Source organism: Chiloscyllium plagiosum, unplaced genomic scaffold (assembly GCF_037043375.1).
Source record: "Chiloscyllium plagiosum isolate Xiang-an unplaced genomic scaffold, Cpla_swu_hap1 HiC_scaffold_12, whole genome shotgun sequence".
In the NCBI taxonomy this organism is placed as follows: Eukaryota; Metazoa; Chordata; class Chondrichthyes; order Orectolobiformes; family Hemiscylliidae; genus Chiloscyllium; species Chiloscyllium plagiosum.
Genome location: NW_028270150.1, coordinates 47,747,938 through 47,892,116, shown reverse-complemented (window position 1 = coordinate 47,892,116; position 144,179 = coordinate 47,747,938).

Here is a 144,179-nt window from a genome sequence, read left to right as displayed (position 1 = left end):
CATTGCAGGAACTCACCAAGAATCCTTAGCCAGTACCTTCCAAACCCAAAACCAAGACCACCTAGAAGGAAAAAGACTGCAGGTACAAGGAAACACCATCAACTGTAAAATCCCACAATAAATCAAAACAATACATCAAATCAATCAATCAATCAAGCCACTCATCATCCTGACTTGGAAATATATCACTGTTCCTTTCCTGTCACTGGGTCAAAATCCTGGAACTTCATTCCTAACCGCATTGTGGGTCTACCTATAGCACATGTACTGCAGCAGACCAAGATGGCAGCTCACCACCACCTTATCAAGGGTTCCAAGAAATGGACAATAAATACTGGCCCAACCATTGATGCCCATAGCCCATGAACAAAAGAAAATGAGCAAAAATATTAAGTGTTATCAGGTGCACATTGGGAATTGACCCATTGGCTCTGGATAAGGGCAACACATAAATGATGAAGAGGAGATGGCCAAAATTGGAACAAAGTTGGACACTTCAGTGTATTGAGATGACCAATGAAGAAAAACTTATTTTAGGTCATGTGGTGTCACAATGCTAAATTTAAAAACTAAAGTCACAATGTGATTCAGCTTCAGAACAATTACAACAGAAAGGGATGGAATTGGTAACTAGGGAACAGAGTTTGTGGCTGGAAGCAAAGTCAATGATTGCCATCTTCCCTATAGTTAGCTGGAGAAGCTTTTTGTTCATCCTGAACTGGATGTGGAACAAACAGTTTGACAAATTTAGAGATGATAAAAGGGTCGAGAAAAGTACTAATGAAGCGAGTCCTCAGCTCTCATGTGAAAAAAGATGCTGTGTTTTATCAAATGACAGTATCAAGGAATTGAATCTAGATGAGAAATAGTATCAAACAAGTCACAACCTATGGGTAATAGCACAATAGTGGGAAGACTCAAGAACACTCCTCTCAGCATTACTATCTGCTTCCTCTACAATCTTGGATCCATTCGGTAGAGGGTAGGATAACAGCTGGTGGTATGGGGAGGTGATCTCTTCCATGGTGCTGCTGGACACAGAGCTGCAGACCACTGATTGGATGGCAGCACCTGCTGGGTTGGACTTCCACCCCCAAGGCCTTGATCCCAGGCGTGACATGGTTTGCATGTGCTGGGTCAGGCCTGACCTTGAAATATTGGTCCGCTGCTGGTTGTCCAGCCACTGGAAAGACTTCTGACCCTTCACCAAACTTCTATCTTCAGTGTCCAGTATGTTGTCGTTGATTCACTCTCATGGGAATGTAACACAAACAGCCAAGTTTCTGGTACAGACGTTTCTCTGGCCAGCAATGAGAAATCAGAATGGTGTGTTGCCTCCCTGGTGCCAGGATCAAGGATGTCTCAGAGAGGATGCAGAATGTCCTCAAGGGGGAGAGGGACCAGCAGGAGGTCATTGCACACATTGGAACTAACGATATAGGAAGAGAAAAAGATGAGATTCTGAAGGAAGAGTATAGGAAGTTAGGCAGGAATTTAAAAAGGAGGTCCTCGAGAGTAGTAAAATCTGGATTACTCCCAGTGCCACAAGCTAGTGAGTGTAGGAAGAGGAAGATAGAGCAGATAAATGCATGACTGAGGAGCTGGTGGAGGGGAGAAGGATTCACTTTTTTGGGTCATTGGAACCTCTTTTAGGGCAGAAGTGACCTGTACAAGAAAGATGGATCGCACCTGAATTGGAAGGGGACTAATATACTGGCAGGGAGATTTGCTCAAGCTGCTTGGGAGGATCTAAACTAGTAACGTTAGGGGGTGTGGGACCCAGGGAGATAGTGAGGAAAGAGATCAATCTGAGACTGGTACAGTTGAAAAACAGAATGAGTCAAACAGCCAGGGCAGGAAGGAACAAAGCAGAGAACAAGGCAGGACTGATCAATTAAACTGCGTTTACTTCAATGCAAGAGGCTTAACAGGGAAGGCAGATGAACTGAGGGCTTGGTTAGGAACATGGGACTGGGATATCATAGCATTTACAGAGATGTGTCTCAAGGATGGACAGGACAGGCAGTTTAATGTTCCAGGATATAAATGCTACAGGAAGGATAGAAAGGGAGACAAGAGAGGAGGGAAAGTGTTGCTTTTGATAAAGGATACCATTATGGCTGTAATTAGGGAGGATATTCCTGGAATTACATCCAGGGAAGTTATTTGGGTGGAACTGAGAAATAAGAAAGGGATGATCACCTTATTGGGATCGTATTATAGACCTCCCCCAATAGTTAGCAGGAAATTAAGAAACAAATTTGTGAGGAGGTCTCAGTTATCTGTAAGAATAATAGGGTGGTTGTGGTAGGGGTATTTAACTTTCCAAACTTAGACTGGGACTGCCATAGTGTTAGGGGTTTAGATGGAGAGGAATTTGTTAAGTGTGTACAAGAAAATGTTCTGATTCAGTATGTGGATGTACCTACTAGAGAAGGTGCAAAACTTGACCTACTCTTGGGAAATAAGGCAGAGCAGGTGACTGAGGTGTCAGTGGGGGAGCACTTTGGGGCCAGCGACCATAATTCTATTAGTTTTAAAATAGTGATGGAAAAGGATAGACCAGATCTAAAAGTTGAAGTTCTATATTGGAGGAAGACAAATTTTGACAGTATTAGGCAAGAACTTTCAAAGGTTGATTGGGGGCACATGTTCACAGGTGAGGGATGGCTGAAAAATGAGAAGCCTTCAAAAATGAGATAACAGGAGTCCAGAGACAATATGTTCCTGTTAGGGTGAAAGGAAAGGCTGGTAGGTGTAGGGAGTGCTGGATGACTAGAGAAATTGAGGTTTCAGTCAAGAAAAAGAAGGACATCTATGTCAGCTACAGACAGGATAGGTCGAGTGAATCCTTAGAACAGAATAAAAATAGTAGGAGTACACTTAAGAGGGAAATCAGGAGGTCAAAAAGGGGGCATGAAATAGCATTGGCAATTAGGGTTAAGGAGAATCCAAAGGGATTTTATAAATACATTAAGGACAAAAGGGTAACTAGGGAGAGAATAGGGCCCCTCAAAGATCTGCAAGGCAGCCTTTGTGTGGAATCTCAGGGGATGGGGTGACACTAAACAAGTATTTTGCATCAGTGTTTATTGTGAAGAAGACATAGAAGATATGAGGAAATAGATAGTGACATCTTGAAAAATGTCCATATTACAGAGGTGGTGGATCTGGATGTCTTAAAATGCATAAAAGTGGATAAATTTCCAGGACCTGAACAGGTGCATTGTAGAACTCTGTGGGAAGCTAGTGAGGTGATTGCTGGGCCCCTTGCTGAGATACTTGTATCATCGATAGTCACAGGTGAGGTGACGGGAGACTGGAGGTTGGCTAATGCGGTGACGCTATTTAAGAAAGATGGCAAGGAAAAGCCAGGGAACTATAGACCAGTAAGCCCGTCATCAGTGGTGGGCCAGTTGTTGGAAGAAATCCTGTGGGACAGGATTTACATGTATTTAGAAAGGGTAGGACTAATTAGGGACAGTCAACATGGATTTGTGCGTGGGAAATCATGTCTCACATACTTGATTGAGTTTTTTTGAAAAAGTAACAAACAGAATTGATGAGGCCCAAGCGGGTGAACATGATCCATGTGGGCTTCAATAAGCTGTTTGACAAGGTTTGTTGTGGTAGATTGGTTAGCAAAGTTAGATCTCATGGAATACAAGGAGAACTAGCCATTTGGACACAGAACAGGCTTGAAGGTAGAATGGTGAGGAGGTGCCAGTGTTGAACTGGGGTGGACAAAGCTAAAAATCACACACCAGATTATAGTTCAACATGCATTTTCTGAACTGAGATGTAACTTTTTTTTATATAAAACCTTAAGTTATGTCAGGAATGTGACTTGAAAGAAGTTCCAGGGTATACATATTAATGAATCAAAACTAGCAACCAATTCTAAAAGATGAAAGATTTTACAGCAAGCTAGGTTTGTACAATTTGTCATAGCAGTTGCATGACACAATGATCTTGTGCAATAAATCCTCTGTCTTATCTGCCTCACTAGCTACCTGAAGAAGGAGCAATGCTCTGAAAGCTAGTACTTCCAAATAAACCTGTTGGATGAAAACCCATGTTGTGTAATTTTTAACTTAGTTGAAGGTAGAAGACAGAGGGTGATGGTGGAGGGTTGCCTTTCAGACCGGAAGCCTGTGACTAGTGGTATGCCACAGGAATCGGTGCTGGGTCCACTGCTTTTGTCATTTATGTAAATGCTTTGGATGTGAACATAGGAGCTATAGCTAGTAAGTTTGTAGATGTCACAAAAATTGGAGATGAGGTGGACAGCGAAGAAGGTTACCTCAAAGTACAACAGGATCTTGATCAGATGGGCTCACGGGCTGAGGAGTGGCAGATGGAGTTTAATTTAGATAACTGTGAGGTGCTACAGTTTGAAAAGGCATATCAGGGCAGGACTTATAAATTTATTGGCAAGGTGCTGGGGAGTATTGCTGAATAAAGTGACTTTGGAATTCCTTAGAAGTGGAGTCACACGTAGATGGGATAACGAAGAAGATGTTTGGTATGCTTTCCTGTTTTGGTCGGACCATTCAGTACAGGAGTTGGGAGGTCATCTTGCGGTGGCACAGGACATTGGTTAAGCCACTGTTGGAATATTGTGTGCAATTCTGGTCTCCTCCTATCAGAAGGATGTTGTGAAACTTGAAAGGGCTCAGAAAAGATTTACAAGGATGTTGCCAGGTTTGGAGAGTTTGAGCTATAAGGAGAGCCTGAATAGACTGGGGCTGTTTTCCCTGGAGTGTCAGAGGCAGAGGGGTGACCTTATACAGGTTTATAAATTCATGAGGGGCATAGATAGGGTATATAGACAAGGTGTTTTCTCTGGGTTGGGAGAGTCCAGAATGAGAGGGCATAAGTTTAGGGTGAGAGGGGAAAGATTTAAAAGAGACCTAAAGGACAACTTTTTCATTCAGCGGATGGTGCTTGTATGGAATGAGCTGCCAGAGGAAGTGGTGGAGGCTGGGACAATTGCAACATTTAAAAAGCATCTGGATGGGTATATGAATAGGAAGGGTTTAGAGGGATATGAGCCAAGTGCTGGCAAAGGAGACTAGATTAATTTAGGATATCTGGTCGGCATGGATGAGTTGAACTGAAGGGTCTGTTTCCGTGTTGTACATCTCTATGACTTTATGAGATGTTGTGCAACCATGTATTTGTAGTTCTCAGAAGGATGCCATTTAGCCCATTATGTTCACATCAGTTCTCCAATGTATAAGATGAGTTACTGCTATTCTCTTGCATTTCACCATATACTTCCAAATTGTTTCAATTTAATTAAGTATCCAAAGCCCCCTTGTATGTCTCAATTGAACCTGCTCCACCCATCTTCCAGACAGTGCATCTCAGAACCGAACCACTCACTGTGGGACAAAGCTTTTCTTCTCACATTTGCTTCTTTTGCAAATCACTTTAAATCAGTGTCTTTTTGTTGTTGATCCTGGAAGCTCCAGTCCTGCCACTTTCAATGATCCTTACACATGCACACCAGAACAAGGAACAAAGAAAGCAGAGAAAATTTACAGCCCAGGAACAGGGCCTTTGGCCATCCAAGCCTGAGCCAAATCCACTATCTAAACCTATCGCCCAATTCCTAAGCATCTGTATCCCTCTGCTCAACACCTACTCATGCATCTGTCCAGATGCACCATAAATGAATCTACCATGCCTGCCTCTACTACCTTTGCTGGCAACATGTTCCAGGCACCTACCACCCACATTGTAAAGAACCTTCCACGTGTATCCCCCTTAAACTTTTCACCTCTCACCTTGAAAGCATGACCTCTCCAACTACCCTGTCTATACCCTTCATGATTTTGTAGACCTCAATCAGCTCCCTCTCAAAATCCTTTTTCCTAATGAAAACAATCCTAACCTATTCAACCCCTCTTCATAGCTAGCACCCTCCATATCAGGCAGCACCCTCATAAACCTTCTCTGCACCTTTGCCAAAGCATCCACATCCTTTTGATAATGTGGCGACCAAAACTGTACACAGTATTCTAAATGTGGCCGAACCAAAGTCTTGTACAATTTTAACATGACCTGCCAACTCTTATACTGAATATCATGTCCAATGAAGGCAAGCATACCATATGCCTTCTTGACCACTCTATCCACCTATGCAACAACCTTCAGGGTACAATGGACCTGAACTCCCAGATCTCTCTGCTCATGCCTTTTCCCACGGCTCTTCCGTTTACAGAATAGTTCACTCTAGAATTAGACTTCCCAAAATGCATTACCTCAAAATTGTCTGGATTGAACCCCATCTGCCACTTCTTCGCCCAACTCTCCTGTCTATCTATATCCTCCTGTATTCTTTGACAGTCCTTTATGCTTTCTGCTACTCCACCAATCTTCGTGTCATCTGCAAACTTACTGATCAGACCAACAATGCCCTCTTCCAGATCATTTATATATATCACAAACAACAGTGGCCCCAGCACTGACCCCTGTGGAACACCACTGGTCACCTTTCTCCATTTCGAGAAACTCCCTTCAACTATACTCTCTGTCTCCTGTTGCTCAACCACTTCTTTATCCACCTCGCTAGAACACCCTGCACACCATGTGACTTCACTTTCTCCATTAGTTTACCATGGGGAACTTTATCAAACGCCTTATTAAAATCTTTTTATATGACGTCAACAGCCCTTCCTTCATCTATCAACTTGATTACTTCCTCAAAGAACTCTATTAAGGCACAATTGGTAAGGCACAATCTTCCCCACACAGGACCTTGTTGCCTATCACTGATAAGCCCATTCTTTTCCAAATATAAATAGATTTTATCCCCCAGTACCTTCTCCAGCAACTTTCCCACCACTAATGTCAGTCTCCCTGGTCTGTAGGCACTTGGATCCATCTACTCCTGCACCCCCTTTGGAAATGTACCCTTCATTTTCTGTTGTCTGTCCATTTCCATCATCTTACACTTCTCTGCATTGAAGTTCATCTGCCATCTAGCTGCCTACTCCTCCGACTTGTCCATGGCCATTTTGCACTCTCCTCCTCCATTACTTCCAAGTTTTATATCATCTGCAATCTTTGAAATTGATCCCTTCACATCAACATTGATATCATTGATATAAATTAGGGAAAACAAGGGTCCCAATACCAACCCAATACAACTTTTACCCTAGTTTTAAAAAAAACCTATTGACTATTCCTTTCTGTTCCCTACTACTCAGTCAAAGTTTGCATTCCTGTCGCTACCGTCCCTTTTCTTCTGTGACATACAATGTTTCTCACAAATCTGTTGGGCAATGATGGATGAAGTGAACAAATGTTTATTTTTGTCTCTCATATAGAAAATGCCAAAAACACTCCAGTAGAGCAGTAATTCTGAAGATGTAAAATAGAAAAGGAATTTAACAAATTGTAAATACAAAGGAAGCAATACTAAGCAAATTGATGGAACTGCAGGCAGACAAATCTCTGGGCCCAGACCTTCTAGGATCTAAAAAGAGGTGTACCATGACCTCACCAATACATTAGTGTTAATTTTTCAAAATTCTATGGATTTAGGAGAGGTTGCTTCAGATTGAAAAATTGTAAATATGACACCTCTATTAAAAATGGGAGGGAGGAATCAAACAGAAAATAAGAGACTGGTTAGCTTGAAGTCTACCATGTGGGAGATGTTAGAATTGATCAGTGAAGAGATTATAGCTGCACATTTAAACATTCAAGGTAACCCAGAAGAGTCAGTGTGGTGAAGTTAAGGGAAATAATCTTCCACATTTTATTGGAATCTTTGAAGGAGTCGCATGCCCGGTGGATAGAGAAAAGCCTACAGACACACTGGATTGGGATATTTGGATACATTTTTGGATTTTCAGAAGGTATTTGACAAAGCATTGACTGCAAAGATTATTTGAGGAAAATAAAAGCTCATGGTGTAGGGGATAACCTATTAGCATGGACACAAGGCTGGCTAGCCGGCAGAATACAAGAAGTGTGCACCTTCTCCTGATTGGCAGGATGTGACAAGCGGAGTCATGTGGAGGTCTGTGCAAGGGCCTCAACTTTTTGTAATATATATCAATGACTTAAATGAGGGGAGCGAAGGCAAAGTAGATAAATTCACCAATAACACCAAGGTAGAGAGGAAAATATGTTGTGAAGAAGAATTAATGAATTTTTAACTTGAGTAAAGAAAAATCTGGCAGATGGAGCATATTGTGGGTAAATGTGAAGCTTTTTGTTTTGTAAGGGGAAATAAAATAACAGATTATTACTTAATTGGAGAACAACAGCAAAATTCCAAGATGCAAAGGAATTTATGTGTTCTATTGTATGAGTCACAGAAGGTTAATATGGAGGTGCAGCGTGCAGTTGTGAAGGCTAATGGCATGTTATCCTCAGTTACGTTAGGAATTGAAGATAAAAGTAAACATGCTGTGCTTCAGATATCAGGGCTCTGTGGGCATTTTTGGTCTTCTGATTTAAGAAAGGATGAAAATGAATTGGAGGTGACTCAGAAGAGATTTACTAGATTAACATCTGAAATATGTAGTTGACTGATATAGGTCGGTTGGACAGGCTGGACCTGTTTCTGCTGAAGTTTGGAAGAATGAGGAATGATTTGATTGAAGTATATGAGCTCATAAATGGACTTGACAAAAATGGTTGTGGGAATGATTATTCCTTTGGAAGGCCAGTCAAGAACTGGTAAGCACTCTTTTAAAATCAGCCCTCTCAGGATAGATATGAGAAGAATTTCTTTTTCATACAGGGCATGATGTGTCTTTGGATCTCTCTGCCTCAGAGGGCAGTAGATGCGGAATCGTTGAATGTTTTTAAGGCAGCGATAGATAGATTCTTTTTGGAGAATCAAGCAAATCGGGATGAATGTTAATGAAAATTCAGAGCTTGAATAGATCAGCCATAATTTTATTTAGTGGATAAGCAGGCTTGAGGGTCTGCATGATCTACATCTGCTCTTATGTCATATGTTGGTTTGTTTGCATCATTGCCCAACTTGTTAAAGTTAGATGTCCTCCATTTAGATATTTTTTAACCTTTGACTGTGTCTTGTCCATTTCCCTAATAGTTCTGAACCTAAGACAAAGGTACATCCATTAACGGACTGTGCCAGAATCCACAGGCCCTTGCTCCCATTGCCCTGAACTGCTCAAAATGCCTGATACCCCATCAAGTGGTTATGTTATATATCACAGTGGGCACATCTTCAGCCTAACTTTTAAATGAATCCTTTCGTTTCAATTTCCTTATACAACTAACTAATTGATCTATAGCATTCTTAGCCTCTGACCTGCTCCAGTAACTACAGTATTTTTATGTAGCGGTGAGAATAGGAGACTGAAACTTGAAGTGAAGGTTTTCAAAGAAGAGAACTGTAACATCAGAATGTAGACTGTTGTCTTTCTAGGTAGTATCTCAGAATAACAGAGGGAGTGCAGGTTCTGGATTACGTGAGTTATGAAATCTTTCTTCCTTTGAATGAAAGGCATTGATGGGGATTTCTGGAAGCTGGCGGTGGAGAAAGAAAATTGACAAATTAGTAGAGAGAAGCCTGTTGATAATGGAATGCTCTGAGATATTTGTGTCATCGATAGTCACAGGTGAGGTGCCGGAAGACTGGAGGTTGGCAGACGTGGTGCCACTGTTTCAGAAGGGTGGTAAGGACAAGCCAGGGAACTATAGACCAGTGAGCCTGACGCTGGTGGTGGGCAAGTTGTTGGAGGGAATCCTGAGAGACAGGATGTACATGTCTTTGGAAAGGCAAGGACTGATTAGGGATAGTCAACATGGCTTTGTGTGTGGGAAACCATGTCACACAAACTTGATTGAGTTTTTTGAAGAAGTAACAAAGAGGATTGATGGGGGCAGAGCAGTAGATGTGATCTATATGGACTTTAGTAAGGCATTCGACAAGGTTCCCCATGGGAGACTGATTAGCAAGGTTAGATCTCATGGAATATAGGGAGAACTAGCCATTTGGATACAGAACTGTCTCAAAGGTAGAAGACAGAGGGTGGTGGTGGAGGATTGTTTTTCAGACTGGAGGCTGTGACTAGGGAATGCCACAAGGATCAGTGCTGGGCCCTCTACTTTTTGTCATTTACATAAATGATTTGAAAGCGAGCATAAGAGGTACAGTTTAGTAAGATTGCAGATGACATCAAAATTGGAGGTGTCGTGGACAGCGAAGAGGGTTACCTCAGATTACAACAGGATCTGGACCAGATGGGCCAATGGGCTGAGAAGTGGCAGATGGAGTTTAATTCAGGTAAATGCGAGGTGCTGCATTTTGGGAAAGCAAATCTTAGCAGGACTTATACACTTAATGGTAAGGTCCTAGGGAGTGTTGCTGAACAAAGAGACTTTGGAGTGCAGGTTCATAGCTCCTTGAAAGTGGAGTCGCAGGTAGATAGGATAGTGAAGGCGGCGTTTGGTATGCTTTCCTTTATTTGTCAGAGTATTGAGTACAGGAGTTGGGAGATCATGTTGCAGCAGTACAGGACATTGGTTAGGCCACTGTTGGAATATTGCGTGCAATTCTAGTCTCCTTCCTATTGGAAAGATGTTGTGAAACTTGAAAGGGTTCAGAAAAGATTTACAAGGATGATGCCAGGGTTGGAGGATTTGAGCTATAGGGAGAGGCTGAACAGGCTGTGGCTGTTTTCCCTGCAGCATTGGAGGCTGAGGGGTGACCTTATAGAGGTTTACAAAATTATGAGGGGCATGGATAGGATAAATAGGCAAAGTCTTTTCCCTGAGGTCAGGGAGTCCAGAACTAGAGGGCATAAGTTTAGGGTGAGAGGGGAAAGATATAAAAGAGACCTAAGGGGCAACCTTTTCACACAGAGGGTAGTACGGATATGGAATGAGCTGCCAGAGGAAGTGGTGGAGGCTGGTACAATTGCAACATTTAAGAGGCATCTGGATGGGTTTATGAATAGGAAGGATTTGGAGGGATATGGGCCGGATGCTGGCAGGTGGGACTAGATTGGGTTGGGATATCTGGTCGGCCTGGACGGGTTGGACCGAAGGGTCTGTTTCCATGCTGTACATCTCTATGACTCTAAGAGCTCACATTTTCAGTACTGACAAGTTCCAATCTCCAGCATCCACAGTTCTTTGCAAAAATACAGAAGGTTACAATGTGTGGATGGGAAATTTGTGCACAGGGTTTGGTTTAGGGAAGCGAGGTGTGCAAGGAAATCCGCTACGTTGGGACTGTATATTCAGGTGGAGCTTCAATTGAGCAAGGAAACACAATCTGTGCAGAGACAGAAAACAGATGGAGGGAGGAGAATCCAGTAGAAAAAAATGGTATGGTGAATGTATAAAGAAAAAAATGGGATGGGTAGAAAACATGACATACATGAATGTAGAGGAATATAAGGAATTAGATGGAAGACATGGGTGCAATTCAGTGTTGAGTGCTATTTTGTCATGGCATGGACTAGTCAGGAATAATCAACATGCTTTGATGAGGGAAGGTCATGACTTACAAATTTGATTGAATACATTGAGGAAGTGACAAGGAAGATCAATGAGACTTGTGCAGTGGATGTTGTCTACATGGATTTTAATATGCCACTTGACAAGGTCTCACATGGCAGACTCGTTAAAGAAAAAGGGCCACAGGATAATGTGTGAATTGGATCCAAAGTTGGGTTAGTAACAGGAAACAAAGGGTAATGGTCAATGGCTGCCCTTGCGAATGGGGGAAAGCTGTTTCAAGTGGTGTTCTGCAGGGCCCAATGTTGGGACCCCTGCTGTTTATTTCATATATTAACAATTTGGTTTTGAATGTGGGGGTTACAATTGGGAAATCTGCAGATGACATAAAAATTTGTCAAGTACTGGATAGTAGAGAGCATAACTGTAAGTTCCAAAATGATATAGATGGATTGGAGGAATGTGCAGGAAAGTGGCTGATGGAGGTCAACTCCGATAAATATGAAATAATGCATTTAGGGAGGTCAAACTGTAAAAGAGAATGCAAAATAAATGGGAATATATTTCGAAGGGTAGTTGAAGTGAAAGACTTTGGTGTACAAGTGCACAGCTCCCTTAAGTAGCAGTACAGGTCAGTACGGTTGTAAAGAAAACGTATTGAATTCTCTCCTTCATTGGCAAAGGTACAGAATACAAAAGCAGAGATGTAATGATGAAACTGCATAAGACACTGATGAGGCCACAACTGAAATAGATTAGATTAGATTAGATTACTTACAGTGTGGAAACAGGCCCCTCGGCCCAACAAGTCCACACCGACCCGCCGAAGCGCAACCCACCCATACCCCCACATTTACCCCTTTACCTAACACTACGGGCAATTTAGCATGGCCAATTCACCTGACCTGCACATCTTTGGACTGTGGGAGGAAACCGGAGCCCCCGGAGGAAACCCACGCAGACACGGGGAGAACGTGCAAACTCCACATAGTCAGTCGCCTGAGTCGGGAATTGAACCCGGGTCTCTGGCGCTGCGAGGCAAATACTGTGTGCATTTCTGGTAACCACATTACAGGAAGGACATAATTGTTCTGGAGAGAGTGCAGTGATAACTTACAAGAATATTGAAGAATTGTGGCTATGCAGACAGATGGGGGAGGTTGTGAACAAATGATTGTAGATGCTGGAATCTGATGAAGACTCATCGAGACTCAAAATGTTAGCTTGCTCTCTCTCCATGGATGCTTCCTGACCCGCTGTGATCTCCGGCATTTGTTGTTTTCACTGGAGAGGTTGGGGTTGTTTTTTGGAAGAGAGGAGGCTGAGGGCGATATGATTGAGGTGTACAAATTTGTATGAGGTAGAGATAGAGTAGACAGGAGGCACCTGTTTCCCTTGGCAGAGAGTTCAAAAACTAGGGGTCACAGATTCAAACTAAGATGCAGAAGGGTGGAGGACGTGAAGAAAAACCTTATTACACAGGGGGTGATGGATGTGTGGAATTCGCTGCCTGAGTTGGTAGTGGAGGCATAGACCCTAAATTCTTTTAAAAAGTATCTGAAAGTGCTGTTCGTTGCAAGGCAATGGGCTGTGTGCAGAAAGATGGGATTGAAAAGGGCATCTGATTGTCTTTGTGTTGGCTGGACAAGATAGGCTGAATGGCTCCTTTTTTGTGCTATGATTGGTTTTATGGTTTTATGGTTAAAGCATTTACTATTTCTATTAAATGTAATAACGACTGTATATAGCCAAATTAGTCGATACTCATTTCCACGTATTATTGTTCAAAGGGAAAACTTTTTCCCAGTAATTTGAATTCACTTCAAAGACTGCGGAATAAAACACACGCGTGAAAACACACACACACACCCACACACACATGCACACACACACAGACACGTGCGAACACACACTATTCTGCGCACTGTACGATGACTGATGTTAATGAATTACGCTTAAACAAATACAGATACTCTCAAGCAATTTAAAGCTCAGGCCTTGAAGAGGGGAACCATTTAACCCTGGTCCTCCAGTTCTTATGCAAACCTATTTAATGACATTATAAATAACTTTAACTAATCTGATAAAGTGTCAATAAACTTTGATAATAAGCTTTGCTTAGCCTATTCAATTGTACATACTGTTCTAATTTCCATAAATACCAGCACTTTATTTTAACTTTAACCATTTTTTTAAAAATTCCATACATCCATGCCAAAATTTTTCTCCCACTGCAGCACTGCAAGAAATCTCTACCTGAGAAGCACAAAAATTAATGTGGTATAGATGTAGAGCACATAGGAGTTTTATGAAACTTATAAATTTGGATCACAACAGCTGAATAGTTTGGTGTCTGTTTGAAGTCATTAAGGCTAATTAACACCTAAATGTTGAAACTTACAAAACTACATCTCTGTCTGAACTAATCATTTTCAATAATATATTATGCGTTCTATCTGAAATAATTCCGTTGACTAGATAGAAGGTTTTCAATTCCAATTCGCTTTGCATTTTGAACTGTTCATATTGAATGTTTGTCAAGGTGAATGTAATATTATGCCATTTTATTTCTTAGCTGTTTTGACTTCAGCCAATAAATCACAATGTATTTAGAATTCATGACAGGGAATTAAAGGCATGTGTGTCAGTGGTATGATTTAATAATTTGTTTAGAAGCTTGAAAGGCAGTTCTTCATTTCAAGTTTTCAGGCCTTTGTGGATGGTCTCAGAGCTGGGAATGCCAGCAAATTGATTGGAAATGTTTTGGGACCTGGAACCCACTGCCTGCTCAAACAGGGATGGCCCACCTTACACTTATCACATCTGGATAATCCTGTCCATAGCACCACATGAACATGGGCTTTCAAAAGAGGACTGCAAAGAATATCAAAGCCATCAATGAGGAAAGGTTAGACTTACTAGAATGAGTTACCAAGATTTACTAAGAGGGGCTTCAGTTGTATGAAGAAACTAGAGAAATTGTGATTGTTTTACCTAATACACAGAAATGGACACTGCCAACTAATTTAAAGTACATTGAAACCTGTGATATAGGCAGGAGAGGAAGAATGATGAGGAACATTGAAAAGTAATTTCTGGATTAGTGGTGCTGGAAAAGCACAGCAGTTCAGGCAGCATCCAAGGAGCGGTAAAATCGACGTTTCAGGCAAATGCCCTTCATCAGGAATACAGGCAGAGAGCCTGAAGGGTGGAGACTTGTATTCCAGATGAAGGGCATTTGCCCGAAACGTCGATTTTACTGCTCCTCAGATGCTGCCTGAACTGCTGTGCTCTTCCAGCACCACTAATCCAGAATCTGGTTTCCAGCATCTGCAATCATTGTTTTTACCACATTGAAAAGTAAGGCTAGGGATTTGGGAGGACAATATGTCTGTGAAGGGAGAAATGAAAAGAGAGGCAATGAAGAGGCATTTAGGCAAAATAAACAGAAAATAAATAAAAGCCCATTGGCATTGTTGATATCTTCAAAACAAGAGTTAGTTTGAGACTTGTGTATGTATACATCCTTGTGCTGGGTGGAGTATGATGGATTGAGGGGAGGTAGAGGTGTTGATGGGCTATGAACTATTATTACACTGTTGGTGCTCCCCAACACTCACCCACAGGTATGTATAATAGAAGTGGGAGGCTTTAGACAAGTGGAGGAATGTATCACTTTGAATGCATCTTTGTCTCATTAACCTGTTTGGAAAGTTTGGTGGCCACTTGCATGTGAGAATTAGTGAGATACTTCTTACCCGTACCTAACTTGATACCCCACTAATGCTGCTAACAGTTCAAATATACTCCTGACAAATGAGACCAATTCAGGAAAACAATGTCAATTTTTAATCATTCTTGTTTGAATGTTGAATTGGACACCAGTGGTCAGGTCCAAGTGCACCTCTGTTCAGGCTGGCCCACTTCATTTCACTGGGCATATTGTGGATCAATAGAAGACCTTATACCATGGCTATGATCAGGAACTTTCCCGTTCCGATTTCCATTGATAGCCAGTCATACTTTTCTCTTAGGGTTTGACTTAACTTCATCCCAAGCCATTTCCACACCTGATCAGAAATTCACAGAATCATTTCAGAATCAAGATCTCCACCTTTTCCTTGGGCTGTTTGTCACAGTTGTGGTGATAAACTGATGGAACCAGCTTGGAGTTTCAGGTTTGTCCTACGTTTTTGTTTTAGTACATGCTTTTAGTTGTAGTACATGCAGCACAGCTTTGTTCTTGCTTTATTGAAGTCTGATCTGCACCCACTGATTATTCTCTGGATTGACCAATGTCATTTTTCACCATCATCTTAAACCTTATGATACAATGATTACTGTTCTTTAAATGTTTCCCCATAAGAACCACACAAGTACAAGAGCTATTACAGAACTAATTAGAGAAATCCTCAAAGGAAGGTTCAGGTGCCTGCTCCATTCAGTGAAGTGCTGATTTTTTTTTCAGGGAATATTTCTCTCAGTCTGTGGTACTTTGATGATTGCTACACCATCGTGCCACTGGGGGTTTGAGCTGCTAATGCTGTAATGGCAGCTGATTATGAAGCAGACATTCCACTAGGTATACCTTCCCTCTAACAGAACAAATAGACTCAGAGTCATAGAGCTGTACAGCTCAGAAAAAGACCCTTTGGTCCAACTCATCCATGTCAAACAGATATCCTAAATTAATTAAGTCCCACTTACCAGCACATGGCCTATATCCCTCTAAACTCTTCCTAGTCGTATATCCATCCAAATGCCTTTTAAATGTTGTAATTGTACCAGCCTCCACCACTTCCTCTAGCAGCTCATTCCATACACGCACCACCCTCTGCGTGAAATTGTTGCCACTTAGCTCCCTTTTAAATCTTTCCCCTCTCACCCTAAACATGTTCCCTTTAGTTCTGGACCCCCCCCCAAAGCAGCGAAAACACTTTGTCCATTTACCTTATCCATGTCCCTCGTGATTTTATAAATCTCTATAAGGTCACCCTTCAGCCTCCAATGCTCCAGGGAAAACAGCCCCAGCATATTCAGCCTCCACTATAGCTCAAACCCTCCAGCCCTGGCAACATCCTTGTAAATCTTTTCTGAATCCTGTAAGACGGAGTCCAGAATTGTACCCAACATTCCAAATGTGGCTGAACCAATGTCCTGTACAGCCCCAACATGACCTCCTAACTCCTATACTCAATGCTGTGACCAATAAAGGAGAGCATACCAATTGCCTTCTTCAGTATCTACCTGTGACTCTATTTTCAATAAACAATGAACCTGTACTCTAAGGTCTCTTTATTTAGCAAGACTCCCCAGAATCTAACCATATGTCCTGCTTGGATTTGCCTTTCCAAAATACAGCACCCCACATTTATTTAAATTAGACTCCATCTGCCACTCATCTGCCCATTGGCCCATCTGATCAAGATCCCATTGTACTCTGAGGTAATCTTTTTTGCTGCCCATTACACCTCCAATTTTGGTGTCATCTGCAAAATGACTAACTATACCTCCTATGTTCACAACCAAATCATTTGTGTAAATGATGATTAGCAATGGATCCAGCACCAATCCTTGTGGCATACCACTGGCCTCCAGTCTGAAAAGCAATCCTCAACCACCATCCTCTGTCTCCTGCCTTCGAGCCAGTTCTGCATCCAAATGGTTGGTTCCCCCTGTATTCTATGTGATCTAACCTTGCTAACCAGTCTACCATGAGGAACCTTGTCGAACGCCTTACTAAAGTCCATATAGATCACATCCACTGCTCTGCCCTCATCAGTCCTCGTCGTTACTTCTTCAAAAAACTCAATCAAGTTTCTGAGACATGATTTCCCATGCACAATGCTATGTCCCACCAGTTAATGCACTCATTCTTCCTATTTCCAAATACCCACAAACACTGCGGTGTTACAGGTCCTCGTTGCACATAATGTGAAAGCCAGATGTAAAGCTAACCAAGTACCTTGTTTGAGTCATATCATTCATATTGCGCCTTTTATAATCTCTTTACATTTCATATTGAAATTAAATCATTCATGTGCAATCCCTTTGTGTTTGACCTCTGTGCTTATTGGCCAATGCTAGTGATTTTAAAGCCCTCAAAGAATTTACCTCCTCTGCCATTACTTGGGGTGCCTTCAAATTGTCTACAATGGATTTGCATCACCTCTTTCAGAGATGCATGTTGCCTTTAAGTGTGAAGGAAACACTCTTTGTTGATGACCTAGAGTAGGTGCGCTCCCAGTAAGATAAAGATTGACAAATCACTGCTTTAATTGCAATGCAGGTTCCTGACAATTTACTAGACTTGCCCTTCCAGTGCACACTGCCAATGTTCTTCTTGGTACAAGACTAGGCCTGAAAGATTTTCTATTCCTGCATCTCCAGTTTTAATGTCAGTGCAGTTTCTTTGCTAAGCGAAACTTTTACAAAGCAGCACTTTTATTAGCCTGTGCAAAATGTATCATATTTATTCTTGATAACATTAATGACATTCCCAAACACACACATTTACTTTAGTCAAGTGCATTGCACCTAACCCACAAGTCCTTAAGGAACTAATAAAATTATTTTTTGATAAAAACTTTGCACATTAAAGTCAGACAAATACTTTTTCTCAAGCACTTAATTGCTAAATCAAAGATTCATTATAACTCTCCTGCAGAGTTACAGTTTAATAAATACAAATATATTCTCAGTAACCAACACATTCAAAGGAAAATTTAATTCATAACAGAAAAGTTACCAATTCAGGTTTTGATGAAAATATTTCCATCACTGCCTGTTTACAAGTGGTTCTCAATAAATCTGCCTGGTTTTAAGTTGACTTCATTAGTACAGGGACTTTCTTGAATGAGCAAATTTCCACATTGTGGGTTCCTGCACCTGCCATCTGATTGTAACAAATCTTACTGATCCAGCATGACATAGTGGCAGATTGATGTTTATGAGTATTTTTAAAGTTATTTTCTAGCTTTCAAATCCCTGAGTGCTCCCCTCAACACATTCTCACCCAAGTCTCTGTAATCTCATCCAGCCCTACAACTGTTCAAGGTCTTTGCACTCTAAGCCTGGTTCCTTGTACATCTTGGCTTTAACATTGACAGCTGTGTACTTAGCTGCAGTTATCATACACTCTAGAATTGCCACTTTAAACGTCTCTCTCTCTCTGTGTCACTTTCTCTCTCTCTTCTCTCACTCTCTCTATCCTATTGTCCTTGATTTTTTAATCCACAGTGAAATATGAGGGCTTATTGTTGACCTTGAAGAAAGCCTCACTGAAAGGTCTTTACTTCTCTCACCATACAGTGGATTGTGGCATTCTTTAATGGGGATTATCAATGTGGTGTTGCACTGATACCATAAGCAAAGCAAGAAACTAATCGCATTTTAGAAATCTCACAGCCAGTCAGCCAGGAAATGAAATCCACAAAAATTAAACCATTTTTCAAAGAAATTGTGTCAAACAAAATAAAGAATGAAATATACATATGCAGTAAATGTAGAAACTAAAAGATCACAAAAATAATTTTAGAAAGAATTCTACAATTTTAGTAATTCATCGCAAAGGCGACATTTAGCAACACCTTCATGAAGTTTTTGTTTTCAGGTCCAAAGCTGTTATTTGCAATAGTTGCTACTCAAAAGGCTGGTTACAAACAGAGCCACGCCTGAATGAACAGGGTGTCCCTTTGTATGGTTTTTCTAACAGAGAGGGAAAAGGACATTTTTAGCATACAATTGATTTCACTGCTGGCTCTTTGGATAGTGTGTCAGGGGAAGGGACGATGTCTTGGTGTATATCTCAGTGAATGATAGACCTTCAAGATTTCAATCTTGCTAACTTAATCTGTGCATGAACTAGATCCTGAAGATGCAGTCAAATTCAGAGGGATAACGATGACAAACACTAATAGTTAACAGCAAAATCTGGCCATTTTTCACTCTAAATGCTTTGTTCAACAGGGACAGAAATCCAGGCAGTGGGAAGACAATGGAACTTATCTGCTAACCAAACTGAAAACAAGCCAGTGAAAGAAGAGGATTTGAAACTAAATGGCATTCAAATGAAGAAGCCAAAAGACCTTTTGATTTCACCTTCTTGGATTTCTGAAGTGAGTATCTTCCTATTACAGAATATAGCTGTCTCTTAACTGAGCTCAATGTCCTGGCCTGTACCATCCTGGGTAGTCCATTCCAACTCTTGATCTAAGTAAAAAAGTATTTTATGATGTCTATTTTAAATTTACTCTTCATAAATTTGAATATGTGCCACCCTGTCTTACTGCCATTTACATCAAAAAGGACAGTCTAATTTTTTACTTAACTGAAGTAATTACTAAAAGGAGATGGGAAGTTGAAGTTTTTCATCTTGCACATTAAGACTAGGAAGCAAGAAACAGATGTGAAAACAGGGGCACCAATTTACGCAGCATGAGAAGTTAGGAGACCATTGGCACTAAGATGCCACAAAAACAGTTAACTTATGTCCTGAATCAGACAGCGTGTTGCCATGGGAATGCAGCCTATCTTACCAGTCTTCATGACCAACTTGGTCCAAAGTCTAAATATGCAATATATTTAAAAATGCCTTTTGTGGACATAAAACAGTCCAGTGTAGTAATATATAACTTCTAGTACACACAAATGCATTACACTGCAATGTGAACCTAATGATCATAAATTGAGTTCTACTGTAACCATTAGCACCACCTGGATTTATTATTTATTCATTCATGGACAAGAGCATCTCTGCTAGGCCAGTATTTATTATTCATCCCTAATTGCCCAGAGGGTGGGTAAGAGTGCTCTAGGTCAGGAGTCATATGTAGGCCAAAACAGGTAAGGATGGCAGTTTCCTTCCTTAATGGATATTAGTGAACCAGATGGGTTTTTCTGACAATTGATAATGGATTCATTGTCATTAGACTCAATTCCAGATTTTTTTAAAATTAAAATTCCACTCTCTGCCATAGTGAGATTCAAACCTGGGCATTATTGCATTAATAAATAATGTCAAACAGCATAATCACATTTAGTAGGTAACATGTTATTCTTGGAAGTTTGGCTGGTGGAGCACAATCAAGATGCTGCCTGCTGCGAATGGTTATCGGAGCATGTTGTTTGACACTCTCTTCCAATTGTTTAGACTTATGGACTACATACCTGGCATCACACTGGCACTGAAACCCATATATCATAATGCCATTTGTGTGGGAGGCAAATCATCTTGTTGCCTTGTCAGCAGCATCCTGCAAGTGGGGCAACCCATCCATGGGTTTAGTTCAAAACAGCAGCATGAGTTAGCGAACTGCATCTGTTGCTTGAATATAAGACCAGAAGACATAAGAGCAGAAATAGGCAACCCAGCCCATTATGTCTGCTCTACCATTCAATGAAATCATGGTTAATCTAATAATCATCAACTCCACTTTCTTACATTTTGATTCCATTAGAGATTAAAAATTGGCAATCTCAGCCTTGGATGTACGATTAACCCAACATCAATATCCCTCTGTAGTAAAGAATTCCACAGATTCACAATCCTCTGAAAGGAGCCATTCCTTATCTTCCTAATCTTCAATATGCAACACCTCATTCGGCGATTATACCGTCTGGCCCTAGACTTTCCCATAAGCCACAACACCCTTTCTGCATCTACCCTCTCAAGTCCCCTAAGAATCTTGTATGTTTCAATCAGGTCGCTTCACATTCCTGGATACTCCAATGAGGAAAGGCCCAAGCTACTTAAGCTGTCCACATAAAGTGGTCTCTTCATATCTGGGATCAGCCCAGTGATCCTTCTCTCGACTACCTCCACAATGCCAGCATACTTTTCCTTAAATAAAGCATCAAAGACCATTTAAGGCACTTCAGCATAGTCGAAAAAAATGCCTTTTGTTATTGAAAATATAAATTACAAATATATAAGCGAAATAAATTAATATACAAGACTGTATTTTATGTAGGCAAAAAGTATTTGTGTTGTACAGACCATGGGCTATATCTTATATGTTTTTGGCTAATTCCAAGCCATGTCACATTTTATGGAAGATATTTTGTCGCAAGGCCTTGCAGGTTCTCTCATCATATCATATCAAACTCACCTCATTAACTATCTACCCTACCTCTATAGGTTCCCTCATGCCTGAGTCTGGCTCCATTTTACTATGCTCTGCTTCCAAGGAACTTGACACATTCGGTATTCCAGATCTATTATACCTACACTGACTTTAAAAGCTTGTTGTGTACCCAGACAAGCACTGACAGCCCAGAATTGCCCTGCACAGTTCCCAACATGTGTCCCAGATACGACAGCCAGGGGTAAATCAAAGCCCCACTTTGTCAGCTCAGACGGAGAGGTCCTGTTGGTAAGAGGGTAATACAGAGGTGGCATCTCCTCTTGATCCCAGGACAAACAGCAAATGCCACAATAGCAGACCATGCCAGCCTGTCCTGAGCTCGTCAACAGGTTAAAGCCACTTGCAGGATTGCACACCGGCCAACACTCTGGGACTGGTTCCCCACACCGGCCTACACTCTGGGACTGGTTCCCCACGCCGGCCCCCACTCTGGGACTGTTTCCCCACGCCGGCCCCCACTCTGGGACTGTTTGCCCACGCCGGCCCCCACTCTGGGACTGTTTGCCCACGCCGGCCCCCACTCTGGGACTGTTTGCCCACGCCAGCCTCCACTCTGGGACTGTTTACCCACGCCGGCCTCCACTCTGGGACTGTTTGCCCACGCCAGCCTCCACTCTGAGACTGTTTCCCCACGCCGGCCCCTACTCTGGGACTGTTTCCCCACACCGGCCTCTGTTCTGGGACTGATTCCACACACCGGCCTCCGCTCTGGGACTGATTCTCCACAACGGCCTCCGCTCTGGGACTGATTCCCCACAACGGCCTCCGCTCTGGGACTGTATCCCCACACCGGCCTCCGCTCTGGGACTGTATCCCCACACCGGCCTCCGCTCTGGGACTGTATCCCCACACCGGCCTCCGCTCTGGGACTGATTCCCCACACCGGCCTCCGCTCTGGGACTGATTCCCCACAACGGCCTCGGCTCTGGGACTGATTCCGAACACCGGCCTCCGCTCTGGGACTCTCTCCATGTGCCGGCCTCTGCTCTGGGACTGTTTCCGAACACCGGCCTCTGCTCTGGGTTAAAACAATGACTGCAGATGATGAGACTGTTTCCACACACCGGCCTCTGCTCTGGGACTGTTTCCACACACCGGCCTCTGCTCTGGGACTGTTTCCACACACCGGCATCTGCTCTGGGACAGTTTCCACACACCGGCCTCTGCTCTGGGACTGTTTCCACACACCGGCCTCTGCTCTGGGACAGTTTCCACACACCGGCCTCTGCTCTGGGACAGTTTCCACACACCGGCCTCTGCTCTGGGACAGTTTCCACACACCGGCCTCTGCTCTGGGACAGTTTCCACACACCGGCCTCTGCTCTGGGACTGTTTCAACACACCAGCCTCTGCTCTGGGACTGTTTCCACACACCGGCCTCTGCTCTGGGACTGTATACCCTACACTGGCCTACACTCTGGGACTATTTCCCCACGCCAGCCTCCACTCTGGGACTGTATCCCCACACTGGCCTACACTCTGGGACTGTTTCCACACGCCAGCCTCCCCTCTGGGACTGTATCCCTACACCGGCCTACACTCTGGGACTGTTTCCCCACGCCAGCCTCCACTCTGGGACTGTATCCCCACACCGGCCTCTGCTCTGGGACTGATTCCACACACCAGCCTCTGCTCTGGGACTGATTCCAAACACCGGCCTACACTCTGGGACAGTTCCCCAACACCAGTCTCCACTCTGGGACTGTATCCTTACACTGGCCTACACTCTGGGACTGTTTCCCCACGCCGGCCTCCACTCTGGGACTGTATCCCCACACTGGCCTCTGCTCTGGGACAGTTTCCCCACACTGGCCTCTGCTCTGGGACAGTTTCCCCACACCGGCCTCTGCTCTGGGACTGTTTCCGAACACCAGCTTACACTCTGGGACTGTTCCCCCACACCAGCCTCTGCTCTGGGACTGTCTCCATGTGCCGGCCTCTGCTATGGTCTGTTTACCCACACCGGCCTCTGCTCTGGGACTGTATCCCCACACTGGCCTACACTCTGGGACTGTTTCCACACGCCAGCCTCCCCTCTGGGACTGTATCCCTACACCGGCCTACACTCTGGGACTGTTTCCCCACGCCAGCCTCCACTCTGGGACTGTATCCCCACACCGGCCTCTGCTCTGGGACTGATTCCGAACACCGGCCTAAACTCTGGGACTGTTCCCCAACACCAGCCTCCACTCTGGGACTGTATCCTTACACTGGCCTACACTCTGGGACTGTTTCCCCACGCCGGCCTCCACTCTGGGACTGTATCCCCACACTGGCCTCTGCTCTGGGACTGTATCCTTACACCGGCCTCTGCTCTGGGACTGTTTCCGAACACCGGCTTACACTCTGGGACTGTTCCCCCACACCAGCCTCTGCTCTGGGACTGTCTCCATGTTCCGGCCTCTGCTATGGTCTGTTTACCCACACCGGCCTCTGCTCTGGGTTAAAACAATGACTGCAGCTGATGAGACTGATTCCCCACACCAGGCTCTGCTCTGGGGACTGATTCCAAACACCGGCCTACACTCTGGAACTGTTTCCCCACACCGGCCTCTGCTCTGTGACTGTTTCCCCAAATTGGCCTCTGCTTTGGGACTGTTTCCCCACACCGGCCTCTGCTCTGGCACTGTTTCCCCGCACCGGCCTCTGCTCTGGGACTGTCTCCCCACACCGGCCTCTGCTCTGGGACTGTTTCCCCACACCGGCCTCTGCTCTGGGACTGTTTCCCCATGCCGGCCACCTCTCTGGGACTGTGTCCCCACACTGGCGTATACTCTGGGGCTGTTTCCCCACACTGGCCTACATTCTGGGACTGTTTCCCCACACCGGCCTACATTCTGGAACTGTTTCTCCACACCGGCCTACACTCTGGGACTGCATCCTCACACTGGCCTCTGCTCTGGGACTGTTTCCGAACACCGGCTTACACTCTGGGACTGTTCCCCCACACCAGCCTCTGCTCTGGGACTGTCTCCATGTGCCGGCCTCTGCTATGGTCTGTTTACCCACACCGGCCTCCGCTCTGGGTTAAAACAATGACTGCAGCTGATGAGACTGTTTTCCCACACTAGCCTCTGCGCTGGAACTGTTTCCCCACACCGGCCTCTGCTCTGGGACTGTTTCCCCAAATTGGCTTCTGCTCTGGGACTGTCTCCCCACACCGGCCTCTGCTCTGGGACTGTTTCCCCACACCGGCCTCTGTTCTGGGACTGTTTCCCCACGCCGGCCACCTCTCTGGGACTGTGTCCCCACACTGTCGTATACTCTGGGGCTGTTTCCCCACACTGGCCTACATTCTGGGACTGTTTCCCCACACCGGCCTCCACTCTGGGACAGTTTCCCCACACCGGCCTACACTCTGGGAATGTTTCTGAACATCGGCCTACACTCTGGGACTGATTCCTACAGCCAGCCTCCACTCTGGATCTGTTTCCACACACCGGCCTCTACTCTGGGACTCTCTCCGTGTGCCGGCCTCTGCTCTGGGACTGTTTCCCCACACTGGCGTATACTCTGGGACTGTTTCCCCACACCGGCCTCCGCTCTGGGACAGTTTCCCCACACCGGCCTGCACTCTGGGACTGTGTCTCCACACCGGCCTGCACTCTGGGACTGTGTCTCCACACCGTCCTGCACTCTGGGACTGTGTCTCCACACCGGCCTGCACTCTGGGACTGTGTCTCCACACCGGCCTGCACTCTGGGACTGTGTCTCCGCACCGGCCAGCACTCTGGGACTGTGTCTCCGCACCGGCCTCTGCTCTGGGACTGTGTCTCCACACCGGCCTCTGCTCTGGGACTGTATCCCCGCACTGGCCTACACTCTGGGACTGTTTCACCACACTGGCCTACACTCTGGGACTGTTTCCCCACACCGGCCTACTCTTTAGGACTGTATCCTCACACCGGCCTAGACTCTAGGACTGCTTCCTGACACCGGCCTACACACCGGGACAGTTTCAACACACTGGCCTACACTCTGGGACTGTTTCCCCACACCGGCATACACTCTGGGATTGTTGCCCCACATCGGCCTCTGCTCTGGGACTGTATCCCCACACTGGCCTACACTCTGGGACTGTTTCACCACACTGGCCTACACTCTGGGACTGTTTCCCCACATCGGCCTCTGCTCTGGGACTGTTTACCCACACGGGCCTCTGTTCTGGGACTGTTTCCCCACACCGGCCTCTGTTCTGGGACTGTTTCCCCACATCGGCCTCTGCTCTGGGACTGTTTACCCACACGGGCCTCTGTTCTGGGACTGTTGCCCCACACCGGCCTCTGCTCTGGGACAGTTTCCCCACACCGGCCTCTGCTCTTGGACTGTTTCCGAACACCGGCTTACACTCTGGGACTGTTCCCCACACCAGCCTCTGCTCTGGGACTGTCTCCATGTGCCGGCCTCTGCTATGGTCTGTTTACCCACACCGGCCTCCGCTCTGGTTTAAAACAATGACTGCAGCTGATGAGACTGTTTTCCCACACTAGCCTCTGCGCTGGAACTGTTTCCCCACACCGGCCTCTGCTCTGGGACTGTTTCCACAAATTGGCCTCTGCTCTGGGACTGTTTCCCCACACCAGCCTCTGCTCTGGGACTGTTTCCCCACACCGGCCTCTGCTCTGGGACTGTCTCCCCACACCGGCCTCTGTTCTGGGACTGTTTCTCCACACCGGCCTGCACTCTGGGACTGTGTCCCCACATCGGCCTACACTCTGGGAATGTTTCTGACCATCGGCCTACACTCTGGGACTGATTCCTACAGCCAGCCTCCACTCTGGATCTGTTTCCACACACCGGCCGCTGCTCTGGGACTGTTTCCACACACCGGCCTCTGCTCTGGGACTGTTTCCACGCACCGGCCTCTGCTCTGGGACTGTTTCCACACACCGGCCTCTGCTCTGGGACTGTTTCCACGCACCGGCCTCTGCTCTGGGACTGTTTCCCCACACCGGCCTCTGCTCTGGGACTGCTGACTCACACGAGCCTCTGCTCTGGGACTGTTTCCCCACACTGGCCTTCACACTGGGACTGTGTCCCCACACCGTTCTCTGTTCTGGGACTCATTCCCCACACCGGCCTACACTCTGGGACTGTTTCCCCACACGGGCCTCTGTTCTGGGACTGTTTCCCCACATCGGCCTCTGCTCTGGGACTGTTTACCCACACGGGCCTCTGTTCTGGGACTGTTGCCCCACACCGGCCTCTGTTCTGGGACTGTTTACCCACACCGGCCTCTGTTCTGGGACTGTTTCCCCACACCGGCCTACACTCTGGGACTGTTTCCCCACACCGGCCTACAATCTGGGACTGTTTCCCCACACTGGCCTACGTTCTGGGACTGCATCCCCGCACTGGCCTACACTCTGGGATGTTTCCCCACACTGGCCTACACTCTGGTTCTGTTTCCCGCCACCAGCCTCTGCTCTGGGACTGTTGCCCCACACCGGCCTCTGCTCTGGGACTGTTGCCCCACACCGGCCTCTGCTCTGGGACTGTTGCCCCACACCGGCCTCTGCTCTGGGACTGTTGCCCCACACCGGCCTCTGCTCTGGGACTGTTTCCACACACCGGCCTCTGCTCTGGGACTGTTTCCACGCACCGGCCTCTGCTCTGGGACTGTTTCCCCACACTGGCCTCTGTTCTGGGACTGCATCCCCGCACTGGCCTACACTCTGTGACTGTTTCACCACACTGGCCTAAACTCTGGGACTGTTTCCCCACACCGGCCTCTGCTCTGGGACTGTTTCCCCACACCGGCCTCTGCTCGGGGACTGCTTACCCTCCCGAGCCTCTGCTCTGGGACTGTTTCCCCACACTGGCCTTCACACTGGGACTGTCACCCCACACCGTCCTCTGTTCTGGGACTCATTCCCCACACCGGCCTACACTCTGGGACTGTTTCCCCACACCGGCCTCTGTTCTGGGACTGTTTCCCCACATCGGCCTCTGCTCTGGGACTGTATCCCCACACCGGCCTCTGCTCTGGGACTGTTGCCCCACACCGGCCTCTGCTCTGGGACTGTTGCCCGACACCGGCCTCTGCTCTGGGACTGTTTCCCCACACCGGCCTACACTCTGGGACTGTTCCCCCACACCGGCCTACACTCTGGGACTGTTTCCCCACACTGGCCTCTGTTCTGGGACTGCATCCCCGCACTGGCCTACACTCTGTGACTGTTTCCCCACACTGGCCTGCACTCTGGGACTGTTTCCCCACACTGGCCTACACTCCGGGACTGTTTCCCCACACCGGCCTCTGCTCTGGGACTGTTTCCCCACACTGGCCCACACTCTGGGACTGTTTCCCTACACCGGCCTCTGCTCTGGGACTGTGGCCCCACACCGGCCTCTGCTCTGGGACTGTTGCCCCACACCGGCCTCTGCTCTGGGACAGTTTCCCCACACCGGCCTCTGCTCTGGGACTGTTTCCGAACAACGGCTTACACTCTGGGACTGTTCCCCCACACCAGCCTCTGCTCTGGGACTGTTTCCATGTTCCGGCCTCTGCTATGGTCTGTTTACCCACACCGGCCTCCGCTCTGGGTTAAAACAATGACTGCAGCTGATGAGACTGTTTTCCCAAACTAGCCTCTGCGCTGGAACTGTTTCCCCACACCGGCCTCTGCTCTGGGACTGTTTCCACAAATTGGCCTCTGCTCTGGGACTGTTTCCCCACACCGGCCTCTGTTCTGGGACTGTTTCCCCACGCCGGCCACCTCTCTGGGACTGTGTCCCCACACTGGCGTATACTCTGGGGCTGTTTCCCCACACTGGCCTACATTCTGGGACTGTTTCCCCACACCGGCCTCCACTCTGGGACAGTTTCTCCACACCGGCCACCTCTCTGGGACTGCTTCTCCACACCGGCCTCCACTCTGGGACAGTTTCCCCACATCGGCATACACTCTGGGAATGTTTCTGAACATCGGCCTACACTCTGGGACTGATTCCTACAGCCAGCCTCCACTCTGGATCTGTTTCCCCACACCGGCCGCTGCTCTGGGACTGTTTCCACACACCGGCCTACGCTCTGGGACTGTTTCCCCACACCGGCCTGCGCTCTGGGACTGTGTCTCCACACCGGCCTGCGCTCTGGGACTGTGTCTCCACACCGGCCTGCACTCTGGGACTGTGTCTCCACACCGGCCTGCACTCTGGGACTGTGTCTCCACACCGGCCTGCACTCTGGGACTGTGTCTCCACACCGGCCTGCACTCTGGGACTGTGTCTCCACACCGGCCTCTGTTCTGGGACTGTTTCCCCACATCGGCCTCTGCTCTGGGACTGTTTACCCACACGGGCCTCTGTTCTGGGACTGTTTCCCCACACCGGCCTCTGTTCTGGGACTGTTTCCCCACACCGGCCTACACTCTGGGACTGTTTCCCCACACCGGCCTACAATCTGGGACTGTTTCCCCACACTGGCCTCCGTTCTGGGACTGCATCCCCGCACTGGCCTACACTCTGGGACTGTTTCACCACACTGGCCTGCACTCTGGGATGTTTCCCCACACTGGCCTACACTCTGGTTCTGTTTCCCGCCACCAGCCTCTGCTCTGGGACTGTTGCCCCACACCGGCCTCTGCTCTGGGACTGTTGCCCCACACCGGCCTCTGCTCTGGGACTGTTGCCCCACACCGGCCTCTGCTCTGGGACTGTTGCCCCACACCGGCCTCTGCTCTGGGACTGTTGCCCCACACCGGCCTCTGCTCTGGGACTGTTGCCCCACACCGGCCTCTGCTCTGGGACTGTTGCCCCACACCGGCCTCTGCTCTGGGACTGTTGCCCCACACCGGCCTCTGCTCTGGGACTGTTTCCACACACCGGCCTCTGCTCTGGGACTGTTTCCACGCACCGGCCTCTGCTCTGGGACTGTTTCCCCACACCGGCCTATGCTCTGGGACTGCTTACCCACACGAGCCTCTGCTCTGGGACTGTTTCCCCACACTGGCCTTCACACTGGGACTGTCACCCCACACCGTCCTCTGTTCTGGGACTCATTCCCCACACCGGCCTACACTCTGGGACTGTTTCCCCACACCGGCCTCTGTTCTGGGACTGTTTCCCCACATTGGCCTCTGCTCTGGGACTGTTTACCCATGCGGGCCTCTGTTCTGGGACTGTTGCCCCACACCGGCCTCTGTTCTGGGACTGTTTCCCCACACCGGCCTCTGTTCTGGGACTGTTTCCCCACACCGGCCTACACTCTGGGACTGTTTCCCCAAACCGGCCTACACTCTGGGACTGTTTCCCCACACTGGCCTCTGTTCTGGGACTGCATCCCCGCACTGGCCTACACTCTGTGACTGTTTCACCACACTGGCCTACACTCTGGGACTGTTTCCCCACACCGGCCTCTGCTCTGGGACTGTTTCCCCACACCGGCCTCTGCTCGGGGACTGCTTACCCTCCCGAGCCTCTGCTCTGGGACTGTTTCCCCACACTGGCCTTCACACTGGGACTGTCACCCCACACCGTCCTCTGTTCTGGGACTCATTCCCCACACCGGCCTACACTCTGGGACTGTTTCCCCACACCGGCCTCTGTTCTGGGACTGTTTCCCCACATCGGCCTCTGCTCTGGGACTGTATCCCCACACCGGCCTCTGCTCTGGGACTGTTGCCCCACACCGGCCTCTGCTCTGGGACTGTTGCCCGACACCGGCCTCTGCTCTGGGACTGTTTCCCCACACCGGCCTACACTCTGGGACTGTTCCCCCACACCGGCCTACACTCTGGGACTGTTTCCCCACACTGGCCTCTGTTCTGGGACTGCATCCCCGCACTGGCCTACACTCTGTGACTGTTTCCCCACACTGGCCTGCACTCTGGGACTGTTTCCCCACACTGGCCTACACTCCGGGACTGTTTCCCCACACCGGCCTCTGCTCTGGGACTGTTTCCACACACCGGCCTCTACTCTGGGACTGTTTCCACACACCGGCTTCCACTCTAGGACTGTTTCTCCACACCGCCCTCCACTCTGGGACTGATCCCACACACCGGCCTCTGCTCTGGGACTGTTTCCCCACACCGGCCTCTGCTCTGGGACTGTTTCTCCACAGCGGCCTGCAATCTGGGACTGTTTCCCCACACCGGCCTCTGCTCTGGGACTGTATCCTGACACCGGCCTCTGCTCTGGGACTGTTTCCCCACACCGGCCTCTGCTCTGGGTCTGTTTCCCCACACCGGCCTCTGCTCTGGGACTGTTTCCCCACACCGGTCTCTGCTCTGGGACTGTTTCCCCACACCGGCCTCTGCTCTGGGACTGTTTCCCCACACCGGCCTCTGCTCTGGGACTGTTTCCCCACACCGGCCTCTGCTCTGGGACTGTTTCTCCACACCGGCCTACGCTCTGGGACTGTTTCCACACACCGGCCTCTGCTCTGGGACTGTTTCCACACACCGGCCTCTACTCTGGGACTGTTTCCCCACACCGGCCTCCACTCTGGGACTGTTTCTCCACACCGGCCTACACTCTGGGACTGTTTCTCCACACCGGCGTCTGCTCTGGGACAGTTTCCCCACACCGGCCTCTGCTCTGGGACTGTTTCTCCACACCGCCCTCTGCACTGGGACTGTTTCCCCACACCGGCCTCTGCTCTGGGACTGTTTCCCCACACCGGCCTCTGCTCTGGGACTGTTTCCCCACACCGGCCTCTGCGCTGGGACTGTTTCCCCACACCGGCCTCTGCTCTGGGACTGTTTCCCCACACCGGCCTCTGCTCTGGGACTGTTTCCCCACACCGGCCTCATCTCTGGGACTGTTTCCCCACACCGGCCTCATCTCTGGGACTGTTTTCCCATACCGGCCAACACTCTGGGACTGCATCCCCACACTGTCCTCTGCTGTGAGACTGTATCCCCACACCGGCCTTTACTCTGGGACTATATCCCCACATCGGCCTCTACTCTGAGAATGTTTCCCCACACCGGCCTCTGTTCTGGGACTGTTTCCCCACACCGGTCTCTGTCCTGTGACTGGTTCTCCACACCGGCCTCTGCTCTGGGACTGTTTCTCCACACCGGCCTCTGCTCTGGGACTGTTTCCCCACACCGGCCTCTGCTCTGGGACTGTTTCCCCACACCGGCCTCTGCTCTGGGACTGTTTCCACACACCGGCCTCATCTCTGGGACTGTTTCCCCACACCGGCCTCATCTCTGGGACTGTTTTCCCATACCGGCCTACACTCTGGGACTATATCCCCACACCGGCCCATGCTCTTAGACTGTTTCCTGACAGCGGCCTACACTCTGGGACTGTTTCCACACACCGGCCTCTGCTCTGGGACTGTTTCCCCACACCGGCCTCTGCTCTGGGACTGTTTCCCCACACCGGCCTCTGCTCTGGGACTGTTTTCCCATTCCGGCCTACACTCTAGGATTGTATTCCCACACCGGCCTACACTCTATGACTGTATCCCCACACCGGCCTAAACTCTAGGACTGCATCCCCACACCGGCTTCCAGTCTGGGAGTGTTTCCTGACACCGGCCTACACTCTGGGACTGTTTATCCACACCGGCCTACGCTCTGGGACTGTTTCCTGACACCGGGCTACACTCTGGGACTGTATCCCCACACCGGCCTCTGCTCTGGGACTGTAGTCCTACACCTGCCTTTGTTCTGGGATTGTTTCCCCACACCGGCCTCTGTTCTGGGATTGTTTCCCCACACCGGCCTCTGCTCTGGGACTGTTTCTCCACACCGGCCTACGCTCTGAGACTCTATCCCCACACCGGCCTCTGCTCTGGGACTGTTTCCCCACAACGGCCTCTGCTCTGGGACTGTTTCCCCACACCGGCCTCTGCTCTGGGACTGTTTCTCCACACCGGCCTCTGCACTGGGACTGTTTCCCCACACCGGCCTCTGCTCTGGGACTGTTTCCCCACAACGGCCTCATCTCTGAGACTGTTTTCCCATACCGGCCTACACTCTGGGACTGTATCCCCACACCGGCCTTTACTCTGGGAATATATCCCCACATCGGCCTCTACTCTGAGAATGTTCCCCCACACCGGCCTCTGTTCTGTGACTGGTTCTCCACACCGGCCTCTGCTCTGGGACTGTTTCCCCACACCGGCCTCTGCTCTGGGACTGGTGCCACACATCAGCCTCTGCTCTGGGACTGTATCCCCACACGGGCCTCTGCTCTGGGACTGTTTCCCCACACCGGCCTACACTCTGGGACTGTTTCCCCACAACGGCCTCTGCACTGCGACTGTTTCCCCACAACGGCCTCTGTTCTGGGACTGTATCCCCACACCGGCCTCTGCTCGGGGACTGTTTCCCCACACCGGCCTCTGCTCTAGGACTGTTTCCCCACACCGGCCTCTGCTCTGGGACTGTAGCCCCACACCGGCCTCTGCTCTGGGACTGTTTCCCCACACCGGCCTCTGCTCTGGGACTGTTGCCCCACACTGGCCTCTGCTCTGGGACTGTTGCCCCACACCGGCCTCTGCTCTGGGACTGTTGCCCCACACTGACCTACACTCTGTGACTGTTTCCCCACACCAGCCTCCGCTCTGGGACTGTTTTGGAACACCGGCCTTCACTCTGGGACAGATTCCCCGCGCCAGCCTCCGCTCTGGGACTGTTTCCGAACACCGGCCTCTGCTCTGGGACTGATTCCCCACACCAGCCTCTGCTCTGGGACTGATTCCGCACACCAGCCTCTGCTCTGGGACTGTTTCCCCACTTCGGCCTCTGCTCTGGGATTGTTTCCCACACCGGCCTCTGCTCTGGGACTGTTTCCCCACACCGGCCTCTGCTCTGGGACTGTTTCCCCACAGTGGTTTCCACTCTGGGACTGTTTCCTGACAGCGGCCTACACTCTGGGACTGTTTCCCCACAGCGGCCTACACTCTGGGATTGTTTCCCACACCGGCCTCTGCTCTGGGACTGTAGCCCCACACCGGCCTCTGCTCTGGGACTGTTTCCCCACACCGGCCTCTGCTCTGGGACTGTTGCCCCACACTGGCCTCTGCTCTGGGACTGTTGCCCCACACCGGCCTCTGCTCTGGGACTGTTGCCCCACACTGACCTACACTCTGTGACTGTTTCCCCACACCAGCCTCCGCTCTGGGACTGTTTTGGAACACCGGCCTTCACTCTGGGACAGATTCCCCGCGCCAGCCTCCGCTCTGGGACTGTTTCCGAACACCGGCCTCTGCTCTGGGACTGATTCCCCACACCAGCCTCTGCTCTGGGACTGATTCCGCACACCAGCCTCTGCTCTGGGACTGTTTCCCCACTTCGGCCTCTGCTCTGGGATTGTTTCCCACACCGGCCTCTGCTCTGGGACTGTTTCCCCACACCGGCCTCTGCTCTGGGACTGTTTCCCCACAGTGGTTTCCACTCTGGGACTGTTTCCTGACAGCGGCCTACACTCTGGGACTGTTTCCCCACAGCGGCCTACACTCTGGGATTGTTTCCCACACCGGCCTCTGCTCTGGGACTGTTTCCCCACACCGGCCTCTGCTCTGGGACTGTTTCCCCACACTGGTTTCCACTCTGGGACTGTTTGCTGACAGCGGCCTACACTCTGGGACTGTTTCCCCACAGCGGCCTACACTCTGGGACTGTTTCTCCACACCGGCCTACACTCTGGGATTGTTTCTCCACACCGGCCTACACTCTGGGACTGTTTCTCCACACGGGCCTCTGCTCTGGGACTGTTTCTCCACACCGGCCTCTGCTCTGGGACTGTTTCCCCACACAGGCATCTGCTCTGGGACTGTTTGCCCACACCGGCCTCTGCTCTGGGTTAAAATAATGACTGCAGGTGCTGAGACTGTTTCCCTACACCGGCCTCTGCTCTGGGACTGTTTCCCCACACCGGCGTCTGTTCTGGGACTGTTTCCCCACACCGGCCTCTGCTCTAGGACTGTTTCCCCACACCGGCCTCTGCTCTGGGACTGTTGCCCCACACCGGCCTACACTCTGGGACTGTATCCCCACACTGGCCTACACTCTGGGACTGTATCCCCACACCGGCCTACACTCTGGGACTGTATCCCCACACCGGCCTGCACTCTAGGACTGCAACCCCACACCGGCCTACACTCTAGGACTGCATCCCCACACCGGCTTCCACTCTGGGACTGTTTCCTGACAGCGGCCTACACTCTGGGACTGTTTCTCCACACCAGCCTATGCTCAGGGACTGTTTCCCCACACCGGCCTTTGGACTGGGACGGTATCTTCACATCGGCCTACATTCTAGGACTGTATCCCCACACCGGCCTACACTCTAGGACTGTATCCCCACGCTGGCTTCCACTCTGGGACTGTTTCCCCACACTGGCCTACACTCTGGGACTGTATCCCCACACCGGCCTCTGCTCGGGGACTGTTTCTCCACACCGACCTCTGCTCTGGGACTGTTGCCCCACACCAGCCTCTGCTCTGGGACAGTTGCCCCACATCGGCCTCTGCTCTGGGACTGTTGCCCCACATCGGCCTCTGCTCTGGGACTGTTGCCCCACACTGGCCTACTCTCTGGGACTGTTTCCCCACACCAGCCTTCGCTCTGGGAGTATTTCCGAACACCGGCCTACACTCTGGGACAGTTTCCCCGCGCCATCCTCCGCTCTAGGACTGTTTCCGAACACCGGCCTACACTCTGGGACTGATTCCCCACAACAGCCTCTGCTCTGGGACTGATTCCCCACACCAGCCTCTGCTCTGGGACTGATTCCCCACACCAGCCGCTGCTCTAGGACGGTCTCCGTGTGCCGGCCTCTGCTCTGGAACTGTTTCCCCACACTGGCATCTGCTCTGGGTTAAAACAATGACTGCAGATGCTGAGACTGCTTCCCCACACCGGCCTCTGCACTGGGACAGTTTCCCCACACCGGCCCACTCTGGGACTGTTTCCCCACACCGGCCTCTGCTCTGGGACTGTATCCCCACACCGGCCTACACTCTGGGACTGTTTATCCACACCGGCCTCTGCTCTGGGACTGTTTCCCCACACCAGCCTGTATTCTGGGACTGTTTCCCTACACCGTCCTCTCTTCTGGGACTGTTTCCCCACACCGGCCTCTGCTCTGGGACTGTTTCCCCACACCGGCCTCTACTCTGGGACTGTTTCCCCACACCGGCCTCTACTCTGGGACTGTTTCCCCACAACGGCCTCTGCTCTGGGACTGTTTCCCCACAACGGCCTCTGCTCTGGGACTGTTTCCCCACACCGGCCTCTGCTCTGGGACTGTTTCCCCACACCGGCCTACACTCTAGGACTGCATCCCCACACCGGCTTCCGCTCGGGTACTGTTTCCCCACACCGGCCTACGCTCTGGGACTGTTTCCCCACACCGGCCTCTGCTCTGGGACTGTTTCCCCAAATTGGCCTCTGCTCTGGGACTGTTTCCCCACACCGGCCTCTGTTCTGGGACTGTTTCCCCACGCCGGCCACCTCTCTGGGACTGTGTCCCCACACTGGCGTATACTCTGGGCTGTTTCCCCACACTGGCCTACATTCTGGGACTGTTTCCCCACACCGGCCTCCACTCTGGGACAGTTTCTCCACACCGGCCACCTCTCTGGGACTGCTTCTCCACACCGGCCTCCACTCTGGGACAGTTTCCCCACATCGGCATACACTCTGGGAATGTTTCTGAACATCGGCCTACTCTCTGGGTCTGATTCCTACAGCCAGCCTCCACTCTGGATCTGTTTCCCCACACCGGCCGCTGCTCTGGGACTGTTTCCACACACCGGCCTACGCTCTGGGACTGTTTCCCCACACCGGCCTGCGCTCTGGGACTGTGTCTCCACACCGGCCTGCGCTCTGGGACTGTGTCTCCACACCGGCCTGCACTCTGGGACTGTGTCTCCACACCGGCCTGCACTCTGGGACTGTGTCTCCACACCGGCCTGCACTCTGGGACTGTGTCTCCACACCGGCCTGCACTCTCGGACTGTGTCTCCACACCGGCCTGCACTCTCGGACTGTGTCTCCACACCGGCCTGCACTCTGGGACTGTGTCTCCACACCGGCCTGCACTCTGGGACTGTGTCTCCACACCGGCCTCTGCTCTGGGACTGTAACCCCGCACTGGCCTACACTCTGGGACTGTTTCACCACACTGGCCTACACTCTGGGACTGTTTCCCCACACTGGCCTACACTCTGGGACTGTTTCCCCACACCGGCCTACACTCTGGGACTGTTTCCCCACACCGGCCTCTGCTCTGGGACTGTTTCCCCACACCGGCCTCTGCTCTGGGACTGTTTCCCCACACCGGCCTGCGCTCTGGGACTGTGTCTCCACACCGGCCTGCACTCTGGGACTGTGTCTCCACACCGGCCTGCACTCTGGGACTGTGTCTCCACACCGGCCTGCACTCTGGGACTGTGTCTCCACACCGGCCTGCACTCTGGGACTGTGTCTCCACACCGGCCTGCACTCTGGGACTGTGTCTCCACACCGGCCTGCACTCTCGGACTGTGTCTCCACACCGGCCTGCACTCTCGGACTGTGTCTCCACACCGGCCTGCACTCTGGGACTGTGTCTCCACACCGGCCTGCACTCTGGGACTGTGTCTCCACACCGGCCTCTGCTCTGGGACTGTAACCCCGCACTGGCCTACACTCTGGGACTGTTTCACCACACTGGCCTACACTCTGGGACTGTTTCCCCACACTGGCCTACACTCTGGGACTGTTTCCCCACACCGGCCTACACTCTGGGACTGTTTCCCCACACCGGCCTCTGCTCTGGGACTGTTTCCCCACACCGGCCTCTGCTCTGGGACTGTTTCCCCACACCGGCCTCTGCTCTGGGACTGTTTCCCCACACCGGCCTCTGCTCTGGGACTGTTTCCCCACACCGGCCTCTGCTCTGGGACTGTTGCCCCACACCGGCCTCTGCTCTGGGACTGTTGCCCCACACCGGCCTCTGCTCTGGGACTGTTGCCCCACACCGGCCTCTGCTCTGGGACTGTTGCCCCACACCGGCCTCTGCTCTGGGACTGTTGCCCCACACCGGCCTCTGCTCTGGGACTGTTGCCCCACACCGGCCTCTGCTCTGGGACTGTTGCCCCACACCGGCCTCTGCTCTGGGACTGTTGCCCCACACCGGCCTCTGCTCTGGGACTGTTGCCCCACACCGGCCTCTGCTCTGGGACTGTCTCCGCACACCGACCTCTGTTCTGGGACTCATTCCCCACACCGGCATCCAATCTGGGACTGTTTCCCCACACCGGCATCCAATCTGGGACTGTTGCCACACATTTGCCTCTGCTCTGGGACTGTATCCCCACACTGGCCTACACTCTGGGACTATTTCCCCACACCGGCCTACACTCTGGGACTGTTGCCCCACATCGGCCTCTGCTCTGGGACTGTATCCCCACACTGGCCTACACTCTGGGACTGTTTCACCACACTGGCCTACACTCTGGGACTATTTCCCCACACCGGCCTCTGTTCTGGAACTGTTTCCCCACCGGCCTACACTCTGGGACTGTTTCCACACACCGGCCTCTGCTCTGGGACTGTTTCCACACACCGGCTTCCACTCTGGGACTGTAAAGTTTCAACTGTTTCCACACACCGGCCTCTGCTCTGGGACTGTTTCCACACACCGGCCTCTGCTCTGGGACTGTTTCCACACACCGGCTTCCACTCTGGGACTGTTTCCCCAAACTGGCATACACTCTGGGACTGTTTCACCACACTGGCCTAAACTCTGGGACTGTTTCCCCACACTGGCCTACACTCTGGGACTGTTTCTCCACACCAGCCTATGCTCTGGGACTGTATCCTGACAGCGGCCTACACTCTAGGATTGTATCCCAACACCGGCCGACACTCTGGGACTGTATCCCAACACTGGCCTCTGCTCTGGGACTGTTTCCACACACCGGCTTCCACTCTGGGACTGTTTCTCCACACCGCCCTCCATTCTGGGACTGATCCCACACACCGGCCTCTGCTCTGGGACTGTTTCCCCACACCGGCCTCTGCTCTGGGACTGTTTCCTGACACCGGCCTCTGCTCTGGGACTGTTTCTCCACAGCGGCCTGCAATCTGGGACTGTTTCCCCACACCGGCCTCTGCTCTGGGACTGTATCCTGACACCGGCCTCTGCTCTGGGACTGTTTCCCCACACCGGCCTCTGCTCTAGGACTGTTTCCCCACACCGGCCTCTGCTCTGGGACTGTAGCCCCACACCGGCCTCTGCTCTGGGACTGTTGCCCCACACTGGCCTCTGCTCTGGGACTGTTGCCCCACACCAGCCTCCGCTCTGGGACTGTTTTGGAACACCGGCCTTCACTCTGGGACAGATTCCCCGCGCCAGCCTCCGCTCTGGGACTGTTTCCGAACACCGGCCTCTGCTCTGGGACTGATTCCCCACACCAGCCTCTGCTCTGGGACTGATTCCGCACACCAGCCTCTGCTCTGGGACTGTTTCCCCACTTCGGCCTCTGCTCTGGGATTGTTTCCCACACCGGCCTCTGCTCTGGGACTGTTTCCCCACACCGGCCTCTGCTCTGGGACTGTTTCCCCACACTGGTTTCCACTCTGGGACTGTTTCCTGACAGCGGCCTACACTCTGGGACTGTTTCCCCACAGCGGCCTACACTCTGGGATTGTTTCCCACACCGGCCTCTGCTCTGGGACTGTTTCCCCACACCGGCCTCTGCTCTGGGACTGTTTCCCCACACTGGTTTCCACTCTGGGACTGTTTCCTGACAGCGGCCTACACTCTGGGACTGTTTCCCCACAGCGGCCTACACTCTGGGACTGTTTCTCCACACCGGCCTACACTCTGGGATTGTTTCTCCACACCGGCCTACACTCTTGGACTGTTTCTCCACACCGGCCTCTGCTCTGGGACTGTTTCCCCACACAGGCATCTGCTCTGGGACTGTTTGCCCACACCGGCCTCTGCTCTGGGTTAAAATAATGACTGCAGGTGCTGAGACTGTTTCCCTACACCGGCCTCTGCTCTGGGACTGTTTCCCCACACCGGCGTCTGTTCTGGGACTGTTTCCCCACACCGGCCTCTGCTCTAGGACTGTTTCCCCACACCGGCCTCTGCTCTGGGACTGTTGCCCCACACCGGCCTACACTCTGGGACTGTATCCCCACACTGGCCTACACTCTGGGACTGTATCCCCACACCGGCCTACACTCTGGGACTGTATCCCCACACCGGCCTGCACTCTCGGACTGCAACCCCACACCGGCCTACACTCTAGGACTGCATCCCCACACCGGCTTCCACTCTGGGACTGTTTCCTGACAGCGGCCTACACTCTGGGACTGTTTCTCCACACCAGCCTATGCTCAGGGACTGTTTCCCCACACCGGCCTTTGGACTGGGACGGTATCTTCACATCGGCCTACACTCTAGGACTGTATCCCCACGCTGGCTTCCACTCTGGGACTGTTTCCCCACACTGGCCTACACTCTGGGACTGTATCCCCACACCGGCCTCTGCTCGGGGACTGTTTGCCCACACCGACCTCTGCTCTGGGACTGTTGCCCCACATCGGCCTCTGCTCGGGGACTGTTTGCCCACACCGACCTCTGCTCTGGGACTGTTGCCCCACATCGGCCTCTGCTCTGGGACTGTTGCCCCACATCGGCCTCTGCTCTGGGACTGTTGCCCCACATCGGCCTCTGCTCTGGGACTGTTGCCCCACACTGGCCTACTCTCTGGGACTGTTTCCCCACACCAGCCTTCGCTCTGGGAGTATTTCCGAACACCGGCCTACACTCTGGGACTAATTCCCCACAACAGCCTCTGCTCTGGGACTGATTCCCCACACCAGCCTCTGCTCTGGGACTGATTCCCCACACCAGCCGCTGCTCTAGGACGGTCTCCGTGTGCCGGCCTCTGCTCTGGAACTGTTTCCCCACACTGGCATCTGCTCTGGGTTAAAACAATGACTGCAGATGCTGAGACTGCTTCCCCACACCGGCCTCTGCACTGGGACAGTTTCCCCACACCGGCCCACTCTGGGACTGTTTCCCCACACCGGCCTCTGCTCTGGGACTGTTTCTCCACACCGGCGACTGCTCTGGGACTGTATCCCCACACCGGCCTACACTCTGGGACTGTTTATCCACACCGGCCTCTGCTCTGGGACTGTTTCCCCACACCAGCCTGTATTCTGGGACTGTTTCCCTACACCGTCCTCTCTTCTGGGACTGTTTCCCCACACCAGCCTCTGCTCTGAGACTGTTTCCCAACACCGGCCTCTACTCTGGGACTGTTTCCCCACACCGGCCTCTACTCTGGGACTGTTTCCCCACAACGGCCTCTGCTCTGGGACTGTTTCCCCACAACGGCCTCTGCTCTGGGACTGTTTCCCCACACCGGCCTCTGCTCTGGGACTGTTTTCCCATACCGGCCTACACTCTAGGACTGCATCCCCACACCGGCTTCCGCTCGGGTACTGTTTCCCCACACCGGCCTACGCTCTGGGACTGTTTCCCCACACCGGCCTCTGCTCTGGGACTGTTTCCCCACACCGGCCTCTGCTCTGGGACTGTTTCCCCACACTGGCCAACAGCCTGGGACTGTATCCCCACACCGGCCTCTGTTCTGGGACTGTTTCCCCACACCGGCCTCTGCTCTGGGACTGTATCCCTACACCGGCCTTTGCTCTGGGATTGTTTCCATACACTGGCCTCTGCTCTGGGACTGTATCCCCACACGGGCCTCTGCACTGGGTCTGTTTCCCCACACGAGCCTCTGCTCTGGGACTGTTTCCCCACACCGGCCTCTGCTCTGGGACTGTTTCCCCACACCGGTCTCTGCTCTGGGACTGTTTCCCCACACCGGTCTCTGTTCTGGGGCTGTTTCCCCACACCGGCCTCTGTTCTGGGACTGTTTCCCCACACCGGCCTCTGTTCTGGGACTGTTTCCCCACACCGGCCTCTGCTCTGGGACTGTTTCCCCACACCGTTCTCTGCTCTGGGACTGTTTCCCCACACTGGCCACTGCTCTGGGACTGTTTCCCCATACCGGCCTACACTCTGGGACTGTATCCCCACACGGGCCTACACTCTAGGACTGTATCCCCACACCGGCCTACACTCTAGGACTGTATCCCCACACCAGCCTACACTCTGGGACTGTTTCCCCACACCGACCTCTGCTCTCGGACTGTTTCCCCGCACCGGCCTCTGCTCTGGGACTGTTTCCCCACACCAGCCTACACTCTACGACTGCATCCCCACACTGGCTTCCGCTCTGGTACTGTTTCCTGACACCGGCCTACTCTCTGGGACTGTTTCCCCACACCGACCTCTGCTCTGGGACTGTTTCCCCACACCGGCCTCTACTCTGGGACTGTTTTCCCATACCGGCCTACACTCTAGGACTGCATCCCCACACCGGCTTCCGCTCGGGTACTGTTTCCTGACACCGGACTACGCTCTGGGACTGTTTCCCCACACCGACCTCTGCTCTGGGACTGTTTCCCCACACCGGCCTCTGCTCTGGGACTGTTTCCCCACACCGGCCTCTGCTCTGGGACTGTTTCCCCACACTGGCCAACAGCCTGGGACTGTATCCCCACACCGGCCTCTGTTCTGGGACTGTTTCCCCACACCGGCCTCTGCTCTGGGACTGTATCCCTACACCGGCCTTTGCTCTGGGATTGTTTCCATACACCGGCCTCTGCTCTGGGACTGTATCCCCACACGCGCCTCTGCACTGGGTCTGTTTCCCCACACGAGCCTCTGCTCTGGGACTGTTTCCCCACACCGGCCTACACTCTGGGACTGTTTCTCCACACCGGCCTCGACTCTGGGACTGTATCCCCACACCGGCCTAAACTCTGGGACTGTTTCCCCACACCGGCCTCTGCTCTGGGACTATTTCCCTACACCGGCCTCTGCTCTGGGACTGTTTCCCCACACCGGCCTCTGCTCTGGGACTGTTTCCCCACACCGGCCTCTGCTCTGGGACTGTTTCCCCACAACGGCCTCTGCTCTGGGACTGTTTCCCCACAACGGCCCCTGCTCTGGGACTGTTTCCCCACGCCGTTCTCTGCTCTGGGACTGTTTCCCCACACTGGCCTACACTCTAGGACTGTATCCCCACACTGGCTTCCGCTCTGGTACTGTTTCCTGACACCGGCCTACTCTCTGGACTGTTTCTCCACACCGGCCTACACTCTGGCACTGTTTCCCCACATCGGCCTACACTTTAGGACTGTTTCCCCACACGGGCCTACACTCTCGGACTGTTTCCCCACACTGACCTCTGCTCTGGGACTGTATCCCCACACCGGCCTCTACTCTGGGACTGTTTCCCCACACCGGCCTCTGCTCTGGGACTGTTTTCCCATACCGGCCTACACTCTAGGACTGCATCCCCACACCGGCTTCCGCTCGGGTACTGTTTCCTGACACCGGCCTACGATCTGGGACTGTTTCCCCACACCGACCTCTGCTCTGGGACTGTTTCCCCACACCGTTCTCTGCTCTGGGACTGTTTCCCCACACTGGCCACTGCTCTGGGACTGTTTCCCCATACCGGCCTACACTCTGGGACTGTATCCCCACACGGGCCTACACTCTAGGACTGTATCCCCACACCGGCCTACACTCTAGGACTGTATCCCCACACCAGCCTACACTCTGGGACTGTTTCCCCACACCGACCTCTGCTCTGGGACTGTTTCCCCACACCGGCCTCTGCTCTGGGACTGTTTCCCCACACCAGCCTACACTCTACGACTGCATCCCCACACTGGCTTCCGCTCTGGTACTGTTTCCTGACACCGGCCTACTCTCTGGGACTGTTTCCCCACACCGACCTCTGCTCTGGGACTGTTTCTCCACACCGGCCTCTACTCTGGGACTGTTTCCCCACACCGGCCTCTACTCTGGGACTGTTTTCCCATACCGGCCTACACTCTAGGACTGCATCCCCACACCGGCTTCCGCTCGGGTACTGTTTCCTGACACCGGCCTACGCTCTGGGACTGTTTCCCCACACCGACCTCTGCTCTGGGACTGTTTCCCCACACCGGCCTCTGCTCTGGGACTGTTTCCCCCACACGGGCCTCTGCTCTGGGACTGTTTCCCCACACCGGCCTCTGCTCTGGGACTGTTTCCCCACACTGGCCAACAGCCTGGGACTGTATCCCCACACCGGCCTCTGTTCTGGGACTGTTTCCCCACACCGGCCTCTGCTCTGGGACTGTATCCCTACACCGGCCTTTGCTCTGGGATTGTTTCCATACACCGGCCTCTGCTCTGGGACTGTATCCCCACACGCGCCACTGCACTGGGTCTGTTTCCCCACACGAGCCTCTGCTCTGGGACTGTTTCCCCACACCGGCCTACACTCTGGGACTGTTTCTCCACACCGGCCTCGACTCTGGGACTGTATCCCCACACCGGCCTAAACTCTGGGACTGTTTCCCCACACCGGCCTCTGCTCTGGGACTGTTTCCCCACACCGGCCTCTGCTCTGGGACTGTTTCCCCACACCGGCCTCTGCTCTGGGACTGTTTCCCCACAACGGCCTCTGTTCTGGGACTGTTTCCCCACACCGGCCCCTGCTCTGGGACTGTTTCCCCACGCCGTTCTCTGCTCTGGGACTGTTTCCCCACACTGGCCTACACTCTAGGACTGTATCCCCACACTGGCTTCCGCTCTGGTACTGTTTCCTGACACCGGCCTACTCTCTGGGACTGTTTCCCCACATCGGCCTACACTTTAGGACTGTTTCCCCACACGGGCCTACACTCTCGGACTGTTTCCCCACACTGACCTCTGCTCTGGGACTGTATCCCCACACCGGCCTCTACTCTGGGACTGTTTCCTCACAACGGCCTCTGCTCTGGGACTGTTTCCCCACACCGGCCTCTGCTCTGGGACTGTTTTCCCATACCGGCCTACACTCTAGGACTGCATCCCCACACCGGCTTCCACTCGGGTACTGTTTCCTGACACCGGCCTACGCTCTGGGACTGTTTCCCCACACCGACCTCTGCTCTGGGACTGTTTCCCCACACCGGCCTCTGCTCTGGGACTGATTCCCCACACCGGCCTCTGCTCTGGGACTGTTTCCCCACAGTGGCCTCTATTCTGGGACTGTTTGCCCACACCGGCATATGCTCTGGGACTGTTTCCCCACACGAGCCTCTACTCTGGGACTGTTTCCCCACACCGGCCTCCACTCTGGGACTGTTTCTCCACACGGGCCTACACTCTAGGACTGCATCCCCACACCGTCTTCCACTCTGTGACTGTTTCCACACACCGGTCTACACTCTGGGACTGTTTCCCCACACCGGCCTCTACTCTGGGACTGTTTCCCCACACCGGCCTCCACTCTGGGACTGTTTCTCCACACGGGCCTACACTCTAGGACTGCATCCCCACACCGTCTTCCACTCTGGGACTGTTTCCCCACACCGGTCTACACTCTGGGACTGTTTCCCCACACCGTCCTCTTCTCTGGGACTGTTTCCCCAAACTGGCCTCTGCTCTGGGACTGTTTCCCCACACAGGCCTCTGCTCTGGGACTATTTCCCCACACCGGCCTCTGTTCTGGAACTGTTTCCCCACACCGGCATCTGCTCTGGGACTGTTTCCCCACACCAGCCTCTGCTCTGGGACTGTTTCCCCACATCGGCCTACACTCTGGGGCTGTTTCCCCACAGTGGCCTACACTCTGTGACTGTATCCCCACACCGGCCTCTGCTCTGGGACTGTTTCTCCACACCGGCCTCTGCTCTGGGACTGTTTCCACACACCAGCCTCTGCTCTTGGACTGTTTCCCCACATCGGCCTACACTCTGGGGCTGTTTCCCCACAGTGGCCTACACTCTGTGACTGTATCCCCACAACGGCCTCTGCTCTGGGACTGTTTCCCCACACAGGCCTCTGCTCTGGGACTGTTTCCCCACACCAGCCTCTGCTCTGGGACTGTTTCCCCACAGCGGCCTACACTCTCGGACTGTTTCCCCACACGGGCCTACACTCTCGGACTGTTTCCCCACACTGACCTCTGCTCTGGGACTGTATCCCCACACCGGCCTCAATTCTGGGACTGTTTCTCCACACCGGCCACTGCTCTGGGACTGTTTCCCTACCACGGCCTCTGTTCTGGGACTGTTTCTCCACACCGGCCTCTGCTCTGGGACTGTTTCCCCACACCGGCCTTTGCTCTGGGACTGTTTCCCTACACCGGCCTCTGATCTGGGACTGTTTCTCAACACCGGCCTCTGCTCTGGGACTGTTTCCCCCACACCGGCCTACACTCTCGGACTGTTTCCCCACACGGGCCTAAACTCTCGGACTGTTTCCCCACACTGACCTCTGCTCTGTGACTGTATCCCCACACCGGCCTCAATTCTGGGACTGTTTCTCCACACCGGCCACTGCTCTGGGACTGTTTCCCTACCACGGCCTCTGTTCTGGGACTGTTTCTCCACACCGGCCTCTGCTCTGGGACTGTTTCCCCACACCGGCCTCTGGTCTGGGACTGTTTCCCCACTCTGGCCTCTGCTCTGGGACAGTTTCCACACACTGGCCTCTGCTCTGGGACAGTTTCCCCACACTGGCCTCTGCTCTGGGACAGTTTCCCCACACCGGCCTCTGCTCTGGGACTGTTTCCCCACACCGGCTGACACTCTGGGACTGTTCCCCCACACCAGCCTCTGCTCTGGGACTGTCTCCATGTGCCGGCCTCTGCTATGGTCTGTTTACCCACACCGGCCTCTGCTCTGGGACTGTATCCCCACACTGGCCTACACTCTGGGACTGTTTCCACACGCCAGCCTCCCCTCTGGGACTGTTTTCCCATACCGGCCTACACTCTAGGACTGCATCCCCACACCGGCTTCCGCTCATGTACTGTTTCCTGACACCGGCCTACCCTCTGGGACTGTTTCCCCACACCGGCCTCTGCTCTGGGACTGTTTCCCCACACCGGCCTCTGCTCTGGGACTGTTTCCCCACACCGGCCTCTGCTCTGGGACTGTTTCCCCACACCGGCCTCTATTCTGGGACTGTTTCCCCACACCGGCATATGCTCTGGGACTGTTTCCCCACACCGGCCTCTACTCTGGGACTGTTTCCTGACACCGGCCTCCACTCTGGGACTGTTTCTCCACACGGGCCTACACTCTAGGACTGCATCCCCACACCGTCTTCCACTCTGGGACTGTTTCCCCACACCGGTCTACACTCTGGGACTGTTTCCCCACACCGACCTCTGCTCTGGGACTGTTTCCCCACACCGTCCTCTGCTCTGAGACTGTTTCCCCACACCGGCCTCTGCTTTGGGACTGTTTCCCCACACCAGCTTCTGCACTGGGACTGTTTCCCCAAAGTGGCCTCTGCTCTGGGACTGTTTCCCCACACAGGCCTCTGCTCTGGGACTATTTCCCCACAACGGCCTCTGTTCTGGAACTGTTTCCCCACACCAGCCTCTGCTCTGGGACTGTTTCCCCACACCGGCCTCTGTTCTGGAACTGTTTCCTCACACCGGCCTCTGTTCTGGAACTGTTTCCCCACACCGGCCTCTGCTCTGGGACTGTTTCCCCACACAGGCCTCTGCTCTGGGACTGTTTCCCCACAACGGCCTCTGTTCTGGAACTGTTTCCCCACACCGGCATCTGCACTGGGACTGTTTCCCCACACCAGCCTCTGCTCTGGGACTGTTTCCCCACATCGGCCTACACTCTGGGACTGTTTCCCCACAGTGGCCTACACTCTGGGACTGTATCCCCACACCGGCCTCTGCTCTGGGACTGTTTCCCCACACAGGCCTCTGCTCTGGGACTGTTTCCCCACACCAGCCTCTCCTCTGGGACTGTTTCCCCACAGCGGCCTACACTCTAGGACTGTTTCCCCACACGGGCCTACACTCTCGGACTGTTTCCCCACACTGACCTCTGCTCTGGGTCTGTATCCCCACACCGGCCTCTGCTCTGGGACTGTTTCTCCACACCGGCCACTGCTCTCGGACTGTATCCCCACACCGGCCTACACTCTGGGACTGTTGACCCACACCGGCCTCTGCTCTGGGACTGTTTCCCCACAGCGGCCACTGCTCTGGGACTGTTTCCCCACAGCGGCCACTGCTCTGGGACTGTTTCCCTACACAGGCCTCTGTTCTGGGACTGTTTCTCCACACCGGCCTCTGCTCTGGGACTGTTTCCCCACAGCGGCCTACACTCTAGGACTGTTTCCCCACACGGGCCTACACTCTCGGACTGTTTCCCCACACTGACCTCTGCTCTGGGTCTGTATCCCCACACCGGCCTCTGCTCTGGGACTGTTTCTCCACACCGGCCACTGCTCTCGGACTGTATCCCCACACCGGCCTACACTCTAGGACTGTTTCCCCACACGGGCCTACACTCTCGGACTGTTTCCCCACACTGACCTCTGCTCTGGGACAGTTTCCCCACAGCGGCCACTGCTCTGGGACTGTTTCCCCACACCGGCCTTTGCTCTGGGACAGTTTCCCTACACCGGCCTCTGCTCTGGGACTGTTTCCCCACACCGGCCTCTGCTCTGGGACTGTTTCCCCACACCGGCCTCTGCTCTGGGACTGTTTCCCCACACCGGCCTCTGCTCTGGGACTGTTTCCCCACACCGGCCTCTGCTCTGGGACTGTTTCCCCACACCGGCCTCTGCTCTGGGACTGTTTCCCCACACTGGCCAACAGCCTGGGACTGTATCCCCACACCGGCCTCTGTTCTGGGACTGTTTCCCCACACCGGCCTCTGCTCTGGGCCTGTATCCCTACACCGGCCTTTGCTCTGGGATTGTTTCCATACACCGGCCTCTGCTCTGGGACTGTTTCCCCACACGACCTCTGCACTGGGTCTGTTTCCCCACACGAGCCTCTGCTCTGGGACTGTTTCTCCACACCGGCCACTGCTCTCGGACTGTATCCCCACACCGGCCTACACTCTGGGACTGTTTCCCCACACCGGCCTCTGCTCTGGGACTGTTTCCCCACACCGGTCTCTGCTCTGGGACTGTTTCCCCACACCGGTCTCTGTTCTGGGACTGTTTCCCCACACCGGCCTCTGTTCTGGGACTGTTTCCCCACACCGGCCTCTGCTCTGGGACTGTTTCCCCACACCGTTCTCTGCTCTGGGACTGTTTCCCCACACTGGCCACTGCTCTGGGACTGTTTCCCAATACCGGCCTACACTCTGGGACTGTATCCCCACACGGCCCTACACTCTAGGACTGTATCCCCACACCGGCCTACACTCTAGGACTGTATCCCCACACCAGCCTACAATCAGGGACTGTTTACCCACACCGACCTCTGCTCTCGGACTGTTTCCCCACACCGGCCTCTGCTCTGGGACTGTTTCACCACACCGGCCTACACTCTACAACTGCATCCCCACACTGGCTTCCACTCTAGGACTGTATCCCCACACCGGCCTACACTCTAGGACTGTATCCCCACACCAGCCTACACTCTGGGACTGTTTCCCCACACCGACCTCTGCTCTCGGACTGTTTCCCCACACCGGCCTACTCTCTGGGACTGTTTCTCCACACCGGCCTACACTCTGGCACTGTTTCCCCACACGGGCCTACACTCTCGGCCTGTTTCCCCACACTGACCTCTGCTCTGGGACTGTATCCCCACACCGGCCTCTGCTCTGGGACTGTTTCTCCACACCGGCCTCTACTCTGGGACTGTTTCCCCACACCGGCCTCTACTCTGGGACTGTTTTCCCATACCGGCCTCCACTCTAGGACTGCATCCCCACACCGGCTTCCGCTCGGGTACTGTTTCCTGACACCGAACTACGCTCTGGGACTGTTTCCCCACACCGGCCTCTGCTCTGGGACTGTTTCCCCACACCGGCCTCTGCTCTGGGACTGTTTCCCCACACCGGCCTCTGCTCTGGGACTGTTTCCCCACACTGGCCAACAGCCTGGGACTGTATCCCCACACCGGCCTCTGTTCTGGGACTGTTTCCCCACACCGGCCTCTGCTCTGGGACTGTATCCCTACACCGGCCTTTGCTCTGGGATTGTTTCCATACATCGGCCTCTGCTCTGGGACTGTATCCCCACACGACCTCTGCACTGGGTCTGTTTCCCCACACGAGCCTCTGCTCTGGGACTGTTTCCCCACACCGGCCTACCCTCTGGGACTGTTTCTCCACACCGGCCTCGACTCTGGGACTGTATCCCCACACCGGCCTAAACTCTGGGACTGTTTCCCCACACCGGCCTCTGCTCTGGGACTGTTTCCCCACTCCGGTCTCTGCTCTGGGACTGTTTCCCCACACGGGTCTCTGTTCTGGGACTGTTTCCCCACACCGGCCTCTGTTCTGGGACTGTTTCCCCACACCGGCCTCTGCTCTGGGACTGTTTCCCCACACCGTTCTCTGCTCTGGGACTGTTTCCCCACACTGGCCACTGCTCTGGGACTGTTTCCCCATACCGGCCTACACTCTGGGACTGTATCCCCACACGGGCCTACACTCTAGGACTGTATCCCCACAACGGCCTACACTCTAGGACTGTATCCCCACACCAGCCTACACTCTGGGACTGTTTCCCCACACCGACCTCTGCTCTCGGACTGTTTCCCCACACCGGCCTCTGCTCTGGGACTGTTTCCCCACACCGGCCTACACTCTACAACTGCATCCCCACACTGGCTTCCGCTCTGGTACTGTTTCCTGACACCGGCCTACTCTCTGGGACTGTTTCTCCACACCGGCCTACACTCTGGCACTGTTTCCCCACATCGGCCTACACTTCAGGACTGTTTCCCCACACGGGCCTACACTCTCGGACTGTTTCCCCACACTGACCTCTGCTCTGGGACTGTATCCCCACACCGGCCTCTGCACTGGGACTGTTTCCCCACACCGGCCTCTGCTCTGGGACTGTTTCCCCACACCGGCTTCCACTCGGGTACTGTTTCCTGACACCGGCCTACGCTCTGGGACTGTTTCCCCACACCGACCTCTGCTCTGGGACTGTTTCCCCACACCGGCCTCTGCTCTGGGACTGTTTCCCCACACCGGCCTCTGCTCTGGGACTGTTTCCCCACACCGGCCTCTGCTCTGGGACTGTTTCCCCACACTGGCCAACAGCCTGGGACTGTATCCCCACACCGGCCTCTGTTCTGGGACTGTTTCCCCACACCGGCCTCTGCTCTGGGACTGTATCCCTACACCGGCCTTTGCTCTGGGATTGTTTCCATACACCGGCCTTTGCTCTGGGACTGTATCCCCACACGAGCCTCTGCACTGGGTCTGTTTCCCCACACGAGCCTCTGCTCTGGGACTGTTTCCCCACACCGGCCTACACTCTGGGACTGTTTCTCCACACCGGCCTCGACTCTGAGACTGTATCCCCACACCGGCCTAAACTCTGGGACTGTTTCCCCACACCGGCCTCTGCTCTGGGACTGTTTCCCCACACCGGCCTCTGCTCTGGGACTGTTTCCCCACACCGGCCTCTGTTCTGGGACTGTTTCCCCACACCGGCCTCTGCTCTGGGACTGTTTCCCCACACCGTTCTCTGCTCTGGGACTGTTTCCCCACACTGGCCTACACTCTGGGACTGTATCCCCACACGGGCCTACACTCTAGGACTGTATCCCCACACCGGCCTAAACTCTAGGACTGTATCCCCACACCAGCCTACACTCTGGGACTGTTTCCCCACACCGGCCTCTGCTCTGGGACTGTTTCCCCACACCGGCATCTGCTCTGGGACTGTTTCCCCACACCGGCCTACACTCTACGACTGCATCCCCACACTGGCTTCCGCTCTGGTACTGTTTCCTGACACCGGCCTACTCTCTGGGACTGTTTCTCCACACCGGCCTACACTCTGGTACTGTTTCCCCACATCGGCCTACACTTTAGGACTGTTTCCCCACACGGGCCTACACTCTCGGACTGTTTCCCCACACTGACCTCTGCTCTGGGACTGTATCCCCACACCGGCCTCTGCTCTGGGACTGTTTCCCCACACCGACCTCTGCTCTGGGACTGTTTCCCCACACCGACCTCTGCTTTGGGACTGTTTCCCCACACCGGCCTCTGCTCTGGGACTGTTTCCCCACACCGGCCTCTGCTCTGGGACTGTTTCCCCACACCGGCCTCTGCTCTGGGACTGTTTCCCCACACCGGCCTCTGCTCTGGGACTGTTTCCCCACACCGGCCTCTGCTCTGGGACTGTTTCCCCACACCGGCCTCTATTCTGGGACTGTTTCCCCACACCGGCATATGCTCTCGGACTGTTTCCCCACACCGGCCTCTGCTCTGGGACTGTTTCCCCACACCGGCCTCTATTCTGGGACTGTTTCCCCACACCGGCATATGCTCTGGGACTGTTTCCCCACACCGGCCTCTACTCTGGGACTGTTTCCTGACACCGGCCTCCACTCTGGGACTGTTTCTCCACACGGGCCTACACTCTAGGACTGCATCCCCACACCGTCTTCCACTCTGGGACTGTTTCCCCACACCGGTCTACACTCTGGGACTGTTTCCCCACACCGACTTCTGCTCTGGGACTGTTTCCCCACACCGTCCTCTGCTTTGGGACTGTTTCCCCACACCAGCTTCTGCACTGGGACTGTTTCCCCAAACTGGCCTCTGCTCTGGGACTGTTTCCCCACACAGGCCTCTGCTCTGGGACTATTTCCCCACACCGGCCTCTGTTCTGGAACTGTTTCCCCACACCGGCATCTGCTCTGGGACTGTTTCCCCACACCAGCCTCTGCTCTGGGACTGTTTCCCCACATCGGCCTACACTCTGGGACTGTTTCCCCACAGTGGCCTACACTCTGGGACTGTATCCCCACACCGGCCTCTCCTCTGGGACTGTTTCTCCACACCGGCCTCTGCTCTGGGACTGTTTCCCCACACCAGCCTACACTCTGGGACTGTTTACCCACACCGGCCTCTGCTCTGGGACTGTTTCCCCACACAGGCCTCTGCTCTGGGACTGTTTCCCCACACCAGCCTCTGCTCTGGGACTGTTTCCCCACAGCGGCCTACACTCTAGGACTGTTTCCCCACACGGGCCTACACTCTCGGACTGTTTCCCCACACTGACCTCTGCTCTGGGTCTGTATCCCCACACCGGCCTCTGCTCTGGGACTGATTCCACACACCAGCCTCTGCTCTGGGACTGATTCCAAACACCGGCCTACACTCTGGGACTGTTCCCCAACACCAGCCTCCACTCTGGGACTGTATCCTTACACTGGCCTACACTCTGGGACTGTTTCCCCACGCCGGCCTCCACTCTGGGACTGTATCCCCACACTGGCCTACACTCTGGGACTGTTTCCACACGCCAGCCTCCCCTCTGGGACTGTTTTCCCATACCGGCCTACACTCTAGGACTGCATCCCCACACCGGCTTCCGCTCTTGTACTGTTTCCTGACACCGGCCTACGCTCTGGGACTGTTTCCCCACACCGACCTCTGCTCTGGGACTGTTTCCCCACACCGACCTCTGCTCTGGGACTGTTTCCCCACACCGGCCTCTGCTCTGGGACTGTTTCCCCACACCGGCCTCTGCTCTGGGACTGTTTCCCCACACCGGCCTCTGCTCTGGGACTGTTTCCCCACACCGGCCTCTGCTCTGGGACTGTTTCCCCACACCGGCCTCTGCTCTGGGACTGTTTCCCCACACCGGCCTCTATTCTGGGACTGTTTCCCCACACCGGCATATGCTCTGGGACTGTTTCCCCACACCGGCCTCTACTCTGGGACTGTTTCCTGACACCGGCCTCCACTCTGGGACTGTTTCTCCACACGGGCCTACACTCTAGGACTGTATCCCCACACCGTCTTCCACTCTGGGACTGTTTCCCCACACCGGTCTACACTCTGGGACTGTTTCCCCACACCGACCTCTGCTCTGGGACTGTTTCCCCACACCGGCCTCTGCTCTGGGACTGTTTCCCCACACCGTCCTCTGCTCTGGGACTGTTTCCCCACACCAGCCTACACTCTGGGACTGTTTACCCACACCGGCCTCTGCTCTGGGACTGTTTCCCCACACAGGCCTCTGCTCTGGGACTGTTTCCCCACACCAGCCTCTGCTCTGGGACTGTTTCCCCACACCGGCCTCTGCTCTGGGACTGTTTCCCCACACCGGCCTTTGCTCTGGGACTGTTTCCCCACAGCGGCCTACACTCTAGGACTGTTTCCCCACACGGGCCTACACTCTCGGACTGTTTCCCCAAACTGACCTCTGCTCTGGGTCTGTATCCCCACACCGGCCTCTGCTCTGGGACTGTTTCTCCACACCGGCCACTGCTCTCGGACTGTATCCCCACACCGGCCTACACTCTGGGACTGTTGACCCACACCGGCCTCTGCTCTGGGACTGTTTCCCCACAGCGGCCACTGCTCTGGGACTGTTTCCCCACACCGGCCTTTGCTCTGGGACTGTTTCCCTACACCGGCCTCTGTTCTGGGACTGTTTCTCCACACCGGCCTCTGCTCTGGGACTGTTTCCCCACACCGGCCTCTGCTCTGGGACTGTTTCCCCACACCGGCCTCTGCTCTGGGACTGTTTCCCCACACCGGCCTCTGCTCTGGGAAAGTTTCCCCACATCGGCCTACACTCTGGGACTGTTTCCCTACACCGGCGTCTGCTCTGGGACTGTATCCCCACACCGGCCTCTGCTCTGGGACTGTTTCTCCACACCGGCCACTGCTCTGGGACTGTTTCCCCACACCGGCCTCTGCTCTGGGACTGTTTCCCCACACCGGCCTCTGCTCTGGGACTGTTTCCCCACACCGGCCTCTGCTCTGGGACTGTTTCCCCACACCGGCCTCTGCTCTGGGACTGTTTCCCCACACCGGCCTCTGCTCTGGGACTGTTTCCCCACACCGTCCTCTGTTCTGGGACTGTTTCCCCACACCGGCCTCTGCTCTGGGACTGTTTACCCACACCGGCCTCTACTCTGGGACTGTTTCCCCACACCGGCCTCTACTCTGGGACTGTATCCCCACACCGGCCTCTGCTCTGGGACTGTTTCCCCACACCAGCCTACACTCTGGGACTGTTTACCCACACAGGCCTCTGCTCTGGGACTGTTTCCCCACACCAGTCTCTGCTCTGGGACTGTTTCCCCACAGCGGCCTACACTCTAGGACTGTTTCCCCACACGGGCCTACACTCTCGGACTGTTTCCCCACACCGACCTCTGCTCTGGGACTGTTTCCCCACACCGTCCTCTGCTCTGAGACTTTTTCCCCACACAGGCCTCTGCTCTGGGACTGTTTCCCCACACCAGCCTCTGCTCTGGGACTGTTTCCCCACAGCGGCCTACACTCTAGGACTGTTTCCCCACACAGGCCTACACTCTCGGACTGTTTCCCCAAACTGACCTCTGCTCTGGGTCTGTATCCCCACACCGGCCTCTGCTCTGGGACTGTTTCTCCACACCGGCCACTGCTCTCGGACTGTATCCCCACACCGGCCTACACTCTGGGACTGTTGACCCACACCGGCCTCTGCTCTGGGACTGTTTCCCCACAGCGGCCACTGCTCTGGGACTGTTTCCCCACACCGGCCACTGCTCTGGGACTGTTTCCCCACACCGTTCTCTGCTCTGGGACTGTTTCCCCACACTGGCCTACACTCTGGGACTGTATCCCCACACGGGCCTACACTCTGGGACTGTTTCCCCACACCGGCCTCTGCTCTGGGACTGTATCCCCACACCGGCCTAAACTCTGGGACTGTTTCCCCACACCGGCCTCTGCTCTGGGACTGTTTCCCCACACCGGCCTCTGCTCTGGGACTGTTTCCCCACACCGGCCTCTGTTCTGGGACTGTTTCCCCACACCGGCCTCTGCTCTGGGACTGTTTCCCCACACCGTTCTCTGCTCTGGGACTGTTTCCCCACACTGGCCTACACTCTGGGACTGTATCCCCACACGGGCCTACACTCTAGGACTGTATCCCCACACCGGCCTAAACTCTAGGACTGTATCCCCACACCAGCCTACACTCTGGGACTGTTTCCCCACACCGGCCTCTGCTCTGGGACTGTTTCCCCACACCGGCCTACACTCTACGACTGCATCCCCACACTGGCTTCCGCTCTGGTACTGTTTCCTGACACCGGCCTACTCTCTGGGACTGTTTCTCCACACCGGCCTACACTCTGGTACTGTTTCCCCACATCGGCCTACACTTTAGGACTGTTTCCCCACACGGGCCTACACTCTCGGACTGTTTCCCCACACTGACCTCTGCTCTGGGACTGTATCCCCACACCGGCCTCTGCTCTGGGACTGTTTCCCCACACCGACCTCTGCTCTGGGACTGTTTCCCCACACCGACCTCTGCTTTGGGACTGTTTCCCCACACCGGCCTCTGCTCTGGGACTGTTTCCCCACACCGGCCTCTGCTCTGGGACTGTTTCCCCACACCGGCCTCTGCTCTGGGACTGTTTCCCCACACCGGCCTCTGCTCTGGGACTGTTTCCCCACACCGGCCTCTGCTCTGGGACTGTTTCCCCACACCGGCCTCTATTCTGGGACTGTTTCCCCACACCGGCATATGCTCTCGGACTGTTTCCCCACACCGGCCTCTGCTCTGGGACTGTTTCCCCACACCGGCCTCTATTCTGGGACTGTTTCCCCACACCGGCATATGCTCTGGGACTGTTTCCCCACACCGGCCTCTACTCTGGGACTGTTTCCTGACACCGGCCTCCACTCTGGGACTGTTTCTCCACACGGGCCTACACTCTAGGACTGCATCCCCACACCGTCTTCCACTCTGGGACTGTTTCCCCACACCGGTCTACACTCTGGGACTGTTTCCCCACACCGACTTCTGCTCTGGGACTGTTTCCCCACACCGTCCTCTGCTTTGGGACTGTTTCCCCACACCAGCTTCTGCACTGGGACTGTTTCCCCAAACTGGCCTCTGCTCTGGGACTGTTTCCCCACACAGGCCTCTGCTCTGGGACTATTTCCCCACACCGGCCTCTGTTCTGGAACTGTTTCCCCACACCGGCATCTGCTCTGGGACTGTTTCCCCACACCAGCCTCTGCTCTGGGACTGTTTCCCCACATCGGCCTACACTCTGGGACTGTTTCCCCACAGTGGCCTACACTCTGGGACTGTATCCCCACACCGGCCTCTCCTCTGGGACTGTTTCTCCACACCGGCCTCTGCTCTGGGACTGTTTCCCCACACCAGCCTACACTCTGGGACTGTTTACCCACACCGGCCTCTGCTCTGGGACTGTTTCCCCACACAGGCCTCTGCTCTGGGACTGTTTCCCCACACCAGCCTCTGCTCTGGGACTGTTTCCCCACAGCGGCCTACACTCTAGGACTGTTTCCCCACACGGGCCTACACTCTCGGACTGTTTCCCCACACTGACCTCTGCTCTGGGTCTGTATCCCCACACCGGCCTCTGCTCTGGGACTGATTCCACACACCAGCCTCTGCTCTGGGACTGATTCCAAACACCGGCCTACACTCTGGGACTGTTCCCCAACACCAGCCTCCACTCTGGGACTGTATCCTTACACTGGCCTACACTCTGGGACTGTTTCCCCACGCCGGCCTCCACTCTGGGACTGTATCCCCACACTGGCCTCTGCTCTGGGACAGTTTCCACACACTGGCCTCTGCTCTGGGACAGTTTCCCCACACCGGCCTCTGCTCTGGGACAGTTTCCTCACACCGGCTTACACTCTGGGACTGTTCCCCACACCAGCCTCTGCTCTGGGACTGTCTCCATGTGCCGGCCTCTGTTATGGTCTGTTTACCCACACCGGCCTCTGCTCTGGGACGGTATCCCCACACTGGCCTACACTCTGGGACTGTTTCCACACGCCAGCCTCCCCTCTGGGACTGTTTTCCCATACCGGCCTACACTCTAGGACTGCATCCCCACACCGGCTTCCGCTCGTGTACTGTTTCCTGACACCGGCCTACGCTCTGGGACTGTTTCCCCACACCGACCTCTGCTCTGGGACTGTTTCCCCACACCGACCTCTGCTCTGGGACTGTTTCCCCACACCGGCCTCTGCTCTGGGACTGTTTCCCCACACCGGCCTCTGCTCTGGGACTGTTTCCCCACACCGGCCTCTGCTCTGGGACTGTTTCCCCACACCGGCCTCTGCTCTGGGACTGTTTCCCCACACCGGCCTCTGCTCTGGGACTGTTTCCCCACACCGGCCTCTATTCTGGGACTGTTTCCCCACACCGGCATATGCTCTGGGACTGTTTCCCCACACCGGCCTCTACTCTGGGACTGTTTCCTGACACCGGCCTCCACTCTGGGACTGTTTCTCCACACGGGCCTACACTCTAGGACTGTATCCCCACACCGTCTTCCACTCTGGGACTGTTTCCCCACACCGGTCTACACTCTGGGACTGTTTCCCCACACCGACCTCTGCTCTGGGACTGTTTCCCCACACCGGCCTCTGCTCTGGGACTGTTTCCCCACACCGTCCTCTGCTCTGGGACTGTTTCCCCACACCAGCCTACACTCTGGGACTGTTTACCCACACCGGCCTCTGCTCTGGGACTGTTTCCCCACACAGGCCTCTGCTCTGGGACTGTTTCCCCACACCAGCCTCTGCTCTGGGACTGTTTCCCCACACCGGCCTCTGCTCTGGGACTGTTTCCCCACACCGGCCTTTGCTCTGGGACTGTTTCCCCACAGCGGCCTACACTCTAGGACTGTTTCCCCACACGGGCCTACACTCTCGGACTGTTTCCCCAAACTGACCTCTGCTCTGGGTCTGTATCCCCACACCGGCCTCTGCTCTGGGACTGTTTCTCCACACCGGCCACTGCTCTCGGACTGTATCCCCACACCGGCCTACACTCTGGGACTGTTGACCCACACCGGCCTCTGCTCTGGGACTGTTTCCCCACAGCGGCCACTGCTCTGGGACTGTTTCCCCACACCGGCCTTTGCTCTGGGACTGTTTCCCTACACCGGCCTCTGTTCTGGGACTGTTTCTCCACACCGGCCTCTGCTCTGGGACTGTTTCCCCACACCGGCCTCTGCTCTGGGACTGTTTCCCCACACCGGCCTCTGCTCTGGGACTGTTTCCCCACACCGGCCCACACTGGGACTGTTTCCCCACACCGGCCTCTGCTCTGGGACTGTTTCCCCACACCGGCCTCTGCTCTGGGAAAGTTTCCCCACATCGGCCTACACTCTGGGACTGTTTCCCTACACCGGCGTCTGCTCTGGGACTGTATCCCCACACCGGCCTCTGCTCTGGGACTGTTTCTCCACACCGGCCACTGCTCTGGGACTGTTTCCCCACACCGGCCTCTGCTCTGGGACTGTTTCCCCACACCGGCCTCTGCTCTGGGACTGTTTCCCCACACCGGCCTCTGCTCTGGGACTGTTTCCCCACACCGGCCTCTGCTCTGGGACTGTTTCCCCACACCGGCCTCTGCTCTGGGACTGTTTCCCCACACCGTCCTCTGTTCTGGGACTGTTTCCCCACACCGGCCTCTGCTCTGGGACTGTTTACCCACACCGGCCTCTACTCTGGGACTGTTTCCCCACACCGGCCTCTACTCTGGGACTGTATCCCCACACCGGCCTCTGCTCTGGGACTGTTTCCCCACACCAGCCTACACTCTGGGACTGTTTACCCACACAGGCCTCTGCTCTGGGACTGTTTCCCCACACCAGTCTCTGCTCTGGGACTGTTTCCCCACAGCGGCCTACACTCTAGGACTGTTTCCCCACACGGGCCTACACTCTCGGACTGTTTCCCCACACCGACCTCTGCTCTGGGACTGTTTCCCCACACCGTCCTCTGCTCTGAGACTTTTTCCCCACACAGGCCTCTGCTCTGGGACTGTTTCCCCACACCAGCCTCTGCTCTGGGACTGTTTCCCCACAGCGGCCTACACTCTAGGACTGTTTCCCCACACAGGCCTACACTCTCGGACTGTTTCCCCAAACTGACCTCTGCTCTGGGTCTGTATCCCCACACCGGCCTCTGCTCTGGGACTGTTTCTCCACACCGGCCACTGCTCTCGGACTGTATCCCCACACCGGCCTACACTCTGGGACTGTTGACCCACACCGGCCTCTGCTCTGGGACTGTTTCCCCACAGCGGCCACTGCTCTGGGACTGTTTCCCCACACCGGCCACTGCTCTGGGACTGTTTCCCTACACCGGCCTCTGTTCTGGGACTGTTTCCCCACACCGGCCTCTGCTCTGGGACTGTTTCCCCACACCGGCCTCTGCTCTGGGACTGTTTCCCCACACCGGCCCACACTGGGACTGTTTCCCCACACCGGCCTCTGCTCTGGGACTGTTTCCCCACACCGGCCTCTGCTCTGGGAAAGTTTCCCCACATCGGCCTACACTCTGGGAATGTTTCCCTACACCGGCGTCTGCTCTGGGACTGTTTCCCCACACCGGCCTCTGCTCTGGGACTGTTTCCCCACACCAGCCTGTATTCTGGGACTGTTTCCCTACACCGTCCTCTGTTCTGGGACTGTTTCCCCACACCGGCCTCTGCTCTGGGACTGTTTCCCCACACCGGCCTCTGCTCTGGGGCTGTTTACCCACACCAGCCTCTACTCTGGGACTGTTTCCCCACACCGGCCTCTACTCTGGGACTGTATCCCCACACCGGCCTCTGCTCTGGGACTGTTTCCCCACACCAGCCTACACTCTGGGACTGTTTACCCACACAGGCCTCTGCTCTGGGACTGTTTCCCCACAACGGCCTCTGCTCTGGGACTGTTTCCCCACACCGGCCTCTGCTCTGGGACTGTTTCCCCACACCGGCCTCTGCTCTGGGACTGTTTCCCCACACCGGCCTCTGCTCTGGGACTGTTTCCCCACACCGGCCTCTATTCTGGGACTGTTTCCCCACACCGGCATATGCTCTCGGACTGTTTCCCCACACCGGCCTCTGCTCTGGGACTGTTTCCCCACACCGGCCTCTATTCTGGGACTGTTTCCCCACACCGGCATATGCTCTGGGACTGTTTCCCCACACCGGCCTCTACTCTGGGACTGTTTCCTGACACCGGCCTCCACTCTGGGACTGTTTCTCCACACGGGCCTACACTCTAGGACTGCATCCCCACACCGTCTTCCACTCTGGGACTGTTTCCCCACACCGGTCTACACTCTGGGACTGTTTCCCCACACCGACTTCTGCTCTGGGACTGTTTCCCCACACCGTCCTCTGCTTTGGGACTGTTTCCCCACACCAGCTTCTGCACTGGGACTGTTTCCCCAAACTGGCCTCTGCTCTGGGACTGTTTCCCCACACAGGCCTCTGCTCTGGGACTATTTCCCCACACCGGCCTCTGTTCTGGAACTGTTTCCCCACACCGGCATCTGCTCTGGGACTGTTTCCCCACACCAGCCTCTGCTCTGGGACTGTTTCCCCACATCGGCCTACACTCTGGGACTGTTTCCCCACAGTGGCCTACACTCTGGGACTGTATCCCCACACCGGCCTCTCCTCTGGGACTGTTTCTCCACACCGGCCTCTGCTCTGGGACTGTTTCCCCACACCAGCCTACACTCTGGGACTGTTTACCCACACCGGCCTCTGCTCTGGGACTGTTTCCCCACACAGGCCTCTGCTCTGGGACTGTTTCCCCACACCAGCCTCTGCTCTGGGACTGTTTCCCCACAGCGGCCTACACTCTAGGACTGTTTCCCCACACGGGCCTACACTCTCGGACTGTTTCCCCACACTGACCTCTGCTCTGGGTCTGTATCCCCACACCGGCCTCTGCTCTGGGACTGATTCCACACACCAGCCTCTGCTCTGGGACTGATTCCGTACACCGGCCTACACTCTGGGACTGTTCCCCAACACCAGCCTCCACTCTGGGACTGTATCCTTACACTGGCCTACACTCTGGGACTGTTTCCCCACGCCGGCCTCCACTCTGGGACTGTATCCCCACACTGGCCTCTGCTCTGGGACAGTTTCCACACACTGGCCTCTGCTCTGGGACAGTTTCCCCACACCGGCCTCTGCTCTGGGACAGTTTCCTCACACCGGCTTACACTCTGGGACTGTTCCCCACACCAGCCTCTGCTCTGGGACTGTCTCCATGTGCCGGCCTCTGCTATGGTCTGTTTACCCACACCGGCCTCTGCTCTGGGACGGTATCCCCACACTGGCCTACACTCTGGGACTGTTTCCACACGCCAGCCTCCCCTCTGGGACTGTTTTCCCATACCGGCCTACACTCTAGGACTGCATCCCCACACCGGCTTCCGCTCGTGTACTGTTTCCTGACACCGGCCTACGCTCTGGGACTGTTTCCCCACACCGACCTCTGCTCTGGGACTGTTTCCCCACACCGACCTCTGCTCTGGGACTGTTTCCCCACACCGGCCTCTGCTCTGGGACTGTTTCCCCACACCGGCCTCTGCTCTGGGACTGTTTCCCCACACCGGCCTCTGCTCTGGGACTGTTTCCCCACACCGGCCTCTGCTCTGGGTCTGTTTCCCCACACCGGCCTCTATTCTGGGACTGTTTCCCCACACCGGCATATGCTCTGGGACTGTTTCCCCACACCGGCCTCTACTCTGGGACTGTTTCCTGACACCGGCCTCCACTCTGGGACTGTTTCTCCACACGGGCCTACACTCTAGGACTGTATCCCCACACCGTCTTCCACTCTGGGACTGTTTCCCCACACCGGTCTACACTCTGGGACTGTTTCCCCACACCGACCTCTGCTCTGGGACTGTTTCCCCACACCGGCCTCTGCTCTGGGACTGTTTCCCCACACCGTCCTCTGCTCTGGGACTTTTTCCCCACACCAGCCTACACTCTGGGACTGTTTTCCCACACCGGCCTCTGCTCTGGGACTGTTTCCCCACACAGGCCTCTGCTCTGGGACTGTTTCCCCACACCAGCCTCTGCTCTGGGACTGTTTCCCCACAGCGGCCTACACTCTAGGACTGTTTCCCCACACGGGCCTACACTCTCGGACTGTTTCCCCAAACTGACCTCTGCTCTGGGTCTGTATCCCCACACCGGCCTCTGCTCTGGGACTGTTTCTCCACACCGGCCACTGCTCTCGGACTGTATCCCCACACCGGCCTACACTCTGGGACTGTTGACCCACACCGGCCTCTGCTCTGGGACTGTTTCCCCACAGCGGCCACTGCTCTGGGACTGTTTCCCCACACCGGCCTTTGCTCTGGGACTGTTTCCCTACACCGGCCTCTGTTCTGGGACTGTTTCTCCACACCGGCCTCTGCTCTGGGACTGTTTCCCCACACCGGCCTCTGCTCTGGGACTGTTTCCCCACACCGGCCTCTGCTCTGGGACTGTTTCCCCACACCGGCCCACACTGGGACTGTTTCCCCACACCGGCCTCTGCTCTGGGACTGTTTCCCCACACCGGCCTCTGCTCTGGGAAAGTTTCCCCACATCGGCCTACACTCTGGGACTGTTTCCCTACACCGGCGTCTGCTCTGGGACTGTATCCCCACACCGGCCTCTGCTCTGGGACTGTTTCTCCACACCGGCCACTGCTCTGGGACTGTTTCCCCACACCGGCCTCTGCTCTGGGACTGTTTCCCCACACCGGCCTCTGCTCTGGGACTGTTTCCCCACACCGGCCTCTGCTCTGGGACTGTTTCCCCACACCGGCCTCTGCTCTGGGACTGTTTCCCCACACCGGCCTCTGCTCTGGGACTGTTTCCCCACACCGTCCTCTGTTCTGGGACTGTTTCCCCACACCGGCCTCTGCTCTGGGACTGTTTACCCACACCGGCCTCTACTCTGGGACTGTTTCCCCACACCGGCCTCTACTCTGGGACTGTATCCCCACACCGGCCTCTGCTCTGGGACTGTTTCCCCACACCAGCCTACACTCTGGGACTGTTTACCCACACAGGCCTCTGCTCTGGGACTGTTTCCCCACACCAGTCTCTGCTCTGGGACTGTTTCCCCACAGCGGCCTACACTCTAGGACTGTTTCCCCACACGGGCCTACACTCTCGGACTGTTTCCCCACACCGACCTCTGCTCTGGGACTGTTTCCCCACACCGTCCTCTGCTCTGAGACTGTTTCCCCACACAGGCCTCTGCTCTGGGACTGTTTCCCCACACCAGCCTCTGCTCTGGGACTGTTTCCCCACAGCGGCCTACACTCTAGGACTGTTTCCCCACACGGGCCTACACTCTCGGACTGTTTCCCCAAACTGACCTCTGCTCTGGGTCTGTATCCCCACACCGGCCTCTGCTCTGGGACTGTTTCTCCACACCGGCCACTGCTCTCGGACTGTATCCCCACACCGGCCTACACTCTGGGACTGTTGACCCACACCGGCCTCTGCTCTGGGACTGTTTCCCCACAGCGGCCACTGCTCTGGGACTGTTTCCCCACACCGGCCACTGCTCTGGGACTGTTTCCCTACACCGGCCTCTGTTCTGGGACTGTTTCCCCACACCGGCCTCTGCTCTGGGACTGTTTCCCCACACCGGCCTCTGCTCTGGGACTGTTTCCCCACACCGGCCCACACTGGGACTGTTTCCCCACACCGGCCTCTGCTCTGGGACTGTTTCCCCACACCGGCCTCTGCTCTGGGAAAGTTTCCCCACATCGGCCTACACTCTGGGAATGTTTCCCTACACCGGCGTCTGCTCTGGGACTGTTTCCCCACACCGGCCTCTGCTCTGGGACTGTTTCCCCACACCAGCCTGTATTCTGGGACTGTTTCCCTACACCGTCCTCTGTTCTGGGACTGTTTCCCCACACCGGCCTCTGCTCTGGGACTGTTTCCCCACACCGGCCTCTGCTCTGGGGCTGTTTACCCACACCAGCCTCTACTCTGGGACTGTTTCCCCACACCGGCCTCTACTCTGGGACTGTATCCCCACACCGGCCTCTGCTCTGGGACTGTTTCCCCACACCAGCCTACACTCTGGGACTGTTTACCCACACAGGCCTCTGCTCTGGGACTGTTTCCCCACACCAGCCTCTGCTCTGGGACTGTTTCCCCACAGCGGCCGACACTCTCGGACTGTTTCCCCACACCGGCCTCTGCTCTGGGACTGATTCCACACATCAGCCTCTGCTCTGGGACTGATTCCGTACACCGGCCTACACTCTGGGACTGTTCCCCAACACCAGCCTCTACTCTGGGACTGTATCCTTACACTGGCCTACACTCTGGGACTGTTTCCCCACGCCGGCCTCCACTCTGGGACTGTATCCCCACACTGGCCTCTGCTCTGGGACAGTTTCCACACACTGGCCTCTGCTCTGGGACAGTTTTCCCACACCGGCCTCTGCTCTGGGACTGTCTCCATGTGCTGGCCTCTGCTATGGTCTGTTTACCCACAACGGCCTCTGCTCTGGGACTGTATCCCCACACTGGCCTACACTCTGGGACTGTTTTCCCATACCGGCCTACACTCTAGGACTGCATCCCCACACCGGCTTCCGCTCGGGTACTGTTTCCTGACATCGGCCTACGCTCTGGGACTGTTTCCCCACACCGACCTCTGCTCTGGGACTGTTTCCCCACACCGGCCTCTGCTCTGGGACTGTTTCCCCACACCGGCCTCTGCTCTGGGACTGTTTCCCCACACCGGCCTCTGCTCGGGGACTGTTTCCCCACACCGGCCTCTGCTCTGGGACTGTTTCCCCACACCGGCCTCTGCTCTGGGACTGTTTCCCCACACCGGCATATGCTCTGGGACTGTTTCCCCACACCGGCCTCTACTCTGGGACTGTTTCCTGACACCGGCCTCCACTCTGGGACTGTTTCTCCACACGGGCCTACACTCTAGGACTGCATCCCCACACCGTCTTCCATTCTGGGACTGTTTCCCCACACCGGTCTACACTCTGGGACTGTTTCCCCACACCGACCTCTGCTCTGGGACTGTTTCCCCACACAGGCCTCTGCTCTGGGACTATTTCCCCACAACGGCCTCTGTTCTGGAACTGTTTCCCCACACCGGCATCTGCTCTGGGACTGTTTCCCCACATCGGCCTACACTCTGGGACTGTTTCCCCACAGTGGCCTACACTCTGGGACTGTTTTCCCATACCGGCCTACACTCTAGGACTGCATCCCCACACCGGCTTCCGCTCGGGTACTGTTTCCTGACATGGGCCTACGCTCTGGGACTGTTTCCCCACACCGACCTCTGCTCTGGGACTGTTTCCCCACACCGGCCTCTGCTCTGGGACTGTTTCCCCACACCGGCCTCTGCTCTGGGACTGTTTCCCCACACCGGCCTCTGCTCTGGGACTGTTTCCCCACACCGGCATATGCTCTGGGACTGTTTCCCCACACCGGCCTCTACTCTGGGACTGTTTCCTGACACCGGCCTCCACTCTGGGACTGTTTCTCCACACGGGCCTACACTCTAGGACTGCATCCCCACACCGTCTTCCATTCTGGGACTGTTTCCCCACACCGGTCTACACTCTGGGACTGTTTCCCCACACCGAACTCTGCTCTGGGACTGTTTCCCCACACCGTCCTCTGTTCTGGAACTGTTTCCCCACACCGGCATCTGCTCTGGGACTGTTTCCCCACATCGGCCTACACTCTGGGACTGTTTCCCCACAGTGGCCTACACTCTGGGACTGAATCCCCACAGCGGCCTCTGCTCTGGGACTGTTTCTCCACACCGGCCTCTGCTCTGGGACTGTTTCCCCACACCAGCCTACACTCTGGGACTGTTTACCCACACCGGCCTCTGCTCTGGGACTGTTTCCCCACACAGGCCTCTGCTCTGGGACTGTTTCCCCACACCAGCCTCTACTCTGGGACTGTTTCCCCACAGCGGCCTACACTCTAGGACTGTTTCCCCACACGGGCCGACACTCTCGGACTGTTTCCCCACACTGACCTCTGCTCTGGGTCTGTATTCTCACACCGGTCTCTGCTCTGGGACTGTTTCTCCACACCGGCCTCTGCTCTGGGACTGTTTCCCCACAGCGGCCACTGCTCTGGGACTGTTTCCCCCCACCGGCCTTTGGTCTGGGACTGTTTCCCTGCACCGGCCTCTGTTCTGGGACTGTTTCTCCACACCGGCCTCTGCTCTGGGACTGTTTACCCACATCGGCCTCTGCTCTGGGACTGTTTCCCCACACCGGCCTCTGATCTGGGACTGTTTCCCCACACCGGCCTCTGCTCTGGGACTGTTTCCCCACATCGGCCTCTGCTCTGGGACTGTTTCCCCACATCGGCCTACACTCTGGGACTGTTTCCCTACACCGGCATCTGCTCTGGGACTGTATCCCCACACCGGCCTCTGCTCTGGGACTGTTTCTCCACACCGGCCTACACTCTGGGACTGTTTATCCACAACGGCCTCTGCTCTGGGACTGTTTCCCCACAACGGCCTCTGCTCTGGGACTGTTTCCCCACACCGGCCTCTGCTCTGGGACTGTTTTCCCGAACCGGCCTACACTCTAGGACTGCATCCCCACACCGGCTTCCGCTCGGGTACTGTTTCCTGACACCGGCCTACGCTCTGGGACTGTTTCCCCACACCGACCTCTGCTCTGGGACTGTTTTCCCACACCGGCCTCTGCTCTGGGACTGTTTCCCCACACCGGCCTCTGCTCTGGGACTGTTTCCCCACACCGGCCTCTGTTCTGGGACTGTTTCCCCACATCGGCCTCTGCTCTGGGACTGTTTCCCCACATCGGCCTCTGCTCTGGGACTGTTTCCCCACATCGGCCTACACTCTGGGACTGTTTCCCTACACCGGCGTCTGCTCTGGGACTGTATCCCCACACCGGCCTCTGCTCTGGAACTGTTTCTCCACACCGGCCTACATCTGGGACTGTTTATCCACACCGGCCTCTGCTCTGGGACTGTATCCCCACACCGGCCTCTGCTCTGGGACTGTTTCCCTACACCGTCCTCTGTTCTGGGACTGTTTCCCCACACCGACATCTGCTCTGGGACTGTTTCCCCACACCGGCCTCTGCTCTGGGACTGTTTACCCACACCGGCCTCTACTCTGGGACTGTTTCCCCACACCGGCCTCTACTCTGGGACTGTATCCCCACACCGGCCTCTGCTCTGGGACTGTTTCTCCACACCGGCCTCTGCTCTGGGACTGTTTCCCCACACCAGCCTACACTCTGGGACTGTTTACCCACACCGGCCTCTGCTCTGGGACTGTTTCCCCACACAGGCCTCTGATCTGGGACTGTTTCCCCACACCAGCCTCTGCTCTGGGACTGTTTCCCCACAGCGGCCTACACTCTAGGACTGTTTCCCCACACGGGCCTACACTCTCGGACTGTTTCCCCACACTGACCTCTGCTCTGGGTCTGTATCCCCACACCGGCCTCTGCTCTGGGACAGTTTCTCCACACCGGCCACTGCTCTGGGACTGTATCCCCACACCGGCCTACACTCTGGGACTGTTGACCCACACCGGCCTCTGCTCTGGGACTGTTTCCCCACAGCGGCCACTGCTCTGGGACTGTTTCCCCACACCGGCCTTTGCTCTGGGACTGTTTCCCTACACCGGCCTCTGTTCTGGGACTGTTTCTCCACACCGGCCTCTGCTCTGGGACTGTTTCCCCACACCGGCCTCTGCTCTGGGACTGTTTCCCCACATCGGCCTACACTCTGGGACTGTTTCCCTACACCGGCGTCTGCTCTGGGACTGTATCCCCACACCGGCCTACACTCTGGGACTGTTTCCCCACAACGGCCTCTGCTCTGGGACTGTTTCCCCACAACGGCCTCTGCTCTGGGACTGTTTCCCCACACCGGCCTCTGCTCTGGGACTGTTTCCCCACACCGGCCTCTGCTCTGGGACTGTTTCCCCACGCTGGCCAACGGCCTGGGACTGCATCCCCACACCGGCTTCCGCTCGGGTACTGTTTCCTGACACCGGCCTACACTCTGGGACTGTTTCCCGACACCGGCGTCTGCTCTGGGACTGTATCCCCACACCGGCCTCAGCTCTGGGACTGTTTCTCCACACCGGCCACTGCTCTGGGAATGTTTGCCCACACCAGCCTGTATTCTGGGACTGTTTCCCTACACCGGCCTCTGTTCTGGGACTGTTTCCCCACACCGGCCTCTGCTCTGGGACTGTTTCCCCACACCGGCCTCTGCTCTGGGACTGTTTACCCACACCGGCCTCTACTCTGGGACTGTTTCCCCACACCGGCCTCTACTCTGGGACTGTTTCCCCACAACGGCCTCTGCTCTGGGACTGTTTCCCCACACCGACCTCTGCACTGGGACTGTTTCCCCACACCGGCCTCTGCTCTGGGACTGTTTCCCCACACCGGCCTCTGCTCTGGGACTGTATCCCCACACCGGCCTCTGCTCTGGGACTGTTTCCCCACACCGGCCTCTGCTCTGGGACTGTTTCCCCACGCTGGCCAACGGCCTGGGACTGTATCCCCACACCGGCCTCTGTTCTGGGACTGTTTCCCCACACGGGCCTCTGCTCTGGGACTGTTTCCCCACACCGGCCTACACTCTGGGACTGTTTCTCCACACCGGCCTCGACTCTGGGACTGTATCCCCACACCGGCCTAAACTCTGGGACTGTTTCCCCACACCGGCCTCTGCTCTGGGACTGTTTCCCCACACCGGCCTCTGCTCTGGGACTGTTTCCCCACACCGGCCTCTGCTCTGGGACTGTTTCCCCACACCGGCCTCTGCTCTGGGACTGTTTCCCCACGCTGGCCAACGGCCTGGGACTGTATACCCACACCGGCCTCTGTTCTGGGACTGTTTCCCCACACCGGCCTCTGCTCTGGGACTGTATCCCTACACCGGCCTTTGCTCTGGGATTGTTTCCATACACCGGCCTCTGCTCTGGGACTGTATCCCCACACGGCCTACACTCTAGGACTGTATCCCCACACCGGCCTACACTCTAGGACTGTATCCCCACACCAGCCTACACTCTGGGACTGTTTCCCCACACCGACCTCTGCTCTGGGACTGTTTCCCCACACTGGCCTCTGCTCTGGGACTGTTTCCCCACACCGGCCTACACTCTACGACTGCATCCCCACACTGGCTTCCGCTCGGGTACTGTTTCCCCACACCGGCCTACTCTCTGGGACTGTTTCTCCACACCGGCCTACACTCTGGCACTGTTTCCCCACATCGGCCTACACTTTAGGACTGTTTCCCCACACTGACCTCTGCTCTGGGACTGTATCCCCACACCGGCCTCTGCTCTGGGACTGTTTCTCCACACCGGCCTCTACTCTGGGACTGTTTCCAAACAACGGCCTCTGCTCTGGGACTGTTTCCCCACAACGGCCTCTGCTCTGGGACTGTTTCCCCACACCGGCCTCTGCTCTGGGACTGTTTTCCCATACCGGCCTACACTCTAGGACTGCATCCCCACACCGGCTTCCGCTCGGGTACTGTTTCCTGACACCGGCCTACGCTCTGGGACTGTTTCCCCACACCGGCCTCTGCTCTGGGACTGTTTCCCCACACCGGCCTCTACTCTGGGACTGTTTCCCTACACCGGCGTCTGCTCTGGGACTGTATCCCCACACCGGCCTCTGCTCTGGGACTGTTTCTCCACACCGGCCTACACTCTGGGACTGTTTATCCACACCGGCCTCTGCTCTGGGACTGTTTCCCCACACCAGCCTGTATTCTGTAACTGTTTCCCTACACCGTCCTCTGTTCTGGGACTGTTTCCCCACACCGGCATCTGCTCTGGGACTGTTTACCCACACCGGCCTCTACTCTGGGACTGTTTACCCACACCGGCCTCTACTCTGGGACTGTATCCCCACACCGGCCTCTGCTCTTGGACTGTTTCTCCACACCGGCCTCTGCTCTGGGACTGTTTCCCCACACCAGCCTACACTCTGGGACTGTTTACCCACACCGGCCTCTGCTCTGGGACTGTTTCCCCACACAGGCCTCTGATCTGGGACTGTTTCCCCACACCAGCCTCTGCTCTGGGACTGTTTCCCCACAGCGGCCTACACTCTAGGACTGTTTCCCCACACGGGCCTACACTCTCGGACTGTTTCCCCACACTGACCTCTGCTCTGGGTCTGTATCCCCACACCGGCCTCTGCTCTGGGACAGTTTCTCCACACCGGCCACTGCTCTGGGACTGTATCCCCACACCGGCCTACACTCTGGGACTGTTGACCCACACCGGCCTCTGCTCTGGGACTGTTTCCCCACAGCGGCCACTGCTCTGGGACTGTTTCCCCACACCGGCCTTTGCTCTGGGACTGTTTCCCTACACCGGCCTCTGTTCTGGGACTGTTTCTCCACACCGGCCTCTGCTCTGGGACTGTTTCCCCACACCGGCCTCTGCTCTGGGACTGTTTCCCCACAGCGGCCTACACTCTAGGACTGTTTCCCCACACGGGCCTACACTCTCGGACTGTTTCCCCACACTGACCTCTGCTCTGGGTCTGTATCCCCACACCGGCCTCTGCTCTGGGACAGTTTCTCCACACCGGCCACTGCTCTGGGACTGTATCCCCACACCGGCCTACACTCTGGGACTGTTGACCCACACCGGCCTCTGCTCTGGGACTGTTTCCCCACAGCGGCCACTGCTCTGGGACTGTTTCCCCACACCGGCCTTTGCTCTGGGACTGTTTCCCTACACCGGCCTCTGTTCTGGGACTGTTTCTCCACACCGGCCTCTGCTCTAGGACTGTTTCCCCACATCGGCCTACACTCTGGGACTGTTTCCCTACACCGGCGTCTGCTCTGGGACTGTATCCCCACACCGGCCTACACTCTGGGACTGTTTCCCCACAACGGCCTCTGCTCTGGGACTGTTTCCCCACAACGGCCTCTGCTCTGGGACTGTTTCCCCACACCGGCCTCTGCTCTGGGACTGTGTCCCCACACCGGCCTCTGCTCTGGGACTGTTTCCCCACGCTGGCCAACGGCCTGGGACTGCATCCCCACACCGGCTTCCGCTCGGGTACTGTTTCCTGACACCGGCCTACACTCTGGGACTGTTTCCCTACACCGGCGTCTGCTCTGGGACTGTATCCCCACACCGGCCTCTGCTCTGGGACTGTTTCTCCACACCGGCCACTGCTCTGGGACTGTTTGCCCACACCAGCCTGTATTCTGGGACTGTTTCCCTACACCGGCCTCTGTTCTGGGACTGTTTCCCCACACCAGCCTCTGCTCTGGGACTGTTTCCCCACACCGGCCTCTGCTCTGGGACTGTTTACCCACACCGGCCTCTACTCTGGGACTGTTTCCCCACACCGGCCTCTACTCTGGGACTGTTTCCCCACAACGGCCTCTGCTCTGGGACTGTTTCCCCACACCGACCTCTGCACTGGGACTGTTTCCCCACACCGGCCTCTGCTCTGGGACTGTTTCCCCACACCGGCCTCTACTCTGGGACTGTTTCCCCACACCGGCCTCTGCTCTGGGACTGTTTCCCCACACCGGCCTCTGCTCTGGGACTGTTTCCCCACGCTGGCCAACGGCCTGGGACTGTATCCCCACACCGGCCTCTGTTCTGGGACTGTTTCCCCACACGGGCCTCTGCTCTGGGACTGTTTCCCCACACCGGCCTACACTCTGGGACTGTTTCTCCACACCGGCCTAAACTCTGGGACTGTTTCCCCACACCGGCCTCTGCTCTGGGACTGTTTCCCCACACCGGCCTCTGCTCTGGGACTGTTTCCCCACACCGGCCTCTGCTCTGGGACTGTTTCCCCACACCGGCCTCTGCTCTGGGACTGTTTCCCCACACCGGCCTCTGCTCTGGGACTGTTTCCCCACGCTGGCCAACGGCCTGGGACTGTATACCCACACCGGCCTCTGTTCTGGGACTGTTTCCATACACCGGCCTCTGCTCTGGGACTGTATCCCCACACGGCCTACACTCTAGGACTGTATCCCCACACCGGCCTACACTCTAGGACTGTATCCCCACACCAGCCTACACTCTGGGACTGTTTCCCCACACCGACCTCTGCTCTGGGACTGTTTCCCCACACTGGCCTCTGCTCTGGGACTGTTTCCCCACACCGGCCTACACTCTACGACTGCATCCCCACACTGGCTTCCGCTCTGGTACTGTTTCCTGACACCGGCCTACTCTCTGGGACTGTTTCTCCACACCGGCCTACACTCTGGCACTGTTTCCCCACATCGGCCTACACTTTAGGACTGTTTCCCCACACTGACCTCTGCTCTGGGACTGTATCCCCACACCGGCCTCTGCTCTGGGACTGTTTCTCCACACCGGCTTCTACTCTGGGACTGTTTCCCCACACCGGCCTCTACTCTGGGACTGTTTCCAAACAACGGCCTCTGCTATGGGACTGTTTCCCCACAACGGCCTCTGCTCTGGGACTGTTTCCCCACACCGGCCTCTGCTCTGGGACTGTTTTCCCATACCGGCCTACACTCTAGGACTGCATCCCCACACCGGCTTCCGCTCGGGTACTGTTTCCTGACACCGGCCTACGCTCTGGGACTGTTTCCCCACACCGGCCTCTGCTCTGGGACTGTTTCCCCACACCGGCCTCTACTCTGGGACTGTTTCCCTACACCGGCGTCTGCTCTGGGACTGTATCCCCACACCGGCCTCTGCTCTGGGACTGTTTCTCCACACCGGCCTACACTCTGGGACTGTTTATCCACACCGTCCTCTGTTCTGGGACTGTTTCCCCACACCGGCATCTGCTCTGGGACTGTTTACCCACACCGGCCTCTACTCTGGGACTGTTTACCCACACCGGCCTCTACTCTGGGACTGTATCCCCACACCGGCCTCTGCTCTTGGACTGTTTCCCCACACCGGCCTTTGCTCTGGGACTGTTTCCCCACACCGGCCTTTGCTCTGGGACTGTTTCCCTACACCGGCCTCTGTTCTGGGACTGTTTCTCCACACCGGCCTCTGCTCTGGGACTGTTTCCCCACACCGGCCTCTGCTCTGGGACTGTTTCCCCACATCGGCCTACACTCTGGGACTGTTTCCCTACACCGGCGTCTGCTCTGGGACTGTATCCCCACACCGGCCTACACTCTGGGACTGTTTCCCCACAACGGCCTCTGCTCTGGGACTGTTTCCCCACAACGGCCTCTGCTCTGGGACTGTTTCCCCACACCGGCCTCTGCTCTGGGACTGTTTCCCCACACCGGCCTCTGCTCTGGGACTGTTTCCCCACGCTGGCCAACGGCCTGGGACTGCATCCCCACACCGGCTTCCGCTCGGGTACTGTTTCCTGACACCGGCCTACACTCTGGGACTGTTTCCCTACACCGGCGTCTGCTCTGGGACTGTATCCCCACACCGGCCTCTGCTCTGGGACTGTTTCTCCACACCGGCCACTGCTCTGGGACTGTTTCCCCACACCGGCCTCTGTTCTGGGACTGTTTCCCCACACCGGCCTCTGCTCTGGGACTGTTTCCCCACACTGGCCTCTGCTCTGGGACTGTTTACCCACACCGGCCTCTACTCTGGGACTGTTTCCCCACACCGGCCTCTACTCTGGGACTGTTTCCCCACAACGGCCTCTGCTCTGGGACTGTTTCCACACAACGGCCTCTGCTCTGGGACTGTTTTCCCATACCGGCCTACACTCTAGGACTGCATCCCCACACCGGCTTCCGCTTGAGTACTGTTTCCTGACACCGGCCTACGCTCTGGGACTGTTTCCCCACACCGACCTCTGCTCTGGGACTGTTTCCCCACACCGGCCTCTTCTCTGGGACTGTTTCCCCACACCGGCCTCTGCTCTGGGACTGTTTCCCCACACCGGCCTCTGCTCTGGGACTGTTTCCCCACACCGGCCTCTGCTCTGTGACTGTTTCCCCACACTGGCCAACGGCCTGGGACTGTATCCCCACATCGGCCTCTGTTCTGGGACTGTTTCCCCACACGGGCCTCTGCTCTGGGACTGTTTCCCCACACCAGCCTACACTCTGGGACTGTGTACCCACACCGGCCTCTGCTCTGGGACTGTTTCCCCACACAGGCCTCTGCTCTGGGACTGTTTCCCCACACTAGCCTCTGCTCTGGGACTGTTTCCCCACAGCGGCCTACACTCTAGGACTGTTTCCCCACACGGGCCTACACTCTCGGACTGTTTCCCCACACTGACCTCTGCTCTGGGTCTGTATCCCCACACCGGCCTCTGCTCTGGGACAGTTTCTCCACACCGGCCACTGCTCTGGGACTGTATCCCCAAACCGGCCTACACTCTGGGACTGTTGACCCACACCGGCCTCTGCTCTGGGACTGTTTCCCCACAGCGGCCACTGCTCTGGGACTGTTTTCCCATACCGGCCTACACTCTAGGACTGCATCCCCACACCGGCTTCCGCTTGAGTACTGTTTCCTGACACCGGCCTACGCTCTGGGACTGTTTCCCCACACCGACCTCTGCTCTGGGACTGTTTCCCCACACCGGCCTCTGCTCTGGGACTGTTTCCCCACACCGGCCTCTGCTCTGGGACTGTTTCCCCACACCGGCCTCTGCTCTGGGACTGTTTCCCCACACCGGCCTCTGCTCTGGGACTGTTTCCCCACGCTGGCCAACGGCCTGGGACTGTATCCCCACACCGGCCTCTGTTCTGGGACTGTTTCCCCACACGGGCCTCTGCTCTGGGACTGTTTCCCCACACCGGCCTACACTCTGGGACTGTTTCTCCACACCGGCCTCGACTCTGGGACTGTATCCCCACACCGGCCTAAACTCTGGGACTGTTTCCCCACACCGGCCTCTGCTCTGGGACTGTTTCCCCACACCGGCCTCTGCTCTGGGACTGTTTCCCCACACCGGCCTCTGCTCTGGGACTGTTTCCCCACACCGGCCTCTGCTCTGGGACTGTTTCCCCACACCGGCCTCTGCTCTGGGACTGTTTCCCCACACCGGCCTCTGTTCTGGGACTGTTTCCCCACGCTGGCCAACGGCCTGGGACTGTATCCCCACACCGGCCTCTGTTCTGGGACTGTTTCCCCACACCGGCCTCTGCTCTGGGACTATATCCCTACACCGGCCTTTGCTCTGGGATTGTTTCCATACACCGGCCTCTGCTCTGGGACTGTATCCCCACACGGCCTACACTCTAGGACTGTATCCCCACACCGGCCTACACTCTAGGACTGTATCCCCACACCAGCCTACACTCTGGGACTGTTTCCCGACACCGGCCTCTGCTCTGGGACTGTTTCTCCACACCGGCCTACACTCTGGCACTGTTTCCCCACATCGGCCTACACTTTAGGACTGTTTCCCCACACGGGCCTACACTCTCGGACTGTTTCCCCACACTGACCTCTGCTCTGGGACTGTATCCCCACACCGGCCTCTGCTCTGGGACTGTTTCTCCACACCGGCCTCTACTCTGGGACTGTTTCCCCACACCGGCCTCTACTCTGGGACTGATTCCCCACAACGGCCTCTGTTCTGGGACTGTTTCCCCACAACGGCCTCTGCTCTGGGACTGTTTCCCCACACCGGCCTCTGCTCTGGGACTGTTTTCCCATACCGGCCTACACTCTAGGACTGCATCCCCACACCGGCTTCCGCTCGGGTACTGTTTACCCACACCGGACTCTACTCTGGGACTGTTTCCCCACACCGGCCTCTACTCTGGGACTGTTTCCCCACAACGGCCTCTGCTCTGGGACTGTTTCCACACAACGGCCTCTGCTCTGGGACTGTTTCCCCACACCGGCCTCTGCTCTGGGACTGTTTCCCCACACCGGCCTACACTCTAGGACTGCATCCCCACACCGGCTTCCGCTCGGGTACTGTTTCCTGACACCGGCCTACGCTCTGGGACTGTTTCCCCACACCGGCCTCTGCTCTGGGACTGTTTACCCACACCGGCCTCTACTCTGGGACTGTTTCCTGACACCGGCCTCTACTCTGGGACTGTATCCCCACACCGGCCTCTGCTCTGGGACTGTTTCTCCACACCGGCCTCTGCTCTGGGACTGTTTCCCCACACCAGCAGACACTCTGGGACTGTTTACCCACACCGGCCTCTGCTCTGGGACTGTTTCCCCACACAGGCCTCTGCTCTGGGACTGTTTCCCCACACCAGCCTCTGCTCTGGGACTGTTTCCCCACAGCGGCCTACACTCTAGGACTGTTTCCCCACACGGGCCTACACTCTCGGACTGTTTCCCCACAACGGCCTCTGCTCTGGGACTGTTTCCCCACACCGGCCTCTGCTATGGGACTGTTTTCCCATACCGGCCTACACTCTAGGACTGCATCCCCACACCGGCTTCCGCTCGGGTACTGTTTCCTGACACCGGCCTACGCTCTGGGACTGTTTCCCCACACCGACCTCTGCTCTGGGACTGTTTCCCCACACCGGCCTCTGCTCTGGGACTGTTTCCCCACACCGGCCTCTGCTCTGGGACTGTTTCCCCACACCGGCCTCTGCTCTGGGACTGTTTCCCCACGCTGGCCAACGGCCTGGGACTGCATCCCCACACCGGCTTCCGCTCGGGTACTGTTTCCTGACACCGGCCTACACTCTGGGACTGTTTCCCTACACCGGCGTCTGCTCTGGGACTGTATCCCCACACCGGCCTCTGCTCTGGGACTGTTTCTCCACACCGGCCACTGCTCTGGGACTGTATCCCCACACCGGCCTCTGCTCTGGGACTGTTTATCCACACCGGCGTCTGCTCTGGGACTGTTTCCCCACACCAGCCTGTATTCTGGGACTGTTTCCCTACACCGGCCTCTGTTCTGGGACTGTTTTCCCACACCGGCCTCTGCTCTGGGACTGTTTCCCCACACCGGCCTCTGCTCTGGGACTGTTTACCCACACCGGCCTCTACTCTGGGACTGTTTCCCCACACCGGCCTCTACTCTGGGACTGTTTCCCCACAACGGCCTCTGCTCTGGGACACCGGCCTACTCTCTGGGACTGTTTCTCCACACCGGCCTACTCTCTGGCACTGTTTCCCCACATCGGCCTACACTTTAGGACTGTTTCCCCACACGGGCCTACACTCTCGGACTGTTTCCCCACACTGACCTCTGCTCTGGGACTGTATCCCCACACCGGCCTCTGCTCTGGGACTGTTTCCCCACAACGGCCTCTGCTCTGGGACTGTTTCCCCACACCGGCCTCTGCTCTGGGACTGTATCCCCATACCGGCCTACACTCTAGGACTGCATCCCCACACCGGCTTCCGCTCGGGTTCTGTTTCCTGACACCGGCCTACGCTCTGGGACTGTTTCCCCACACCGACCTCTGCTCTGGGACTGTTTCCCCACACCGGCCTCTGCTCTGGGACTGTTTCCCCACACCGGCCTACACTCTAGGACTGCATCCCCACACCGGCTTCCGCTCGGGTACTGTTTCCCCACACCGGCCTCTGCTCTGGGACTGTTTCCCCACACCGGCCTCTGCTCTGGGACTGTTTCCCCACACCGTTCTCTGCTCTGGGACTGTTTCCCCACACTGGCCACTGCTCTGGGACTGTATCCCCACACCGGCCTCTGTTCTGGGACTGTTTCCCCACACAGGCCTCTGCTCTGGGACTGTATCCCTACACCGGCCTTTGCTCTGGGATTGTTTCCATACACCGGCCTCTGCTCTGGGACTGTATCCCCACACGAGCCTCTGCACTGGGTCTGTTTACCCACACGAGCCTCTGCTCTGGGACTGTTTCCCCACACCGGCCTACACTCTGGGACTGTTTCTCCACACCGGCCTCGACTCTGGGACTGTATCCCCACACCGGCCTAAACTCTGGGACTATTTCCCCACACCGGCCTCTGCTCTGGGACTGTTTCCCCACACCGGCCTCTGCTCTGAGACTGTTTCCCCACACCGGCCTCTGCTCTGGGACTGTTTCCCCACACCGGCCTCTGCTCTGGGACTGTTTCCCCACACCGGCCTCTGTTCTGGGACTGTTTCCCCACACCGGCCTCTGCTCTGGGACTGTTTCCCAACACCGTTCTCTGCTCTGGGACTGTTTCCCCACACTGGCCACTGCTCTGGGACTGTTTCCCCATACCGGCCTACACTCTGGGACTGTATCCCCACACGGGCCTACACTCTAGGACTGCAACCCCACACCGGCCTACACTCTAGGACTGTATCCCCACACCAGCCTACACTTTGGGACTGTTTCCCCACACCGACCTCTGCTCTGGGACTGTTTCCCCACACCGGCCTCTGCTCTGGGACTGTTTCCCCACACAGGCCTACACTCTACGACTGCATCCCCACACTGGCTTCCGCTCTGGTACTGTTTCCTGACACCGGCCTACTCTCTGGGACTGTTTCTCCACACCGGCCTACACTCTGGCACTGTTTCCCCACATCGGCCTACACTTTAGGACTGTTTCCCCACACGGGCCTACACTCTCGGACTGTTTCCCCACACTGACCTCTGCTCTGGGACTGTATTCCCACACCGGCCTATGTTCTGGGACTGTTTCCCCACAACGGCCTCTGCTCTGGGACTGTTTCCCCACACCGGCCTCTGCTCTGGGACTGTTTTCCCATACCGGCCTACACTCTAGGACTGCATCCCCACACCGGCTTCCGCTCGGGTACTGTTTCCTGACACCGGCCTACGCTCTGGGACTGTTTCCCCACACCGACCTCTGCTCTGGGACTGTTTCCCCACACCGGCCTCTGCTCTGGGACTGTTTCCCCACACCGGCCTCTGCTCTGGGACTGTTTCCCCACACCGGCCTCTGCTCTGGGACTGTTTCCCCACGCTGGCCAATGGCCTGGGACTGTATCCCCACACCGGCCTCTGTTCTGGGACTGTTTCCCCACACAGGCCTCTGCTCTGGGACTGTATCCCTACACCGGCCTTTGCTCTGGGATTGTTTCCATACACCGGCCTCTGCTCTGGGACTGTATCCCCACACGAGCCTCTGCACTGGGTCTGTTTACCCACACGAGCCTCTGCTCTGGGACTGTTTCCCCACACCGGCCTACACTCTGGGACTGTATCCCCACACCGGCCTAAACTCTGGGACTATTTCCCCACACCGGCCTCTGCTCTGGGACTGTTTCCCCACACCGGCCTCTGCTCTGAGACTGTTTCCCCACACCGGCCTCTGCTCTGGGACTGTTTCCCCACACCGGCCTCTGTTCTGGGACTGTTTCCCCACACCGGCCTCTGTTCTGGGACTGTTTCCCCACACCGGCCTCTGCTCTGGGACTGTTTCCCAACACCGTTCTTTGCTCTGGGACTGTTTCCCCACACTGGCCACTGCTCTGGGACTGTTTCCCCATACCGGCCTACACTCTGGGACTGTATCCCCACACGGGCCTACACTCTAGGACTGCAACCCCACACCGGCCTACACTCTAGGACTGTATCCCCACACCAGCCTACACTTTGGGACTGTTTCCCCACACCGACCTCTGCTCTGGGACTGTTTCCCCACACCGGCCTCTGCTCTGGGACTGTTTCCCCACACAGGCCTACACTCTATGACTGCATCCCCACATTGGCTTCCGCTCTGGTACTGTTTCCTGACACCGGCCTACTCTCTGGGACTGTTTCTCCACACCGGCCTACTCTCTGGCACTGTTTCCCCACATCGGCCTACACTTTAGGACTGTTTCCCCACACGGGCCTACACTCTCGGACTGTTTCCCCACACTGACCTCTGCTCTGGGACTGTATCCCCACACCGGCCTCTGCTCTGGGACTGTTTCCCCACAACGGCCTCTGCTCTGGGACTGTTTCCCCACACCGGCCTCTGCTCTGGGACTGTATCCCCATACCGGCCTACACTCTAGGACTGCATCCCCACACCGGCTTCCGCTCGGGTACTGTTTCCCCACACCGGCCTCTGCTCTGGGACTGTTTCCCCACACCGGCCTCTGCTCTGGGACTGTTTCCCCACACCGGCCTCTGCTCTGGGACTGTTTCCCCACACCGGCCTCTGCTCTGGGACTGTTTCCCCACACCGGCCTCTGCTCTGGGACTGTTTACCCACACCGGCCTCTACTCTGGGACTGATTCCCCACACCGGCCTCTACTCTGGGACTGTTTCCCCACAACGGCCTCTGCTCTGGGACTGTTTCCCCACACCGGCCTCTGCTCTGGGACTGTTTTCCCATACCGGCCTACACTCTAGGACTGCATCCCCACACCGGCTTCCGCTCGGGTACTGTTTCCTGACACCGGCCTACGCTCTGGGACTGTTTCCCCACACCGACCTCTGCTCTGGGACTGTTTCCCCACACCGGCCTCTGCTCTGGGACTGTTTCCCCACACCGGCCTCTGTTCTGGGACTGTTTCCCCACACCGGCCTCTGCTCTGGGACTGTTTCCCAACACCGTTCTCTGCTCTGGGACTGTTTCCCCACACTGGCCACTGCTCTGGGACTGTTTCCCCATACCGGCCTACACTCTGGGACTGTATCCCCACACGGGCCTACACTCTAGGACTGCAACCCCACACCGGCCTACACTCTAGGACTGTATCCCCACACCAGCCTACACTTTGGGACTGTTTCCCCACACCGACCTCTGCTCTGGGACTGTTTCCCCACACCGGCCTCTGCTCTGGGACTGTTTCCCCACACAGGCCTACACTCTACGACTGCATCCCCACACTGGCTTCCGCTCTGGTACTGTTTCCTGACACCGGCCTACTCTCTGGGACTGTTTCTCCACACCGGCCTACACTCTGGCACTGTTTCCACACATCGGCCTACACTTTAGGACTGTTTCCCCACACGGGCCTACACTCTCGGACTGTTTCCCCACACTGACCTCTGCTCTGGGACTGTATCCCCACACCGGCCTAAACTCTGGGACTGTTTCCCCACACCGGCCTCTGCTCTGGGACTGTTTCCCCACACCGGCCTCTGCTCTGAGACTGTTTCACCACACCGGCCTCTGCTCTGGGACTGTTTCCCCACACCGGCCTCTGCTCTGGGACTGTTTCCCCACACCGGCCTCTGTTCTGGGACTGTTTCCCCACACCGGCCTCTGCTCTAGGACTGTTTCCCAACACCGTTCTCTGCTCTGGGACTGTTTCCTGACACCGGCCTACGCTCTGGGACTGTTTCCCCATACCGGCCTACACTCTGGGACTGTATCCCCACACGGGCCTACACTCTAGGACTGCAACCCCACACCGGCCTACACTCTAGGACTGTATCCCCACACCAGCCTACACTTTGGGACTGTTTCCCCACACCGACCTCTGCTCTGGGACTGTTTCCCCACACCGGCCTCTGCTCTGGGACTGTTTCCCCACACCGGCCTCTGTTCTGGGACTGTTTCCCCACACCGGCCTCTGCTCTAGGACTGTTTCCCAACACCGTTCTCTGCTCTGGGACTGTTTCCTGACACCGGCCTACGCTCTGGGACTGTTTCCCCATACCGGCCTACACTCTGGGACTGTATCCCCACACGGGCCTACACTCTAGGACTGCAACCCCACACCGGCCTACACTCTAGGACTGTATCCCCACACCAGCCTACACTTTGGGACTGTTTCCCCACACCGACCTCTGCTCTGGGACTGTTTCCCCACACCGGCCTCTGCTCTGGGACTGTTTCCCCACACAGGCCTACACTCTACGACTGCATCCCCACACTGTCTTCCGCTCTGGTACTGTTTCCTGACACCGGCCTACTCTCTGGGACTGTTTCTCCACACCGGCCTACACTCTGGCACTGTTTCCACACATCGGCCTACACTTTAGGACTGTTTCCCCACACGGGCCTACACTCTCGGACTGTTTCCCCACACTGACCTCTGCTCTGGGACTGTATCCCCACACCAGCCTCTGCTCTGGGACTGTTTCTCCACACCGGCCTCAACTCTGGGACTGTTTCCCCACACTGGCCTCTACTCTGGGACTGTTTCCCCACAACGGCCTCTGCTCTGGGACTGTTTTCCCACACCGGCCTCTGCTCTGGGACTGTTTTCCCACACCGGCCTACACTCTAGGACTGCATCCCCACACCGGCTTCCGCTCGGGTACTGTTTCCTGACACCGGCCTACGCTCTGGGACTGTTTGCCCACACCGACCTCTGCTCTGGGACTGTTTCCCCACACCGGCTTCTGCTCTGGGACTGATTCCCCACACCGGCCTCTGCTCTTGGACTGTTTCCCCACACCGGCCTCTGCTCTGGGACTGTTTCCCCACAGCGGCCTCTATTCTGGGACTGTTTCCCCACACCGGCATATGCTCTGGGACTGTTTCCCCACACGAGCCTCTACTCTGGGACTGTTTCCCCACACCGGCCTCCACTCTGGGACTGTTTCTCCACACGGGCCTACACTCTAGGACTGCATCCCCACACCGTCTTCCACTCTGTGACTGTTTCCCCACACCGGTCTACACTCTGGGACTGTTTCCCCACACCGGCCTCTACTCTGGGACTGTTTCTCCACACCGGCCACTGCTCTGGGACTGTATCCCCACACCGGCCTACACTCTGGGACTGTTTATCCACACCGGCCTCTGCTCTGGGACTGTTTCCCCACACCAGCCTGTATTCTGGGACTGTTTCCCTACACCGTCCTCTGTTCTGGGACTGTTTCCCCACACCGTCCTCTGCTCTGGGACTGTTTATCCACACCGGCCTCTGCTCTGGGACTGTTTACCCACACCGGCCTCTACTCTGGGACTGTTTCCCCACACCGGCCTCTGCTCTGGGACTGTTTCTCCACACCGGCCTCTGCTCTGGGACTGTTTCCCCACACCGGCCTCTGCTCTGGGACTGTTTACCCACACCGGCCTCTGCTCTGGGACTGTTTCCCCACACCAGCCTACACTCTGGGACTGTTTACCCACACCGGCCTCTGCTCTGGGACTGTTTCCCCACACAGGCCTCTGCTCTGGGACTGTTTCCCCACACCAGCCTCTGCTCTGGGACTGTTTCCCCACAGCGGCCTCCACTCTAGGACTGTTTCCCCACACGGGCCTACACTCTCGGACTGTTTCCCCACACTGACGTCTGCTCTGGGTCTGTATCCCCACACCGGCCTCTGCTCTGGGACAGTTTCTCCACACCGGCCACTGCTCTGGGACTGTATCCCCAAACCGGCCTACACTCTGGGACTGTTGACCCACACCGGCCTCTGCTCTGGGACTGTTTCCCCACAGCGGCCACTGCTCTGGGACTGTTTCCCCACACCGGCCTTTGCTCTGGGACTGTTTCCCTACACCGGCCTCTGTTCTGGGACTGTTTCTCCACACCGGCCTCTGCTCTGGGACTGTTTACCCACACCGGCCTCTGCTCTGGGACTGTTTCCCCACAACGGCCTCTGCTCTGGGACTGTTTCCCCACACCGGCCTCTGCTCTGGGACTGTTTCCCCACACCGGCCTCTGCTCTGGGACTGTTTCCCCACACCGGCCTCTGCTCTGGGACAGTTTACCCACATCGGCCTACACTCTGGGACTGTTTCCCTTCACCGGCGTCTGCTCTGGGACTGCATCCCCACACCGGCCTCTGCTCTGGGACTGTTTCTCCACACCGGCCACTGCTCTGGGACTGTATCCCCACACCGGCCTCTGCTCTGGGACTGTTTCCCCACACCGGCCTCTGCTCTGGGACTGTTTACCCACACCGGACTCTACTCTGGGACTGTTTCCCCACACCGGCCTCTACTCTGGGACTGTTTCCCCACAACGGCCTCTGCTCTGGGACTGTTTCCACACAACGGCCTCTGCTCTGGGACTGTTTCCCCACACCGGCCTCTGCTCTGGGACTGTTTTCCCATACCGGCCTACACTCTAGGACTGCATCCCCACACCGGCTTCCGCTCGGGTACTGTTTCCTGACACCGGCCTACGCTCTGGGACTGTTTACCCACACCGGCCTCTGCTCTGGGACTGTTTACCCACACCGGCCTCTACTCTGGGACTGTTTCCCCACACCGGCCTCTACTCTGGGACTGTATCCCCACACCGGCCTCTGCTCTGGGACTGTTTCTCCACACCGGCCTCTGCTCTGGGACTGTTTCCCCACACCAGCATACACTCTGGGACTGTTTACCCACACCGGCCTCTGCTCTGGGACTGTTTCCCCACACAGGCCTCTGCTCTGGGACTGTTTCCCCACACCAGCCTCTGCTCTGGGACTGTTTCCCCACAGCGGCCTACACTCTAGGACTGTTTCCCCACACGGGCCTACACTCTCGGACTGTTTCCCCACACTGACCTCTGCTCTGGGTCTGTATCCCCACACCGGCCTCTGCTCTGGGACAGTTTCTCCACACCGGCCACTGCTCTGGGACTGTATCCCCACACCGGCCTACACTCTGGGACTGTTGACCCACACCGGCCTCTGCTCGGGGACTGTTTCCCCACAGCGGCCACTGCTCTGGGACTGTTTCCCCACACCGGCCTTTGCTCTGGGACTGTTTCCTGACACCGGCCTACGCTCTGGGACTGTTTCTCCACACCGGCCTCTGCTCTGGGACTGTTTCCCCACACCGGCCTCTGCTCTGGGACTGTTTCCCCACACCGGCCTCTGCTCTGGGACTGTTTCCCCACACCGGCCTCTGCTCTGGGACTGTTTCCCCACATCGGCCTACACTCTGGGACTGTTTACCCACACCGGCCTCTGCTCTGGGACTGTTTCCCCACACAGGCCTCTGCTCTGGGACTGTTTCCCCACACCAGCCTCTGCTCTGGGACTGTTTCCCCACAGCGGCCTACACTCTAGGACTGTTTCCCCACACGGGCCTACACTCTCGGACTGTTTCCCCACACTGACCTCTGCTCTGGGTCTGTATCCCCACACCGGCCTCTGCTCTGGGACAGTTTCTCCACAGCGGCCACTGCTCTGGGACTGTATCCCCAAACCGGCCTACACTCTGGGACTGTTGACCCACACCGGCCTCTGCTCTGGGACTGTTTCCCCACAGCGGCCACTGCTCTGGGACTGTTTCCCCACACCGGCCTTTGCTCTGGGACTGTTTCCCTACACCGGCCTCTGTTCTGGGACTGTGTCTCCACACCGGCCTCTGCTCTGGGACTGTTTACCCACACCGGCCTCTGCTCTCGGACTGTTTCCCCACACCGGCCTCTGCTCTGGGACTGTTTCCCCACACCGGCCTCTGCTCTGGGACTGTTTCCCCACACCGGCCTCTGCTCTGGGACTGTTTACCCACATCGGCCTACACTCTGGGACTGTTTCCCTACATCGGCGTCTGCTCTGGGACTGCATCCCCACACCGGCCTCTGCTCTGGGACTGTTTCTCCACATCGGCCACTGCTCTGGGACTGTATCCCCACACCGGCCTCTGCTCTGGGACTGTTTCCCCACACCGGCCTCTGCTCTGGGACTGTTTACCCACACCGGACTCTACTCTGGGACTGTTTCCTCACACCGGCCTCTACTCTGGGACTGTTTCCCCACAACGGCCTCTGCTCTGGGACTGTTTCCACACAACGGCCTCTGCTCTGGGACTGTTTCCACACAACGGCCTCTGCTCTGGGACTGTTTCCCCACACCGGCCTCTGCTCTGGGACTGTTTTCCCATACCGGCCTACACTCTAGGACTGCATCCCCACACCGGCTTCCGCTCGGGTACTGTTTCCTGACACCGGCCTACGCTCTGGGACTGTTTCCCCACACCGGCCTCTGCTCTGGGACTGTTTACCCACACCGGCCTCTACTCTGGGACTGTTTCCCCACACCGGCCTCTACTCTGGGACTGTATCCCCACACCGGCCTCTGCTCTGGGACTGTTTCTCCACACCGGCCTCTGCTCTGGGACTGTTTCCCCACACCAGCATACACTCTGGGACTGTTTACCCACACCGGCCTCTGCTCTGGGACTGTTTCCCCACACAGGCCTCTGCTCTGGGACTGTTTCCCCACACCAGCCTCTGCTCTGGGACTGTTTCCCCACAGCGGCCTACACTCTAGGACTGTTTCCCCACACTGACCTCTGCTCTGGGTCTGTATCCCCACACCGGCCTCTGCTCTGGGACAGTTTCTCCACACCGGCCACTGCTCTGGGACTGTATCCCCACACCGGCCTACACTCTGGGACTGTTGACCCACACCGGCCTCTGCTCTGGGACTGTTTCCCCACAGCGGCCACTGCTCTGGAAATGTTTCCCCACACCGGCCTTTGCTCTGGGACTGTTTCCTGACACCGGCCTACGCTCTGGGACTGTTTCTCCACACCGGCCTCTGCTCTGGGACTGTTTCCCCACACCGGCCTCTGCTCTGGGACTGTTTCCCCACACCGGCCTCTGCTCTGGGACTGTTTCCCCACACCGGCCTCTGCTCTGGGACTGTTTCCCCACAGCGGCCACTGCTTTGGAAATTTTTCCCCACACCGGCCTTTGCTCTGGGACTGTTTCCTGACACCGGCCTACGCTCTGGGACTGTTTCTCCACACCGGCCTCTGCTCTGGGACTGTTTCCCCACACCGGCCTCTGCTCTGGGACTGTTTCCCCACAGCGGCCACTGCTTTGGAAATTTTTCCCCACACCGGCCTTTGCTCTGGGACTGTTTCCTGACACCGGCCTACGCTCTGGGACTGTTTCTCCACACCGGCCTCTGCTCTGGGACTGTTTCCCCACACCGGCCACTGCTCTGGGACTGTTTCCCCACACCGGCCTTTGCTCTGGGACTGTTTCCTGACTTCGGCCTACACTCTGGGACTGTTTCCCTACACCGGCGTCTGCTCTGGGACTGTATCCCCACACCGGCCTCTGCTCTGGGACTGTTTCTCCACACCGGCCACTGCTCTGGGACTGTATCCACACAACGGCCTCTGCTCTGGGACTGTTTCCCCACACCGGCCTCTGCTCTGGGACTGTTTACCCACACCGGACTCTACTCTGGGACTGTTTCCCCACACCGGCCTCTACTCTGGGACTGTTTCCCCACAACGGCCTCTGCTCTGGGACTGTTTCCCCACACCGGCCTCTGCTCTGGGACTGTTTCCCCACACCGGCCTCTGCTCTGGGACTGTTTTCCCATACCGGCCTACACTCTAGGACTGCATCCCCACACCGGCTTCCGCTCGGGTACTGTTTCCTGACACCGGCCTACGCTCTGGGACTGTTTCCCCACACGACCTCTGCTCTGGGACTGTTTCCCCACACCGGCCTCTGCTCTGGGACTGTTTCCCCACACCGGCCTCTGCTCTGGGACTGTTTCCCCACACCGGCCTCTGCTCTGGGACTGTTTCCCCACGCTGGCCAACGGCCTGGGACTGCATCCCCACACCGGCTTCCGCTCGGGTACTGTTTCCTGACACCGGCCTACACTCTGGGACTGTTTCCCTACACCGGCGTCTGCTCTGGGACTGTATCCCCACACCGGCCTCTGCTCTGGGACTGTTTCTCCACACCGGCCACTGCTCTGGGACTGTATCCCCACACCGGCCTCTGCTCTGGGACAGTTTCTCCACAGCGGCCACTGCTCTGGGACTGTATCCCCAAACCGGCCTACACTCTGGGACTGTTGACCCACACCGGCCTCTGCTCTGGGACTGTTTCCCCACAGCGGCCACTGCTCTGGGACTGTTTCCCCACACCGGCCTTTGCTCTGGGACTGTTTCCCTACACCGGCCTCTGTTCTGGGACTGTTTCTCCACACCGGCCTCTGCTCTGGGACTGTTTCCCCACACCGGCCTCTGCTCTGGGACTGTTTCCCCACACCGGCCTTTGCTCTGGGACTGTTTCCCTACACCGGCCTCTGTTCTGGGACTGTTTCTCCACACCGGCCTCTGCTCTGGGACTGTTTCACCACACCGGCCTCTGCTCTGGGACTGTTTCCCCACACCGGCCTCTGCTCTGGGAATGTTTCCCCACACCGGCCTCTGTTCTGGGACTGTTTCCCCACACCGGCCTCTGCTCTAGGACTGTTTCCCAACACCGTTCTCTGCTCTGGGACTGTTTCCCCACACTGGCCACTGCTCTGGGACTGTTTCCCCATACCGGCCTACACTCTGGGACTGTATCCCCACACGGGCCTACACTCTAGGACTGCAACCCCACACCGGCCTACACTCTAGGACTGTATCCCCACACCAGCCTACACTTTGGGACTGTTTCCCCACACCGACCTCTGCTCTGGGACTGTTTCCCCACACCGGCCTCTGCTCTGGGACTGTTTCCCCACACAGGCCTACACTCTACGACTGCATCCCCACACTGGCTTCCGCTCTGGTACTGTTTCCTGACACCGGCCTATTCTCTGGGACTGTTTCTCCACACCGGCCTACACTCTGGCACTGTTTCCACACATCGGCCTACACTTTAGGACTGTTTCCCCACACGGGCCTACACTCTCGGACTGTTTCCCCACACTGACCTCTGCTCTGGGACTGTATCCCCACACCGGCCTCTGCTCTGGGACTGTTTCTCCACACCGGCCTCAACTCTGGGACTGTTTCCCCACACTGGCCTCTACTCTGGGACTGTTTCCCCACAACGGCCTCTGCTCTGGGACTGTTTCCCCACACCGGCCTCTGCTCTGGGACTGTTTTCCCACACCGGCCTACACTCTAGGACTGCATCCCCACACCGGCTTCCGCTCGGGTACTGTTTCCTGACACCGGCCTGCGCTCTGGGACTGTTTGCCCACACCGACCTCTGCTCTGGGACTGTTTCCCCACACCGGCTTCTGCTCTGGGACTGATTCCCCACACCGGCCGCTGCTCTTGGACTGTTTCCCCACACCGGCCTCTGCTCTGGGACTGTTTCCCCACAGCGGCCTCTATTCTGGGACTGTTTCCCCACACCGGCATATGCTCTGGGACTGTTTCCCCACATGAGCCTCTACTCTGGGACTGTTTCCCCACACCGGCCTCCACTCTGGGACTGTTTCTCCACACGGGCCTACACTCTAGGACTGCATCCCCACACCGTCTTCCACTCTGTGACTGTTTCCCCACACCGGTCTACACTCTGGGACTGTTTCCCCACACCGGCCTCTACTCTGGGACTGTTTCTCCACACCGGCCACTGCTCTGGGACTGTATCCCCACACCGGCCTACACTCTGGGACTGTTTATCCACACCGGCCTCTGCTCTGGGACTGTTTCCCCACACCAGCCTGTATTCTGGGACTGTTTCCCTACACCGTCCTCTGTTCTGGGACTGTTTCCCCACACCGGCCTCTGCTCTGGGACTGTTTATCCACACCGGCCTCTGCTCTGGGACTGTTTACCCACACCGGCCTCTACTCTGGGACTGTTTCCCCACACCGGCCTCTGCTCTGGGACTGTTTCCCTACAAAGGCCTCTACTCTGGGACTGTATCCCCACACCGGCCTCTGCTCTGGGACTGTTTCTCCACACCGGCCTCTGCTCTGGGACTGTTTCCCCACACCGGCCTCTGCTCTGGGACTGTTTCCCCACACCAGCCTACACTCTGGGACTGTTTACCCACACCGGCCTCTGCTCTGGGACTGTTTACCCACACCGGCTTCCGCTCGGGTACTGTTTCCCCACAGCGGCCTACGCTCTGGGACTGTTTCCCCACACCGGCCTCTGCTCTGGGACTGTTTACCCACACCGGCCTCTACTCTGGGACTGTTTCCCCACACCGGCCTCTACTCTGGGACTGTATCCCCACACCGGCCTCTGCTCTGGGACTGTTTCTCCACACCGGCCTCTGCTCTGGGACTGTTTCCCCACACCAGCATACACTCTGGGACTGTTTACCCACACCGGCCTCTGCTCTGGGACTGTTTCCCCACACAGGCCTCTGCTCTGGGACTGTTTCCCCACACCAGCCTCTGCTCTGGGACTGTTTCCCCACAGCGGCCTACACTCTAGGACTGTTTCCCCACACGGGCCTACACTCTCGGACTGTTTCCCCACACTGACCTCTGCTCTGGGTCTGTATCCCCACACCGGCCTCTGCTCTGGGACAGTTTCTCCACACCGGCCACTGCTCTGGGACTGTATCCCCACACCGGCCTACACTCTGGGACTGTTGACCCACACCGGCCTCTGCTCGGGGACTGTTTCCCCACACCGGCCTTTGCTCTGGGACTGTTTCCTGACACCGGCCTATGCTCTGGGGCTGTTTCTCCACACCGGCCTCTGCTCTGGGACTGTTTCCCCACACCGGCCTCTGCTCTGGGACTGTTTCCCCACACCGGCCTCTGCTCTGGGACTGTTTCCCCACACCGGCCTCTGCTCTGGGACTGTTTCCCCACATCGGCCTACACTCTGGGACTGTTTACCCACACCGGCCTCTGCTCTGGGACTGTTTCCCCACACAGGCCTCTGCTCTGGGACTGTTTCCCCACACCAGCCTCTGCTCTGGGACTGTTTCCCCACAGCGGCCTACACTCTAGGACTGTTTCCCCACACGGGCCTACACTCTCGGACTGTTTCCCCACACTGACCTCTGCTCTGGGTCTGTATCCCCACACCGGCCTCTGCTCTGGGACAGTTTCTCCACAGCGGCCACTGCTCTGGGACTGTATCCCCAAACCGGCCTACACTCTGGGACTGTTGACCCACACCGGCCTCTGCTCTGGGACTGTTTCCCCACACCGGCCTTTGCTCTGGGACTGTTTCCCTACACCGGCCTCTGTTCTGGGACTGTGTCTCCACACCGGCCTCTGCTCTGGGACTGTTTACCCACACCGGCCTCTGCTCTCGGACTGTTTCCCCACACTGACCTCTGCTCTGGGTCTGTATCCCCACACCGGCCTCTGCTCTGGGACAGTTTCTCCACAGCGGCCACTGCTCTGGGACTGTATCCCCAAACCGGCCTACACTCTGGGACTGTTGACCCACACCGGCCTCTGCTCTGGGACTGTTTCCCCACACCGGCCTTTGCTCTGGGACTGTTTCCCTACACCGGCCTCTGTTCTGGGACTGTGTCTCCACACCGGCCTCTGCTCTGGGACTGTTTACCCACACCGGCCTCTGCTCTCGGACTGTTTCCCCACACCGGCCTCTGCTCTGGGACTGTTTCCCCACACCGGCCTCTGCTCTGGGACTGTTTACCCACATCGGCCTACACTCTGGGACTGTTTCCCTACATCGGCGTCTGCTCTGGGACTGCATCCCCACACCGGCCTCTGCTCTGGGACTGTTTCTCCACATCGGCCACTGCTCTGGGACTGTATCCCCACACCGGCCTCTGCTCTGGGACTGTTTCCCCACACCGGCCTCTGCTCTGGGACTGTTTACCCACACCGGACTCTACTCTGGGACTGTTTCCTCACACCGGCCTCTACTCTGGGACTGTTTCCCCACAACGGCCTCTGCTCTGGGACTGTTTCCACACAACGGCCTCTGCTCTGGGACTGTTTCCACACAACGGCCTCTGCTCTGGGACTGTTTCCCCACACCGGCCTCTGCTCTGGGACTGTTTTCCCATACCGGCCTACACTCTAGGACTGCATCCCCACACCGGCTTCCGCTCGGGTACTGTTTCCTGACACCGGCCTACGCTCTGGGACTGTTTCCCCACACCAGCATACACTCTGGGACTGTTTACCCACACCGGCCTCTGCTCTGGGACTGTTTCCCCACACAGGCCTCTGCTCTGGGACTGTTTCCCCACACCAGCCTCTGCTCTGGGACTGTTTCCCCACAGCGGCCTACACTCTAGGACTGTTTCCCCACACTGACCTCTGCTCTGGGTCTGTATCCCCACACCGGCCTCTGCTCTGGGACAGTTTCTCCACACCGGCCACTGCTCTGGGACTGTATCCCCACACCGGCCTACACTCTGGGACTGTTGACCCACACCGGCCTCTGCTCTGGGACTGTTTCCCCACAGCGGCCACTGCTCTGGAAATGTTTCCCCACACCGGCCTTTGCTCTGGGACTGTTTCCTGACACCGGCCTACGCTCTGGGACTGTTTCTCCACACCGGCCTCTGCTCTGGGACTGTTTCCCCACACCGGCCTCTGCTCTGGGACTGTTTCCCCACACCGGCCTCTGCTCTGGGACTGTTTCCCCACACCGGCCTCTGCTCTGGGACTGTTTCCCCACAGCGGCCACTGCTTTGGAAATTTTTCCCCACACCGGCCTTTGCTCTGGGACTGTTTCCTGACACCGGCCTACGCTCTGGGACTGTTTCTCCACACCGGCCTCTGCTCTGGGACTGTTTCCCCACACCGGCCTCTGCTCTGGGACTGTTTCCCCACAGCGGCCACTGCTTTGGAAATTTTTCCCCACACCGGCCTTTGCTCTGGGACTGTTTCCTGACACCGGCCTACGCTCTGGGACTGTTTCTCCACACCGGCCTCTGCTCTGGGACTGTTTCCCCACACCGGCCACTGCTCTGGGACTGTTTCCCCACACCGGCCTTTGATCTGGGACTGTTTCCTGACTTCGGCCTACACTCTGGGACTGTTTCCCTACACCGGCGTCTGCTCTGGGACTGTATCCCCACACCGGCCTCTGCTCTGGGACTGTTTCTCCACACCGGCCACTGCTCTGGGACTGTATCCACACAACGGCCTCTGCTCTGGGACTGTTTCCCCACACCGGCCTCTGCTCTGGGACTGTTTACCCACACCGGACTCTACTCTGGGACTGTTCTCCCCACACCGGCCTCTACTCTGGGACTGTTTCCCCACAACGGCCTCTGCTCTGGGACTGTTTCCCCACACCGGCCTCTGCTCTGGGACTGTTTCCCCACACCGGCCTCTGCTCTGGGACTGTTTTCCCATACCGGCCTACACTCTAGGACTGCATCCCCACACCGGCTTCCGCTCGGGTACTGTTTCCTGACACCGGCCTACGCTCTGGGACTGTTTCCCCACACGACCTCTGCTCTGGGACTGTTTCCCCACACCGGCCTCTGCTCTGGGACTGTTTCCCCACACCGGCCTCTGCTCTGGGACTGTTTCCCCACACCGGCCTCTGCTCTGGGACTGTTTCCCCACGCTGGCCAACGGCCTGGGACTGCATCCCCACACCGGCTTCCGCTCGGGTACTGTTTCCTGACACCGGCCTACACTCTGGGACTGTTTCCCTACACCGGCGTCTGCTCTGGGACTGTATCCCCACACCGGCCTCTGCTCTGGGACTGTTTCTCCACACCGGCCACTGCTCTGGGACTGTATCCCCACACCGGCCTCTGCTCTGGGACAGTTTCTCCACAGCGGCCACTGCTCTGGGACTGTATCCCCAAACCGGCCTACACTCTGGGACTGTTGACCCACACCGGCCTCTGCTCTGGGACTGTTTCCCCACAGCGGCCACTGCTCTGGGACTGTTTCCCCACACCGGCCTTTGCTCTGGGACTGTTTCCCTACACCGGCCTCTGTTCTGGGACTGTTTCTCCACACCGGCCTCTGCTCTGGGACTGTTTCCCCACACCGGCCTCTGCTCTGGGACTGTTTCCCCACACCGGCCTTTGCTCTGGGACTGTTTCCCTACACCGGCCTCTGTTCTGGGACTGTTTCTCCACACCGGCCTCTGCTCTGGGACTGTTTCCCCACACCGGCCTCTGCTCTGGGACTGTTTCCCCACACCGGCCTCTGCTCTGGGAATGTTTCCCCACACCGGCCTCTGTTCTGGGACTGTTTCCCCACACCGGCCTCTGCTCTAGGACTGTTTCCCAACACCGTTCTCTGCTCTGGGACTGTTTCCCCACACTGGCCACTGCTCTGGGACTGTTTCCCCATACCGGCCTACACTCTGGGACTGTATCCCCACACGGGCCTACACTCTAGGACTGCAACCCCACACCGGCCTACACTCTAGGACTGTATCCCCACACCAGCCTACACTTTGGGACTGTTTCCCCACACCGACCTCTGCTCTGGGACTGTTTCCCCACACCGGCCTCTGCTCTGGGACTGTTTCCCCACACAGGCCTACACTCTACGACTGCATCCCCACACTGGCTTCCGCTCTGGTACTGTTTCCTGACACCGGCCTATTCTCTGGGACTGTTTCTCCACACCGGCCTACACTCTGGCACTGTTTCCACACATCGGCCTACACTTTAGGACTGTTTCCCCACACGGGCCTACACTCTCGGACTGTTTCCCCACACTGACCTCTGCTCTGGGACTGTATCCCCACACCGGCCTCTGCTCTGGGACTGTTTCTCCACACCGGCCTCAACTCTGGGACTGTTTCCCCACACTGGCCTCTACTCTGGGACTGTTTCCCCACAACGGCCTCTGCTCTGGGACTGTTTCCCCACACCGGCCTCTGCTCTGGGACTGTTTTCCCACACCGGCCTACACTCTAGGACTGCATCCCCACACCGGCTTCCGCTCGGGTACTGTTTCCTGACACCGGCCTGCGCTCTGGGACTGTTTGCCCACACCGACCTCTGCTCTGGGACTGTTTCCCCACACCGGCTTCTGCTCTGGGACTGATTCCCCACACCGGCCGCTGCTCTTGGACTGTTTCCCCACACCGGCCTCTGCTCTGGGACTGTTTCCCCACAGCGGCCTCTATTCTGGGACTGTTTCCCCACACCGGCATATGCTCTGGGACTGTTTCCCCACATGAGCCTCTACTCTGGGACTGTTTCCCCACACCGGCCTCCACTCTGGGACTGTTTCTCCACACGGGCCTACACTCTAGGACTGCATCCCCACACCGTCTTCCACTCTGTGACTGTTTCCCCACACCGGTCTACACTCTGGGACTGTTTCCCCACACCGGCCTCTACTCTGGGACTGTTTCTCCACACCGGCCACTGCTCTGGGACTGTATCCCCACACCGGCCTACACTCTGGGACTGTTTATCCACACCGGCCTCTGCTCTGGGACTGTTTCCCCACACCAGCCTGTATTCTGGGACTGTTTCCCTACACCGTCCTCTGTTCTGGGACTGTTTCCCCACACCGGCCTCTGCTCTGGGACTGTTTATCCACACCGGCCTCTGCTCTGGGACTGTTTACCCACACCGGCCTCTACTCTGGGACTGTTTCCCCACACCGGCCTCTGCTCTGGGACTGTTTCCCTACAAAGGCCTCTACTCTGGGACTGTATCCCCACACCGGCCTCTGCTCTGGGACTGTTTCTCCACACCGGCCTCTGCTCTGGGACTGTTTCCCCACACCGGCCTCTGCTCTGGGACTGTTTCCCCACACCAGCCTACACTCTGGGACTGTTTACCCACACCGGCCTCTGCTCTGGGACTGTTTACCCACACCGGCTTCCGCTCGGGTACTGTTTCCTGACACCGGCCTACGCTCTGGGACTGTTTCCCCACACCGGCCTCTGCTCTGGGACTGTTTACCCACACCGGCCTCTACTCTGGGACTGTTTCCCCACACCGGCCTCTACTCTGGGACTGTATCCCCACACCGGCCTCTGCTCTGGGACTGTTTCTCCACACCGGCCTCTGCTCTGGGACTGTTTCCCCACACCAGCATACACTCTGGGACTGTTTACCCACACCGGCCTCTGCTCTGGGACTGTTTCCCCACACAGGCCTCTGCTCTGGGACTGTTTCCCCACACCAGCCTCTGCTCTGGGACTGTTTCCCCACAGCGGCCTACACTCTAGGACTGTTTCCCCACACGGGCCTACACTCTCGGACTGTTTCCCCACACTGACCTCTGCTCTGGGTCTGTATCCCCACACCGGCCTCTGCTCTGGGACAGTTTCTCCACACCGGCCACTGCTCTGGGACTGTATCCCCACACCGGCCTACACTCTGGGACTGTTGACCCACACCGGCCTCTGCTCGGGGACTGTTTCCCCACACCGGCCTTTGCTCTGGGACTGTTTCCTGACACCGGCCTATGCTCTGGGGCTGTTTCTCCACACCGGCCTCTGCTCTGGGACTGTTTCCCCACACCGGCCTCTGCTCTGGGACTGTTTCCCCACACCGGCCTCTGCTCTGGGACTGTTTCCCCACACCGGCCTCTGCTCTGGGACTGTTTCCCCACATCGGCCTACACTCTGGGACTGTTTACCCACACCGGCCTCTGCTCTGGGACTGTTTCCCCACACAGGCCTCTGCTCTGGGACTGTTTCCCCACACCAGCCTCTGCTCTGGGACTGTTTCCCCACAGCGGCCTACACTCTAGGACTGTTTCCCCACACGGGCCTACACTCTCGGACTGTTTCCCCACACTGACCTCTGCTCTGGGTCTGTATCCCCACACCGGCCTCTGCTCTGGGACAGTTTCTCCACAGCGGCCACTGCTCTGGGACTGTATCCCCAAACCGGCCTACACTCTGGGACTGTTGACCCACACCGGCCTCTGCTCTGGGACTGTTTCCCCACAGCGGCCACTGCTCTGGGACTGTTTCCCCACACCGGCCTTTGCTCTGGGACTGTTTCCCTACACCGGCCTCTGTTCTGGGACTGTGTCTCCACACCGGCCTCTGCTCTGGGACTGTTTACCCACACCGGCCTCTGCTCTCGGACTGTTTCCCCACAACGGCCTCTGCTCTGGGACTGTTTCCCCACACCGGCCTCTGCTCTGGGACTGTTTCCCCACACCGGCCTCTGCTCTGGGACTGTTTACCCACATCGGCCTACACTCTGGGACTGTTTCCCTACATCGGCGTCTGCTCTGGGACTGCATCCCCACACCGGCCTCTGCTCTGGGACTGTTTCTCCACATCGGCCACTGCTCTGGGACTGTATCCCCACACCGGCCTCTGCTCTGGGACTGTTTCCCCACACCGGCCTCTGCTCTGGGACTGTTTACCCACACCGGACTCTACTCTGGGACTGTTTCCTCACACCGGCCTCTACTCTGGGACTGTTTCCCCACAACGGCCTCTGCTCTGGGACTGTTTCCACACAACGGCCTCTGCTCTGGGACTGTTTCCACACAACGGCCTCTGCTCTGGGACTGTTTCCCCACACCGGCCTCTGCTCTGGGACTGTTTTCCCATACCGGCCTACACTCTAGGACTGCATCCCCACACCGGCTTCCGCTCGGGTACTGTTTCCTGACACCGGCCTACGCTCTGGGACTGTTTCCCCACACCGGCCTCTGCTCTGGGACTGTTTACCCACACCGGCCTCTACTCTGGGACTGTTTCCCCACACCGGCCTCTGCTCTGGGACTGTATCCCCACACCGGCCTCTGCTCTGGGACTGTTTCCCCACACAGGCCTCTGCTCTGGGACTGTTTCCCCACAGCGGCCTACACTCTAGGACTGTTTCCCCACACTGACCTCTGCTCTGGGTCTGTATCCCCACACCGGCCTCTGCTCTGGGACAGTTTCTCCACACCGGCCACTGCTCTGGGACTGTATCCCCACACCGGCCTACACTCTGGGACTGTTGACCCACACCGGCCTCTGCTCTGGGACTGTTTCCCCACAGCGGCCACTGCTCTGGAAATGTTTCCCCACACCGGCCTTTGCTCTGGGACTGTTTCCTGACACCGGCCTACGCTCTGGGACTGTTTCTCCACACCGGCCTCTGCTCTGGGACTGTTTCCCCACACCGGCCTCTGCTCTGGGACTGTTTCCCCACACCGGCCTCTGCTCTGGGACTGTTTCCCCACACCGGCCTCTGCTCTGGGACTGTTTCCCCATGCCGGCCACTGCTCTGGGACTGTTTCCCCACACCGGCCTTTGCTCTGGGACTGTTTCCCTACACCGGCGTCTGCTCTGGGACTGTATCCCCACACCGGCCTCTGCTCTGGGACTGTTTCTCCAAACCGGCCACTGCTCTGGGACTGAATCCCCACAACGGCCTCTGCTCTGGGACTGTTTCCCCACACCGGCCTCTGCTCTGGGACTGTTTACCCACACCGGACTCTACTCTGGGACTGTTTCCCCACACCGGCCTCTGCTCTGGGACTGTTTCCCCACACCGGCCTCTGCTCTGGGACTGTTTCCCCACACCGGCCTCTGCTCTGGGACTGTTTCCCCACAACGGCCTCTGCTCTGGGACTGTTTCCCCACACCGGCCTCTGCTCTGGGACTGTATCCCCACACCGGCCTCTGCTCTGGGACTGTTTTCCCATACCGGCCTACACTCTAGGACTGCATCCCCACACCGGCTTCCGCTCGGGTACTGTTTCCTGACACCGGCCTACGCTCTGGGACTGTTTCCCCACACCGACCTCTGCTCTGGGACTGTTTCCCCACACCGGCCTCTGCTCTGGGACTGTTTCCCCACACCGGCCTCTGCTCTGGGACTGTTTCCCCACACCGGCCTCTGCTCTGGGACTGTTTCCCCACGCTGGCCAACGGCCTGGGACTGCATCCCCACACCGGCTTCCGCTCGGGTACTGTTTCCTGACACCGGCCTACACTCTGGGACTGTTTCCCTACACCGGCGTCTGCTCTGGGACTGTATCCCCACACCGGCCTCTGCTCTGGGACTGTTTCTCCACACGGGCCACTGCTCTGGGACTGTATCCCCACACCGGCCTCTGCTCTGGGACAGTTTCTCCACAGCGGCCACTGCTCTGGGACTGTATCCCCAAACCGGCCTACACTCTGGGACTGTTGACCCACACCGGCCTCTGCTCTGGGACTGTTTCCCCACAGCGGCCACTGCTCTGGGACTGTTTCCCCACACCGGCCTTTGCTCTGGGACTGTTTCCCTACACCGGCCTCTGTTCTGGGACTGTTTCTCCACACCGGCCTCTGCTCTGGGACTGTTTCCCCACACCGGCCTCTGCTCTGGGACTGTTTCCCCACACCGGCCTCTGCTCTGGGACTGTTTCCCCACACCGGCCTCTGCTCTGGGACTGTTTACCCACATCGGCCTACACTCTGGGACTGTTTCCCTACACCGGCGTCTGCTCTGGGACTGCATCCCCACACCGGCCTCTGCTCTGGGACTGTTTCTCCACATCGGCCATGCTCTGGGACTGTATCCCCACACCGGCCTCTGCTCTGGGACTGTTTCCCCACACCGGCCTCTGCTCTGGGACTGTTTACCCACACCGGACTCTACTCTGGGACTGTTTCCCCACACCGGCCTCTACTCTGGGACTGTTTCCCCACAACGGCCTCTGCTCTGGGACTGTTTCCACACAACGGCCTCTGCTCTGGGACTGTTTCCACACAACGGCCTCTGCTCTGGGACTGTTTCCCCACACCGGCCTCTGCTCTGGGACTGTTTTCCCATACCGGCCTACACTCTAGGACTGCATCCCCACACTGGCTTCCGCTCGGGTACTGTTTCCTGACACCGGCCTACGCTCTGGGACTGTTTCCCCACACCGGCCTCTGCTCTGGGACTGTTTACCCACACCGGCCTCTACTCTGGGACTGTTTCCCCACACCGGCCTCTACTCTGGGACTGTATCCCCACACCGGCCTCTGCTCTGGGACTGTTTCTCCACACCGGCCTCTGCTCTGGGACTGTTTCCCCACACCAGCATACACTCTGGGACTGTTTACCCACACCGGCCTCTGCTCTGGGACTGTTTCCCCACACAGGCCTCTGCTCTGGGACTGTTTCCCCACACCAGCCTCTGCTCTGGGACTGTTTCCCCACCGCGGCCTACACTCTAGGACTGTTTCCCCACACTGACCTCTGCTCTGGGTCTGTATCCCCACACCGGCCTCTGCTCTGGGACAGTTTCTCCACACCGGCCACTGCTCTGGGACTGTATCCCCACACCGGCCTACACTCTGGGACTGTATCCCCACACCGGCCTCTGTTCTGGGACTGTTTCCCCACACCGGCCTCTGCTCTGGGACTGTATCCCTACACCGGCCTTTGCTCTGGGATTGTTTCCATACACCGGCCTCTGCTCTGGGACTGTATCCCCACACGGGCCTACACTCTAGGACTGTATCCCCACACCGGCCTACACTCTAGGACTGTATCCCCACACCAGCCTACACTCTGGGACTGTTTCCCCACATCGGCCTACACTTTAGGACTGTTTCCCCACACGGGCCTACACTCTCGGACTGTTTCCCCACACTGACCTCTGCTCTGGGACTGTATCCCCACACCGGCTTCTGCTCTGGGACTGTTTCTCCACACCGGCCTCTACTCTGGGACTGTTTCCCCACACCGGCCTCGACTCTGGGACAGTTTCCCCACAACGGCCTCTGCTCTGGGACTGTTTCCCCACAACGGCCTCTGCTCTGGGACTGTTTCCCCACATCGGCCTCTGCTCTGGGACTGTTTTCCCATACCGGCCTACACTCTAGGACTGCATCCCCACACCGGCCTCCGCTCGGGTACTGTTTCCTGACACCAGCCTCTGCTCTGGGACTGTTTACCCACACCGGCCTCTGCTCTGGGACTGATTCCCCACACCGGCCTCTACTCTGGGACTGTTTCCCCACAACGGCCTCTGCTCTGGGACTGTTTCCCCACACTGACCTCTGCTCTGGGACTGTTTCCCCACACCGGCCTCTGCTCTGGGACTGTTTTCCCATACCGGCCTACACTCTAGGACTGCATCCCCACACCGGCTTCCGCTCGGGCACTGTTTCCTGACACCGGCCTACGCTCTGGGACTGTTTCCCCACACCGGCCTCTGCTCTGGGACTGTTTCCCCACACCGGCCTCTGCTCTGGGACTGTTTCCCCACGCTGGCCAACGGCCTGGGACTGTATCCCAACACCGGCCTCTGCTCTGGGACTGTGTCCCCACACCGGCCTCTGCTCTGGGACTGTATCCCTACACCGGCCTTTGCTCTGGGATTGTTTCCATACACCGGCCTCTGCTCTGGGACTGTATCCCCACACGAGCCTCTGCACTGGGACTGTTTCCCCACACGAGCCTCTGCTCTGGGACTGTTTCCCCACACCGGCCTACACTCTGGGACTGTTTCTCCACACCGGCCTCGACTCTGGGACTGTATTCCGACACCGGCCTAAACTCTGGGACTGTTTCCCCACACCGGCCTCTGCTCTGGGACTGTTTCCCCACACCGGCCTCTGATCTGCGACTGTCTCCACACACCGGCCTCTGTTCTGGGACTGTTTCCCCACACCGGCCTCTGTTCTGGGATTGTTTCCCCACACCGGCCTCTGCTCTGGGACTGTTTCCCCACACCGTTCTCTGCTCTGGGACTGTTTCCCCACACTGGCCACTGCTCTGGGACTATTTCCCCATACCGGCCTACACTCTGGGACTGTATCCCCACACGGGCCTACACTCTAGGACTGTATCCCCACACCGGCCTACACATTAGGACTGTATCCCCACACCAGCCTACACTCTGGGACTGTTTCCCCACACCGACCTCTGCTCTCGGACTGTTTCCCCACACCGGCCTCTGCTCTGGGACTGTTTCCCCACACCGGCCTACACTCTACGACTGCATCCCCACACTGGCTTCCGCTCTGGTACTGTTTCCTGACACCGGCCTACTCTCTGGGACTGTTTCTCCACACCGGCCTACACTCTGGCACTGTTTCCCCACATCGGCCTACACTTTAGGACTGTTTCCCCACACTGACCTCTGCTCTGGGACTGTTTCCCCACACCGGCCTCTGCTCTGGGACTGTTTCTCCACACCGGCCTCTACTCTGGGACTGTTTCCCCACACCGGCCTCTGCTCTGGGACTGTTTCCCCACAACGGCCTCTGCTCTGGCACTGTTTCCCCACATCGGCCTCTGCTCTGGGACTGTTTCCCCACACCGGCCTCTGCTCTGGGACTGTTTTCCCATACCGGCCTACACTCTAGGACTGCATCCCACACCGGCTTCCGCTCGGGTACTGTTTCCTGACACCGGCCTACGCTCTGGGACTGTTTGCCCACACCGACCTCTGCTCTGGGACTGTTTCCCCACACCGGCCTCTGCTCTGGGACTGTTTCCCCACACCGGCCTCTGCTCTGGGACTGTTTCCCCACACCGGCCTCTGCTCTGGGACTGTTTCCCCACACTGGCCAACAGCCTGGGATTGTATCCCTACACCGGCCTTTGCTCTGGGATTGTTTCCATACACCGGCCTCTGCTCTGGGACTGTATCCCCACACGAGCCTCTGCACTGGGTCTGTTTCCCCACACGAGCCTCTGCTCTGGGACTGTTTCGCCACACCGGCCTCTGTTCTGGAACTGTTTCGCCACACCGGCCTCTGTTCTGGAACTGTTTCCCCACACCGGCCTCTGCTCTGGGACTGTTTCCCCACACCAGCCTCTGCTCTGGGACTGTTTCCCCACAGTGGCCTACACTCTGGGACTGTATCCCCACACCGGCCTCTGCTCTGGGACTGTTTACCCACACCGGCCTCTGCTCTGGGACTGTTTCCCCACACAGGCCTCTGCTCTGGGACTGTTTCCCCACACCAGCCTCTGCTCTGGGACTGTTTCCCCACAGCGGCCTACACTCTAGGACTGTTTCCCCACACGGGCCTACACTCTCGGACTGTTTCCCCACACTGACCTCTGCTCTGGGTCTATATCCCCACACCGGCCTCTGCTCTGGGACTGTTTCTCCACACTGGCAACTGCTCTCGGACTGTATCCCCACACCGGCCTACACTCTGGGACTGTTGACCCACACCGGCCTCTGCTCTGGGACTGTTTCCCCACAGCGGCCACTGCTCTGGGACTGTTTCCCCACACTGGCCTCTGCTCTGGGACTGTTTCCCTGCACCGGCCTCTGTTCTGGGACTGTTTCTCCACACCGGCCTCTGCTCTGGGACTGTTTCCCCACACCGGCCTCTGCTCTGGGACTGTTTCCCCACACCGGCCTCTGATCTGGGACTGTTTCCCCACATCGGCCTCTGCTCTGGGACTGTATCCCCACACCGGCCTCTGCTCTGGGACTGTTTCCCCACATCGGCCTCTGCTCTGGGACTGTTTCCCCACATCGGCCTACACTCTGGGACTGTTTCCCTACACCGGCGTCTGCTCTGGGACTGTATCCCCACACCGGCCTCTGCTCTGGGACTGTTTCCCCACACCGGCCACTGCTCTGGGACTGTATCCCCACACCGGCCTACACTCTGGGACTGTTTATCCACACCGGCCTCTGTTCTGGGACTGTTTCCCCACACCGGCATCTGCTCTGGGACTGTTTCCCCACACCGGCCTCTGCTCTGGGACTGTTTACCCACACCGGCCTCTACTCTGGGACTGTTTCCCCACACCGGCCTCTACTCTGGGACTGTATCCCCACACCGGACTCTGCTCTGGGACTGTATCCCCACACCGGCCTCTGCTCTGGGACTGTTTCTCCACACCGGCCTCTGCTCTGGGACTGTTTCCCCACACCAGCCTACACTCTGGGACTGTTTACCCACACTGGCCTCTGCTCTGGGACTGTTTCCCCACACAGGCCTCTGATCTGGGACTGTTTCCCCACACCAGCCTCTGCTCTGGGACTGTTTCCCCACAGCGGCCTACACTCTAGGACTGTTTCCCCACACGGGCCTACACTCTCGGACTGTTTACCCACACTGGCCTCTGCTCTGGGACTGTTTACCCACACTGGCCTCTGCTCTGGGACTGTTTCCCCACACAGGCCTCTGATCTGGGACTGTTTCCCCACACCGGCCTCTGCTCTGGGACTGTTTCCCCACACCAGCCTACACTCTGGGACTGTTTACCCACACTGGCCTCTGCTCTGGGACTGTTTCCCCACACAGGCCTCTGATCTGGGACTGTTTCCCCACACCGGCCTCTGCTCTGGGACTGTTTCCCCACACCGGCCTCTGCTCTGGGACTGTTTCCCCACGCTGGCCAACGGCCTGGGACTGCATCCCCACACCGTCTTCCGCTCAGGTACTGTTTCCTGACACCGGCCTACACTCTGGGACTGTATCCCCACACCGGCCTCTGCTCTGGGACTGTTTCTCCATACCGGGCACTGCTCTGGGACTGTATCCCCACACCGGCCTACACCCTGGGACTGTTTATCCACACCGGCGTCTGCTCTGGGACTGTTTCCCCACACCAGCCTGTATTCTGGGACTGTTTCCCTACACCGGCCTCTGTTCTGGGACTGTTTCCCCACACCGGCCTCTGCTATGGGACTGTTTCCCCACACCGGCCTCTGCTCTGGGACTGTTTACCCACACCGGCCTCTACTCTGGGACTGTTTCCCCACACCGGCCTCTACTCTGGGACTGTTTCCCCACAACGGCCTCTGCTCTGGGACTGTTTCCACACAACGGCCTCTGCTCTGGGACTGTTTCCCCACACCGGCCTCTGCTCTGGGACTGTTTTCCCATACCGGCCTACACTCTAGGACTGCATCCCCACACCGGCCTCCGCTCGGGTACTGTTTCCTGACACCGGCCTACGCTCTGGGACTGTTTCCCCACACCGACCTCTGCTCTGGGACCGTTTCCCCACACCGGCCTCTGCTCTGGGACTGTTTCCCCACACCGGCCTCTGCTCTGGGACTGTTTCCCCACACCGGCCTCTGCTCTGGGACTGTTTCCCCACACCGGCCTCTGCTCTGGGACTGTTTCCCCACGCTGGCCAACGGCCTGGGACTGTTTCCCCACACCGGCCTCTGTTCTGGGACTGTTTCCCCACACGAGCCTCTGCTCTGGGACTGTTTCCCCACACCGGCCTACACTCTGGGACTGTTTCTCCACACCGGCCTCGACTCTGGGTCTGTATCCCCACACCGGCCTAAACTCTGGGACTGTTTCCCCACACCCGCCTCTACTCTGGGACTGTTTCCCCACACCGGCCTCTGCTCTGGGACTGTTTCCCCACACCGGCCTCTGCTCTGGGACTGTTTCCCCACACCGGCCTCTGTTCTGGGACTGTTTCCCCACGCTGGCCAACGGCCTGGGACTGTATCCCCACACCGGCCTCTGCTCTGGGACTGTTTCCCCACACCGGCCTCTGTTCTGGGACTGTTTCCCCACGCTGGCCAACGGCCTGGGACTGTATCCCCACACCGGCCTCTGTTCTGGGACTGTTTCCCCACACCGGCCTCTGCTCTGGGACTGTATCCCTACACCGGCCTTTGCTCTGGGATTGTTTCCATACACCGGCCTCTGCTCTGGGACTGTATCCCCACACGGCCTACACTCTAGGACTGTATCCCCACACCGGCCTACACTCTAGGACTGTATCCCCACACCAGCCTACACTCTGGGACTGTATCCCCACACCGACCTCTGCTCTGGGACTGTTTCCCCACACCGGCCTCTGCTCTGGGACTGTTTCCCCACACCGGCCTCTGCTCTGGGACTGTTTCCCCACACCGGCCTACACTCTACGACTGCATCCCCACACTGGCTTCCGCTCTGGTACTGTTTCCTGACACCGGCCTACTCTCTGGGACTGTTTCTCCACACCGGCCTACACTCTGGCACTGTTTCCCCACATCGGCCTACACTTTAGGTCTGTTTCCCCACACGGGCCTACACTCTCGGACTGTTTCCCCACACTGACCTCTGCTCTGGGACTGTATCCCCACACCGGCCTCTGCTCTGGGACTGTTTCTCCACACCGGCCTCTACTCTGGGACTGTTTCCCCACACCGGCCTCTACTGTGGGACTGTTTCCCCACAACGGCCTCTGCTCTGGGACTGTTTCCCCACAACGGCCTCTGCTCTGGGACTGTTTCCCCACACCGGCCTCTGCTCTGGGACTGTTTTCCCAGACCGGCCTACACTCTAGGACTGCACCCCACCCCGGCTTCCGCTCGGGTACTGTTTCCTGACACCGGCCTACGCTCTGGGACTGTTTCCCCACACCGGCCTCTGCTCTGGGACTGTTTCCCCACACCGGCCTCTGCTCTGGGACTGTTTACCCACACCGGCCTCTACTCTGGGACTGATTCCCCACACCGGCCTCTACTCTGGGACTGTTTCCCCACAACAGCCTCTGCTCTGGGACTGTTTCCCCACAACGGCCTCTGCTCTGGGACTGTTTCCCCACACCGGCCTCTACTGTGGGACTGTTTCCCCACAACGGCCTCTGCTCTGGGACTGTTTCCCCACAACGGCCTCTGCTCTGGGGCTGTTTCCCCACACCGGCCTCTGCTCTGGGACTGTTTTCCCAGACCGGCCTACACTCTAGGACTGCACCCCACACCGGCTTCCGCTCGGGTACTGTTTCCTGACACCGGCCTACGCTCTGGGACTGTTTCCCCACACCGGCCTCTGTTCTGGGACTGTTTCCCTACACCGGCCTCTGCTCTGGGACTGTTTCCCCACACCGGCCTCTGCTCTGCGACTGTTTCCCCACACCGGCCTCTGCTCTGGGACTGTTTCCCCACGCTGGCCAACGGCCTGGGACTGTATCCCCACACCGGCCTCTGTTCTGGGACTGTATCCCCACACGGGCCTACACTCTAGGACTGTATCCCTATACCGGCCTTTGCTCTGGGATTGTTTCCATACACCGGCCTCTGCTCTGGGACTGTATCCCCACACGAGCCTCTGCACTGGGTCTGTTTCCCCACACGAGCCTCTGCTCTGGGACTGTTTCCCCACACCGGCCTACACTCTGGGACTGTTTCTCCACACTGGCCTCGACTCTGGGACTGTATCCCCACACCGGCCTAAACTCTGGGACTGTTTCCCCACACCGGCCTCTGCTCTGGGACTGTTTCCCCACACCGGCCTCTGCTCTGGGACTGTTTCCCCACACCGGCCTCTGCTCTGGGACTGTTTCCCCACACCGGCCTCTGTTCTGGGACTGTTTCCCCACACCGGCCTCTGTTCTGGGACTGTTTCCCCACACCGGCCTCTGCTCCTGGACTGTTTCCCCACACCGTTCTCTGCTCTGGGACTGTTTCCCCACACTGGCCACTGCTCTGGGACTGTTTCCCCATACCGGCCTACACTCTGGGACTGTATCCCCACACGGGCCTACACTCTAGGACTGTATCCCCACACCGGCCTACTCTCTAGGACTGTATCCCCACACCAGCCTACACTTTGGGACTGTTTCCCCACACCGACCTCTGCTCTCGGACTGTTTCCCCACACTGGCTTCCGCTCTTGTACTGTTTCCTGACACCGGCCTTCTCTCTGGGACTGTTTCTCCACACCGGCCTACACTCTGGCACTGTTTCCCCACATCGGCCTACACTTTAGGACTGTTTCCCCACACGGGCCTACACTCTCGGACTGTTTCCCCACACTGACCTCTGCTCTGGGTCTGTATCCCCACACCGGCCTCTGCTCTGGGACTGTTTCTCCACACCGGCCTCAACTCTGGGACTGTTTCCCCACACTGGCCTCTACTCTGGGACTGTTTCCCCACAACGGCCTCTGCTCTGGGACTGTTTCCCCACACCGGCCTCTGCTCTGGGACTGTTTTCCCATACCGGCCTACACTCTAGGACTGCATCCCCACACCGGCTACCGCTCGGGTACTGTTTCCAGACACCGGGCTACGCTCTGGGACTGTTTGCCCACACCGACCTCTGCTCTGGGACTGTTTCCCCACACCGGCTTCTGCTCTGGGACTGATTCCCCACACCGGCCTCTGCTCTGGGACTGTTTCCCCACACCGGCCTCTGCTCTGGGACTGTTTCCCCACAGCGGCCTCTATTCTGGGACTGTTTCCCCACACCGGCATATGCTCTGGGACTGTTTCCCCACACGAGTCTCTACTCTGGGACTGTTTGCCCACACCGACCTCTGCTCTGGGACTGTTTCCCCACACCGGCTTCTGCTCTGGGACTGATTCCCCACACCGGCCTCTGCTCTGGGACTGTTTCCCCACACCGGCCTCTGCTCTGGGACTGTTTCCCCACAGCGGCCTCTATTCTGGGACTGTTTCCCCACACCGGCATATGCTCTGGGACTGTTTCCCCACACGAGTCTCTACTCTGGGACTGTTTCCCCACACCGGCCTCCACTCTGTGACTGTTTCCCCACACCGGTCTACACTCTGGGACTGTTTCCCCACACCGGCCTCTACTCAAGGAATGTTTCCCCACACCGGCCTCCACTCTGGACTGTTTCCCCACAGCGGCCTCTATTCTGGGACTGTTTCCCTACACCGTCCTCTGCTTTGGGACTGTTTCCCCACACCGGCCTCTGCTCTGGGACTGTTTACCCACACCGGCCTCTGCTCTGGGACTGTTTCCCCACACCAGCCTACACTCTGGGACTGTTTCCCCACACCGGCCTCTACTCTGGGACTGTATCCCCACACCGGCCTCTGCTCTGGGACTGTTTCCCCACACAGGCCTCTGCTCTGGGACTGTTTCCCCACACCAGCCTCTGCTCTGGGACTGTTTCCCCACAGCGGCCTACACTCTAGGACTGTTTCTCCACACGGGCCTACACTCTCGGACTGTTTCCCCACACTGACCTCTGCTCTGGGTCTGTATCCCCACACCGGCCTCTGCTCTGGGACAGTTTCTCCACACCGGCCACTGCTCTGGGACTGTATCCCCACACCGGCCTACACTCTGGGACTGTTGACCCACACCGGCCTCTGCTCTGGGACTGTTTCCCCACAGCGGCCACTGCTCTGGGACTGTTTCCCCACACCGGCCTTTGCTCTGGGACTGTTTCCCTACACCGGCCTCTGTTCTGGGACTGTTTCTCCACACCGGCCTCTGCTCTGGGACTGTTTCCCCACACCGGCCTCTGCTCTGGGACTGTTTCCCCACACCGGCCTCTGCTCTGGGACTGTTTCCCCACACCGTTCTCTGCTCTGGGACTGTTTCCCCACACTGGCCACTGCTCTGGGACTGTTTCCCCATACCGGCCTACACTCTGGGACTGTATCCCGACACGGGCCTACACTCTAGGACTGTATCCCTACACCGGCCTTTGCTCTGGGATTGTTTCCATACACCGGCCTCTGCTCTGGGACTGTATCCCCACACGAGCCTCTGCACTGGGTCTGTTTCCCCACACGAGCCTCTGCTCTGGGACTGTTTCCCCACACCGGCCTACACTCTGGGACTGTTTCTCCACACTGGCCTCGACTCTGGGACTGTATCCCCACACCGGCCTAAACTCTGGGACTGTTTCCCCACACCGGCCTCTGCTCTGGGACTGTTTCCCCACACCAGCCTCTGCTCTGGGATTGTTTCCCCACACCGGCCTCTGCTCTGGGACTGTTTCCCCACACCGGCCTCTGTTCTGGGACTGTTTCCCCACACCGGCCTCTGTTCTGGGACTGTTTCCCCACACCGGCCTCTGCTCCTGGACTGTTTCCCCACACCGTTCTCTGCTCTGGGACTGTTTCCCCACACTGGCCACTGCTCTGGGACTGTTTCCCCATACCGGCCTACACTCTGGGACTGTATCCCCACACGGGCCTACACTCTAGGACTGTATCCCCACACCGGCCTACACTCTAGGACTGTATCCCCACACCAGCCTACACTTTGGGACTGTTTCCCCACACCGACCTCTGCTCTCGGACTGTTTCCCCACACCGGCCTCTGCTCTGGGACTGTTTCCCCACACAGGCCTACACTCTACGACTGCATCCCCACACTGGCTTCCGCTCTGGTACTGTTTCCTGACACCGGCCTTCTCTCTGGGACTGTTTCTCCACACCGGCCTACACTCTGGCACTGTTTCCCCACATCGGCCTACACTTTAGGACTGTTTCCCCACACGGGCCTACACTCTCGGACTGTTTCCCCACACTGACCTCTGCTCTGGGACTGTATCCCCACACCGGCTTCTGCTCTGGGACTGTTTCTCCACACCGGCCTCAACTCTGGGACTGTTTCCCCACACTGGCCTCTACTCTGGGACTGTTTCTCCACACCGGCCTACACTCTGGCACTGTTTCCCCACATCGGCCTACACTTTAGGACTGTTTCCCCACACTGACCTCTGCTCTGGGACTGTTTCCCCACACCGGCCTCTGCTCTGGGACTGTTTCTCCACACCGGCCTCAACTCTGGTTCTGTTTCCCCACACTGGCCTCTACTCTGGGACTGTTTCCCCACAACGGCCTCTGCTCTGGGACTGTTTCCCCACACCGGCCTCTGCTCTGGGACTGTTTCTCCACACGGGCCTACACTCTAGGACTGCATCCCCACACCGTCTTCCACTCTGTGACTGTTTCCCCACACCGGTCTACACTCTGGGACTGTTTCCCCACACCGGCCTCTACTCAAGGAATGTTTCCCCACACCGGCCTCCACTCTGGGACTGTTCCCCCACAGCGGCCTCTATTCTGGGACTGTTTCCCTTCACCGTCCTCTGCTCTGGGACTGTTTCCCCACAACGGCCTCTGCTCTGGGACTGTTTCCCCACAACGGCCTCTGCTCTGGGACTGTTTCCCCACACCGGCCTCTGCTCTGGGACTGTTTCCCCACACCGGCCTCTGCTCTGGGACTGTTTCCCCACACCGGCCTCTGCTCTGGGACTGTTTTCCCAGACCGGCCTACACTCTAGGACTGCACCCCACACCGGCTTCCGCTCGGGTACTGTTTCCTGACACCGGCCTACGCTCTGGGACTGTTTCCCCACACCGGCCTCTGTTCTGGGACTGTTTCCCTACACCGGCCTCTGCTCTGGGACTGTTTCCCCACACCGGCCTCTGCTCTGCGACTGTTTCCCCACACCGGCCTCTGCTCTGGGACTGTTTCCCCACGCTGGCCAACGGCCTGGGACTGTATCCCCACACCGGCCTCTGTTCTGGGACTGTATCCCCACACGGGCCTACACTCTAGGACTGTATCCCTATACCGGCCTTTGCTCTGGGATTGTTTCCATACACCGGCCTCTGCTCTGGGACTGTATCCCCACACGAGCCTCTGCACTGGGTCTGTTTCCCCACACGAGCCTCTGCTCTGGGACTGTTTCCCCACACCGGCCTACACTCTGGGACTGTTTCTCCACACTGGCCTCGACTCTGGGACTGTATCCCCACACCGGCCTAAACTCTGGGACTGTTTCCCCACACCGGCCTCTGCTCTGGGACTGTTTCCCCACACCGGCCTCTGCTCTGGGACTGTTTCCCCACACCGGCCTCTGCTCTGGGACTGTTTCCCCACACCGGCCTCTGTTCTGGGACTGTTTCCCCACACCGGCCTCTGTTCTGGGACTGTTTCCCCACACCGGCCTCTGCTCCTGGACTGTTTCCCCACACCGTTCTCTGCTCTGGGACTGTTTCCCCACACTGGCCACTGCTCTGGGACTGTTTCCCCATACCGGCCTACACTCTGGGACTGTATCCCCACACGGGCCTACACTCTAGGACTGTATCCCCACACCGGCCTACTCTCTAGGACTGTATCCCCACACCAGCCTACACTTTGGGACTGTTTCCCCACACCGACCTCTGCTCTCGGACTGTTTCCCCACACCGGCCTCTGCTCTGGGACTGTTTCCCCACACAGGCCTACACTCTACGACTGTATCCCCACACTGGCTTCCGCTCTGGTACTGTTTCCTGACACCGGCCTTCTCTCTGGGACTGTTTCTCCACACCGGCCTACACTCTGGCACTGTTTCCCCACATCGGCCTACACTTTAGGACTGTTTCCCCACACGGGCCTACACTCTCGGACTGTTTCCCCACACTGACCTCTGCTCTGGGTCTGTATCCCCACACCGGCCTCTGCTCTGGGACTGTTTCTCCACACCGGCCTCAACTCTGGGACTGTTTCCCCACACTGGCCTCTACTCTGGGACTGTTTCCCCACAACGGCCTCTGCTCTGGGACTGTTTCCCCACACCGGCCTCTGCTCTGGGACTGTTTTCCCATACCGGCCTACACTCTAGGACTGCATCCCCACACCGGCTACCGCTCGGGTACTGTTTCCAGACACCGGGCTACGCTCTGGGACTGTTTGCCCACACCGACCTCTGCTCTGGGACTGTTTCCCCACACCGGCTTCTGCTCTGGGACTGATTCCCCACACCGGCCTCTGCTCTGGGACTGTTTCCCCACACCGGCCTCTGCTCTGGGACTGTTTCCCCACAGCGGCCTCTATTCTGGGACTGTTTCCCCACACCGGCATATGCTCTGGGACTGTTTCCCCACACGAGTCTCTACTCTGGGACTGTTTCCCCACACCGGCCTCCACTCTGGGACTGTTTCTCCACACGGGCCTACACTCTAGGACTGCATCCCCACACCGTCTTCCACTCTGTGACTGTTTCCCCACACCGGTCTACACTCTGGGACTGTTTCCCCACACCGGCCTCTACTCAAGGAATGTTTCCCCACACCGGCCTCCACTCTGGGACTGTTTCCCCACAGCGGCCTCTATTCTGGGACTGTTTCCCTACACCGTCCTCTGCTTTGGGACTGTTTCCCCACACCGGCCTCTGCTCTGGGACTGTTTACCCACACCGGCCTCGACTCTGGGACTGTTTCCCCACACCGGCCTCTACTCTGGGACTGTATCCCCACACCGGCCTCTGCTCTGGGACTGTTTCTCCACACCGGCCTCTGCTCTGGGACTGTTTCCCCACACCAGCCTACACTCTGGGACTGTTTCCCCACACCGGCCTCTACTCTGGGACTGTATCCCCACACCGGCCTCTGCTCTGGGACTGTTTCCCCACACAGGCCTCTGCTCTGGGACTGTTTCCCCACACCAGCCTCTGCTCTGGGACTGTTTCCCCACAGCGGCCTACACTCTAGGACTGTTTCTCCACACGGGCCTACACTCTCGGACTGTTTCCCCACACTGACCTCTGCTCTGGGTCTGTATCCCCACACCGGCCTCTGCTCTGGGACAGTTTCTCCACACCGGCCACTGCTCTGGGACTGTATCCCCACACCGGCCTACACTCTGGGACTGTTGACCCACACCGGCCTCTGCTCTGGGACTGTTTCCCCACAGCGGCCACTGCTCTGGGACTGTTTCCCCACACCGGCCTTTGCTCTGGGACTGTTTACCTACACCGGCCTCTGTTCTGGGACTGTTTCTCCACACCGGCCTCTGCTCTGGGACTGTTTCCCCACACCGGCCTCTGCTCTGGGACTGTTTCCCCACACCGGCCTCTGCTCTGGGACTGTTTCCCCACACCGTTCTCTGCTCTGGGACTGTTTCCCCACACTGGCCACTGCTCTGGGACTGTTTCCCCATACCGGCCTACACTCTGGGACTGTATCCCGACACGGGCCTACACTCTAGGACTGTATCCCTACACCGGCCTTTGCTCTGGGATTGTTTCCATACACCGGCCTCTGCTCTGGGACTGTATCCCCACACGAGCCTCTGCACTGGGTCTGTTTCCCCACACGAGCCTCTGCTCTGGGACTGTTTCCCCACACCGGCCTACACTCTGGGACTGTTTCTCCACACTGGCCTCGACTCTGGGACTGTATCCCCACACCGGCCTAAACTCTGGGACTGTTTCCCCACACCGGCCTCTGCTCTGGGACTGTTTCCCCACACCAGCCTCTGCTCTGGGATTGTTTCCCCACACCGGCCTCTGCTCTGGGACTGTTTCCCCACACCGGCCTCTGTTCTGGGACTGTTTCCCCACACCGGCCTCTGTTCTGGGACTGTTTCCCCACACCGGCCTCTGCTCCTGGACTGTTTCCCCACACCGTTCTCTGCTCTGGGACTGTTTCCCCACACTGGCCACTGCTCTGGGACTGTTTCCCCATACCGGCCTACACTCTGGGACTGTATCCCCACACGGGCCTACACTCTAGGACTGTATCCCCACACCGGCCTACACTCTAGGACTGTATCCCCACACCAGCCTACACTTTGGGACTGTTTCCCCACACCGACCTCTGCTCTCGGACTGTTTCCCCACACCGGCCTCTGCTCTGGGACTGTTTCCCCACACAGGCCTACACTCTACGACTGCATCCCCACACTGGCTTCCGCTCTGGTACTGTTTCCTGACACCGGCCTTCTCTCTGGGACTGTTTCTCCACACCGGCCTACACTCTGGCACTGTTTCCCCACATCGGCCTACACTTTAGGACTGTTTCCCCACACGGGCCTACACTCTCGGACTGTTTCCCCACACTGACCTCTGCTCTGGGACTGTATCCCCACACCGGCTTCTGCTCTGGGACTGTTTCTCCACACCGGCCTCAACTCTGGGACTGTTTCCCCACACTGGCCTCTACTCTGGGACTGTTTCTCCACACCGGCCTACACTCTGGCACTGTTTCCCCACATCGGCCTACACTTTAGGACTGTTTCCCCACACTGACCTCTGCTCTGGGACTGTTTCCCCACACCGGCCTCTGCTCTGGGACTGTTTCTCCACACCGGCCTCAACTCTGGGACTGTTTCCCCACACTGGCCTCTACTCTGGGACTGTTTCCCCACAACGGCCTCTGCTCTGGGACTGTTTCCCCACACCGGCCTCTGCTCTGGGACTGTTTCTCCACACGGGCCTACACTCTAGGACTGCATCCCCACACCGTCTTCCACTCTGTGACTGTTTCCCCACACCGGTCTACACTCTGGGACTGTTTCCCCACACCGGCCTCTACTCAAGGAATGTTTCCCCACACCGGCCTCCACTCTGGGACTGTTCCCCCACAGCGGCCTCTATTCTGGGACTGTTTCCCTTCACCGTCCTCTGCTCTGGGACTGTTTCCCCACACCGGCCTCTGCTCTGGGACTGTTTACCCACACCGGCCTCGACTCTGGGACTGTTTCCCGACACCGGCCTCTACTCTGGGACTGTATCCCCACACCGGCCTCTGCTCTGGGACTGTTTCTCCACACCGGCCTCTGCTCTGGGACTGTTTCCCCACACCAGCCTACACTCTGGGACTGTTTCCCCACACCGGCCTCTACTCTGGGACTGTATCCCCACACCGGCCTCTGCTCTGGGACTGTTTCCCGACACCGGCCTCTACTCTGGGACTGTATCCCCACACCGGCCTCTGCTCTGGGACTGTATCCCCACACCGGCCTCTGCTCTGGGACTGTATGCCCACACCGGCCTCTGCTCTGGGACTGTTTCCCCACACCGGCCTCTGCTCTGGGACTGTTTCCCCACACAGGCCTCTGCTCTGGGACTGTTTCCCCACAGCGGCCTACACTCTAGAACTGTTTCCCCACACGGGCCTACACTCTCGGACTGTTTCCCCACACTGACCTCTGCTCTGGGTCTGTATCCCCACACCGGCCTCTGCTCTGGGACAGTTTCTCCACACCGGCCACTGCTCTGGGACTGTATCCCCACACCGGCCTACACTCTGGGACTGTTGACCCACACCGGCCACTGCTCTGGGACTGTTTCCCCACAGCGGCCACTGCTCTGGGACTGTTTCCCCACACCGGCCTTTGCTCTGGGACTGTTTCCCTACACCGGCCTCTGTTCTGGGACTGTTTCTCCACACCGGCCTCTGCTCTGGGACTGTTTCCCCACACCGGCCTCTGCTCTGGGACTGTTTCCCCACACCGGCCTCTGCTCTGGGACTGTTTCCCCACATCGGCCTCTGCTCTGGGACTGTTTCCCCACACCGGCCTCTGCTCTGGGACTGTTTCCCCACACCGGCCTCTGCTCTGGGACTGTTTCCCCACATCGGCCTCTGTTCTGGGACTGTTTCCCCACACCGGCCTCTGCTCTGGGACTGTTTCCCCACATCGGCCTACACTCTGGGACTGTTTCCCTACACCGGCCTCTGCTCTGGGACTGTTGCTCCACACCGGCCACTGCACTGGGACTGTATCCCCACACCGGCCTCTGCTCTGGGACTGTTTCCCCACACCGGCCTCTGCTCTGGGACTGTTTCCCCACACCGGCCTCTGCTCTGGGACAGTTTACCCACACCGGCCTCTGCTCTGGGACTGTTTCCCCACACCGGCCTCTGCTCTGGGACTGTTTCCCCACACCGGCCTCTGCTCTGGGACAGTTTACCCACACCGGCCTCTGCTCTGGGACTGTATCCCCACACCGGACTCTACTCTGGGACTGTTTCCCCACAACGGACTCTACTCTGGGACTGCATCCCCACACCGGCCTCTGCTCTGGGACTGTTTCCCCACACCGGCCTCTGCTCTGGGACTGTTTCCCCACACCGGCCTCTGCTCTGGGACAGTTTACCCACACCGGCCTCTGCTCTGGGACTGTTTCCCCACAACGGACTCTGCTCTGGGACTGTTTCCCCACAACGGACTCTACTCTGGGACTGCATCCCCACACCGGCCTCTGCTCTGGGACTGTTTCCCCACACCGGCCTCTGCTCTGGGACTGTTTCCCCACACCGGCCTCTGCTCTGGGACAGTTTACCCACACCGGCCTCTGCTCTGGGACTGTTTCCCCACAACGGACTCTGCTCTGGGACTGTTTTCCCATACCGGCCAACACTCTAGGACTGCATCCCCACACCGGCTTCCGCTCGGGTACTGTTTCCTGACACCGGCCTCTGCTCTGGGACTGTTTTCCCATACCGGCCAACACTCTAGGACTGCATCCCCACACCGGCTTCCGCTCGGGTACTGTTTCCTGACACCGGCCTACGCTCTGGGACTGTTTCCCCACACCGGCCTCTGCTCTGGGACTGTTTACCCACACCGGCCTCTACTCTGGGACTGTTTCCCCACACCGGCCTCTACTCTGGGACTGTATCCCTACACCGGCCTCTGCTCTGGGACTGTTTCTCCACACCGGCCTCTGCTCTGGGACTGTTTCCCCACACCAGCATACACTCTGGGACTGTTTACCCACACCGGCCTCTGCTCTGGGACTGTTTCCCCACACAGGCCTCTGCTCTGGGACTGTTTCCCCACACCAGCCTCTGCTCTGGGACTGTTTCCCCACAGCGGCCTACACTCTAGGACTGTTACCCCACACGGGCCTACACTCTCGGACTGTTTCCCCACACTGACCTCTGCTCTGGGTCTGTATCCCCACACCGGCCTCTGCTCTGGGACAGTTTCTCCACACCGGCCACTGCTCTGGGACTGTATCCCCACACCGGCCTACACTCTGGGACTGTTGACCCACACCGGCCTCTGCTCTGGGACTGTTTCCCCACAGCGGCCACTGCTCTGGGACTGTTTCCCCACACCGGCCTTTGCTCTGGGACTGTTTCCCTACACCGGCCTCTGTTCTGGGACTGTTTCTCCACACCGGCCTCTGCTCTGGGACTGTTTCCCCACACCGGCCTCTGCTCTGGGACTGTTTCCCCACACCGGCCTCTGCTCTGGGACTGTTTCCCCACACCGGCCTCTGCTCTGGGACTGTTTCCCCACATCGGCCTTCACTCTGGGACTGTTTCCCTACACCGGCGTCTGCTCTGGGACTGTATCCCCACACCGGCCTCTGCTCTGGGACTGTTTCTCCACACCGGCCACTGCTCTGGGACTGTATCCCCACACCGGCCTCTGCTCTGGGACTGTTTCCCCACACCGGCCTCTGCTCTGGGACTGTTTACCCACACCGGCCTCTACTCTGGGACTGTTTCCCCACACCGGCCTCTACTCTGGGACTGTTTCCCCACAACGGCCTCTGCTCTGGGACTGTTTCTCCACACCGGCCACTGCTCTGGGACTGTATCCCCACACCGGCCTACACTCTGGGACTGTTTCCCCACAACGGCCTCTGCTCTGGGACTGTTTCCACACAACGGCCTCTGCTCTGGGACTGTTTCCCCACATCGGCCTCTGCTCTGGGACGGTTTTCCCATACCGGCCTACACTCTAGGACTGCATCCCCACACCGGCTTCCGCTCTGGTACTGTTTCCTGACACCGGCCTACGCTCTGGGACTGTTTCCCCACACCGACCTCTGCTCTGGGACTGTTTCCCCACACCGGCCTCTGCTCTGGGACTGTTTCCCCACACTGGCCTCTGCTCTGGGACTGTTTCCCCACACCGGCCTCTGCTCTGGGACTGTTTCCCCACACCGGCCTCTGCTCTGGGACTGTTTCCCCACGCTGGCCAACGGCCTGGGACTGTATCCCCACACCGGCCTCTGTTCTGGGACTGTTTCCCCACACGAGCCTCTGCTCTGGGACTGTTTCCCCACACCGGCCTACACTCTGGGACTGTTTCTCCACACCGGCCTCGACTCTGGGACTGTATCCCCACACCGGCCTAAACTCTGGGACTGTGTCCCCACACCGGCCTCTGCTCTGGGACTGTTTCCCCACACCTGCCTCTGCTCTGGGACTGTTTCCCCACACCGGCCTCTGCTCTGGGACTGTTTCCCCACACCGGCCTCTGCTCTGGGACTGTTTCCCCACATCGGCCTTCACTCTGGGACTGTTTCCCTACACCGGCGTCTGCTCTGGGACTGTTTCCCCACACCGGCCTCTGCTCTGGGACTGTTTCCCCACATCGGCCTTCACTCTGGGACTGTTTCCCAACACCGGCGTCTGCTCTGGGACTGTATCCCCACACCGGCCTCTGCTCTGGGACTGTATCCCCACACCGGCGTCTGCTCTGGGACTGTTTCCCCACACAGGCCTCTGCTCTGGGACTGTTTCCCCACAGCGGCCTACACTCTAGGACTGTTTCCCCACACGGGCCTACACTTTCGGACTGTTTCCCCACACTGACCTCTGCTCTGGGTCTGTATCCCCACACCGGCCTCTGCTCTGGGACAGTTTCTCCACACCGGCCACTGCTCTGGGACTGTATCCCAACACCGGCCTACACTCTGGGACTGTTGACCCACACCGGCCACTGCTCTGGGACTGTTTCCCCACAGCGGCCACTGCTCTGGGACTGTTTCCCCACACCGGCCTTTGCTCTGGGACTGTTTCCCTACACCGGCCTCTGTTCTGGGACTGTTTCCCCACACCGGCCTCTGCTCTGGGACTGTTTCCCCACACCGGCCTCTGCTCTGGGACTGTTTCCCCACACCGGCCTCTGCTCTGGGACTGTTTCCCCACACCGGCCTCTGCTCTGGGACTGTTTCCCCACATCGGCCTACACTCTGGGACTGTTTCCCTACACCGGCGTCTGCTCTGGGACTGCATCCCCACACCGGCCTCTGCTCTGGGACTGTTGCTCCACACCGGCCACTGCACTGGGACTGTATCCCCACACCGGCCTCTGCTCTGGGACTGTTTCCCCACACCGGCCTCTGCTCTGGGACTGTTTACCCACACCGGACTCTACTCTGGGACTGTTTCCCCACACCGGCCTCTACTCTGGGACTGTTTACCCACACCGGACTCTACTCTGGGACTGTTTCCCCACAACGGCCTCTGCTCTGGGACTGTTTCCACACAACGGCCTCTGCTCTGGGACTGTTTCCCCACACCGGCCTCTGCTCTGGGACTGTTTTCCCATACCGGCCTACACTCTAGGACTGCATCCCCACACCGGCTTCCGCTCGGGTACTGTTTCCTGACACCGGCCTACGCTCTGGGACTGTTTCCCCACACCGGCCTCTGCTCTGGGACTGTTTCCCCACACCGGCCTCTACTCTGGGACTGTTTCCCCACACCGGCCTCTACTCTGGGACTGTATCCCTACACCGGCCTCTGCTCTGGGACTGTTTCTCCACACCGGCCTCTGCTCTGGGACTGTTTCCCCACACCAGCATACACTCTGGGACTGTTTACCCACACCGGCCTCTGCTCTGGGACTGTTTCCCCACACAGGCCTCTGCTCTGGGACTGTTTCCCCACACCAGCCTCTGCTCTGGGACTGTTTCCCCACAGCGGCCTACACTCTAGGACTGTTACCCCACACGGGCCTACACTCTCGGACTGTTTCCCCACACTGACCTCTGCTCTGGGTCTGTATCCCCACACCGGCCTCTGCTCTGGGACAGTTTCTCCACACCGGCCACTGCTCTGGGACTGTATCCCCACACCGGCCTACACTCTGGGACTGTTGACCCACACCGGCCTCTGCTCTGGGACTGTTTCCCCACAGCGGCCACTGCTCTGGGACTGTTTCCCCACACCGGCCTTTGCTCTGGGACTGTTTCCCTACACCGGCCTCTGTTCTGGGACTGTTTCTCCACACCGGCCTCTGCTCTGGGACTGTTTCCCCACACCGGCCTCTGCTCTGGGACTGTTTCCCCACACCGGCCTCTGCTCTGGGACTGTTTCCCCACACCGGCATCTGCTCTGGGACTGTTTCCCCACACCGGCCTCTGCTCTGGGACTGTTTCCCCACATCGGCCTTCACTCTGGGACTGTTTCCCTACACCGGCGTCTGCTCTGGGACTGTATCCCCACACCGGCCTCTGCTCTGGGACTGTTTCTCCACACCGGCCACTGCTCTGGGACTGTATCCCCACACCGGCCTCTGCTCTGGGACTGTTTCTCCACACCGGCCTCTGCTCTGGGACTGTTTACCCACACCGGCCTCTACTCTGGGACTGTTTCCCCACACCGGCCTCTGCTCTGGGACTGTTTCCCCACACCGGCCTCTGCTCTGGGACTGTTTCCCCACACCGGCCTCTGCTCTGGGACTGTTTCCCCACATCGGCCTACACTCTGGGACTGTTTCCCCACACCGGCCTCTGCTCTGGGACTGTTTCCCCACACAGGCCTCTGCTCTGGGACTGTTTCCCCACACCAGCCTCTGCTCTGGGACTGTTTCCCCACAGCGGCCTACACTCTAGGACTGTTTCCCCACACGGGCCTACACTCTCGGACTGTTTCCCCACACTGACCTCTGCTCTGGGTCTGTATCCCCACACCGGCCTCTGCTCTGGGACAGTTTCTCCACAGCGGCCACTGCTCTGGGACTGTATCCCCAAACCGGCCTACACTCTGGGACTGTTGACCCACACTGGCCTCTGCTCTGGGACTGTTTCCCCACAGCGGCCACTGCTCTGGGACTGTTTCCCCACACCGGCCACTGCTCTGGGACTGTTTCCCCACACCGGCCACTGCTCTGGGACTGTTTCCCCACACCGGCCTCTGCTCTGGGACTGTTTACCCACACCGGACTCTACTCTGGGACTGTTTCCCCACACCGGCCTCTACTCTGGGACTGTTTCCCCACAACGGCCTCTGCTCTGGGACTGTTTCTCCACACCGGCCACTGCTCTGGGACTGTATCCCCACACCGGCCTACACTCTGGGACTGTTTATCCACACCGGCCTCTGCTCTGGGACTGTTTCCCCACACCGGCCTCTACTCTGGGACTGTTTCCCCACAACGGCCTCTGCTCTGGGACTGTTTCCACACAACGGCCTCTGCTCTGGGACTGTTTCCCCACACCGGCCTCTGCTCTGGGACGGTTTTCCCATACCGGCCTACACTCTAGGACTGCATCCCCACACCGGCTTCCGCTCTGGTACTGTTTCCTGACACCGGCCTACGCTCTGGGACTGTTTCCCCACACCGACCTCTGCTCTGGGACTGTTTCCCCACACCGGCCTCTGCTCTGGGACTGTTTCCCCACACCGGCCTCTGCTCTGGGACTGTTTCCCCACACCGGCCTCTGCTCTGGGACTGTTTCCCCACACCGGCCTCTGCTCTGGGACTGTTTCCCCACACCGGCCTCTGCTCTGGGACGGTTTTCCCATACCGGCCTACACTCTAGGACTGCATCCCCACACCGGCTTCCGCTCTGGTACTGTTTCCTGACACCGGCCTACGCTCTGGGACTGTTTCCCCACACCGACCTCTGCTCTGGGACTGTTTCCCCACACCGGCCTCTGCTCTGGGACTGTTTCCCCACACCGGCCTCTGCTCTGGGACTGTTTCCCCACACCGGCCTCTGCTCTGGGACTGTTTCCCCACACCGGCCTCTGCTCTGGGACTGTTTCCCCACGCTGGCCAACGGCCTGGGACTGTATCCCCACACCGGCCTCTGTTCTGGGACTGTTTCCCCACACGAGCCTCTGCTCTGGGACTGTTTCCCCACACCGGCCTCTGTTCTGGAACTGTTTCTCCACACCGGCCTCGACTCTGGGACTGTATCCCCACACCGGCCTAAACTCTGGGACTGTTTCCCCACACCGGCCTCTGCTCTGGGACTGTTTCCCCACACCGGCCTCTGCTCTGGGACTGTTTCCCCACACCGGCCTCTGCTCTGGGACTGTTTCCCCACACCGGCCTCTGCTCTGGGACTGTTTCCCCACATCGGCCTTCACTCTGGGACTGTTTCCCTACACCGGCGTCTGCTCTGGGACTGTATCCCCACACCGGCCTCTGCTCTGGGACTGTTTCTCCACACCGGCCACTGCTCTGGGACTGTATCCCCACACCGGCCTCTGCTCTGGGACTGTTTCCCCACACCGGACTCTACTCTGGGACTGTTTCCCCACACCGGCCTCTACTCTGGGACTGTTTCCCCACAACGGCCTCTGCTCTGGGACTGTTTCTCCACACCGGCCACTGCTCTGGGACTGTATCCCCACACCGCCCTACACTCTGGGACTGTTTATCCACACCGGCCTCTGCTCTGGGACTGTTTCCCCACACCGGCCTCTGCTCTGGGACTGTTTCCACACAACGGCCTCTGCTCTGGGACTGTTTCCCCACACCGGCCTCTGCTCTGGGACTGTTTCCACACAACGGCCTCTGCTCTGGGACTGTTTCCACACAACGGCCTCTGCTCTGGGACTGTTTCTCCACACCGGCCACTGCTCTGGGACTGTATCCCCACACCGGCCTACACTCTGGGACTGTTTATCCACACCGGCCTCTGCTCTGGGACTGTTTCCCCACAACGGCCTCTGCTCTGGGACTGTTTCCACACAACGGCCTCTGCTCTGGGACTGTTTCCCCACACCGGCCTCTGCTCTGGGACTGTTTTCCCATACCGGCCTACACTCTAGGACTGCATCCCCACACCGGCTTCCGCTCTGGTACTGTTTCCTGACACCGGCCTACGCTCTGGGACTGTTTCCCCACACCGACCTCTGCTCTGGGACTGTTTCCCCACACCGGCCTCTGCTCTGGGACTGTTTCCCCACACCGGCCTCTGCTCTGGGACTGTTTCCCCACACCGGCCTTTGCTCTGGGACTGTTTCCCTACACCGGCCTCTGTTCTGGGACTGTTTCTCCACACCGGCCTCTGCTCTGGGACTGTTTCCCCACACCGGCCTCTGCTCTGGGACTGTTTCCCCACACCGGCCTCTGCTCTGGGACTGTTTCCCCACACCGGCCTCTGCTCTGGGACTGTTTCCCCACATCGGCCTACACTCTGGGACTGTTTCCCTACACCGGCGTCTGCTCTGGGACTGCATCCCCACACCGGCCTCTGCTCTGGGACTGTTGCTCCACACGGGCCACTGCACTGGGACTGTATCCCCACACCGGCCTCTGCTCTGGGACTGTTTCCCCACACCGGCCTCTGCTCTGGGACTGTTTACCCACACCGGACTCTACTCTGGGACTGTTTCCCCACACCGTCCTCTACTCTGGGACTGTTTCCCCACAACGGCCTCTGCTCTGGGACTGTTTCCACACAACGGCCTCTGCTCTGGGACTGTTTCCCCACACCGGCCTCTGCTCTGGGACTGTTTTCCCATACCGGCCTACACTCTAGGACTGCATCCCCACACTGGCTTCCGCTCGGGTACTGTTTCCTGACACCGGCCTACGCTCTGGGACTGTTTCCCCACACCGGCCTCTGCTCTGGGACTGTTTACCCACACCGGCCTCTACTCTGGGACTGTTTCCCCACACCGGCCTCTACTCTGGGACTGTATCCCTACACCGGCCTCTGCTCTGGGACTGTTTCTCCACACCGGCCTCTACTCTGGGACTGTTTCCCCACACCAGCATACACTCTGGGACTGTTTCCCCACACCGGCCTCTGCTCTGGGACTGTTTCCCCACACAGGCCTCTGCTCTGGGACTGTTTCCCCACACCAGCCTCTGCTCTGGGACTGTTTCCCCACAGCGGCCTACACTCTAGGACTGTTACCCCACACGGGCCTACACTCTCGGACTGTTTCCCCACACTGACCTCTGCTCTGGGTCTGTATCCCCACACCGGCCTCTGCTCTGGGACAGTTTCTCCACACCGGCCACTGCTCTGGGACTGTATCCCCACACCGGCCTACACTCTGGGACTGTTGACCCACACCGGCCTCTGCTCTGGGACTGTTTCCCCACAGCGGCCACTGCTCTGGGACTGTTTCCCCACACCGGCCTTTGCTCTGGGACTGTTTCCCTACACCGGCCTCTGTTCTGGGACTGTTTCTCCACACCGGCCTCTGCTCTGGGACTGTTTCCCCACACCGGCCTCTGCTCTGGGACTGTTTCCCCACACCGGCCTCTGCTCTGGGACTGTTTCCCCACACCGGCCTTCACTCTGGGACTGTTTCCCTACACCGGCGTCTGCTCTGGGACTGTATCCCCACACCGGCCTCTGCTCTGGGACTGTTTCCCCACACCGGCCTCTGCTCTGGGACTGTTTACCCACACCGGCCTCTACTCTGGGACTGTTTCCCCACACCGGCCTCTACTCTGGGACTGTTTCCCCACAAAGGCCTCTGCTCTGGGACTGTTTCTCCACACCGGCCACTGCTCTGGGACTGTATCCCCACACCGGCCTCTGCTCTGGGACTGTTTCCACACAACGGCCTCTGCTCTGGGACTGTTTCCCCACACCGGCCTCTGCTCTGGGACGGTTTTCCCACACCGGCCTCTACTCTGGGACTGTTTCCCCACAACGGCCTCTGCTCTGGGACTGTTTCCCCACAACGGCCTCTGCTCTGGGACTGTTTCCACACAACGGCCTCTGCTCTGGGACTGTTTCCCCACACCGGCCTCTGCTCTGGGACGGTTTTCCCATACCGGCCTACACTCTAGGACTGCATCCCCACACCGGCTTCCGCTCTGGTACTGTTTCCTGACACCGGCCTACGCTCTGGGACTGTTTCCCCACACCGACCTCTGCTCTGGGACTGTTTCCCCACACCGGCCTCTGCTCTGGGACTGTTTCCCCACACCGGCCTCTGCTCTGGGACTGTTCCCCCACACCGGCCTCTGCTCTGGGACTGTTTCCCCACACCGGCCTCTGCTCTGGGACTGTTTCCCCACGCTGGCCAACGGCCTGGGACTGTATCCCCACACCGGCCTCTGTTCTGGGACTGTTTCCCCACACGAGCCTCTGCTCTGGGACTGTTTCCCCACACCGGCCTACACTCTGGGACTGTTTCTCCACACCGGCCTCTGCTCTGGGACTGTTTCCCCACACCGGCCTCTGCTCTGGGACTGTTTCCCCACACCGGCCTCTGCTCTGGGACTGTTTCCCCACACCGGCCTCTGCTCTGGGACTGTTTCCCCACATCGGCCTTCACTCTGGGACTGTTTCCCTACACCGGCGTCTGCTCTGGGACTGTATCCCCACACCGGCCTCTGCTCTGGGACTGTTTCTCCACACCGGCCACTGCTCTGGGACTGTATCCCCACACCGGCCTCTGCTCTGCGACTGTTTCCCCACACCGGCCTCTGCTCTGGGACTGTTTACCCACACCGGACTCTACTCTGGGACTGTTTCCCCACACCAGCCTCTACTCTGGGACTGTTTCCCCACAACGGCCTCTGCTCTGGGACTGTTTCTCCACACCGGCCACTGCTCTGGGACTGTATCCCCACACCGGCCTACACTCTGGGACTGTTTATCCACACCGGCCTCTGCTCTGGGACTGTTTCCCCACACCGGCCTCTACTCTGGGACTGTTTCCCCACAACGGCCTCTGCTCTGGGACTGTTTCCACACAACGGCCTCTGCTCTGGGACTGTTTCCCCACACCGGCCTCTGCTCTGGGACTGTTTTCCCATACCGGCCTACAGTCTAGGACTGCATCCCCACACCGGCTTCCGCTCTGGTACTGTTTCCTGACACCGGCCTACGCTCTGGGACTGTTTCCCCACACCGACCTCTGCTCTGGGACTGTTTCCCCACACCGGCCTCTGCTCTGGGACTGTTTCCCCACACCGGCCTATGCTCTGGGACTGTTTCCCCACACCGGCCTCTGCTCTGGGACTGTTTCCCCACACCGGCCTCTGCTCTGGGACTGTTTCCCCACGCTGGCCAACGGCCTGGGACTGTATCCCCACACCGGCCTCTGTTCTGGGACTGTTTCCCCACACGAGCCTCTGCTCTGGGACTGTTTCCCCACACCGGCCTACACTCTGGGACTGTTTCTCCACACCGGCCTCGACTCTGGGACTGTATCCCCACACCGGCCTAAACTCTGGGACTGTTTCCCCACGCCGGCCTCTGCTCTGGGACTGTTTCCCCACACCGTCCTCTGCTCTGGGACTGTTTCCCCACACCGGCCTCTGCTCTGGGACTGTTTCCCCACACCGGCCTCTGCTCTGGGACTGTTTCCCCACACCGGCCTCTGCTCTGGGACTGTTTTCCCACACCGGCCTACACTCTAGGACTGCATCCCCACACCGGCTTCCGCTCGGGTACTGTTTCCTGACACCGGCCTACGCTCTGGGACTGTTTCCCCACACCGGCCTCTGCTCTGGGACTGTTTCCCCACACCGGCCTCTGCTCTGGGACTGTTTCCCCACACCGGCCTCTGCTCTGGGACTGTTTCCCCACACCGGCCTCTGCTCTGGGACTGTTTCCCCACGCTGGCCAACGGCCTGGGACAGCATCCCCACACCGGCTTCCGCTCGGGTACTGTTTCCTGACACCGGCCTACACTCTGGGACTGTTTCCGTACACCGGCGTCTGCTCTGGGACTGTATCCCCAGACCGGCCTCTGCTCTGGGACTGTTTCTCCACACCGGCCACTGCTCTGGGACTGTATCCCCACACCGGCCTACACTCTGGGACTGTTTATCCACACCGGCCTCTGCTCTGGGACTGTTTCCCCACACCGGCCTCTACTCTGGGACTGTTTCCCCACAACGACCTCTGCTCTGGGACTGTTTCCACACAACGGCCTCTGCTCTGGGACTGTTTCCCCACACCGGCCTCTGCTCTGGGACTGTTTTCCCATACCGGCCTACACTCTAGGACTGCATCCCCACACCGGCTTCCGCTCTGGTACTGTTTCCTGACACCGGCCTACGCTCTGGGACTGTTTCCCCACACCGACCTCTGCTCTGGGACTGTTTCCCCACACCGGCCTCTGCTCTGGGACTGTTTCCCCACGCTGGCCAACGGCCTGGGACTGTATCCCCACACCGGCCTCTGTTCTGGGACTGTTTCCCCACACGAGCCTCTGCTCTGGGACTGTTTCCCCACACCGGCCTACACTCTGGGACTGTTTCTCCACACCGGCCTCGACTCTGGGACTGTGTCCCCACACCGGCCTAAACTCTGGGACTGTTTCCCCACACCGGCCTCTGCTCTGGGACTGTTTCCCCACACCGGCCTCTGCTCTGGGACTGTTTCCCCACACCGGCCTCTGCTCTGGGACTGTTTCCCCACACCGGCCTCTGTTCTGGGACTGTTTCCCCACACCGGCCTCTGCACTGGGACTGTATCCCTACACCGGCCTTTGCTCTGGGATTGTTTCCATACACCGGCCTCTGCTCTGGGACTGTATCCCCACACGGGCCTACACTCTAGGACTGAATCCCCACACCGGCCTACACTCTAGGACTGTATCCCCACACCAGCCTACACTCTGGGACTGTTTCCCCACACCGACCTCTGCTCTGGTACTGTTTCCTGACACCGGCCTACTCTCTGGGACTGTTTCCCCACATCGGCCTACACTTTAGGACTGTTTCCCCACACTGACCTCTGCTCTGGGACTGTATCCCCACACCGGCCTCTGCTCTGGGACTGTTTCTCCACACCGGCCTCTACTCTGGGACTGTTTCCCCACACCGGCCTCTACTCTGGGACTGTTTCCCCACAACGGCCTCTGCTCTGGGACTGTTTCCCCACAACGGCCGCTGCTCTGGGAGTGTTTCCCCACACCGGCCTCTGCTCTGGGACTGTTTTCCCATACCGGCCTACACTCTAGGACTGCATCCCCACACCGGCTTCCGCTCGGGTACTGTTTCCTGACACCGGCCTACGCTCTGGGACTGTTTCCCCACACCGGCCTCTGCTCTGGGACTGTTTCCCCACACCGGCCTCTACTCTGGGACTGTTTACCCACACCGGCCTCTACTCTGGGACTGATTCCCCAGACCGGCCTCTACTCTGGGACTGTTTCCCCACAACGGCCTCTGCTCTGGGACTGTTTTCCCACAACGGCCTCTGCTCTGGGACTGTTTCCCCACACCGGCCTCTGCTCTGGGACTGTTTTCCCATACCGGCCTACACTCTAGGACTGCATCCCCACACCGGCTTCCGCTCGGGTACTGTTTCCTGACACCGGCCTACGTTCTGGGACTGTTTCCCCACACCGACCTCTGCTCTGGGACTGTTTCCCCACACCGGCCTCTGCTCTGGGACTGTTTCCCCACACCGGCCTCTGCTCTGGGACTGTTTTCCCATACCGGCCTCTGCTCTGGGACTGTTTCCCCATGCTGGCCAACGGCCTGGGACTGTAACCCCACACCGGCCTCTGTTCTGGGACTGTTTCCCCACACCGGCCTCTGCTCTGGGACTGTATCCCTACACCGGCCTTTGCTCTGGGATTGTTTCCATACACCGGCCTCTGCTCTGGGACTGTATCCCCACACGAGCCTCTGCACTGGGTCTGTTTCCCCACACGAGCCGCTGCTCTGGGACTGTTTCCCCACACCGGCCTACACTCTGGGACTGTTTCTCCACACCGGCCTCGACTCTGGGACTGTATCCCCACACCGGCCAAAACTCTGGGACTGTTTCCCCACACCGGCCTCTGCTCTGGGACTGTTTCCCCACACCCACCTCTGCTCTGGGACTGTTTCCCCACACCGGCCTCTGCTCTGGGACTGTTTCCCCACACCGGCCTCTGTTCTGGGACTGTTTCCCCACACCGGCCTCTGTTCTGGGACTGTTTCCCCACACCGGCCTCTGCTCTGGGACTGTTTCCCACACCGTTCTCTGCTCTGGGACTGTTTCCCCACACTGGCCTCTGCTCTGGGACTGTATCCCTACACCGGCCTTTGCTCTGGGATTGTTTCCATACACCGGCCTCTGTTCTGGGACTGTTTCCCCACACCGGCCTCTGCTCTGGGACTGTTTCCCACACCGTTCTCTGCTCTGGGACTGTTTCCCCACACCGGCCTCTGCTCTGGGACTGTATCCCTACACCGGCCTTTGCTCTGGGATTGTTTCCATACACCGGCCTCTGCTCTGGGACTGTATCCCCACACGAGCCTCTGCACTGGGTCTGTTTCCCCACACGAGCCGCTGCTCTGGGACTGTTTCCCCACACCGGCCTACACTCTGGGACTGTTTCTCCACACCGGCCTCGACTCTGGGACTGTATCCCCACACCGGCCAAAACTCTGGGACTGTTTCCCCACACCGGCCTCTGCTCTGGGACTGTTTCCCCACACCCACCTCTGCTCTGGGACTGTTTCCCCACACCGGCCTCTGCTCTGGGACTGTTTCCCCACACCGGCCTCTGTTCTGGGACTGTTTCCCCACACCGGCCTCTGTTCTGGGACTGTTTCCCCACACCGGCCTCTGCTCTGGGACTGTTTCCCACACCGTTCTCTGCTCTGGGACTGTTTCCCCACACTGGCCACTGCTCTGGGACTGTTTCCCCATACCGGCCTACACTCTGGGACTGTATCCCCACACGGGCCTACACTCTAGGACTGTATCCCCACACCGGCCTACACTCTAGGACTGTTTCCCCACGCTGGCCAACGGCCTGGGACTGCATCCCCACACCGGCCTCTGTTCTGGGACTGTTTCCCCACATCGGCCTCTGCTCTGGGACTGTATCCCTACACCGGCCTTTGCTCTGGGATTGTTTCCATACACCGGCCTCTGCTCTGGGACTGTATCCCCACACGGGCCTACACTCTAGGACTGTATCCCCACACCGGCCTACACTCTAGGACTGTATCCCCACACCAGCCTACACTCTGGGACTGTTTCCCCACACCGACCTCTGCTCTGGGACTGTTTCCCCACACCGGCCTCTGCTCTGGGACTGTTTCCCCACACCGGCCTACACTCTACGACTGCATCCCCACACTGGCTTCCGCTCTGGTACTGTTTCCTGACACCGGCCTACTCTCTGGGACTGTTTCTCCACACCGGCCTACACTCTGGCACTGTTTCCCCACATCGGCCTACACTTTAGGACTGTTTCCCCACACGGGCCTACACTCTCGGACTGTTTCCCCACACTGACCTCTGCTCTGGGATTGTATCCCCACACCGGCCTCTGCTCTGGGACTGTTTCTCCACACCGGCCTCTACTCTGGGACTGTTTCCCCACACCGGCCTCTACTCTGGGACTGTTTCCCCACACCGGCCTCTGCTCTGGGACTGTTTCCCCACACCGGCCTCTGCTCTGGGACTGTTTCCCCACACCGGCCTACGCTCTGGGACTGTTTGCCCACACCGACCTCTGCTCTGGGACTGTTTCCCCACACCGGCCTCTGCTCTGGGACTGTTTCCCCACACCGGCCTCTGCTCTGGGACTGTTTCCCCACACTGGCCACTGCTCTGGGACTGTTTCCCCATACCGGCCTACACTCTGGGACTGTATCCCCACACCAGCCTACACTCTGGGACTGTTTCCCCACACCGACCTCTGCTCTCGGACTGTTTCCCCACACCGGCCTCTGCTCTGGGACTGTTTCCCCACACCGGCCTACACTCTACGACTGCATCCCCACACTGGCTTCCGCTCTGGTACTGTTTCCTGACACCGGCCTACGCTCTGGGACTGTTTCCCCACACCGACCTCTGCCCTGGGACTGTTTCCCCACACCGGCCTCTGCTCTGGGACTGTTTCCCCACACCGACCTCTGCTCTGGGACTGTTTCCCCACACCGGCCTCTGCTCTGGGACTGTTTCCCCACACCGGCCTCTGCTCTGGGACTGTTTCCCCACACCGGCCTCTGCTCTGGGACTGTTTCCCCACGCTGGCCAACGGCCTGGGACTGTATCCCAAAACCGGCCTCTGTTCAGGGACTGTTTCCCCACACGAGCCTCTGCACTGGGTCTGTTTCCCCACACGAGCCTCTGCTCTGGGACTGTTTCCCCACACCGGCCTCTGCTCTGGGACTGTTTCCCCACACCGGCCTCTGTTCTGGGACTGTTTCCCCACACCGGCCTCTGTTCTGGGACTGTTTCCCCACACCGGCCTCTGCTCTGGGACTGTTTCCCCACACCGTTCTCTGCTCTGGGACTGTTTCCCCACACTGGCCACTGCTCTGGGACTGTTTCCCCATACCGGTCTACACTCTGGGACTGTATCCCCACACGGGCCTACACTCTAGGACTGTATCCCCACACCGGCCTACACTCTAGGACTGTATCCCCACACCAGCCTACACTCTGGGACTGTTTCCCCACACCGACCTCTGCTCTCGGACTGTTTCCCCACACCGGCCTCTGCTCTGGGACTGTTTCCCCACACCGGCCTACACTCTACGACTGCATCCCCACACTGGCTTCCGCTCTGCTACTGTTTCCTGACACCGGCCTACTCTCTGGGACTGTTTCTCCACACCGGCCTACACTCTGGCACTGTTTCCCCACATCGGCCTACACTTTAGGACTGTTTCCCCACACGGGCCTACACTCTCGGACTGTTTCCCCACACTGACCTCTGCTCTGGGACTGTTTCCCCACACCGGACTCTGCTCTGGGACTGTTTCTCCACACCGGCCTCTACTCTGGGACTGTTTCCCCACACCGGCCTCTACTCTGGGACTGTTTCCCCACAACGGCCTCTGCTCTGGGACTGTTTCCCCACAACGGCCTCTGCTCTGGGACTGTTTCCCCACACCGGCCTCTGCTCTGGGACTGTTTCCCCACACCGGCCTCTGCTCTGGGACTGTTTCCCCACACCGGCCTCTGTTCTGGGACTGTTTCCCCACACCGGCCTCAGCTCTGGGACTGTTTCCCCACACCGGCCTCTGCTCTGGGACTGTTTCCCCACACCGTTCTCTGCTCTGGGACTGTTTCCCCACACTGGCCACTGCTCTGGGACTGTTTCCCCATACCGGCCTACACTCTGGGACTGTATCCCCACACGGGCCTACACTCTAGGACTGTATCCCCACACCGGCCTACACTCTAGGACTGTATCCCCACACCAGCCTACACTCTGGGACTGTTTCCCCACACCGACCTCTGCTCTCGGACTGTTTCCCCACACCGGCCTCTGCTCTGGGACTGTTTCCCCACACCGGCCTACACTCTACGACTGCATCCCCACACTGGCTTCCGCTCTGGTACTGTTTCCTGACACCGCCCTACTCTCTGGGACTGTTTCTCCACACCGGCCTACACTCTGGCACTGTTTCCCCACATCGGCCTACACTTTAGGACTGTTTCCCCACACGGGCCTACACTCTCGGACTGTTTCCCCACACTGACCTCTGCTCTGGGACTGTTTCCCCACACCGGCCTCTGCTCTGGGACTGTTTCTCCACACCGGCCTCTACTCTGGGACTGTTTCCCCACACCGGCCTCTACTCTGGGACTGTTTCCCCACAACGGCCTCTGCTCTGGGACTGTTTCCCCACAACGGCCTCTGCTCTGGGACTGTGTCCCCACACCGGCCTCTGCTCTGGGACTGATTTCCCATACCGGCCTACACTCTGGGACTGCATCCCCACACCGGCTTCCGCTCGGGTACTGTTTCCTGACACCGGCCTACGCTCTGGGACTGTTTGCCCACACCGACCTCTGCTCTGGGACTGTTTCCCCACACCGGCCTCTGCTCTGGGACTGTTTCCCCACACCGGCCTCTGCTCTGGGACTGTTTCCCCACACCGGCCTCTGCTCTGGGACTGTTTCCGCACACCGGCCTCTGCTCTGGGACTGTTTCCCCACACTGGCCAACAGCCTGGGACTGTATCCCCACACCGGCCTCTGTTCTGGGACTGTTTCCCCACACCGGCCTCTGCTCTGGGACTGTTTCCCCACACCGGCCTCTGCTCTGGGACTGTTTCCCCACACCGGCCTCTGTTCTGGGACTGTATCCCCACACCGGCCTCTGTTCTGGGACTGTTTCCCCACACCGGCCTCTGTTCTGGGACTGTTTCCCCACACTGTTCTCTGCTCTGGGACTGTTTTCCCATACCGGCCTACACTCTGGGACTGTTTCCCCACACCGGCCTCTGCTCTGGGACTGTTTCCCCACACTGTTCTCTGCTCTGGGACTGTTTTCCCATACCGGCCTGCACTCTAGGACTGCATCCCCACACCGGCTTCCGCTCGGGTACTGTTTCCTGACACCGGCCTACGCTCTGGGACTGTTTCCCCACACCGACCTCTGCTCTGGGACTGTTTCCCCACACCGGCCTCTGCTCTGGGACTGTTTCCCCACACCGTCCTCTGCTCTGGGACTGTTTCCCCACACCGGCCTCTGCTCTGGGACTGTTTCCCCACACCGGCCTCTATTCTGGGACTGTTTCCCCACACCGGCATATGCTCTGGGACTGTTTCCCCACACTGACCTCTGCTCTGGGTCTGGATCCCCACACCGGCCTCTGCTCTGGGACTGTTTCTCCACTCCGGCCACTGCTCTGGGACTGTATCCCCACACCGGCCTACACTCTGGGACTGTTGACCCACACCGGCCTCTGCTCTGGGACTGTTTCCCCACAGCGGCCACTGCTCTGGGACTGTTTCCCCACACCGGCCTTTGCTCTGGGACTGTTTCCCTACACCGGCCTCTGTTCTGGGACTGTTTCTCCACACCGGCCTCTGCTCTGGGACTGTTTCCCCACACCGGCCTCTGCTCTGGGACTGTTTCCCCACACCGGCCTCTGCTCTGGGACTGTTTCCCCACACCGGCCTCTGCTCTGGGACTGTTTCCCCACACCGGCCTCTGCTCTGGGACTGTTTCCCCACATCGGCCTACAATCTGGGACTGTTTCCCTACACCGGCGTCTGCTCTGGGACTGTATCCCCACACCGGCCTCTGCTCTGGGACTGTTTCTCCACACCGGCCACTGCTCTGGGACTGTATCCCCACACCGGCCTCTGCTCTGGGACTGTTTCCCCACACCGGCCTCTGCTCTGGGACTGTTTACCCACACCGGCCTCTACTCTGGGACTGTTTCCCCACACCGGCCTCTACTCTGGGACTGTTTCCCCACAACGGCCTCTGCTCTGGGACTGTTTCCCCACAACGGCCTCTGCTCTGGGACTGTTTCCCCACACCGGCCTCTGCTCTGGGACTGTTTTCCCATACCGGCCTACACTCTAGGACTGCATCCCCACACCGGCTTCCGCTCGGGTACTGTTTCCTGACACCGGCCTACGCTCTGGGACTGTTTCCCCACACCGACCTCTGCTCTGGGACTGTTTCCCCACAACGGCCTCTGCTCTGGGACTGTTTCCCCACGACGGCCTCTGCTCTGGGACTGTTTCCCCACACCGGCCTCTGCTCTGGGACTGTTTCCCCACACCGGCCTCTGCTCTGGGACTGTTTCCCCACACCGGCCTCTGCTCTGGGACTGTTTCCCCACACCGGCCTCTGCTCTGGGACTGTTTCCCCACGCTGGCCAACGGCCTGGGACTGCATCCCCACACCGGCTTCCGCTCGGGTACTGTTTCCTGACACCGGCCTACACTCTGGGACTGTTTCACTACACCGGCGTCTGCTCTGGGACTGTATCCCCACACCGGCCTCTGCTCTGGGACTGTTTCTCCACACCGGCCACTGCTCTAGGACTGTATCCCCACACCGGCCTACACTCTGGGACTGTTTATCCACACCGGCCTCTGCTCTGGGACTGTTTCCCCACACCAGCCTGTATTCTGGGACTGTTTCCCTACACCGGTCTCTGTTCTGGGACTGTTTCCCCACACCGGCCTCTGCTCTGGGACTGTTTCCCCATACCGGCCTCTGCTCTGGGACTGTTTACCCACACCGGCCTCTACTCTGGGACTGTTTCCCCACACCGGCCTCTGCTCTGGGACTGTTTCCCCACACCGGCCTCTGCTCTGGGACTGTTTTCCCATACCGGCCTACACTCTAGGACTGCATCCCCACACCGGCTTCCGCTCGGGTACTGTTTCCTGACACCGGCCTACGCTCTGGGACTGTTTCCCCACACCGACCTCTGCTCTGGGACTGTTTCCCCACACCGGCCTCTGCTCTGGGACTGTTTCCCCACACCGGCCTCTGCTCTGGGACAGTTTCCCCACACCAGCCTCTGCTCTGGGACTGTTTCCCCACACCGGCCTCTGCTCTGGGACTGTTTCCCCACGCTGGCCAACGGCCTGGGACTGTATCCCCACACCGGCCTCTGTTCTGGGACTGTTTCCCCACACGAGCCTCTGCTCTGGGACTGTTTCCCCACACCGGCCTACACTCTGGGACTGTTTCTCCACACCGGCCTCGACTCTGGGACTGTATCCCTACACCGGCCTAAACTCTGGGACTGTTTCCATACACCGGCCTCTGCTCTGGGACTGTATCCCCACACGGGCCTACACTCTAGGACTGTATCCCCACACCGGCCTACACTCTAGGACTGTATCCCCACACCAGCCTACACTCTGGGACTGTTTCCCCACACCGACCTCTGCTCTGGGACTGTTTCCCCACACCGGCCTCTGCTCTGGGACTGTTTCCCCACACCGGCCTACACTCTACGACTGCATCCCCACACTGGCTTCCGCTCTGGTACTGTTTCCTGACACCGGCCTACTCTCTGGGACTGTTTCTCCACACCGGCCTACACTCTGGCACTGTTTCCCCACATCGGCCTACACTTTAGGGCTGTTTCCCCACACGGGCCTACACTCTCGGACTGTTTCCCCACACTGACCTCTGCTCTGGGACTGTATCCCCACACCGGCCTCTGCTCTGGGACTGTTTCTCCACACCGGCCTCTACTCTGGGACTGTTTCCCCACAACGGCCTCTGCTCTGGGACTGTTTCCCCACAACGGCCTCTGCTCTGGGACTGTTTCCCCACACCGGCCTCTGCTCTGGGTCTGTTTTCCCATACCGGCCTACACTCTAGGACTGCATCCCCACACCGGCTTCCGCTCGGGTACTGTTTCCTGACACCGGCCTACGCTCTGGGACTGTTTGCCCACACCGACCTCTGCTCTGGGACTGTTTCCCCACACCGGCCTCTGCTCTGGGACTGTTTCCCCACACCGGCCTCTGCTCTGGGACTGTTTCCCCAAACCGGCCTCTGCTCTGGGACTGTTTCCCCACACTGGCCAACAGCCTGGGACTGTATCCCCACACCGGCCTCTGTTCTGGGACTGTTTCCCCACACCGGCGTCTGCTCTGGGACTGTTTCCCCACACGAGCCTCTGCACTGGGTCTGTTTCCCCACCCGAGCCTCTGCTCTGGGACTGTTTCGCCACACCGGCCTACACTCTGGGACTGTTTCTCCACACCGGCCTCGACTCTGGGACTGCATCCCCACACCGGCCTAAACTCTGGGACTGTTTCCCCACACCGGCCTCTGCTCTGGGACTGTTTCCCCACACCGGCCTCTGCTCTGGGACTGTTTCCCCACACCGGCCTCTGTTCTGGGACTGTTTCCCCACACCCCCTCTGTTCTGGGACTGTTTCCCCACACCGGCCTCTGTTCTGGGACTGTTTCCCCACACCGGCCTCTGCTCTGGGACTGTTTCCCCACACCGGCCTCTGCTCTGGGACTGTTTCCCCACACTGGCCACTGCTCTGGGACTGTTTCCCCATACCGGCCTACACTCTGGGACTGTATCCCCACACGGGCCTACACTCTAGGACTGTATCCCCACACCGGCCTACACTCTAGGACTGTATCCCCACACCAGCCTACACTCTGGGACTGTTTCCCCACACCGACCTCTGCTCTGGGACTGTTTCCCCACACCGGCCTCTGCTCTGGGACTGTTTCCCCACACATGCCTACACTCTACGACTGCATCCCCACACTGGCTTCCGCTCTGGTCCTGTTTCCTGACACCGGCCTACTCTCTGGGACTGTTTCTCCACACCGGCCTACACTCTGGCACTGTTTCCCCACATCGGCCTACACTTTAGGACTGTTTCCCCACACGGGCCTACACTCTCGGACTGTTTCCCCACACTGACCTCTGCTCTGGGACTGTATCCCCACACCGGCCTCTGCTCTGGGACTGTTTCCCCACACTGACCTCTGCTCTGGGACTGTATCCCCACACCGGCCTACACTCTGGGACTGTATCCCCATACCGGCCTCTGCTCTGGGACTGTTTCTCCACAACGGCCTATGCTCTGGGACTGTTTTCCCATACCGGCCTACACTCTAGGACTGCATCCCCACACCGGCTTCCGCTCGGGCACTGTTTCCTGACACCGGCCTACGCTCTGGGACTGTTTCCCCACACCGACCTCTGCTCTGGGACTGTTTCCCCACACCGGCCTCTGCTCTGGGACTGTTTCCCCACACCGGCCTCTGCTCTGGGACTGTTTCCCCACACCGGCCTCTGCTCTGGGACTGTTTCCCCACACCGGCCTCTATTCTGGGACTGTTTCCCCACACCGGCCTACACTCTGGGACTGTTTCCCCAAACCAGCCTCCGCTCTGGGACTGTTTCCGAACAGCGGCCTACTCTCTGGGACAGTTTCCCCGCGCCAGCCTCTGCTCTGGGACTGTTTCCGAACACCGGCCTCTGCTCTGGGACTGATTCCCCACACCAGCCTCTGCTCTGGGACTGATTCCCCACACCAGCCTCTGCTCTGGGACTGTCTCCGTGTGCCGGCCTCCGCTCTGGAACTGTTTCCCCACACCGGCCTCTGCTCTGGGACTGGTTCCACACGCTGGTCTCTGCTCTGTGACTGTATTCCCCACACCGGCCTACACTCTGGGACTGTATCCCCACACCGGCCTCTGCTCTGGGAGTGTTTCCCCACACCGTTCTCTGCTCTGGAACTGTTTCCCCACACCGGCCTCTGCTCTGGGACTGTTTCCCCACGGGCCTCTGCTCTGGGACTGTTTCCCCACACGTGCCTACACTCTGGGACTGTATCCCCACACCGGCCTACACTCTGGACTGTATCCCCTCACCAGCCTACACTCTGGGACCTTTTCCCCACACTGGCCTCTGTTCTCGGACTGTATCCCCACACGGGCCTACACTCTGGGACTGTTTCCCCATGCCGGACTACACCAGAGGACTATTTCCCCACAGCGGCTTCTGCTCTGGGAATCGCCTCCAGGACTCGCTAGTGGTGGCCTCTGGTCTGGAGTCACCTTGTCCATTCCCCTCCAGGGAAGTCCAAGTCAAAAGTTGGAAAAAAAATGCAGAAAGGAGAAAAACGAGGATAAAAAAGAAAACAGACTAGTGGAAAAGAGGTGCTGTGTCTTACTTTACCACCGCCAATTTGTAACTTGCACTAGCACCAGTGCTGTTTAAAAGGTCTAGAACACAACTTGCAAGTGAGTTGCTTTTCATTTGCTTCTACTCTTGTAGAGTCTCTGGAAACACTATAGAACATTTTTGGAGATCTTGTTTTGCGTAGTTAGAATTAACAAGGAGAGCAGCTATATTATTATAGCCTTCAGGAGGGACAGAAGAGTTTGGTATCCTGCCCACAGTAAGGTCACATCAGACATAGGGGGACTGTGACTGCAGTGCATCTGGATTTGCAAAGGAAGAGTTTCTAGAAGGTGCTGGCAAACCTGTGTACCCACAGAATGTATCAGTAAAGCCTGAATGTTTGATCTGCATTGGAGGCAGAATTAGAGGCTGAAGCACTGGAAGATTGACTTGCAGATTTCTGACATATTGCCCCTTCTGGACTCTTTGAAAAGTGGGTGGTCTGGTAAGTTAGATCCACACTCTGATAATGACCGTTGTATGAGCATTCAGAGTGGATTGCAAGAGGGGACATCTTCAGAAGCCTACAGACACCAGGAATATTTTACATACACATAGCTATGCTTAAAGTAAACATTCGGTTAATCATTTATTGATGATTGGGGGTCGATGATAGCTATATGTCTGCATGGGTAGTCAATTAAATTCCTTACAAGTCCTATTGTCAGTGGGGAAATATTATTTCCAACTAGCAATCATTCCATCATCAATCCCAGCCATCAATAAAGAATAAACTAATCCTTTACTCTCAGAAGAGCTCCTGCGTGTGTGTGAGATGTTCTTAGAGTCTGTGTCTGCAGGGTTTCTGAAGAGCTCATCTCTTCCAATCCATTGTATACATTATGTTTAATAAAACATGTAAATTTTCAAGAATGTGGACCTACCTCCTACACTAACCCAATTGATCTGATTTGATTTGATTTGATTCATTACTGTCACATATACCGAGGTACAGTGAAAAGTGCTGTCTTATGTGCTTTATGTGCAGATCAACTACACTCGTGCATCAGGGTAACAGAGTGCAGGATACACTGTTACAGCTCCTGAGAAGGTGCAGAGAGAAATCAACATTAACATTAAAGGGGTCCATTCAAAAGTCTGACAAAAGTGGCAGATTGGGGAGAATCAATTATTTTCATAAACCAACCCTTTTTGCCAGATGACTGTAGCTATGGCCACAAGGTACCATATGACGTTTCTCTCTCTCCGAAGAATCTGTTTGGCATCTGAGGGTAATATAGATTTTGTCCACCTTCTCTACATCAGCCCAGCTGCCAGTCTCTAAAGATCCGAAGGTCTTTATTGTTTCGATGGCCTTTAGAGTCCACCCACCATCCTTTAGAATAGCAAATACCTGCCCTCGGCACTGTTTGGGTAGAGTTCAAACATCACCTTGGGCCTCAAGTACCAGACAATGTCAGGCAGGGGCCAAGGAAACATCCTCACATCATGGTCTGGATTCCAAAATAAAACCATTGCCTTTAGTCTCCATATGTTATTGATTTTTATTTTCCCTTAAGAGTGTATTACAGTAACAACACGGTTTGAGTCATGTTTTCCTTTACATAGGTTGCAGTGTTGAAATTGACCTAAGTTTGTTAGATAACACCTTCCAAACCCACAACCATTTCCATCTAACAGAGTAAGGGCAGCAGATAAATGGCAACACCAGCACGTGCAAAGTTCCTTTCCAAGCCACTCATCTTCCTGACTTTGAGATATATTACCATTCCATCAGTGTTGTTGGGTTAGAATTCCAGAATAATCTCCCTAACAGCATTGTGGGTGTACCTACAGCTCATGAAGGCAGATCACCACCACCATCTCAAGGGCAACTAGAGATGGACAATACATGTTGGATCAGTAAGTCCCTGAATGAATTTTTTAAAACAATTTAAATATTCATACTCCTGTGTTATATAGGATTCCTCTTTATATCCCATGAACAAAGTGAGGCACCCATTGCTAACTGACCCAGATAAGAAGAAAGGATTTTCTGGGCAACAGCAAACATATCTATGCATTACAAAACTTCTCACATCAGTTATTCATATATTAGAATTATTTAAATCAAACTGATGTATAAACGTGTAATTTTGGAAAATTATCTATTTCAGTTCGCCACACGTACAAATTGGTGAACAACTGAAATAAAAGAAATGTACTCTATTGCAGCAGTTTATCTCTTTTAACTTTTATGTACATTATGTGCCATACTTTAATGATATCTCATAATTCAAGGAAGCATTGCCTTTTATCAGATTCAGAAATAGGAAAACCTGCTGAAATCTCAAGGATTCATTTCGAAAATGTTTGATGACTAATATTTTTCAAAGTTGTAGAGCTAGAAATTCATTCAGCCTCTTTCTGTGTGTGGGGGCTAATATTTGTGGTGTGCTAATGCTGAATGAACTGAAGGTGGGAAGCATGCAAATTCTGTGCACCCAACTCATTTGAATGAACATAGCACATGGTCAAGTACATTTGTAGGTGGGTACAAGATTTGTACAGAGGTACTTTGTATCTAAGGTGTTGCCGCGTGTTGGCGGCATCGAATACTTTTCACTATACTCCTCTTCCTTTGTAACTTGAGTACATGTGACAATAAACCTAACGCTATTTCTAAGCAGGAATCACAAGTCTGGCTTCTTCCAAACATTCCCAGCTACCTCTGTGCCTCCTGGGGACAAGTAGCATTATTTAGAAGCCAGATTCTGCAGGCAACCTACTCTCCTTAAAGGCAGGCTAGGCCTCTTAAATTATATTACTATAAGTTAAATGTGAACACAATCCAGAGGAAGTGATCCAAGGTGATGGTTGTGTGACTAGAGGCATTAGAATTGAAGGTGGAAAGAAAAAGAGATGGTATGGTTGAGGTGAGAGGAGGGGGGAGGTGCTGGAAGAGGTGACGAGAATAACAGGAAGCACTCAAGGAGCAGGAAGAAGCAAGAGCAACCATTTACCAGAGAGGTGAATTGCAGGATCTACATCATTGGATCTGCTAACAGCGTCACAAGACTTCTAATGTGAGTTAATAAATGCACTTGCATGTAACCATCACAATCCAATCCTCATGCTGCTCTATCCAGTACAGTCCCTCATTTATCCTTCTACCTTTACTGGGATGCACTAATTGTGCCTAACATTCAGGTGCTCCACCTCACCCTGATAGACTTTAGCTATTCAAGTAGGAATGTTACCTCAACACAGTGCCACAAAAATCTGCCATTTCATTTTCAGGACTACATGGTACACAATAAGAGAGAACAGAACTGAACTACCTAGAAGCCTGCATCTCTCAAATCCTACAAAGGAGGTTGTTGTATTAGTACTTCAGGATTCTGGAGTAATCTTGCAATGATACCATGGAGCTAAGAATCACTAAGATCAAATTGCTTAGTGTGGGTGGAATTAGAACAGAACTGACCACTTTAAATTAGACACTATTGCACCAGACTAATGTGGACTAGAAATATAAGATGAGCAGAAGGTCAAAGGTACATCAACAAGATAATTTAGCCTTTACCTAATAGAACTATAAGATCACAGCCCAGTACATCCCTGATTACACATAGAGCAATGTTTGATATTAATGTATAATAAATATTATTACAGAGGAACCTTGACTATCCGAAGGACATGGGTGGGGAGTATTTCGTTCGGTTAATCAAATGCCGGATAACATAGTTTAGCCAAGCATCGGGACCTTGCAATCTTGCCGGATAATCTGAAATTTGGACAATCAAATGCCACATAATAGAGGTTGCTCTTAGCCTGAAGACAGTCCTTGACTTCTCTTGAACCAGTCTGTCTTGAACCCAAGCTCACAGTGTGGCATCAAACTACACAATAAAAGACAGATGATTGACTAAATCATGGGATTAGTTGAGGTAGGAACAATGGCATTCAACATCACTGAGAGCGTTGAAAATGATGGTATATTCCTGCCTCATGCCTCTTTCCAACACACAGCTCCCCGCTGTCTTGCTATCTGGGTATGAGGCTATCAGTATTGGTAGATGAGTGAGCATGCTGAAACTTGTGTGATCTTGGAACACTATATATAACCATTATCTTTCCCCCCCCTTTCACATCATCCTTCCCTTTTAGAGTTCCCACTTTAGAACATAGAACATAGAAGAATACAGCGCAGTACAGGCCCTTCGGCCCTCAATGTTGCGCCGATCCAAGCCCACCTAACCTACACTAGCCCACTATCTTCCATATGGCGCAGCAGGTCAGGCAGCATCTAGGGAACAGGAGAATCGACGTTTCGGGCATTAGCCCTTCTTCAGGAACGAAGAAGGGCTAATGCCCGAAACGTCGATTCTCCTGTTCCCTAGATGCTGTCTGACCTGCTGCGCTTTTCCAGCAACACATTTCCATCTCTGATCTCCAGCATCTGCAGACCTCACTTTCTCCTCAAAGATTTCAATCTACTGCGAATCCTCTTACAAGGATGCCTTCCTTGAAGAAGCTCTCTTTCTCCCTCTACAAAGGTTTCAGTGAGTCCCTCTCTCACTGCACCCCCCAGGTCATCTCCTCTGCACAGAAGCTCTTCAGCCACATTCTCAAACAGACTCGCTACCACAGCCACATCTCCTTCCTCAGCACCTGCCTACGGAACCGACTGATCCCGCACAGACTCCGGACTACGTTCCGACCAACAAAACTTGGACCCAACCAGGACAACCAGTACCTACAACAAATCCGAAGCCTCCAGCAACAGACGTCCCTCCGGATCCTCCGCTCCACGCTTGCAGCCATGCGCCGCTATCTACATTCCCTGCAACTCGACCTACCCCAGCTCAGGACAACACTCTCACAGACCTGTAAAGGACCTCTACTGTTCTTCATCCACAGAAGGATCCATAAACTAAACAAACAGTTCTTCCTAGCCCTGAAGAAGGGCTAATGCCCGAAACGTCGATTCTCCTGTTCCCTAGATGCTGCCTGACCTGCTGCGCTTTTCCAGCAACACATTTCCATCACTATCTTCCATATGCCTATCCAATGCTCGCTTAAATGCCCATAATGAGGGAGAGTCCACCACTGCTACTGGCAGGGCATTCCATGAACTCACGACTCGCTGAGTAAAGAACCTACCCCTAACATCTGTCCTATACCTACCCCCCCCCTGCTTAATTTAAAGCTATGCCCCCTCGTAATAGCTGACTCCATACGTGGAAAAAGATTCTCACTGTCGACCCTATCTAAACCCCTAATCATCTTGTACACCTCTATCAAGTCACCCCTAAACCTTCTTTTCTCCAATGAAAACAGCCCCAAGTGCCTCAGCCTTTCCTCATACGATCTTCCTACCATACCAGGCAACATCCTGGTAAACCTCCTCTGAACCCGTTCCAGTGCCTCCACATCCTTCCTATAATATGGCGACCAAAACTGCACACAATACTCCAGATGCGGCCGCACCAGAGTCTTATACAACTGCAACATTACCTCAGTACTCCGGAACTCAATTCCTCTACCAATAAAAGCCAGTACGCCATATGCCTTCTTCACCGCACTATTTACCTGGGTGGCAACTTTCAAAGATCTGTGTACATGGACACCAAGATCCCTCTGCTCATCCACACTACCAAGTATCCGACCATTAGCCCAGTACCCCATCTTTTTATTACTCTTACCAAAGTGAATCACCTCACACTTAGCTACATTGAACTCCATTTGCCACCTTTCTGCCCAGTTCTGCAGCTTATCTATATCCCGCTGTAACCTGCCACATTCT